Below are 144,179 nucleotides of genomic sequence, written 5' to 3' on the forward strand. Positions count from 1 at the left end.
GATCAATATCTGATCTGATCAGATCTATACTAGCGTCCCCAGCAGTTTAGGGTTCCCACAAACGCAGTGTTAGCGGGATCAGCCCAGATACCTGCTAGCACCTGCGTTTTGCCCCTCCGCCCGGCCCAGCCCAGCCCAGCCCACCCAAGTGCAATATCGATCGATCACTGTCACTTACAAAACACTAAACGCATAACTGCAGCGTTCGCAGAGTCAGGCCTGATCCCTGCGATCGCTAACAGTTTTTTTGGTAGCGTTTTGGTGAACTGGCAAGCACCAGCAGCCTAGTACACCCCGGTCGTAGTCAAACCAGCACTGCAGTAACACTTGGTGACGTGGCGAGTCCCATAAATGCAGTTCAAGCTGGTGAGGTGGCAAGCACAAGTAGTGTCCCGCTGCCACCAAGAAGACAAACACAGGCCCGTCGTGCCCATAGTGCCCTTCCTGCTGCATTCGCCAATCCTAATTGGGAACCCACCACTTCTGCAGCGCCCGTACTTCCCCCATTCACATCCCCAACCAAATGCAGTCGGCTGCATGAGAGGCATTTTCTTTATGTCCTCCCGAGTACCCCTACCCAACGAACCCCCCCAAAAAAGATGTCGTGTCTGCAGCAAGAGCGGATATAGGCGTGACACCCTCTATTATTGTCCCTCCTGTCCTGACAATCCTGGTCTTTGCATTGGTGAATGTTTTGAACACTACCATTCACTAGTTGAGTATTAGCGTAGGGTACAGCATTGCACAGACTAGGCACACTTTCACAGGGTCTCCCAAGATGCCATCGCATTTTGAGAGACCCGAACCTGGAACCGGTTACAGTTATAAAAGTTAGTTACAAAAAAAAGTGTAAAAAAAAAAAAAAAACACAAACAAAAATATAAAATAAAAAAAAAAAAAGTTGTCGTTTTATTGTTCTCTCTCTCTCTATTCTCTCTCTATTGTTCTGCTCTTTTTTACTGTATTCTATTCTGCAATTTTTTATTGTTGTTATGTTTTATCATGTTTGCTTTTCAGATATGCAATTTTTTATACCTTACCGTTTACTGTGCTTTATTGTTAACCATTTTTTTGTCTTCAGGTACGCCATTCACGACTTTGAGTGGTTATACCAGAATGATGCCTGCAGGTTTAGGTATCATCTTGGTATCATTCTTTTCAGCCAGCGATTGGCTTTCATGTAAAAGCAATCCTAGCAGCTAATTAGCCTCTAGACTGCTTTTACAAGCAGTGGGAGGGAATGCCCCCCCCAACGTCTTCCGTGTTTTTCTCTGGCTCTCCTGTCTCAACAGGGAACCTGAGAATGCAGCCGGTGATTCAGCCAGCTGACCATAGAGCTGATCAGAGACCAGAGTGGCTCCAAACATCTCTATGGCCTAAGAAACCGGAAGCTACGAGCATTTTATGACTTAGATTTCGCCGGATGTAAACAGCGCCATTGGGAAATTGGGAAAGCATTTTATCACACCGATCTTGGTGTGGTCAGATGCTTTGAGGGCAGAGGAGAAATCTAGGGTCTAATAGACCCCAATTTTTGCAAAAAAGAGTACCTGTCACTACCTATTGCTATGATAGGGGATATTTACATTCCCTGAGATAACAATAAAAATGATTTAAAAAAAAAAAAATGAAAGGAACAGTTTAAAAATAAGATAAAAAAATAATAATAATAAAGAAAAAAAAAATAAAAAATAAAAAGGCACCCCTGTCCCCCCTGCTCTCACGCTAAGGCGAACGCAAGCGTCGGTCTGGCGTCAAATGTAAACAGCAATTGCACCATGCATGTGAGGTATCACCGCGAACGTCAGATCGAGGGCAGTAATTTTAGCAGTAGACCTCCTCTGTAAATCTAAAGTGGTAACCTGTAAAGGCTTTTAAAGGCTTTTAAAAATGTATTTAGTTTGTCGCCACTGCACGTTTGTGCGCAATTTTAAAGCATGTCATGTTTGGTATCCATGTACTCGGCCTAAGATCATCTTTTTTATTTCATCAAACATTTGGGCAATATAGTGTGTTTTAGTGCATTAAAATTTAAAAAAGTGTGTTTTTTCCCCAAAAAATGCGTTTGAAAAATCGCTGCGCAAATACTGTGTGAAAAAAAAAATGAAACACCCACCATTTTAATCTGTAGGGCATTTGCTTTAAAAAAATATATAATGTTTGGGGGTTCAAAGTAATTTTCTTGCAAAAAAAAATTATTTTTTTATGTAATCAAAAAGTGTCAGAAAGGGCTTTGTCTTCAAGTGGTTAGAAGAGTGTGTGATGTGTGACATAAGCTTCTAGATGTTGTGCATAAAATGCCAGGACAGTTCAAAACCCCCCCAAATGACCCCATTTTGGAAAGTAGACACCCCAAGCTATTTGCTGAGAGGCATGTCGAGTCCATGGAATATTTTATATATTGTGACACAAGTTGCGGGAAAGAGACAATTTTTTATTTTTTTTTTTTTTTTTTGCGCAAAGTTGTCACTAAATGATATATTGCTCAAACATGCCATGGGAATATGTGAAATTACACCCCAAAATACATTCTGTTGCTTCTCCTGAGTACGGGGATACCACATGTGTGGGACTTTTTGGGAGCCTAGCCGCGTACGGGACCCCGAAAACCAAGCACCGCCTTCAGGCTTTCTAAGGCCGTAAATTTTTGATTTCACTCTTCACTGCCTATCACAGTCTCGGAGGCCATGGAATGCCCAGATGGCAAAAAACCCCCCCAAATGACCCCATTTTGGAAAGTAGACACCCCAAGCTATTTGATGAGAGGTATAGTGAGTATTTTGCAGACCTCACTTTTTGTCACAAAGTTTTGAAAATTGAAAAAAGAAAAAAATTTTTTTTTTTCTCGTCTTTCTTTATTTTCAAAAACAAATGAGAGCTGCAAAATACTCACCATGCCTCTCAGCAAATAGCTTGGGGTGTCTACTTTCCAAAATGGGGTCATTTGGGGGGGGTTTGTGCCACCTGGGCATTCCATGGCCTCCGAAACTGTGATAGGTAGTGAGGAGTAAAATCAAAAATGTACGCCCTTAGAAATCCTGAAGGCACTGATTGGTTTTCGGGGCCCCGTACGCGGCTAGGCTCCCAAAAAGTCCCACACATGTGGTGTCCCCGTACTCAGGAGAAGCAGCTAAATGTATTTTGGGGTGCAATTCCACATATGCCCATGGCCTGTGTGAGCAATATATAATTTAGTGACAACTTTGTGCAAAAAAAAAAAAAAAATTTGTCACTTTCCCGCAACTTGTGTCAAAATATAAAACATTCCATGGACTCAACATGCCTCAAAGCAAATAGCTTGGGGTGTCTACTTTCCAAAATGGGGTCATTTGGGGGGGTTTTATGCCATCTGGGCATTTTATGGCCTTCAAAACTGTGATAGGTAGTGAGGAGTAAAATCAAAAATGTACGCCCTTAGAAATCCTGAAGGCAGTGATTGGTTTTCGGGGGCCCCGTACGCGGCTAGGCTCCCAAAAAGTCCCACACATGTGGTATCCCCATACTCAGGAGAAGCAGCTAAATGTATTTTGGGGTGCAATTCCACATATGCCCATGGCCTGTGTGAGCAATATATCATTTAGTGACAACTTTTTGTAATTTTTTTTTTTTTTTTTGTCATTATTCAATCACTTGGGACAAAAAAAATGAATATTCAATGGGCTCAACATGCCTCTCAGCAAATTCCTTGGGGTGTCTACTTTCCAAAATGGGGTCATTTGTGGGGGTTTTGTACTGCCCTGCCATTTTAGCACCTCAAGAAACGACATAAATTAAAGGCTGTGTAAATTCCAGAAAATGTACCCTAGTTTGTAGGCGCTATAACTTTTGCGCAAACCAATAAATATACACTTATTGACATTTTTTCTACCAAAGACATGTGGCCGAATACATTTTGGCCTAAATGTATGACTAAAATTGAGTTTATTGGATTTTTTTTAGAACAAAAAGTAGAAAATATCATTTTTTTTCAAAATTTTCGGTCTTTTTCCGTGTATAGCGCAAAAAATAAAAATGGCAGAGGTGATCAAATACCATCAAAAGAAAGCTCTATTTGTGGGAAGAAAAGGACGCAAATTTTGTTTGGGTACAGCATTGCATGACCGCGCAATTAGCAGTTAAAGCGACGCAGTGCCGAATTGTAAAAAGTGCTCTGGTCAGGAAGGGGGTAAAACCTTCCGGGGCTGAAGTGGTTAAGTGGATTTATTTCCATTTTTTCTTTATCATCCCGTGAGCGCTTGGACCAGTGCTGCATAGCAACCCTAGTATTTGCTTCTGTTATTACATGTTTAAATAAGGATTGATATTTAAAGAATTCCTAGGGTGGAAATATCTATCTCACACCCATTATTATTTGAATAATTAATTTCAGAAAAAGAAGAAACCGTGCATTCATGATATTTCAATTAACGGTACACACCTATGTAATCTTCACTATGCAAAGCATACAATTAGGCGGTGAGAATATGTTGTCCAGGAGGGTGCTGAAATCGAGTAGGGGTAGAAGTAGTCAGAGAACCACATAAAGCCATGTAGAAATTCTATATAAAGTAAAAAAATGTATACAAAAGAAAAGTTATTGTTAAAATGATTTATACTTCATAGCATCGGACTAGTCCTATTGGGAGTGATCAAAAAGCCACTCAAATTTTGACACCTGTCACCAGACACATAGGCCTGCATCACAGATTTGATAATTCAGTGATTTCTTTTTTTGTACTTGAAGTTGTCCCCCTAATCCTAGGAGTGGTGATTCATTTATATAGATAGAGTAAATGACAGTATACCATGAAGGTTGATTATTAGTTATGTATGTATTTTGATGTTAATACTGTATCTGATTCATATGCTTTTTTGCAGATCATTCTCTGACCTAATATACTTCTGAAGAAGGGGGTAACCCCGAAACATGTAGAGTGTGCAACTGGAAGAATAGTTTCCATGTATAACAGTACGGAACCATTATATACATCTAATTTTTTCCAATTTGTGTCAGATAAGTGGATGCTCCACTAACAGTAGCATCCAGTGTCTAGTATCTACTTATTCAAGGCTTTTTATTATGTATATTTTTGTATAATAAATTTATATTTTTTGTAAACTGACTTTTGTAAGTTCATATCATACCACGAGAGTCCATGCTGCCTCCACAATAGTTCAATAGTATGTAACGGGTTTGTCCAGATTTTAGCACCCATATGTAAACCGCTTAAACATAATTAAAAACATTTGCACTTGTGTCTGCACCCCCACCCAGATTCTGTGTGGGGAACAATGTATATATAAAGTGACCCAACACAGATGATTAAGAAAATATACAGGAGGAGGACCCCAGGGATTTTATGGGTGAGAGGGAAATAGGGAGTAGAGAAGTATAAAAAGGTAAGAGAAATCAGAGTATATAAAAAATATAATACTTTATTCAAAATTGCACAACAAATGGAAAATTTTAAAAGCAATAAGGTATACAATAGCTGCACTATATCATAGTCATGAGGGTTCTAGTAGTGAAGAACGCATGAATAAATGATACATATGGAAAAAATCCAACATGTACTCTGTACTGTGATTTCTCTTACCTTTTTACACTTCTCTACTCCCTATTTCCCTCTCACCCGTAAAATCCCTGGGGTCCTCCTCCTTTGTATATTTTCTTGCTTATTTTTGGGATGAGGTGAGAAGTGACCTATACTCTTCATTAAACCTTCTGTCTATTAGACTATCTATTAGACTGATTTGGTGGTCCAACTATATTGATGTCAACACAGATGATTAGATCTACACGCTGTTTCATTTATTGGTCCTGGTCCCGCATATTTATAATATAAATTCAAAATATAGCCCACCAAAGGGATATTACCAATCCAAGCCATGCCAAACACCTCCCCCATGTACATACAGTTATTCATAGCATTTCTCACCTGTCAAAGTTCAGACAGTTTTTATAACAGCTTTTCTAACAATACACAGGCTATCACATTACTTTGATCAATGCGTTAACACAAACCTAAAAAAGACTTCCACCTTCTCAGTAGAAACATCTCTTACTTCCAAAATCAGAGTAACAATTTATTTAAAGGAGTAATAACCCAAAACAATAAATCTATATTTATATAGATTATCTCACCCACCTCTTTCAATAGTCATTTCCCTTCAGGCCATATGTCCATTTACAACATTTCTTTGATCATCCCAACCTTCTTTTTGATTTCAGATATTTACTCAATCCTGTTCTCAGATTATCAGCCTAAGGCTAGTTGTGCATGTTGAGTCTGGCAATGGGATTTAAATATGGACCTATCGTCTGAAGAATGAGATTGTGTTTTTACATTAATGTTTCCACGTAGGAAAATGGATTCAAAGTACTTTTAAGATGGTACAGAACCCCCTTACAGCTTCATAGATTCTCTCCCACGGTCTCACCCAAATGTTGGCGATGCAATAACGAACCAGGCACCCTATTACACTTTTGGTGGTCATGTCCCGCAATCCAACCTTTTTGGTCGGAAATTCCTAAACTCTTGCCCAAATTACAACCTACACTCTGAACTTCACCCCGGCCCATTTACTTCTTCATCACTCCTCTCTCCCCAAGACAGCTTATTTCAAATCTTTAGCCATGCATTTAGTCATACCAATTTGCTGGTGATCCTACAAAATTCAATGACCGACTTCGACGTATATGTAAAGTGGCCAAAATGGAGGAACTTGTTAGTGTAGCACAAGAGACTCCCTCAAAATATGCACACACCTGGGTTTGCTGGCACCATTTTGTTGATTCTGTGGACTACACTCAACTGATGGCATGCCCACCTTGAAGCGCACCTATCACGTTCAGCGTAAACCCTGGGCTCCCACTATCGAAAGGGCATAAAGGAATGGTGACTTCTTGTTACCCTCCCTCTTCTTTCTCCCCCCTTTTTTTTTCTCTTCTCTCTTCTCTTCTTGCCCTATTCCCTATTTTCCCTTCTCTCTTGTCTCCCTACATTGTCTATCGCTGGGCTACCAATGCGTGTTTATTGTACGGTCTCACTGGATCTCAGTTTTTGTATTGTAAGTTAGGAGCCTGGTTTCCAAGTACCACAGTTCGGTTAAACCAACACTCACCATTCACACTTCAATGAATATGTTTATGCTTTGATTTGTCATTCTTCAATTTAACTTCATTGTTTTTTGCCTTGAACTATCAGTGCATAAGGATTAAAATTAGTAATTGTTGATTGAGATAGTTTAGTTCTGAGAAGTAGAACAAAAGGTAAAACTTTTTTTTGTTTCGCTTTGGATTGAGTAAGGGAGGGATTAAAAATGTCTTCAATTTTGTTTTGCCACCCCTGTCCCAGTGGGTAGATTTCTCTTCACTTCTTGTCCCAAAACAAGAAGTGAGAGGAAATTCCTACAAAGTGAGGGGATCCCTTTTTTGTCACCAGGTTAATTAGACATGGGGGTTATTTCCGAAAGACAAATCCACTTTGCACTACAGTCACTGTAGATCGCTGTAGATTTGAGGGGAAGCTCTGAAATTAGGGGAAGCTCTGCTGATTTTATCATCCAATCATGTGCAAGCAAAAATGCTGTTTTTTTTTCCTTGCATGTCCCCTCAGATCTACAGTGACTGCACTTGAAAGTGCACTTGCAGTGCACAGTGGATTTGCCTTTTGTAAATAACCCCCTTAGTGTCCCCAATTAAAGATTTCCCCTGATTCTGGTCACCAAACATTTGATATTTTCTTTCACTTCTACTCTCAGTGATAACACTTAACAGGACAAAGAGAGAAGAAGAAAATCCCTATCATGGAAGGAGCTTGTCTGGAATGTGGCTGGATGAGACACCTCTATTAGGAGCTTCGGGCATGCCTAATCTTTTCTATAAATTAACATGGATAAACACCTGGTATACAATACCAATATCTAAGCAAAAGCAGGTCTGAAAGTGGCGGAGAAACCTGTCATAGCTGGATATCCATCACTATTTTGCCTCTAACGCCTAAGATGCACTGGAGGGCAATGCTTCAAACATGGCACTTTTGTGTTTACATAACGCTCCGTGTCTGCCTAACGGCTCCCTGGGCACTACCTTGTGTTTACCTAACAGCTCCCTGGGCACTCCATCTCCTGTGTCATATATTCATGGAGAGAGCTCTCAGCACAGCACCAGTTGCCCCTTGCTACCATCCTCTGCCACCCAGGTGCAGACCTTGGTTATACCAACCTTCCCTCCCAGCTGATTTGTGGAAGCTGTTAAAATACATCCCTGCCAAGGAGGACTTTGACACTCTGGCAGAGCAGATGGAGAACTAATTCCATGCAGACATTTCCACTCTGCAACAGACGTCCTCTGTGCTCATGAATGAAGTTTACTCTCTGGTCTCTGGCAGTCTAAGCAGTTGCCCATTGTCATTCTTTATGCTGGGAGGTGTGCAGGTGAGCTGCCCCTTTATTGTGAACTGGACATTTTTAGTCATACTGCTTTTATTCAGACTCTAAAGGGTTCATTTACTAAGAAAGCCTGGAAATAATGGTCGCTCTACATTTAGTTACTCCCATTTCAGCCAATTAAGACTTTAACTGGGCGAACGTGCAAATGGTAAAGCACGCTATTGCCAGTGAACATGCCTTTGTAAATGTCAAATCGGCATATGCACAGATTTTTTAAGTCAATGGGACTTGAACATGCAAATTGAAAAGTCCTCAATTTGAAGGCTTATATGCAAGTTATTGGCATAAAAAATGTATGGGGACCTGGGTACTGCCCTGGGGGACATGTATCAATGCAAAAAAAAGTTTGTAAAACAATCGTTTTTAAAGGAGCAGTGATTTTAATGATGCTTAAAGTGAAACAATAAAAATGAAATATTCCTTTAAATATCATAGTTTCCTTGGACAATTTTATGTCTATTTTGAACACCAACGACCATGGTATAGTTCTGAAATATGAGGCTAGTCCTACTACCATCCGTTTTTTGGACTTAGAGATTTCAGCCATCAACCGTTGTTTGGTGCTTAAGACATATTTTAAGCCAACTGATAGAAATGGTTATATTCCCGTGGACAGCTGCCACCACAATCAGTGGTTAAATTCTGTCCCCCGAGGTCAGTTCCTTCACCTTAGGTGGAACTGTACTAATGTCAGTGATTTTCTTTTACAATCCCAGACTTTAAAGGAGAGATTTCTGGAGAAGGGATATAGGTCCACAGAGCTTGATGTTGATATTCAAGTGGTCACTCAGGTAGACAGAGTTTCCCTTTTGAATAATCATCCCAAAGCCGAAAAAGAGAATAAATTCAAGTGGTCTTTTTTCACCTCCTACTCCATACAACATAGAGAGATCAAAAAGATTCTTAACAGGCACTGGAAAAAAAGGATGAATGATAGGGTTCTGGTGCCTTCTCTCCCTGATCCAGCTGGCATCATCTTTCGGGGTGCCCACTCTATTCAGAGAGAGATTGTCCCTAACACTCTGGATCCCCCTTGTGCTGTTTCTTTCTTTCAAGATTGTAAGGGGTATTTCCCATGTAGAAAGTGCAATGTGTGCCTACATAACATTTGTGGCAAATCCACCACTTTTGTTTCTATGGTCACTATGCAGAGTTACAACATGAAACACTTTAATACATGTGCTACTAGGTTTTTAGTGTATTTAATCACATGCCCGTGCAAAAAACAGTACGTGGGCCGTACCATCGGGACCTTCTCCAACAGAGTAAATGAACACATAGCTAAGATAAAACAAGGTTGCATTAAGCATAGTGTCCCAAGACACTACTTGGAACACCATAACAGAGACCCCACCGCCTCACAATTCCAGGTTAAAAATAGATAGAAAAGTGCAGCGCGGGATAGTAAACCAATGGTTTTACCAAGTGAACATAATAAATAAATTTACATTAAAGTGACATGTATATCTCAATCAGAAATATCCAGTGAAATAAATCAAGTGAAAAAAATCAGCTGATAAAATAAATAAAAAAAGAATCCATACATAAATTTATGTGTATAATTTTGTGATGTTCTCGATATTAACCAGTAAGGGGACTATAACATTATCTGTAATTGAGGTTCCAGGCATTTTCAGCTGCATTCGTTCTGAGCTTTCATTGTTTTGTGATTGCTATGATTTACGTTTACAATATACCTTTCCATGATGACGTTGCGGCATTGCCTCTGCACCTACTTGGGAGCTCAGGCATGTATGATGCGTCCTGGAATGGATATATGCCATCTAGCAGTGACTCTTTGAATTGCTAGTCTGCATTCAGTATTATATTGAGATCACCCACTTTTAGCTATTGCGCATGATCAGCCTGGAATATATAACATGTGATTTTTGTTTTTTACGTTTCCTCTTGTGATGATGCAAGTGGTGTTATTTCGCTCCTGGTGTGGGAGCTTGCGTGTGTATAATGCACATCATGAGGGCGCTTTCAATTCGGTCAGGTGATTGGCGGAGCGAATACCATGTGATCCGTGTGATTGACCTGGATGCCCTACCCGCGGTGTTTTCACTGCGAGGCTTGGAGCGCAGTGTCTGGTTTGTCTTCCCTGACATAGTTCTTTTTAGCCACATTTTATGCCCGCGCGAATGTCTACCTTGTCGCTGGTCATTTGTGCTGCTAGAAGGGAATGGTCATGTTTTGTTAGATACTTTTTTATCAAATATTGTTATTGAGGCTTGAGGTGCACGCCATCCTCGCCACTTTCGATCCCGCCATGATAGGGGCAGGCTCACTTCTTCTTGTTTTAATTTTAAATTCAGTAGGGATGACAAGAAATTCTGCATGGCCAGAGAAAGAAGATAACTATGAGCAGCTAACACAACCAATGAGATATACACATGTACCAAAAAATAAAAAATTATGTGTAGCGCTAAAAGTTCAACAAAATGTGCAACAAATGGCAAAGATGTCAAAAACCATGAAGAAAGTATCCTCCGTGTGAATAAGATTCAAATATAAAGAGTGACTTCATATGAAGAACATAGCAACTGAGTGACATCTGAAGTGGACACAGAGAAGACACGCCACCACCAACTGTGAGGAGGCTTACCAGATGATGTGGACCCAAGGGGGCGTACGCCCGACTGGGTCAAATCAGGCTTGGGTGGTGGGTGATGATGGGTGCTCCAGGATGATGATGAAAGTGTAAATCCGAGAACCGACCAGGCACTGATGGATCCCTCAGGTTAATGATGGAAAACGGATGGTCATATGGTGTGATAAGAAGGAAAAAAGCCACATAGTGTGATTCCGTAAACGAATTCAAAATTTATTAAAAAGAGATACACTCACATGAAACTCTTAAAAACAGCGCTGTAGAAAGTATGGCGGCAGTGAGGTCCTACCCGACGCGTTTCATCCTCTTAGACACTTATCTTGCAAGTCATTGTAAGGTTTTTTTATGCTCAAATAAACCATACCTGGTTGACCTGCACCATTTGGAGGCCCCTTTTTCCTTTTCTTTTTCATTTTACATTTGGATACTATTGTTTATCCATCCACTATCATTTTGTGTATGGGCCTTGGACCTACTTGGCTGCAGGTTGCTGATCACTGTACGGCCTTGGGATTTGGAGCTGCTCCCTGTTTACTGTATCTGGCGCGATATCCCCAGGAGGATTACAAGCTCGTTTGACCCACTGCCATATGGTATGTGTGTCCACCATAGCTGGTAAGAATACCTTATCTCCTATTTTCTATCCTTTGGAGTGTCCATAGGCATAACTACTTGTTCATCGGGATTATATTCAGCCTGGCAACGGGGCAATTAGAACTTTCTCCACTTCTCATGCACTCGCCTTATGACTATATTCTACATCCCATTGTGTTTCATTAGCACAATTTGTGTTTCCATTTTTTCCATTTCACGTTATTTCACTTTTGTGTATTACTTGTTTCTCATTCACCGTAATTGTATGAGCATCATTAGTATTTGTTATATGTATACCAAATAATTTTTTGGGTCACTATATCACATGTTTTCACTTATAGGGTTAAATGTTTGAGCGCTACACATAATTTCCACATATTGCTTTAAATATCATGCCTGGGGAGTGTCTCTAGTATGCCTGTAAAGTGGCACAGTTTTCCCATGTTTAGAACAGTACCACAGCAAAATGACATTTCTAAAGGAAAAAAAAGTAATTTAAAACTGATTGTGGCTGTAATGAATTGTCAGGTCTCGACAATATAGATAAAACTCATTGAAAAAAAACACCTCCTCAGGCACAATATTTAAAGGAATGTTTCATTTGTATTGTTTCACTTTAAGCATTATTAAAATCACTGCTCCCAAAAAAACGGACCTTTTGAAACTTTTTTTGCGGGGCAGGAGGCGGAGCCTAGCCGAGCAGACATGCATTGTTAGAGCTCCACACCGCTGAGGAGAGAAGAGAAGGACAAAGCGGAGCCTGCAGGCTCAAAAGGTATCCATTTGAACCTTTTTGCCCCAGGGAACAAACTGTGAAAGTTTGGGCAGGAAATATGGTACTGGGAGGAAACCGTGGCAGAAATAAAAATCACCTCACAAAGAGCTCACAGGCACTCACTGCAGCTGAAGCAGCTCCAGTCACCTCACAAGATACAGCATCAGGGCGCTCTCACAGACAGAAAATGTCACAGCAAGACTCTCCATTTGAGTCAGATACGGAACAAATCCTCTCACAAACTTCTCCACAAGCCTCCTCAGTATCCCCAGTAATATTATTACAATTTGAAAAGATGCTTCATAAGGCTTTAAAACAAACCTCAGACCAAATAACAAAAAGCCTAACCAAAGAAATAAGAGAGCTGGGAAACCGCACCGCAGCCTTAGAAATAAAAATGGATGAAATTGAAATTACAACCCAAGAAAATATAACAGAATTGGAACAATTAAAAAAAGAGAATTTAATACTTCAAACTAAGCTCGAAGATTACGAAAATAGAGCCAGACATTCAAACTTGCGCATAAGGGGAATACCTGAAACTGTGACAGACCTGCAATCTACTATTACTGCTCTATTACAAGAACTAAAGCCAGATATCCCTATTGAACGTTTAGAACTGGACAGAGTACACAGAGCCCTCACAGCCAAAAAGAAAGATGGACCCCCACGTGATATAATCACAAAATTTCATTATTACAGAACGAAAGAACAAATACTAATTGCTGCAAGAGAAAAAAAGGAACTTAATTTTCAAGGACACAATTATCAAATTTTTGCTGACCTATCCCAACTTACTATTACTAAAAGACGATCCATGAAACCCCAACTAATGGAACTGCAACGCCACAACATTATGTATCAATGGGGCTTCCCCTTTTCAGTCAGATTTAACTACCAAGGTACAATTTACAGAAGCAGATCAGCAGATGAACTACAACAAACCCTTTTAAAATTAAATCTGACAGAACTCACAAGCAGCAACACTCCCCCACGCAGAAGAATGGCGTCATCTTCACCTTCAGGCAGCACCCAGAAAATTTCAGAACAAAATGGGAATCATCATTCTCACAAAAGAGGCCGTTATGCCACATCATCCATGGACCAAGAAGATTCAATGGACTGACATCCTAATTCCTGATATCTCTTCATTTATTATACTAAGAGATGGTTCTCTATAAAAAACCTATATTTATAACTGAATGTAACTGCATTCTGATAGTCACACACTGTGTGGGATCATGTTACATTCCAGTTATATTTCTTATTACTTCTGATTCATATAGCCTTAGAATATATAAGTGAAATAAGGAAATTCTTGTTCAGTTATATATTATCAGGTAATAACAATAGATTTATTACTTTTTAGGACAAATATGTTCAATAATCCAGAAGTAATGGAAGCTTTTTCTTTCTTTTCTTAAAACAAATATATTATTACCTAACTAGTTCCTAGAATTATGTTTTTGTTTATTCTAATCTGAAGCAATACAACCTCAATTTTATGAGTTAACATATCTAAACAGTTACATATGAATAAAATATGTAATTGTTTACTCTAAAAGGGTTAAAATCCCAAAATAATTCAAACTATCTTCATCAATACCAAAGTTATTAACAGTACCTTTCTAACTGAATTATTTAGCCTAGGGCAAGACTAACCATATACAACCACCCTGGAATAAATAATTTCAACAAAAACTATATTCTGCACTCCAATTAATGAAACATCATTTTGATGTCTTTTGACATAGCACTTCTCTCCTGTAAGCGGAAGATCCGTGTACCCCCATTAGCCCTCCTCATTCTCCCAACCATATTATGTGGGAGTGTGACGAAGGCACTTATTCCCCTGAGAGAGATATTTATTCTCTTTCACGGGTAAATTGTGATTACTTGCAAAAAATAATTTATACAATGTATCATCTAATCTCATATGTTTTTTGTTTACTCTTTACTCCAGAATTCACTGGTTTCTTTTCTATCTATTCATCTCTTCAGTCCACACAGGTTGATCTGCGCAGTCAGCTCTGCATAACAAAAAGTAAGTCAAAACTATTTGATCTATCGCCATGGCACCACTGAATATACTTTCCCTGAATGTTCAGGGAATAAATGTCCCTCAAAAAAGGACCAAAGCCTTCCGTACTTTCCATAACAAGAAGGCTCACATAGTATGCCTCCAAGAAACACACTTCACCAAAGATTCTACTCCAAAATATATTTCTCCTTTTTATCAACAAATTTACACGGCTTCTGCCTGTACCAAGCAAAGGGGAACTCTAATTGCATTTCACCGATCCACACCATTCACCTTATCATCAGAAATTAAAGACCCAGAAGGTAGATACCTGATACTCATGGGTTATATAATGGATACAGCAATCACGGTGATTTCCTACTACGCTCCTAACAAACAACCTACACCATTCCTCTCACATATATTACAAGTGATTAATACACACAAAATAGGAACAGTGATAATGTGTGGGGATTCGAACCAGGTCCTCCTCCCATTTCTAGATAAATCACCTTTTACACCATCCAAAATAACCTCTAGATTACCTTTTTCTCAACTTCTTTCCAAATACAATCTGGTAGATTCATGGAGAGAAAGTAACCCAATGAAAAAGAAATTCACTTATTTCTCGCACCCTCATCAAACCTTCACCAGAATAGATCATATTTTTCTAACAATAGGAATGATACCAGAAATTATTGCATCAGATATAATTCCGATTCCGTGGTCTGACCATAATGCAGTATACACTACTATAGCCTCAGCCATACCAAAAGCGCATAACCCAACGTGGTACTTACCGGACATAATGCTCAAACACCCACTACATCAGATGGCCATTGAACAAGCTTTAAAGGAATACATATCAATTAATAATACAACAGACATCTCCCCAATAACACTGTGGGAAGCTCATAAGCCTGTCTTGCGTGGTACAATACAAAGACAAATGGCACTATTTAAACGGGAACGCAAAAATCTAGCAAAAAAACTAGAACTCAATTTTAATGCAGCCTACATATCATTTCAAGATAATCCATCTCAGAGTACAAAATCTCATCTGGAAAAATCTAGATTGGAATACGATCTATTTCTCACTGAGTCAGTTGATAAATCCCTCAAACGCTCCAAACACAATTTCTACATGAATACAAACAAACCAGGTACATATTTGGCTCGGGCATTAAATTCAACTAACAAATCTTTCAAACCAATACGTTTGAAATTATCAAAAAATTTTTACACTTGTAATCCAGTTAAAATAGTCCATAAATTTCACTCACATCTCACAACTTTATACAAGACAAACAATGAATTTAATCCTACAGAAGCTGAATCCTTCTTCTCAAAAATAACCTTACCTGAGTTATCTCAGAATCAAAAAAGCAGTTTGGATGAGCCTATAACTATAGATGAAGTTGCTAACGCCATAAAAGACCTAAAACTTAACAAAAGACCAGGCCCAGACGGCTACTCGGCTTTATACTATAAAACATTCTCAGAAATACTCTCTCCCATTCTCACTGAAACTTTTAACAAACTTCTAGATGGACCCTCTTTTCGGCAAGAAACACTAATGGCAATTGTTTGTATGATCCCAAAACCCCTTTCTGATGATACTTCCTGTGTGAATTATCGGCCTATCTCTCTGTTAAACCTCGATATTAAATTATTAGCAAAAATAATAGCAAAACGCCTCAATAGCATTATAGGAAATTTAATACATAGAGATCAAGTAGGCTTCATGCCAAATAGACAGGCAGGCGATAATATACGCAGGGCAGTGTTATTGGCACATATTGCTAAAAAACGGAAAATCCCTTTATGTTTTCTATCTCTCGATATTAAGAGGGCATTTGACACAGTATCCTGGCAATATATGCAATATTCATTACAAAAATGGGGTTTTGGACCCCACTTTTTAACATGGATCAAAGCGTTATATAATAAACCCAAAGCCTATATAAAATATGCTGGATACAAATCTGAAGCCTTTAATATCGAAAGAGGTACCCGACAGGGTTGCCCATTATCTCCCTTATTATTTGCCCTTATACTCGAACCCATGGCCCAATACATCAGAACAAACCAAACTATAACTGGCATTGAAGTAGGAGGTATTACACACAAATTATGTATATTTGCAGACGATATATTACTTTTTCTATCATCACCACAGGTCTCTGGTCCTAACTTAATACCAGTTCTTGATGGATTTGCAGCCCTATCCGGCCTTATGATTAATCCTAAGAAATGCCTAGTGCTTAATATTTCACTCACAAACATGGAATTGATCCCGGCTAGGGCTGCACTCCCATTCACATGGGCAGAAAAATCAACCCCATATCTTGGAATTCATTTAACAGCATCTCATTCTGACTTATTCTCAACCAATTATCCTCCTGTATTAAGACAGATCACAAATCTAATAAAACAATGGTCGCAACTTCCTTTATCCTGGATAGGGAAGATTAATGCAATCAAAATGACTATTCTACCCAAATTGCTTTATCTATTCAGAGTCCTCCCTATTCCAATTCCTTCCTATTTTTTGAGAATAGTACAAAAAAGAGCAACTTCGTTTATATGGGGCTCTTCTAAACCACGTATACCTATACACACACTACATCTTCCCAAAAATAAAGGAGGCCTGGGATACCCTAATTTTACTAACTACTACAGAGCAGCACATTTGGCCAGTCTGTCCAAATACCATGCAAAACAGGAAATCCCATTATGGGTATTTATAGAGGCTTCAGAAAATGACCCTCTATTAATATCAAATTTATTATGGCTTGATCCTAAAGACCGCTTTAAAATTCAGAATCCCATAACTAAACACTTCTTATCTCTCTGGGATAAACTAAAAACCAAATATCAGTTACAATCTCCACACAATCCTCTCCTTTCTTTTATCAGAAATCCGGCCTTTTATCCGGCATGGATCTACCCAAATTCTTTTAAAGCTTGGACAACATCAGGCATTCAGACACTAAATGACTTCATGGCATCTAAATCATTCCTTTCATTCCCATCGCTTAGAGAAAAATATGATCTACCAAACTCTGAGATATTTAGATATCTCCAAATCAAAAATTTCTATACACCATTCCTAAAGGGAGATACACCATTATCCCAATTATCCATTTTTGAATCAATCTGTACAAAAGATCCATTTGCTAAAGGTACAATTTCATCACTTTATAATCAATTATATGGAGTAGCAAATCTTAATAGACCCTCTTACGTTCAGAGGTGGGAGGAGGACCTGGGACGAACTTTAGAAGACACGGACTGGTCTAACATATGGCTCACATCTAAGTCATCTTCACCCAACATCTTAGCACTGGAGACAAATTATAAAGTCCTAAATCGCTGGTACCTTGTACCCGCTAGAGTGGCAAAATATTCACCTAATACCTCAACTCTTTGTTTTCGAGGATGCCCAGAAATAGGCACATATTTACACATATGGTGGACGTGCCCAGTAATCCAAACCTTCTGGAAGGAAGTCTTCGTGATTGCATCTAAAATATTAAAAAAAATAATACAACCAGATCCATATTTAACTTTACTTAATCTAAAACCGGAATGGTTAACACTCTCTCAATTCAAACTTATGATCCAACTAATAACGGCTGCAAAACAAACAGTGGCCAAGGCATGGAAATCTCCTACATTGGTACTAGCAGAAACAATTCACAGAATGAATAATACAATGTCCCATGCTAAGATGGTAGCCATCGATCAAAATCAAATTCCAAAATTTGAAAAACTTTGGCATCCTTGGATAAAACAACAGTTCCTGTCAAACTTCAATGACTCTGTCCTGTTGCCATGGTAACAGATTAAATGACTTACAGAGACACCCATTCTAAGGCTTCAAAGAGAACTAAAAAGAATAATAAACTGACGAGCGGGACAACCTTGTGGACCATACCTCTACCTTTCAACCCTTTTTCTTCTTTCTCTTTCCTTTTCTCCACCTTACGATTAAAGCTCATTATCAGAATTTATTTGACCTATATACACTCTACTTGTAAACAATATGTATAGTAGGTATAAATCAATTAAATACCTACAAAAGTAACTAAGGAAATGATATATATCTTTAATTTAGGTTTACGTGAACCCAATGTTTAATATTTGAAATTTCATGATATTTACCTATATAAACCCTACTGTAAAACAATGAGCTTACTTTATAGATCCTTGTAAACTTACTTTATGTATCTTTATAACATTGTATACTCAATAAACTTCTTTTGACAAGGAAACTTTTTTTGCATTGATACATGTCCCCTGGGGCAGGACCCGTGTCCCCAAATACTTTTTTTTATGAAAATAACTTACATATAAGCCTTTAAAATGAGTACTTTTGATTTTTCATGTTCATGTCCCATAGACTTTAACGGTGTTTGTGTGTTTGTCCAAATTTTTTGCCTGTTCGCAGGTTCTGGTGCGAACCAAACCGGGGGATGTTTGGATCATCCTTACCAACAATACATTACAGCTGCGAGCAAGTTTAAATTACATTTTTTCAGGGCTTTCGAATTTGCCATGAACACCGGATAATGTTCCTTGTTCGCCGAATGTCTGAACAACCAAAGTTCAGCCCAAACTTATGCTCAGGCTGAACCGTTTGCCCATCCCTAATTCCTGGCTCCCGGCAATACACATTATAAAAAATAAAAAAATAGTATGGGGTCCCCCCAGTCCATACCAGGCCCTTCGGGTCTGGTGTGGATTTTAAGGGGAACCCCATGCTAAATTTTTTTTTTTTTTACAAATATTTTTTATTGCATTTTTCGAGACAAACAATACATACACAACTCACAAAACTGCGGTGCTTATAAAAGGTATCATATCTGTTACATGGCGAGATACTATAATTTGTGTTTATCATATGTTAAGCTAAACCCATGTCTTGCTTCTTGTATCTTTTTAGAGGTTCCTTGATACGTCAAGTCCCCCCTCCCAATCATGACAAGCAGGACCGAACTCCTTAATACTTTATTATTCACAACCCCCATCATATTATCTTAGAAACTCAACAAGCTGTTTCCGCTTCATCTAACCATGTCCGTCATCGGGCACCCTCTATTGAAGTATGTGTCTTTATATAAAGGAAGGTTATCATTGACCAGACTTTTCCATTGTGTCAAAGAAGGGGGGGGGGTGGGCTTCTTCCATTGTATGGCAATATTTTTCCGGGCATAGAATAGTAATAACCCTACCAATGTGCGCTTTGCTATTGTTGGTACAAGTGTTTCGATTAGTCCCAAAAGACAGACTTCCATGGCTTGTGGTAATGTGATTGATGCTACTCTATTGACCGTGTCAATCACCTCACTCCAATATTGCTGAATTGCAGGGCAATGCCAGAAAATATGGGAGAAATTCCACATCTCCAACACTCGGATGGACATGTAGGGTTCATTTTATGAAGTCTATGTGGAGTAATATACGCTCTATACGCTTAAATTGGATCAGCCGATCCCGCATAGACACTAAAGAGCTGAAAGGAAAATCACAGACATCATCCCAATCATCATTGTCCAGTGAGGGTATGTCAAGCTGCCAGCGAGACCAGAGTTTATCTAGAGGTGGGAGAGACACACAGATCAAATGCGCATATAGCTGTGAGGTAGGTTTCTCTGCACATCTAGTTCTGAGTGTCTTCTCCAGCCCCTACTGAACCATGATGCAGGAAGCGCGTGGAAACTGCGCAGCAAAAGCATGTGACAGTTGGAGATAACGAAATTGATAATGCTGAGGCACGTTATATATAGAGGAAAGGTGTGAAAGGGGAGATAATGACGTTTGTGACACTATGTGGGAAAGAATTTTTATACCATATTTGGTCCATGCGAAGGGGTCGGGAAGTTTGTAAATGTGTGGCAAATTAGGGTTCAACCAGATCGGGGTGTTAGGAGAGATCTCGGTTGATTTGTACTTTTCTATTTCTAGTCCTGCCCGCCAAGCCCGCAGGGTGGTATGCATAGAGGGTGTCAGAGGATATGGGGCTCGAGGGCCTCTGAATACCAGAAATTGCAGGGCTTCCAAAGAGCCCACTATCGTGGCTTCTAGGGCTGTGGATGAATTCGTTTTGTCTGGGTGCAGCCACCAAGCCACTGTCACCAGTTGGGTAGCTAAAAAATATTTATAGCAATCAGGAAATGCCATACCGCCCTGCGTTGATGGCCGCATCAAGGTTGACAGCCTATACCTGGGTGGTGAGGATCCCCAGATAAAGAATGAGAACAATTGATTCAGTTTTTTAAAAAAGGATTTTGGTATCCACTGAGGGGAGTGACGGAATAGATATATGAGTTTGGGGATAATTTTCATTTTGAGGAGATTTACTCGTCCCCAAACTGATAGAGGTAAGTTACTCCATGATTTAAGTTTTGTCTTAGTGTCCAGGAGTGTAGGGGTAAGGCTAAGTGGGATGAAATCTGATGCTTGTGTGGATATATGAACCCCTAGGTACTTAAATGTTTCAACCCATTTTAGGCAACAGTTTGGTGGGGAGGTGGTTTTGGCCGCCTGGTCTATCGGAAAAAGTATGGATTTGGACCAGTTAACCTTTAGTCCGGTAACCCCCGCAAAAGCATCCAACACGTTCAGAACACCCTGCAAGGACGGACCAGCATCATTGAGGAACAATAGCATGTCGTCCGTGTACAGGACCAGTCTCTCCTCCAGCAAGCCAATACGAAGACCTCCAATATGTGGGGATGTACGCAGCACCTCCGCCACCGGTTCAATAGCTAAGGCAAATAAAGCTGGAGAGAGAGGACAGCCCTGTCGGGTTCCTCTAGTGAGCTTAAAGGGAGCTGATAGTCCACCCCCCAGTCTCACCGATGAAGTGGGGCATTTGTACAGTACCTGGAGCCATTGAATAAATAACAAGGGGAATCCCATTCTACGCAGTGTTTCCCCAAAGAAAAGGCCACTCTACAGTGTCAAAAGCCTTTTCTATGTCGAGTGAGGCTATAGTTCTCGAACCCGTGTTGTGGTGTTGGGCATGTATGTTGGCATATAATCTTCTGAGGTTGACATCAGTGGATCTACGGGGCATAAAGCCAGTTTGATCTGAATCAATGACTGAAGGTAGTAGGGGGTATAGTCGTAGAGCAAGTAATTTGGTCAAAATTTTAAAGTCGTTTTTTAGCAATGCAATTGGCCGATATGAAGCGCAAGAGGTTGGGTCTTTAGAGGGTTTGTAAATTAGAGTCAGATATGCGTGATACATTGAGTCGGGCAGTTTACCATGTTTTAAACACCTATTATATAACTGGGCCAACAGGGGTGCCAGGAGATCTCCATGCGACTTATAAAAGTCGATCGGGAGGCCATCCAGCCCCGGTGCCTTAACAGTGGGGAAGGATTGGATGGCATTCAGAACTTCCAGGGCTGTAAATGGCCTAACTAGCGCCTCACGCTCCTGGTCCGAAAGCCAGCCCAGCGCCAGGGGATCTAACAGGTCCCGCAGCCGCCCAGGCTGAAAATCAGAGGGCGACGTGGAAGTATACAGCCTTTTGTAAAAAGCAGTAAACGTTTGCAGAATCTCCGAGGGGGATGTCACCGTGTCCCCATCAGAATTCCGCAGGTTGGAGACAAGCGTGAGTGGTTGGTCATTCTGTGCCAATAGGGCGAGCGGGCGACCATTTTTGTCACCCTGTTCAAAAGTTCTTTGTCTGCCCCTATGAGCTGCAAGTCGTGTGACCTCTTTCAGGTGAATATTCAGTTCTCTCTGGGCTGCCATAAGTGAGTCAAAATGAAATGGTGTGGGATCTGAGCTGTATATAGAGGTATGATTTGTCACCGATTGTTGTAATAGTTGGGTTTCCTTTAATTGTTTCTTTTTAATATGGGCAATGGATGAAATATATTGTCCCCTCGTATATGCTTTAAATGCATCCCAAGTGATTTCAGGGGAGGAGGACCCAGTGTTCCGCTCCCAGTAATCAGCTAATAAGGGGGGTACAATTTCAGTTATTTCCGGATGTGAGACCCAGTGAGCCCCCAGCCCCCACAGTGCAGCACTCCGGGATGCAGGAGAGCGAAGCGTCACCACCAATGGGCTGTGATCAGACAAACCACTTGGTAAGTAGGATGCCTCCAGCACATCTGCCAACAATGGGGGATTAGAAAAGACCAGGTCTATATGGGATGCAGTTTTGTGGGATGCTGAAAAACACGAGTAGACTCTGGTGGTAGGGTGCTTCCACCGCCAAATCTCCTTGAGGGCTACTGCCTGAGCCCAAACAGAGAGATCCGTGCAATGATGCTTTGGCGGAGCAGGTCTATCCAATTCCGGGGACATGATAGCATTAAAGTCCCCCATAATTAGAATTTTCCCAGGACAGAAGGGTGCAATCTTTTCCATAACCACATATAACAATACAGGTGAGAAAGGTGGAGGGCTATACATATTAATGACAATATATCTGTGAGACCATAATGTAAATACAACAATAACAAATTTACCCTGTGGGTCTGTGCACACCTCTTCAATCACACATGGGCAGTTCTTGTGTATAAGGATCGACACACCCCTTGCATATGTAGAGTATGTGGCATGAATAGCCCTCTGTATCCACGTTTTTTTCAATGTCAGGACTTTGCTGCCCAAAAGATGGGTCTCTTGAAGAAGAATGAGTTGGGGGGAGTGGGATTTTAAGTACTGGAAGAGGAGAGCTCGCTTGAATTTTGATCCAAGACCTCTGACATTCCAGGAAAGGACCGCAAAGGAATCAGCAGGGGGATTAGCCATCTATATTAAAGGGTGAGAACCAACCAGGATGAGTGAGAGAGTGAATTGGGGAGCGAACCATGGGCAGCAAAATCCTTGACATAGCACACCATGTGTTAGCAACATTTAGACTTATTCAGAACCTTGCACCAAAAAAAGAAAAAAAGATACAAACCTTTAAAACAGTTTCAAACAAACCCAGGCATGATGTGCCTTTCCTACTATGCCCCATCTCTCTTCCAAAATGAGGGAGAAGGTTGGGGATAGTTTTACCCCTAAACAAAAAAAAAAAAACTTTAGAACTGTAGTGGCAACCTTAGCTCAGTGCACTACACTAACATGTCAGTCCAGAATCAGAGGATAAACCTCCGTTAGTTCCCATAGCTGGTGAGTCTCAGAGAACAGATATCTAGGAGTGGATTATAACCATTCACCATACTCTGTCTATAGGGAACATGGGTGCAAGTGGTGATCTCTGGATCGATGGGGGGGGGGATCCCAAGAACCAGAGCACCTGTGGACTGATCACCGTTTAGCGGTGAAAAAAACAGAACAAAAACAACAGAAAAAAACAAAGTCTGTATGTTCGCTGCTGGAGCTCCTCAGGCAGGAGACGCTAGCGTTAGTTCCAACATCAAAGTGGACCGAGTATAAATTTAGGATAATGTCAAGGTACAGTAATGCAGAAGAAAGTGGGAGCCGAAAATAAATTGTGCTGGGAATCCAGAGGGGACAAAGATGAGGATCTTTATATGGAGGTGGGGTATGCAGCTGAGTCCAGCAAATCATAGAGCCATAAAAGTTCCAGTTGTTGATATGACACTAGCGGGTATCCAACCATGCCGCAGCGGCTTCGGGGGTATCAAAGAAGCGGGTGGTGTCACCATCAGTGATCCTCAATCTGCTGGGATATAGAAGGCCAAATCGTATTCCCTTCTCTCGGAGTCGACGTCTGACATCTGTGAAAGATTTGCGGCGCTGCTGCACCTCTTGGGAGAAATCAGGAAAGAAGGACAGTCTAGTATTTTCATACTTGATTTCCGGCATGGTTCGGGCCGCCGCCAAGATACGGTCACGATCCCGGTAGTTTAGCAAGCGTAGCAGGAAGGGGCGTGGAGGGGCACCGGGTCTCGGAGGGAGTGGTGGGAATCTATGGGCTCTTTCAACCACAAAAGTGGGTGGCATATTACCCAGATTAAACAAGGTGGATAGTAGCTGTTCAGTGAACTCTGCCGGTCTGGAGCCCTCAACTCTCTCAGGTAAACCAATTATGCGAATGTTGTTACACCTAAGGCGATTTTCGGTGTCTATGGCTCGTTCCTGTAGCGCCTTCACCTGAAGCTGCAAGGCCTTCACCTCTCTGGAATCCGACCGGATCGCATCCTCCACCGTGGAGACCCTGTCCTCTACTTCGGATATACGTGATCGGAATTTGTCCATGTCTTGACGGATGAGACTTACATCTACTGTTAGGATGTCTGTCTTGGTAGTCAGGGTTTCTTTACATGCCGTGATGGCTGCTAGGATCTCTGCTCCCATTGGGGACTCCGTAGTCCCTGACTCCGCCACTGCCCGTGCGTTCGCCGCCATTGTAGCCACCAGCTGGCGCCCAGACGATGCAGCCACTGAAGGAGCGGTGTGAAAAGGCTTTTTTTTTAGGATGTGCACAGCGGGTCTTAGGAGGGCCCATCCGCAGTGTGTTCTGCTCTGAAGGGGGGCTTTATGCTCTGTGAGGGACAGCAGGAAGGCACCAGAAAAACACAGGGAGTGGGACAGAGGGTGCACAGGGTCAGGGCCCACTGGGGGAGTCAGCCCTTACCGGGATAATAACTTATGGAAAGCAGCACAACTTTTATGGGGCACAGTACCTTAAGATGGAGGATGGGCCAGGCACCACAGGCCACAGGATAGCAGCGGGCCTCGGGCGCTCAAAATTCTTTCTTCTGGATCTTTTTCGGGTCCCCACACAGCCCAGCAGCCTCCGGGGACCGCCGCTAGAGGTGCGGAGATAATTGCTGTCTCTCGCTCCGCCGATCGTGGCACCCGAGCCCGGGGATGCTCGAGGATCCGTAGGCCGCAAGATGGCGGCGGGCCGCGGCGCTGGGGAACCGTCTGAAAAGATCCGCCGGCGGTCCCTCGGCCCTCTACGCTGGGCAGTCGCCCCCCAGGAATAGCTGTCATGGAAACAGGGGGATTGGCCGCCCTCCGCTCCGCCGATTGCGGCACTTCAGCCCGGATAAGTCGGAGGCCTCACAGGCCTCATGATGGCGGTGGCTGTTGCTGTGTGGAGCCGGCCGCAGCCGAGTATAACTTAATCAGCGCGACCAAGCTCCACAATTTTCCCCAGGTCCAGTGTGGGTGATGTCCCGGGTTAAGTGGGGAGAGTTCTGTGGCTCTGTAAGCTGTTTTTAGCACAGGATGGCAGTGGATTAAGCCAGGATTTTCGGAGCTCCTCAGCAACAACGTCTGGTGTGCTCTACATCCGCACACGCCCCCCCATGCTAATTTTTTAAAAAAATAAATCACGTGAGGTCCCCCCAAAAAGCCATACCAGACCCTTATCCGTGCATGCAGCTTGGCTGGCCAGGAAAAGGGGGGGACGTGCGAGCACCCCCCTCTTGAACAATACCAGGCCACATGCCCTCAACTGGGTGGGTGCTTTGGGGCAGGGGGGACTCTACGCCCTCACGCTGTCACGCCACCTGACGGACCTGAAAAAGGGAGAATAATAAAAACGCTCCGCCTTCGTGGGAGGTCTCCCACCGACTGCTGTTTCTTTGCTTGACATCAGAAGAGGGTGGGGTCACTCGGTTACGTCACTGGTTGGCCCCGCCCTTGCCTATATAACAGCTGTCAAAGCGAAGAGACAGCACTCCGCAGGATGCCTCCCATGGAAGACAAGGCATATTTAGTTGTTTCTATTTTTCCGTCCATCGGGTGGTGTGATTGACGATGGACATCGCGGGACACTTTTTAAAAAAAATTTCCTTTTTAATAAGAGAATTGTCCAAAACTGTCTCTTGTTGTTTTTACATTTTAACACTTTTTTGGTGACTGAGAGTTGTCGGGAAGAGGCTCTTGTCCCCATCAACATGGGGACAAGGTACTTTGGGGTGGGGGGGCCCAGAGCCCCCTGTCCCAAAGCACCCCCCCATGTTGAGGCCATTATGGGAATCCCATTAAAAAGGTAATCACTGGTGAAAAATAAACTTTTACACCACAACAGAGGAAGAACATACAAATGTCTAGCCAGGTAGCAGGATTGGGATTTGAACCAACAACGTCAGTGCTGCTAGGCAGAAGTGCTAACCAGTTAGCCACTGTGCTGCCACATGGATGAAGTCCCAGGAATGCAATAAGTTAATCAATGCAGATGTACTGTGAAAGGCCAGAGAGCCATTGAACAAACTGTTTCTGGCATATGCCATCTGTTTTGAAGGCTGGTTATGGCTGATTACTGTCAGCATGCTGCTAGAGAAATAGCTGTAATTTTGTTGGTTTTTGCTTGGTAAGAGGCTGCAATTAGTGCTGGTGGGGAAATGTTAAGGCTGATTATTGTATTTGCCCATGGTAAACATATGGCACAATTTGCAATGGTGATGGAACCCTCCTATGCATAAATATACATAAATACTGCATTTCTTGAGACATATACCTATAGGAGGTGGAATGACATCACTCAGGAGTTATGCTTCTTGATTTATTCTGTGATATTTTTTGTGGTTCATGATACGTGAATGTAGAATAATGATGTTACCCTCTGAATTTTGGGAATGACATTTTGATTTCTGATGTTGGTACACATATCACATTTTTTGGGGGGAAATGATCATTTGGAAATACTAAACAACACACAAAATTGTGACTTTAACATTTGCATCAGCAATGGTATTGTTTGTGGTATGTGAGGACACCTGTGGGGGTTTTGGTAAAGATTTTTGTGAGATAGACAGCAACAAGTGAGAAAGACACAGAAAAATATATTTTACCAAGACATGAAAACATTACACATTACTTGCATTCTTAAAAACAAAAAAATCGGAGGGCAGGAGGCGGAGCCTAGCAGAGCAGACATGCATTGTTAGAGCTCCACACCGCTGAGGAGAGAAGAGAAGGACAAAGCGGAGCCTGCAGGCTCAAAAGGTATCCATTTGAACCTTTTTGCCCCAGGGAACAAACTGTGAAAGTTTGGGCAGGAAATATGGTACTGGGAGGAAACCGTGGCAGAAATAAAAATCACCTCACAAAGAGCTCACAGGCACTCACTGCAGCTGAAGCAGCTCCAGTCACCTCACAAGATACAGCATCAGGGCGCTCTCACAGACAGAAAATGTCACAGCAAGACTCTCCATTTGAGTCAGATACAGAACAAATCCTCTCACAAACTTCTCCACAAGCCTCCTCAGTATCCCCAGTAATATTATTACAATTTGAAAAGATGCTTCATAAGGCTTTAAAACAAACCTCAGACCAAATAACAAAAAGCCTAACCAAAGAAATAAGAGAGCTGGGAAACCGCACCGCAGCCTTAGAAATAAAAATGGATGAAATTGAAATTACAACCCAAGAAAATATAACAGAATTGGAACAATTAAAAAAAGAGAATTTAATACTTCAAACTAAGCTCGAAGATTACGAAAATAGAGCCAGACGTTCAAACTTGCGCATAAGGGGAATACCTGAAACTGTGACAGACCTGCAATCTACTATTACTGCTCTATTACAAGAACTAAAGCCAGATATCCCTATTGAACGTTTAGAACTGGACAGAGTACACAGAGCCCTCACAGCCAAAAAGAAAGATGGACCCCCACGTGATATAATCACAAAATTTCATTATTACAGAACGAAAGAACAAATACTAATTGCTGCAAGAGAAAAAAAAGGAACTTAATTTTCAAGGACACAATTATCAAATTTTTGCTGACCTATCCCAACTTACTATTACTAAAAGACGATCCATGAAACCCCAACTAATGGAACTGCAACGAAACAACATTATGTATCAATGGGGCTTCCCTTTTTCAGTCAGATTTAACTACCAAGGTACAATTTACAGAAGCAGATCAGCAGATGAACTACAACAAACCCTTTTAAAATTAAATCTGACAGAACCCACAAGCAGCAACACTCCCACACGAAGAAGAATGGCATCATCTTCACCTTCAGGCAGCACCCAGAAAATTTCAGAACAAAATGGGAATCATCATTCTCACAAAAGAGGCCGTTATGCCACATCATCCATGGACCAAGAAGATTCAATGGACTGACATCCTAATTCCTGATATCTCTTCATTTATTATACTAAGAGATGGTTCTCTATAAAAAACCTATATTTATAACTGAATGTAACTGCATTCTGATAGTCACACACTGTGTGGGATCATGTTACATTCCAGTTATATTTCTTATTACTTCTGATTCATATAGCCTTAGAATATATAAGTGAAATAAGAAAATTCTTGTTCAGTTATATATTATCAGGTAATAACAATAGATTTATTACTTTTTAGGACAAATATGTTCAATAATCCAGAAGTAATGGAAGCTTTTTCTTTCTTTTCTTAAAACAAATATATTATTACCTAACTAGTTCCTAGAATTATGTTTTTGTTTATTCTAATCTGAAGCAATACAACCTCAATTTTATGAGTTAACATATCTAAACAGTTACATATGAATAAAATATGTAATTGTTTACTCTAAAAGGGTTAAAATCCCAAAATAATTCAAACTATCTTCATCAATACCAAAGTTATTAACAGTACCTTTCTAACTGAATTATTTAGCCTAGGGCAAGACTAACCATATACAACCACCCTGGAATAAATAATTTCAACAAAAACTATATTCTGCACTCCAATTAATGAAACATCATTTTGATGTCTTTTGACATAGCACTTCTCTCCTGTAAGCGGAAGATCCGTGTACCCCCATTAGCCCTCCTCATTCTCCCAACCATATTATGTGGGAGTGTGACGAAGGCACTTATTCCCCTGAGAGAGATATTTATTCTCTTTCACGGGTAAATTGTGATTACTTGCAAAAAATAATTTATACAATGTATCATCTAATCTCATATGTTTTTTGTTTACTCTTTACTCCAGAATTCACTGTTTTCTTTTCTATCTATTCATCTCTTCAGTCCACATAGGTTGATCTGCGCAGTCAGCTCTGCATAACAAAAAGTAAGTCAAAACTATTTGATCTGTTGCCATGGCACCACTGAATATACTTTCCCTGAATGTTCAGGGAATAAATGTCCCTCAAAAAAGGACCAAAGCCTTCCGTACTTTCCATAACAAGAAGGCTCACATAGTATGCCTCCAAGAAACACACTTCACCAAAGATTCTACTCCAAAATATATTTCTCCTTTTTATCAACAAATTTACACGGCTTCTGCCTGTACCAAGCAAAGGGGAACTCTAATTGCATTTCACCGATCCACACCATTCACCTTATCATCAGAAATTAAAGACCCAGAAGGTAGATACCTGATACTCATGGGTTATATAATGGATACAGCAATCACGGTGATTTCCTACTACGCTCCTAACAAACAACCTACACCATTCCTCTCACATATATTACAAGTGATTAATACACACAAAATAGGAACAGTGATAATGTGTGGGGATTCGAACCAGGTCCTCCTCCCATTTCTAGATAAATCACCTTTTACACCATCCAAAATAACCTCTAGATTACCTTTTTCTCAACTTCTTTCCAAATACAATCTGGTAGATTCATGGAGAGAAAGTAACCCAATGAAAAAGAAATTCACTTATTTTTCGCACCCTCATCAAACCTTCACCAGAATAGATCATATTTTTCTAACAATAGGAATGATACCAGAAATTATTGCATCAGATATAATTCCGATTCCGTGGTCTGACCATAATGCAGTATACACTACTATAGCCCCAGCCATACCAAAAGCGCATGACCCAACGTGGTACTTACCGGACATAATGCTCAAACACCCACTACATCAGATGGCTATTGAACAAGCTTTAAAGGAATACATATCAATTAATAATACAACAGACATCTCCCCAATAACACTGTGGGAAGCTCATAAGCCTGTCTTGCGTGGTACAATACAAAGACAAATGGCACTATTTAAACGGGAACGCAAAAATCTAGCAAAAAAACTAGAACTCAATTTTAATGCAGCCTACATATCATTTCAAGATAATCCATCTCAGAGTACAAAATCTCATCTGGAAAAATCTAGATTGGAATACGATCTATTTCTCACTGAGTCAGTTGATAAATCCCTCAAACGCTCCAAACACAATTTCTACATGAATACAAACAAACCAGGTACATATTTGGCTCGGGCATTAAATTCAACTAACAAATCTTTCAAACCAATACGTTTGAAATTATCAAAAAATGTTTACACTTGTAATCCAGTTAAAATAGTCCATAAATTTCACTCACATCTCGCAACTTTATACAAGACAAACAATGAATTTAATCCTACAGAAGCTGAATCCTTCTTCTCAAAAATAACCTTACCTGAGTTATCTCAGAATCAAAAAAGCAGTTTGGATGAGCCTATAACTATAGATGAAGTTGCTAACGCCATAAAAGACCTAAAACTTAACAAAAGACCAGGCCCAGACGGCTACTCGGCTTTATACTATAAAACATTCTCAGAAATACTCTCTCCCATTCTCACTGAAACTTTTAACAAACTTCTAGATGGACATTCTTTTCGGCAAGAAACACTAATGGCAATTGTCTGTATGATCCCAAAACCCCTTTCTGATGATACTTCCTGTGTGAATTATCGGCCTATCTCTCTGTTAAACCTCGATATTAAATTATTAGCAAAAATAATAGCAAAACGCCTCAATAGCATTATAGGAAAATTAATACATAGATATCAAGTAGGCTTCATGCCAAATAGACAGGCAGGCGATAATATACGCAGGGCAGTGTTATTGGCACATATTGCTAAAAAACGGAAAATCCCTTTATGTTTTCTATCTCTCGATATTAAGAGGGCATTTGACACAGTATCCTGGCAATATATGCAATATTCATTACAAAAATGGGGTTTTGGACCCCACTTTTTAACATGGATCAAAGCATTATATAATAAACCCAAAGCCTATATAAAATATGCTGGATACAAATCTGAAGCCTTTAATATCGAAAGAGGTACCCGACAGGGTTGCCCATTATCTCCCTTATTATTTGCCCTTATACTCGAACCCATGGCCCAATACATCAGAACAAACCAAACTATAACTGGCATTGAAGTAGGAGGTATTACACACAAATTATGTATATTTGCAGACGATATATTACTTTTTCTATCATCACCACAGGTCTCTGGTCCTAACTTAATACCAGCTCTTGATGGATTTGCAGCCCTATCCGGCCTTATGATTAATCCTAAGAAATGCCTAGTGCTTAATATTTCACTCACAAACATGGAATTGATCCCGGCTAGGGCTGCACTCCCATTCACATGGGCAGAAAAATCAATCCCATATCTTGGAATTCATTTAACAGCATCTCATTCTGACTTATTCTCAACCAATTATCCTCCTGTATTAAGACAGATCACAAATCTAATAAAACAATGGTCGCAACTTCCTTTATCCTGGATAGGGAAGATTAATGCAATCAAAATGACTATTCTACCCAAATTGCTTTATCTATTCAGAGTCCTCCCTATTCCAATTCCTTCCTATTTTTTGAGAATAGTACAAAAAAGAGCAACTTCGTTTATATGGGGCTCTTCTAAACCACGTATACCTATACACACACTACATCTTCCCAAAAATAAAGGAGGCCTGGGATACCCTAATTTTACTAACTACTACAGAGCAACACATTTGGCCAGTCTGTCCAAATACCATGCAAAACAGGAAATCCCACTATGGGTATTTATAGAGGCTTCAGAAAATGACCCTCTATTAATATCAAATTTATTATGGCTTGATCCTAAAGACCGCTTTAAAATTCATAATCCCATAACTAAACACTTCTTATCTCTCTGGGATAAACTAAAAACCAAATATCAGTTACAATCTCCACACAATCCTCTCCTTTCTTTTATCAGAAATCCGGCCTTTTATCCGGCATGGATCTACCCAAATTCTTTTAAAGCTTGGACAACATCAGGCATTCAGACACTAAATGACTTCATAGCATCTAAATCATTCCTTTCATTCCCATCGCTTAGAGAAAAATATGATCTACCAAACTCTGAGATATTTAGATATCTCCAAATCAAAAATTTCTATACACCATTCCTAAAAGGGGATACACCATTATCCCAATTATCCATTTTTGAATCAATCTGTACAAAAGATCCATTTGCTAAAGGTACAATTTCATCACTTTATAATCAATTATATGGAGTAGCAAATCTTAATAGACCCTCTTACGTTGAGAGGTGGGAGGAGGACCTGGGACGAACTTTAGAAGACACGGACTGGTCTAATATATGGCTCACATCTAAGTCATCTTCACTCAACATCTTGGCACTGGAGACAAATTATAAAGTCCTAACTCGCTGGTACCTTGTACCCGCTAGAGTGGCAAAATATTCACCTAATACCTCAACTCTTTGTTTTCGAGGATGCCCAGAAATAGGCACATATTTACACATATGGTGGACGTGCCCAGTAATCCAAACCTTCTGGAAGGAAGTCTTCGTGATTGCATCTAAAATATTTAAAAAAATAATACAACCAGATCCATATTTAACTTTACTTAATCTAAAACCGGAATGGTTAACACTCTCTCAATTCAAACTTATGATCCAACTAATAACGGCTGCAAAACAAACAGTGGCCAAGGCATGGAAATCTCCTACATTGGTACTAGCAGAAACAATTCACAGAATGAATAATACAATGTCCCATGCTAAGATGGTAGCCATCGATCAAAATCAAATTCCAAAATTTGAAAAACTTTGGCATCCTTGGATAAAACAACAGTTCCTGTCAAACTTCAATGACTCTGTCCTGTTGCCATGGTAACAGATTAAATGACTTACAGAGACACCCATTCTAAGGCTTCAAAGAGAACTAAAAAGAATAATAAACTGACAAGCGGGACAACCTTGTGGACCATACCTCTACCTTTCAACCCTTTTTCTTCTTTCTCTTTCCTTTTCTCTACCTTATGATTAAAGCTCATTATCAGAATTTATTTGACCTATATACACTCTACTTGTAAACAATATGTATAGTAGGTATAAATTATTTAAATACCTACAAAAGTAACTAAGGAAATGATATATATCTTTAATTTAGGTTTACGTGAACCCAATGTTTAATATTTGAAATTTCATGATATTTACCTATATAAACCCTACTGTAAAACAATGAGCTTACTTTATAGATCCTTGTAAACTTACTTTATGTATCTTTATGTATCTTTATAACATTGTATACTCAATAAACTTCTTTTGGCAAGGAAAAACAAAAAAATCTGAAGAAGCAAAATTGTTGCAAGGACAATTTATTTTCATCTCAAAATTAAAATGTATTTTTTGGGGGGAAGTAACAATTGTACTATTATAATGAATGGTTGAAACTTGCATTTGGCCATATAACTCTCATTTTCACGTTCGCAAATGCTTTTTAGGCAAGTGATAATTTAGTAATTTACTATAGCTCTTGGTAAAAAATGAATTGAATGAGGGTATTTTGCATGTCTCACTTGTGCTGGTACTTGTGCTGGTACATGGTTGTATAAAGAGGGAAATTTAGATCTTTTCAGACTTTCAATGATATTTCGGTTTATATATCACTTTTTTAAGCAGATTATCTTTAAACAATATACCACATATTTAAGTACCATTTAGGCTATCATATCATGCTCAAAACATTATTTCCATATGCAATTCCCATGTTTCTAGCAAGAGTAATGATTTGGATGGTCTCTGTTGTCTGGGAGCTATAGTAAATTAGATTTTGGGAGTATTTTTCCTGGGAGCTATAGTGAATTCATTTTAGAGCTAATTAGCCCAGTTTTGGCTATTTTTGAGTATTTTTTCTCCCATTCTCATATTAGCGCTATAGTAAATAAACCCCTAAGCCTCTAAAGACAATCGTTGTTTTTTTTTTTCCATCAAAGGCAGGGGTAATGTGGGTGTTTTTCAACCACTGGTCTTACCATATGGCTTTTAATGCCCATGGCGGGCAGTGCACACCCGGCTGTGAAGCTGCAAGCTGTCACAACAGGGTGCCAACACTAGTGAGGCTGGCACCGTGGGCTCGGGCAGCCGCATTGCTTGACCAAGTGAGTGTGTGTTTATTAAAAGTCAACAGCTATGCTTTTTGTAGCTGCTGACTTTTAGTAAACACAAAACCAAGTGGAACTCCACTTTAAATAAACCAATGACTCATCAACAGTCAGCGGAACGTAATGGGGTATGTAATGGGATGTAATGAATGTAAACCAAACAATTGCCAGCAATTAAAAATTCCTACCCCAATCCATACTAGGCCTTATGAATTTTAAGGGAAACCCCATGCCATCATAAAAAAATGATATGGGGCCCCCCAAAATCCATACCAGACCCTTATCCGAGCATGCAGCCCGGCAGGCCAGGAAAGGGGGCAGCAGTGAGCGTCCCCTCCTCCTGAACCATACCTGGCCGCATACCCTCAACATGGCCCCCCATGCTTTGGGGTAGGGGGGTCCTTCCCAAAGCACCTTGTTCCCATGTTGATGAGGACAAGGGCCTCTTCCCCACAACCCTGGCCCAATGGTTGTGGGGGTGCGGGAGTGACTTATTGGAATCTGGAAGCCCCTTTTAACAAGGGGGGGCAGATCCCTGCCCCCACATGTGAATGAGAAAATAGTACCCCCTACCCTACTCATTGCCAAAAAAAGTGAATAAAAACACAACAGTTTTTGACAAGTCCTTTATTAAAAAAAATAAAAAACAAAACAAAAATAAATGTCCCCAGAAGCAGATCCAATGTCAATCATGATGAATACTTGCCGCTGACCATTCCTCCACCAAAAAAAGGGCACCTAACGAAGGCTCCCGGTGCCTGACAGCTCTACCGTGGGACAGTTCTTAAATAACTAAGGTGGAGCCATCCGATGATGCCACCTGGTGACCCTGCCCCCTTGGGATATCATCGACCCAGCATGCCCCCGGTTGCGCCAGTCAATGACGTCACCCGGTGATGTCACTGAGGGACCCCGCCCCTTAGTTATTTAAGAACTGTCAGATGGTGGGAGCCTTTGTTGGGTGCAAAGCTCTTTTTTTTTTCAGGTTGGTGGACGGCGTTCTTTGTGTTGGTTACCTCATTTGTCTCACCTATTGTATTATATATGCAGGTCTATATATTTATATGTATATAAGACCAAATAAACACTCAACACATAGACCCCCGGGGTTGGGTCTATCCAAACTAATTCATGCCATCTTTTTACCGTATGCAGTCTATGCTTTTTATCTGTTATTAATTATCACAAAGATTTGAATTACTCTACAGCCATGTAATGGAACATCCTATATTACATACTGTATATTGCACTTTGTACGCATATGTGTGTGAGCCTCTATGTATGTATATACACATACACTTTTCAGTACTAGTATTAGGATTTGCTTTTCTATCCATCGTGTTTATTGATATAGTGTGCTGTGATGAGCAAAGATTAACCCGTCAGCAAAGGAAAACTATTCCCCCAAGGTTAAACCATCCATTCAGTCCATTACATGTAAACATGCAGACCAGACTTGGTTCCATAAGGCTCTGAGGAAGAGGAAAAATCCTTGAAACATGTCAGTTGATCACACTACCTTATAACCCCATGAGATATGAGAATTGTTATATGGACTTTTAGAGGAATGATTTTATTCCAGTTACCAAATGTGAGTACGCTACTTACTTCTGTTATTTAAAGCAGAGTTCCGCTTAAAAAAATAAAAAATAAAAGTCAGCAGCTACAAATACTGCAGCTGCTGACTTTTAATAATCGGACACTTACCTGTCCCATGGTCCAGCGATGCAGGGGAACAAAGCCTCACTCGTCTCCCCCTCGGCTTGGTGGCGCTGGCATTGTAACTGTGGGTGCACCGCTGTGACTTCACAGCCGGGCACCCACAGCACATACGACATGAGAGACATTTGTCTTTGGAGATAGCAGCCTACTACTGTGCCAATCTATATGACGTTGAGAAAAGGACTCACCTTCTCCTTGTAAGCTGCAATGTGAGTAAAGAAATACAATCCACAATGCTATATCTCAAACCTGAAGTAGTGGAAGTACTGGAGAAACCTATTACAAATGACAAATTCATACAGAGAGACTGGTAAAACCCTAGGGCTTGCACATTTTCAAGACCAGTTGGTGACAGAGTTTGTCAAAACATTTTACACACTTAAACATCCCCATCAGATATGCCCAGAATCTCTGGCCACATACATTTCAGTCATACCAAAGGATGGGAACAATATTACACGTTGTCCCAACTAGTGATGACCCATATTCCTACTAAAAGTGGACCTGAAACAGTGTTTACTAAAACTCTCACGACTCATCTGGATCACTGTCTCCAAAAGCCTATACATTGTAACCAGGTCAGGTTTATGACTAGTAGGGAAGCGAGTGATGGGACAATTTGCACTCTTAATGGGATCTTCTCCACCCTGTCAAGGCCTAATCACATTTTTAATCTCTCTACAGATGCAGAAAAGGCATTTGACAAAGTGGACTGGTCATTCAATAAGTTTGATGGAGGTGATAGGTCTAGGTTCAGGCATGAAGGGTTGGAACGAGTTCCTGTACTCATTAGCTGCATAGTTACATAGTAGGTGAGGTTGAAAAAAGACACAAGTCCAACCTATGTGTGTGACTATATATCAGTATTACATTGTATATCCCTGTATGTTGTGGTCGTTCAGTTGCTTATCTAATAGTTTCCTGAAACTATCGATGCTCCCCGCTGAGATCACCACCTGTGGAAGAGATTTCCCCATCCTTGCCGCTCTTACAGTAAAGAACCCTCTACGTAGATTAAGGTTAAACCTCTTTTCTTCTAATTTTAATGAGTGGCCACAAGTCTTGTTAAACTCCCTTCTGCGAAAAAGTTTTATTATATTTTATTTATTTACGGGAATTCCACATCCTTGCCGACAGTGAAGAAATTACAGCTGCAAGTCTTTTTGGGTATGTGTCTACCAGCTTTGCACATCTAGAGTGAAATGTTTGCCCATTCTTCTGTGCAAAATAGCTCAAGCTCTGTCAGATTGAATGGAGAGCATCTGTCAACAGCAATTTTCAAGTCTTGCCACAGATTCTCAATTGGATTTAGGTCTGGGCTTTGATTGGGCCATTCTAACACATGAATAGGCTTTGATCTAAATATTTCATTGTAGCTCTGGCTGTATGCTTAGGGTCGTTGTCCTGCTGGAAGGTGAACCTCCACCCCAGTCTCAAGTCTTTTGCAGACTCTAACAGGTTTTCTTCTAGAATTGCCCAGTATTAGGCTCCATTCATCTTCCCATCAACTCTGACCAGCTTCCCTGCTGAAGAAAAGCATCCCCACAACATGACGCTGCCACCACCATGTTTCTCGGTGGGGATGGTCTGTTCAGGGTGATGTTCAGTGTTCATTTTCCGCCACACATAGTGGTTTGCTTTTAGGCCAAAAAGTTAAATTTCGGTCTCATCTGACCAAAGCACCTTCTGACACATGTTTGCTGTGTCCCCCACATGGCTTTCACTCAAACTGCACGACTAGTTGTCCTGTGCTGTGGATCTCTGTATCTCCTCCAGAGTTACCATGGGCCTCTTGGCTGCTTCTCTGATAAATGCTGTCCTTGCCCGGCCTGTCAGTCTAGGTGGATGGCCATGTCTTCGTAGGTTTTCAGTTGTGCCATACTCTTTCTATTTTTGGATGATGGATTGACAGTGCTCTGTGAGATGTTCAAAGCTTGGGATATTTTTTTATAACCTAACCGTGCTTTAAACTTCTCCACAACTTTATCCCTGACCTGTCTGGTGTGTTCCTTGGCCTTCATCGTGCTGTTTTTTCACTAAAGTTCCATAATAAACCTCTAAGGGCTTCACATAACAGCTATATTTATACTGAGATTAAATTACGCAAAGGTGGATTCTATTTACTAATTAAATGACTTCTGAAGGCAATTGGTTCCACTAGATTTTTAGTTAGCGATATCAGAGTTAAGGGGGCTGAATAGACACATGCGGTTTGTTTTGTTCCGCATTGAAATTCAGACACATTTTTCGTTATTTGGAAATTCGGATATAATGAACTGTGCCTTGCAAAAGTATTCATACCCCTTGAAATTTTCCACATTTTGTCATGTTACAACCAAAACGTACATGTATTTTATTGGGATTTTATGTGATAGACCAACACAAATTGGCACATAATTGTTACATAGTTAGTCAGGTTGAAAAAAGACCATCAAGTTCAACCAAAAAAAAAAAAATACAATTCCATATACACAAACCTACACCCACATTTGATCCAGAGGAAGTGTGAGTAGAGGTGGAAGGAAAATGTATAAATGGTTTTCAATTTTTTTTTTTTTTACAAATAAATATTTGATAAGTATGGCATGCATTTGTATTCAGCCCCCTTTTATGCTTTTAACTAAAATCTAGTGGAAGATTATATGGGTAGAGATCAGTGTTTATAAACGTTTTTTATATATGTACCATCATCCCTGAAGTAGTAAACCAAAAAATATGTAGAAAATGGGATTTTAAAGGTACCCCTGATATAGGAAAAGACATTATCTACTAAAAATATCTCAAATATTTATTAAAGCAGTTTTACAAAAAAATATATACGATAAAATGTGAGAACAGTTTTACATTCACAGTCAAAGGTATACATCCTCAACCTAATATTGACAATGAAAAAAACTGTGGTCACCAAGAGTTCAAAGCATAACCACGTCCACATAATTTCAACATGTTTCGCCCAAAAGGCTTCATCAGGAAAATGGACGAGGCTATTCAAGTATTCAACAACAATATTCACGATAAAAACAACCTTGGATGTTCAAAAGAGAAAGAGAAAAAAAAGGGTAAATACACAGAAAAAAATACATAAAACATTCACATTTATGTAACTTGAAAGCTCTTTAGCTTGTGCAACCATAACTCCACCAAAGCCACCCTCCAAAAACAAAAACAAAAAAAACAAAAAAAAAACAAAAAACAAAAAACATCCCACCCCCCCATCCCACCCCCCCCCTACAAAAAAAAAAACCCCTACATCCCCCATTACACAGGCTCACACCCAACCCTCCCCTAATACTCCCACTCAACACAACCACCGCGTCAACTCCATACCTCTGTAATAGAGTTCTGGGGAAGTCGCAGGATACGAGGCGTCAACTGAGAGAAGAGGGGAGGAGGGGTGCCCCCAGAAGTGACTCCCCCCTGTGTAGTCCAGATGGATGCCTGATCACCCGTAGGGAGGGATGTATATTCTCATGGATGAAAATCATCACAAGCAAAAAGGATGATTACAGTATCTGTAACAGATATCATAGATAATAAAATTTCACACATATTGCGGGTGAAGAGAGAGGTAGACCACAAGACAAACTAGACAGTGGACACCACTCACCAACCCCACGAAGAGTATTTGTATTGGGAGCTCATGAGGACTGAATGGCACAATATCAATTGTAAAAAAGCTCCTGTGTAGGTGAAGACAAAGCTGCTCCACAGTTTCTGAAAAAGTATATAAAAAAAAAAAAAAAAAAATGTAGCTATATTAAACTTCAATGCGACGAGGAACATAACTACGCTGCAGTTTTAAATCTTCAAGAGCACCTGCTCACCTTGAAAAGATATCACATCGTTATGTAAGAAAGTACGTCACATTTCTATTGGCACTGCTGAAGGGGCACCCTAAAGTAGTGGGCCACAAAAAAGTCACTTCCTATGAAAAAAAAAAAAAAAAAATAGATTTGTTTAAAAGGAAATAGAGCACCAAAAGTGGTGCTTTAGTTTACAATTAGACATATCACAGAGTGTTGAACCGATTAACGGTCAATGTTTAGTTTTACCTGGTGCCGGCGTCCATGTTTAGCATGAGCTCCCTGACTGCTAGCAAGCATCTGAATGTGTGGGGTTTAAATATCCCTCCCCATGGCCCCAGAATGCTGTGCGTGTCATCACACTGCACTGGAGCCAAGCGGACGCAAAGGGGAAGTTCCTGGTCCAAGGACTAATGACCCGGAACCGGAAACGACAGACAGGAAGTAAAACTACTTCCTGTGTGCCCAAAACAGCACTAAGACTCCCTTTGGAGACAGTGCTGAGCCAAGAAGGAAAACTTGGACAGTTGGAAAGATGGCTGTGGGATACGGTTTTACCGGTATGCCAAGGACTATAAGGAGACCTCAAGGCGGGCGCATACCGGGTTGGCAACCCCCAGGAAAAGAAAAGCCCAAGGGGGATGTGTGTCCAACCTAGTATACACCCTTGGGCGTCCATACGGGGATCAAATGGCACTGAACTAGGGGGGTAAAAACGAGGGAAAATAGAGCCTGGGGAGGGGTAAAAAAATAAAAATAAATAAATAAATAAAATAGGGGAAAGAGGGGTTCCCCAAGGTTTGGGTGTGGTCATGATTGCACATTACAATGATTTGTCTACAACATTGTACCACTAATTTACATCCACATATGAAAAGCTGTATCAATATGCATATCATTGCAGCTAACTCAATATATGTTAGTATCCCTTTTCTAAAAGATGTATTGTTTCTAATAGAGGCAATTCTGGCCTAGACAACCAATCCAGAATTAGTCGCGAGAGGAATAGTAAACGTCTGGTGATCCCATGATATTCAAACGCAGTAAATGTTAACAAAAACAAGGGAAGGGAGGACACTCAATGGGGCACATGCTCCCAAGGAGACAGAAGTGACCAGATCACAAGAGGGGGGGATATTTATAGAAAAGGCTTATAGCTAATCCCCTCATTGAGGCCGGGGGACCGAGTAGCCTGTAAACAATAGATCCATCTCGTCTCCAATTGGAGAAGTTTATTATCTATATCACCTCCTCGTTCATGTTCTGGTATGTGTTCAAGGCTGAAAAAGCCGATAACTTTTAAATCGAAATTGTGGTATAGCCCCACATGACGGCTAATAGGTGTTTCCATCCTATGTTTAGAGATAAGGGACACATGGTCCCTGATTCTACAAAAAAGTGGGCGCTTAGTTTTTCCCACGTAAAATGCCCCGCAATGACATTTCATTAGGTATACTGAACCAACCGATTGACAGTTTGTTCTATGTTTGGGGGTCCAGACATTATTGTTGGGAAGGGTAACATTGTTCCCTTCTAAAATGAAGGGACAATAGTTGCATCTGCCACAAGGGTAGGTGCCTGGTGATTTAGACTTGAGTATAGTCTGATTGCGATAGTGGCTACTCACTAGACTATCCCTCAAGGAGCGAGAGCGTTTGAAGTTGATCTCTGGATAGGGTCTAACGAATTTGGAAATTTTTTCCTTGTCAAAAGAAGTTTATTGAGTATACAATGTTATAAAGATACATAAAGTAAGTTTACAAGGATCTATAAAGTAAGCTCATTGTTTTACAGTAGGGTTTATATAGGTAAATATCATGAAATTTCAAATATTAAACATTGGGTTCACGTAAACCTAAATTAAAGATATATATCATTTCCTTAGTTACTTTTGTAGGTATTTAAATGATTTATACCTACTATACATATTACAAGTAGTGTGTATATAGGTCAAATAAATTCTGATAATGAGCTTTAATCGTAAGGTGGAGAAAAGGAAAGAGAAAGAAGAAAAAGGGTTGAAAGGTAGAGGTATGGTCCACAAGGTTGTCCCGCTCGTCAGTTTATTATTCTTTTTAGTTCTCTTTGAAGCCTTAGAATGGGTGTCTCTGTAAGTCATTTAATCTGTTACCATGGCAACAGGACAGAGTCATTGAAGTTTGACAGGAACTGTTGTTTTATCCAAGGATGCCAAAGTTTTTCAAATTTTGGAATTTGATTTTGATCGATGGCTACCATCTTAGCATGGGACATTGTATTATTCATTCTGTGAATTGTTTCTGCTAGTACCAATGTAGGAGATTTCCATGCCTTGGCCACTGTTTGTTTTGCAGCCGTTATTAGTTGGATCATAAGTTTGAATTGAGAGAGTGTTAACCATTCCGGTTTTAGATTAAGTAAAGTTAAATATGGATCTGGTTGTATTATTTTTTTAAATATTTTAGATGCAATCACGAAGACTTCCTTCCAGAAGGTTTGGATTACTGGGCACGTCCACCATATGTGTAAATGTGTGCCTATTTCTGGGCATCCTCGAAAACAAAGAGCTGAGGTATTAGGTGAATATTTTGCCACTCTAGCGGGTACAAGGTACCAGCGAGTTAGGACTTTATCATTTGTCTCCAGTGCTAAGATGTTGGGTGAAGATGACTTAGATGTGAGCCATATGTTAGACCAGTCCGTGTCTTCTAAAGTTCGTCCCAGGTCCTCCTCCCACCTCTGAACGTAAGAGGGTCTATTAAGATTTGCTACTCCATATAATTGATTATAAAGTGATGAAATTGTACCTTTAGCAAATGGATCTTTTGTACAGATTGATTCAAAAATGGATAATTGGGATAATGGTGTATCCCCCTTTAGGAATGGTGTATAGAAATTTTTGATTTGGAGATATCTAAATATCTCAGAGTTTGGTAGATCATATTTTTCTCTAAGCGATGGGAATGAAAGGAATGATTTAGATGCTATGAAGTCATTTAGTGTCTGAATGCCTGATGTTGTCCAAGCTTTAAAAGAATTTGGGTAGATCCATGCCGGATAAAAGGCCGGATTTCTGATAAAAGAAAGGAGAGGATTGTGTGGAGATTGTAACTGATATTTGGTTTTTAGTTTATCCCAGAGAGATAAGAAGTGTTTAGTTATGGGATTATGAATTTTAAAGCGGTCTTTAGGATCAAGCCATAATAAATTTGATATTAATAGAGGGTCATTTTCTGAAGCCTCTATAAATACCCATAATGGGATTTCCTGTTTTGCATGGTATTTGGACAGACTGGCCAAATGTGTTGCTCTGTAGTAGTTAGTAAAATTAGGGTATCCCAGGCCTCCTTTATTTTTGGGAAGATGTAGTGTGTGTATAGGTATACGTGGTTTAGAAGAGCCCCATATAAACGAAGTTGCTCTTTTTTGTACTATTCTCAAAAAATAGGAAGGAATTGGAATAGGGAGGACTCTGAATAGATAAAGCAATTTGGGTAGAATAGTCATTTTGATTGCATTAATCTTCCCTATCCAGGATAAAGGAAGTTGCGACCATTGTTTTATTAGATTTGTGATCTGTCTTAATACAGGAGGATAATTGGTTGAGAATAAGTCAGAATGAGATGCTGTTAAATGAATTCCAAGATATGGGATTGATTTTTCTGCCCATGTGAATGGGAGTGCAGCCCTAGCCGGGATCAATTCCATGTTTGTGAGTGAAATATTAAGCACTAGGCATTTCTTAGGATTAATCATAAGGCCGGATAGGGCTGCAAACCCATCAAGAGCTGGTATTAAGTTAGGACCAGAGACCTGTGGTGATGATAGAAAAAGTAATATATCGTCTGCAAATATACATAATTTGTGTGTAATACCTCCTACTTCAATGCCAGTTATAGTTTGGTTTGTTCTGATGTATTGGGCCATGGGTTCGAGTATAAGGGCAAATAATAAGGGAGATAATGGGAAACCCTGTCGGGTACCTCTTTCGATATTAAAGGCTTCAGATTTGTATCCAGCATATTTTATATAGGCTTTGGGTTTATTATATAATGCTTTGATCCATGTTAAAAAGTGGGGTCCAAAACCCCATTTTTGTAATGAATATTGCATATATTGCCAGGATACTGTGTCAAATGCCCTCTTAATATCGAGAGACAGAAAACATAAAGGGATTTTCCGTTTTTTAGCAATATGTGCCAATAACACTGCCCTGCGTATATTATCGCCTGCCTGTCTATTTGGCATGAAGCCTACTTGATCTCTATGTATTAATTTTCCTATAATGCTATTGAGGCGTTTTGCTATTATTTTTGCTAATAATTTAATATTGAGGTTTAACAGAGAGATAGGCCGATAATTCACACAGGAAGTATCATCAGAAAGGGGTTTTGGGATCATACAAACAATTGCCATTAGTGTTTCTTGCCGAAAAGAATGTCCATCTAGAAGTTTGTTAAAAGTTTCAGTGAGAATGGGAGAGAGTATTTCTGAGAATGTTTTATAGTATAAAGCCGAGTAGCCGTCTGGGCCTGGTCTTTTATTAAGTTTTAGGTCTTTTATGGCGTTAGCAACTTCATCTATAGTTATAGGCTCATCCAAACTGCTTTTTTGATTTTGAGATAACTCAGGTAAGGTTATTTTTGAGAAGAAGGATTCAGCCTCTGTAGGATTAAATTCATTGTTTGTCTTGTATAAAGTTGCGAGATGTGAGTGAAATTTATGGACTATTTTAACTGGATTACAAGTGTAAACATTTTTTGATAATTTCAAACGTATTGGTTTGAAAGATTTGTTAGTTGAATTTAATGCCCGAGCCAAATATGTACCTGGTTTGTTTGTATTCATGTAGAAATTGTGTTTGGAGCGTTTGAGGGATTTATCAACTGACTCCGTGAGAAATAGATCGTATTCCAATCTAGATTTTTCCAGATGAGATTTTGTACTCTGAGATGGATTATCTTGGAATGATATGTAGGCTGCATTAAAATTGAGTTCTAGTTTTTTTGCTAGATTTTTGCGTTCCCGTTTAAATAGTGCCATTTGTCTTTGTATTGTACCACGCAAGACAGGCTTATGAGCTTCCCACAGTGTTATTGGGGAGATGTCTGTTGTATTATTAATTGATATGTATTCCTTTAAAGCTTGTTCAATGGCCATCTGATGTAGTGGGTGTTTGAGCATTATGTCCGGTAAGTACCACGTTGGGTCATGCGCTTTTGGTATGGCTGAGGCTATAGTAGTGTATACTGCATTATGGTCAGACCACGGAATCGGAATTATATCTGATGCAATAATTTCTGGTATCATTCCTATTGTTAGAAAAATATGATCTATTCTGGTGAAGGTTTGATGAGGGTGCGAGAAATAAGTGAATTTCTTTTTCATTGGGTTACTTTCTCTCCATGAATCTACCAGATTGTATTTGGAAAGAAGTTGAGAAAAAGGTAATCTAGAGGTTATTTTGGATGGTGTAAAAGGTGATTTATCTAGAAATGGGAGGAGAACCTGGTTCGAATCCCCACACATTATCACTGTTCCTATTTTGTGTGTATTAATCACTTGTAATATATGTGAGAGGAATGGTGTAGGTTGTTTGTTAGGAGCGTAGTAGGAAATCACCGTGATTGCTGTATCCATTATATAACCCATGAGTATCAGGTATCTACCTTCTGGGTCTTTAATTTCTGATGATAAGGTGAATGGTGTGGATCGGTGAAATGCAATTAGAGTTCCCCTTTGCTTGGTACAGGCAGAAGCCGTGTAAATTTGTTGATAAAAAGGAGAAATATATTTTGGAGTAGAATCTTTGGTGAAGTGTGTTTCTTGGAGGCATACTATGTGAGCCTTCTTGTTATGGAAAGTACGGAAGGCTTTGGTCCTTTTTTGAGGGACATTTATTCCCTGAACATTCAGGGAAAGTATATTCAGTGGTGCCATGGCAATAGATCAAATAGTTTTGACTTACTTTTTGTTATGCAGAGCTGACTGCGCAGATCAACCTGTGTGGACTGAAGAGATGAATAGATAGAAAAGAAACCAGTGAATTCTGGAGTAAAGAGTAAACAAAAAACATACGAGATTAGATGATACATTGTATAAATTATTTTTTGCAAGTAATCACAATTTACCCGTGAAAGAGAATAAATATCTCTCTCAGGGGAATAAGTGCCTTCGTCACACTCCCACATAATATGGTTGGGAGAATGAGGAGGGCTAATGGGGGTACACGGATCTTCCGCTTACAGGAGAGAAGTGCTATGTCAAAAGACATCAAAATGATGTTTCATTAATTGGAGTGCAGAATATAGTTTTTGTTGAAATTATTTATTCCAGGGTGGTTGTATATGGTTAGTCTTGCCCTAGGCTAAATAATTCAGTTAGAAAGGTACTGTTAATAACTTTGGTATTGATGAAGATAGTTTGAATTATTTTGGGATTTTAACCCTTTTAGAGTAAACAATTACATATTTTATTCATATGTAACTGTTTAGATATGTTAACTCATAAAATTGAGGTTGTATTGCTTCAGATTAGAATAAACAAAAACATAATTCTAGGAACTAGTTAGATAATAATATATTTGTTTTAAGAAAAGAAAGAAAAAGCTTCCATTACTTCTGGATTATTGAACATATTTGTCCTAAAAAGTAATAAATCTATTGTTATTACCTGATAATATATAACTGAACAAGAATTTCCTTATTTCACTTATATATTCTAAGGCTATATGAATCAGAAGTAATAAGAAATATAACTGGAATGTAACATGATCCCACACAGTGTGTGACTATCAGAATGCAGTTACATTCAGTTATAAATATAGGTTTTTTATAGAGAACCATCTCTTAGTATAATAAATGAAGAGATATCAGGAATTAGGATGTCAGTCCATTGAATCTTCTTGGTCCATGGATGATGTGGCATAACGGCCTCTTTTGTGAGAATGATGATTCCCATTTTGTTCTGAAATTTTCTGGGTGCTGCCTGAAGGTGAAGATGATGTCATTCTTCTGCGTGTGGGAGTGTTGCTGCTTGTGGGTTCTGTCAGATTTAATTTTAAAAGGGTTTGTTGTAGTTCATCTGCTGATCTGCTTCTGTAAATTGTACCTTGGTAGTTAAATCTGACTGAAAAGGGGAAGCCCCATTGATACATAATGTTGTGGCGTTGCAGTTCCATTAGTTGGGGTTTCATGGATCGTCTTTTAGTAATAGTAAGTTGGGATAGGTCAGCAAAAATTTGATAATTGTGTCCTTGAAAATTAAGTTCCTTTTTTTCTCTTGCAGCAATTAGTATTTGTTCTTTCGTTCTGTAATAATGAAATTTTGTGATTATATCACGTGGGGGTCCATCTTTCTTTTTGGCTGTGAGGGCTCTGTGTACTCTGTCCAGTTCTAAACGTTCAATAGGGATATCTGGCTTTAGTTCTTGTAATAGAGCAGTAATAGTAGATTGCAGGTCTGTCACAGTTTCAGGTATTCCCCTTATGCGTAAGTTTGAACGTCTGGCTCTATTTTCGTAATCTTCGAGCTTAGTTTGAAGTATTAAATTCTCTTTTTTTAATTGTTCCAATTCTGTTATATTTTCTTGGGTTGTAATTTCAATTTCATCCATTTTTATTTCTAAAGCTGCGGTGCGGTTTCCCAGCTCTCTTATTTCTTTGGTTAGGCTTTTTGTTATTTGGTCTGAGGTTTGTTTTAAAGCCTTATGAAGCATCTTTTCAAATTGTAATAATATTACTGGGGATGCTGAGGAGGCTTGTGGAGAAGTTTGTGAGAGGATTTGTTCTGTATCTGACTCAAATGGAGAGTCTTGCTGTGACATTTTCTGTCTGTGAGAGCGCCCTGATGCTGTAACTTGTGAGGTGACTGGAGCTGCTTCAGCTGCAGTGAGTGCCTGTGAGCTCTTTGTGAGGTGATTTTTATTTCTGCCACGGTTTCCTCCCAGTACCATATTTCCTGCCCAAACTTTCACAGTTTGTTCCCTGGGGCAAAAAGGTTCAAATGGATACCTTTTGAGCCTGCAGGCTCCGCTTTGTCCTTCTCTTCTCTCCTCAGCGGTGTGGAGCTCTAACAATGCATGTCTGCTCTGCTAGGCTCCGCCTCCTGCCTCGAATTTGGAAATTTTTTGATCAGCTGCCAATAGGTACCAGAACTTTTTATAGATATATCGCACCTTTGCATGTTGTCTATTATATTTGGTAATCACTCTTGTTGATGTTGATACTTTATCTCGTCTGGGTTTGTATAGCAACAGTTGTCTATTCCCGTTTTTTACCCTGTTGAATGCTTTTTTCAGACATGTTTTACTATATCCTCTAGCTAGGAGGCGATCGCGTAGCAGGTTTGCCTGCTTTTGGAAGTCTGTATCCAATGTGCAATTGCGTTTCAGGCGCAAGAATTGACTGAAAGGGATGCTTTTGATTAGTTTTTCAGGGTGTGAACTGCTGGCATGCAGTAAGCTGTTGCCTGCTGACGGTTTGCGATATAGTGTGGAACAGAGCATTCCTGTTTCATTTATAAAGATCTCTACATCTAAGTAATTTTTGACTGGTTGAACGTGTAAGTAAACTTAAGATTGTATGTGTTCACCTGTAGACCCACCAGGAACTCTAATAGTTGTTCTTTTGATCCTGCCCACACCATAAAAACATCATCTATGTATCGATGCCATGATACAATCTTACCTATAAACTCTGCTTTGGATTCATCAAAGAAAAGGTCTCGTTCCCACCCCCCCAGGTACAGGTTTGCATAGGAGGGGGCACATTTTGCCCCCATTGCCACGCCCTGTACCTGGAGGTAGTGGGAACCCTTAAACAAAAATATTGTGTGTAAGTATAAAATTAAGAATTTCAATCACAAATTCGTTATACTTCCACGAGTCAAGATCTCGTTCATTCAAGAATTCTCGCACAACCTCCACACCTCTGGTATGGGGTATGGAGTTGTACAAGGCCTCTATATCGATCGCAACTAGCCAACATCCCTGAGGTAGCTGTAATCCATCCAATGTTTTCAATAGCTCAATGGTATCCTTAACAAAGGAAAAAAGTCCCTTTACGTGGGGGTATAAATACTCGTCCACTAGTTGGCTGGCCTTTTCTGTCAGGGATCCGCACCCCGAAATAATCGGTCGGCCTGGAGGATTCTGTAGGTTTTTGTGCACTTTAGGCAGTGCGTAGAATGTTGGAGTCACCGGATTGGTAGAGTCCAAGAATTTTAGTGTGTTAGAGTCAATGACCCCCCTGCAGTGTGCCTTAGCCAGAATGTCCTTATAAAGTTTCATGTAATAATTAACGTGAGATTTGGGTACTGGTCTGTACCAGTCAGTATTACGTATGATATCAAAACACATTTGCTCATATTGTTTTGTATCCATCAGAACAAGGTTGCCACCTTTGTCGGATGGTTTTATTACGATGTTTTTATTAGACCTCAAATTCTGTAATGCCTTTTTTAAGTGTTTAGATAAATTGCCCGGAGGGCCAGTTAGCCAGTTTGTAGCTTCAATCTCTTTAGTGACCTGGATCACAAAGGCCCACAAGTTAGAATTTCCCTGTAGGACAGGAAAGGACTTGGATTTGGGTTTATATGTCTTTGGTGTCTCAAAGGTTATTCCAACAGAAGATATGGAAAAAGGAATATAGGGGTAAAGGGGGTTGTTGGATGGACCAGCCCCCTGATTTACAGGTTGGGAGGTCTCTGATCCAGGTGGGTTGAATATCCAACCCGCCTCCTCGGGATTGCTCTCCTCCCACAAATCCATCAAATCCTGAAGGGCTCGTAGGTCTTCAAAAGTAACACCTTCTAAATTGGCATTATCTGAGTTCGTTATCTCAACGTCATTTGGATTTTTGTCATATAGGACTTTGTACATGAGGCGTCTGGCAAAGAGGTGCAGATCCTTGATCAGTTCAAATTTGTTTGCCTCCTCATCCGGACAGAAAGTGAGACCTAGCTCTAACAAAGTGGTCTCATCCTCTGTCAAGGGATGTGACGACAAGTTGATAATGTCAAATTTGTCCCGGTTCCCATCCAAGATGGAACCGGGACCCTCTACTTTAACGGTTGTCTCATTTTTCGTACGGGAGTAGGTGTGGGTAGGGAATTGCGCCTAAAGTCCAAAGTACTGGAACCAAAAATGGGTGCCATTCGAGAATCCGTGGGAAAGGCAGTTGTGGCTGGGTGTTGTTCCAACATTTGTTGGGACATGGGTTGAGACCGGATTTAAATTTACTGTTGGGGTGGTTAACGTCACAAGTGAATGGTTTTGCATATTACCATTTCTTGAGGTATTGGGAGTTACACCACCACGCGAACGTTGTACACATGTTTTCTTGTCATTACTTTTGTCATGAGTTGACTTGGGGCGTTCCTGTGAGCTAGTTTCACTATCTTTTTTTCTCTTTCTAGAAGCTCCACTAGAATCCCTATAGTGTGTAGCTATCGGGACATATGATGCTGAGGACATGGATAAACTATCGGATTCGATCAGATCCACATTATGGGTCTGAGGAGCCCGATTATATGTGGTCCTCCGACGGGAGTGATGGCCCTGTTGGTGCCATTTGTATGCTTGATCCTGATCGTACGCTTTTTTATCTCTCACAAATTTGTTTTCTTTAGTTTTGATTAAGTTTGTGGCATATTTTGTTAAATGCTCTTTCAAAATCTTGTCTTTGCCAAGAAAACAATTATGAGAAGACAAGTGGCTATGATCCTCCTGCCATTTCAAAATTTCTTTGTCTAATACACCCATGTCCTTCATTCCTGAAATTCTACACACACCCTGCTCTTGGCCAGGCTCATCATTTAGAATCATTACGTTACAAGTCAGTCTACTGGGACCCTGCATATATCACTGCCATTTGACCAGATCAGGGCAACCTTTATCAGCGTGATTTTATGTCTTTGAATCCCACAGTTTATTTTTATTATTATAGGGCCCTATATGTACCTTGTTATCAACCGCGGGCATATCACGCATTATTTCAGGTCACATTGCTCTATATTTCACTTGTATTATTCCGGCTTATTATAGAGAGCTTCATCCACTTCACCGGCATATTATAGAGAGTCTCATCATATTTATATATTTTGTTCACATATAGTTTCATTACATTCACTCTTCACATTTACTTTGCACGTTGTCTGAATATTTTTATCAATATATTTTCTCTTTTTTTAATGAGAAATATTTTTTACACATTTTTTCCTTTCACTTAATAGTAACCCCCTTTTTTTGATACTTATCACCTTTCATATATACACGTTATAGAAGTACATTCATTATCATATACACGTTTATTGATAGGATTCACTATATATATATATATAAACACACATATATTTTTTGCCTACACATGTACATATACACATCTTTTTTCACATTCTTTGTCATCTATTTACATGTCACGGTTTTGAAAACATTTCTCAATCAGTTAACACACCAAATAGCCAGCAGATGCCGAGACCTCATTAAATTGGCTTCCAGCTGAGACTCAATGACCATCTAATTGGTCAATCATGTGATACCCCATTGAGCTATATAAGAGTTTGTCTTTTTAATATTTGTTAGCTATGAGTAAGCACTCAGTCCTGAGTGCGAAACGCGTCAGCTTACCTGTACTTTCTGCATGACAGTCTTGTTGTTTTGATGATCCCATTTTTTCAATAAAGTGAAGTTTTTTGACTACATCCAGTGTGCGGCATCCAAATCTTCTCCTCCATTCAAGCCTGCTTTGCCTAGCATTCAGCCAGCACCTGGAGCTCTTCTGCACTGAAAATTCTACTTACACCTGGGTCAGTGTCAGCCTGAGCGGTGGAAACACTTTCTTTGCTTGTCTGCATCTAAGGATATATGCTTTTTCTCTTCACCTGCCCGGAGGCTTTCCCAGGTATTTCACAAATTATTTTGATTACCATTATTTTTTCAAGAGCTCATTTAATTGGGAGAAGAGTTTTTCCTTTTTACTCTATGGATCTCAATACCACCTCGACACCCATGGCAGAAACTTTGTACAGCAGAACTCTAAAGGCACCATCTGATAATCCATTGAGACAAACGTCACTGACACAAACACCTGGTGTGTCAGCTGACGATGGAGTACAGTTAATACGTCATTTCAGAAAACTGGAACATATTATGGCGAGAGAAATTAGAGCTTTTTGGGACATCAATTTTTTGAAGGACTATCTGTCCATAGCACACATACCACGGGGTTTATGGATAAAAAAATTTCCTACCTCAGAGCTGTCCAATGATGACCTCAAAAAAGAATGGACTGGCACCTTGGACACCTGTTCATTCAAACTAATAAATATTCTCATTGCCTATAAACCAAAGAAATAGAGGTACTACAATCTGACATGTCTTTCATCCAGTCTGAACTTGCCTCTTCACAAAACCTGGCAGCTTTTACAGACCTGGACAGCCGCTTGAGCAACAAATTAGACAAAATGGAAAAATCAGTGATCGCCAGTAAGAGAGGCAAAATGGCCCGGGATAAAAATGATTATGAGAACAATAAAGTTTACATTCGGAAAAGACCAGTGTTTTCCTACAATCGGTCACAGAGAATCCGTGGCAAACAGGTCAGCTTCTCTGACCAAGAGAGCGACCTAGCCGACAATTCCCTGGCACGCACTATGTCAGACTCTTCTCTAGACAGGTCTATAGGTTCTGTGGAAACAAACAGAAGCAACAACGACACCAACGCTTGAAACCCTCGCAGGTCGGGTTACACCAAGAGGAAAAAATCGTCCATAAAAAAACAAGAAGGGGCGGTAGGAGACACAAGAACTCCAAACAACTCACATTACAGCTTGAGAGGCAAAATGAAGAAATGAGTTTCACCGTATTTAATATCTCAAAGAGACTTTTAAATGAAGAGGAGATCAACCTTCTATCAAAAGGCCTTAATTTTAGCCCTAATAGACATTTTGATTCATTTCACACTATTTTGGACGTTAACAGGTTTTCTCGCTTATTAACACCTAAGAAACACTTTGGTGGTTCTAGAGAAGAGGACGTTCCAGGGAACCTTGGCGAATCAGGTGAGTCTCCCCCTTCACCTATCTCTTTTAATGAAGTGTGTGCACTGCAAGATGTAATAACACTGGCAGATGATTCGGATCCACCCCCCATGGATCCCACTGATTTACAGTTAAAACTAATAATCAGATTTAAATCTGATTTTTACCCAGTGGCATCCAGGGGCAAAGATCTTGATGTATTTCAGAGGTTGGTGGAGGGGGAATTAACTCGCTTGGCTCTTTCCTATACTGTTTGAACATGGTCATAACACCTACACTATCATGAGTCCTTATAAAGAACATTTCATGTTCATTTTTTACATTTTCACGTTTTGTCAGCCATTTTCTATTTCCTCTTGTTTTGTGTTCCGGTCAGATGGTGCCAAAATAGGAGTTTTTTTCCATCTATTGACCATTGGGGCCTATGTACAAACATATCCAATCTCATACATGAATATATAATATTTACCACCTTGATTGGTATATATGCCCGACAAGTTCCCCTACTCTGCATACTCAGTATAGTAACTATGGCAGAGCAGGAATTCCCAGGGAACCATGGCCAACAATAGATGTATGCAAAAGGTCATATTAATAATAGCAATATACAATATCTTTTATTGTTTCGCGATATCCATCATGTTCGGGTGTTTTATATACCTGACCAAAGTACAAGTTAATTTTATCTGAGGATGCATATCGCGACAATATTGCGATAAATAGTTTTATTCTATTTCGTTTTCTACACATTTCTGTGTTATTATATCTACCTTTTTTTATCGTTTTCTTTTGATAATTATTCATGATTTGTATCATGAGGTTCACAATTTTATTTCATTATTATTACTTTTATTCCAGCTCATTTTTCATCACATAGATATATATGGAAACTTTCATTGTCCTATACATCTTTCTAGTTGTGTAGGAAACACCTGATATATATATTAGGTTTTTACGCAATATGTTTTCACACTTTTTTACCTTATTTTATTTTATTCATTTATTTATTTTTATTTTCACATTTTGTACACCCTGTTGTCCATATACATATTTTTTTGGACACCTTGGGATCATAATTCAGATATATTAAGCTTATTTATATGTACATAAACTGACATACATTGTATCGTTTGTGTTTAGTGCTTATTTTGTGAGTGTAATGTTGCAATATGAATATGTAGTTGTTTCTCTTTAGAATGCAGCATTATAACATTTCTTCTCATCGTCTTCATAGATTGGATTCACGTTGATCATTATATGCCTGTTTTCATCTGTTTCACTTGCCGGTGTTAATACATGAGTATTGTATTAGTGGATTCATAAGATGTATTATTCCAATATGTTTTGTTTGGAGGTCTTGGCATTTGCTGACACACATATACTGAGACATGCTTTTATATGAGCCACCCGAGACGGATCACAAACTAACATATTTTAACTTAATTGTCTGTCCGGACAATTTTTACGATCTCAGTCTGGTAACATTCTCGTCCAACCTGTAGTATCTTACTTGTTTTTGATTTGTTCTTTTTTGTGACCCCTTAAACTAGGGTGACTGGCCGAGACCACCCCCAACTTTATTACCATCATTATAATTCCATCTAGACATTTAGTGTGACATAGATTAGCGGCGCTCTATTATCTTGAACACCGCTGCTTCATTCCTGAAATTCCACACACACCCTGTTCACGGCCAGGCTCATCATTTAGAATCACTACGCTACAAGTCAGTCTACTGGGACCCTGCATATATCACTGCCATTTGACCAGATCAGGGCTACCCTGATCAGCGTGATTTTATGTCTTCATATCCCAGCCTATAGTATCTTACTTGTTTTTCATTTGTCCCTTTTTGTGATCCCTTAAACTTGGGTGACTGGCCGAGACCTCTACCAACTTTATTACCATCACTATAATTCCATCTAGACATTTAGTGTGACACAGACTAGCGGCGTTCTATTACTTTGAACACCGCTGCTTCATTCCTGAAATTCTACACACACCCTGCTCTCGGCCAGGCTCATCATTTAGAATCATTACGTTACAAGTCAGTCTACTGGGACCCTGCATATATCACTGCCATTTGACCAGATCAGGGCAACCTTTATCAGCGTGATTTTATGTCTTTGAATCCCACAGTTTATTTTTATTATTATAGGGCCCTATATGTACCTTGTTATCAACCGCGGGCATATCACGCATTATTTCAGGTCACATTGCTCTATATTTCACTTGTATTATTCCGGCTTATTATAGAGAGCTTCATCCACTTCACCGGCATATTATAGAGAGTCTCATCATATTTATATATTTTGTTCACATATAGTTTCATTACATTCACTCTTCACATTTACTTTGCACGTTGTCTGAATATTTTTATCAATATATTTTCTCTTTTTTTAATGAGAAATATTTTTTACACATTTTTTCCTTTCACTTAATAGTAACCCCCTTTTTTTGATACTTATCACCTTTCATATATACACGTTATAGAAGTACATTCATTATCATATACACGTTTATTGATAGGATTCACTATATATATATATACACACACATATATTTTTTGCCTACACATGTACATATACACATCTTTTTTCACATTCTTTGTCATCTATTTACATGTCACGGTTTTGAAAACATTTCTCAATCAGTTAACACACCAAATAGCCAGCAGATGCCGAGACCTCATTAAATTGGCTTCCAGCTGAGACTCAATGACCATCTAATTGGTCAATCATGTGATACCCCATTGAGCTATATAAGAGTTTGTCTTTTTAATATTTGTTAGCTATGAGTAAGCACTCAGTCCTGAGTGCGAAACGCGTCAGCTTACCTGTACTTTCTGCATGACAGTCTTGTTGTTTTGATGATCCCATTTTTTCAATAAAGTGAAGTTTTTTGACTACATCCAGTGTGCGGCATCCAAATCTTCTCCTCCATTCAAGCCTGCTAGGTGAAGACAAAGCTGCTCCACAGTTTCTGAAAAAGTATATAAAAAAAAAAAAAAATGTAGCTATATTAAACTTCAATGCGACGAGGAACATATGTACGCTGCAGTTTTAAATCTTCAAGAGCACCTGCTCACCTTGAAAAGATATCACATCGTTATGTAAGAAAGTATGTCACATTTCTATTGGCGCTGCTGAAGGGGCACCCTTCTGGTCACTTCTGTCTCCTTGGGAGCATGTGCCCCATTGAGTGTCCTCCCTTCCCTTGTTTTGTTAACATTTACTGCGTTTGAATATCATGGGATCACCAGACGTTTACTATTCCTCTCGCGACTAATTCTGGATTGGTTGTCTAGGCCAGAATTGCCTCTATTAGAAACAAAAGTACATCTTCGCCAGCACACCATGGATCAGCAGACAAGGTTGTCCAAAAAAGGTTTTTTAATCGAAAATGGTCACATCACAAGGGGGGTGCAACGTTTCGGGGCCGCGCAGGACCCCTTCGTCAGGCAAGTGATGGGGTGCACAGTGAAATACAACATATATATAGTGGTCACCAATAATGAGAACAACAAGTGCAGAGTGAGAGAATTAGTCCCCTCCCCTCCCATTGACGTCAATCTGACGTCAGAATCCCGCCAGGATCATTTAAAATTAATAGTTTGTATAGATACTGTATAATCATAACAATACTGGCAAGCCTACAATGATATAATACAATACCAAGTTGCGTAAGTAACTGTCATAAATCGTGTGCGATCGTCAAGGATTGTCGATTCCGCCCGCTCGGGGTACACTGTTTTCTATGACCCAGCGACTGTCAGTCAGCTGGAGGTCCAGGGAGCCAATAGCATGGCGCCGCATGTGTAGCGCATGCGCCCGGCTCGCTGGCAACCACTGGATACGAAGGACGCCTGGCAGCGGGGCCGCCGTCGTCACGGAAACCCGTGACGTGCGGCCGACGCCACGTATGGTAACCAAGGGGAGGAGGGAGCGAACGGGGAGAGGAGAGAGGGAAAAGGAAAAGCGATAAAGCGGGGAAGAGCAAGTGTAGGTGCTGAAAGAAATAGCGTGTAGGTGGGGAGTGAAGGAAAGAGATGCCATGACAAGAACAAAAGAATAAAGCAAAAAGGAAAGAAAAGTAAAATAGAATGGAATAGAGCGTATGAGAGCGACATATCATAGCAAACATGTCAGGGTAAAAGAGGAAAAAAACATACAAGGGGGGAAGGAAAGAAGAAGAAAAAAAGTGGGGGGAAAAAAAAGGGGGGGGGAGAAAAGAGAGGAAAAAATAAAATCAAATAGATGGAATATAGTGATTAAATCACAGTGTGCAAGGGAATATAGGACAAGTAACAGTGCGTAGGGCAGGGAACAATATTCAAAATAAAAAATAATAAAAATAAAAATAAAAATAAAAAATAGAAAATAAAAAATAAAAATAAAAATGAAAATAAAAAATAAAAAATAAAAAATAAAAAAAATAATAAAATAAAAAAGGGAAAAGAAAAGGAAAAAGGGAAGAAAAAGGAAAGAGGGAGAAAAGGAAAAAAGCAGAAAGAAAAAGGAAGAGAGAAAAAAAAGAAATAAAGAAAGGAAAAAAGAAAGGAAAAAAGGAAAAAAAGGGAAAAAAGGAGAAAAAAAGAAAAAAAAAAGGAAAAAAAGGAAAAAAAGGGAAAAAAGGAAAAAAGAGAAAAAAAGAAAAAGAAAAAAAGAAAAAAGGGAACAGAGGCAAAAAATGGGGGAAAAAAAGGGAAAAAAGGAAAAAGGAAAAGGAAGAAAAAAAGGAAAATGAGGGGAAAGGAAAGGGGAAAAGAAAGGGGAAAAGGAAAAAAAAGAGAAAAAAAGGAAAGAAAAAAAAGGGGGAGAAAAAGGAAAAAGGAAAAAAAAGAGAAAAAAAGGGAAAAAGGAAAAAAGAAAAGGAAGAGAAAAAAAGAAAGAAAAAAGGAAAAAAAAGGGGAAAAGGGAAAAAAGGAAAAAAAAGGAAAAAAGGAAAAAAGAAAAAAGAAAAAAAGAAAAAAAGGGAAAAAAGGGGAAAAAAAGGGGAAAGAAGGATAAGGGAAATAACCAAAAGGGGGGGGCTAAGAAGAAAGGGGGGGAGAAGGGAAACCGAGGGGAAGGGGAAAAAAAGGGGGGAGTGCGGAGAAGGTGAAAAAAGAGGGGTGGGGGGGAGAAACGGGGGAGAGAGGAGAGGAGAAAAGGGAAAGAAAGACTCTGGGGATATCAAATGTGATTGCCAGCGGGAGCCCAAGGGCTAAATAATGCCCAGTAAATGTAGTTTAGCTGGATAATGCCCAAAATTGTAATTGGGAATACGGTACCAGACTCATTGTCATAAATACAATAATACAAAAACCAAAAACGGTCAGAGTGCCCGCTGGATGATTACCACTGATAAATGCCAGATGTATAAAAGAAATGAGAAAGCAGAAAAAGCAGAAAAAGATCCCCAAAGGGGAGAGTAGTACCAGGTATATATAAACATACAAGGTAAATAAACATCCGATGAGTAATTGCTAGACCAATATCATGATTGCACATTTTACATCATACTGATAACCATATCCTGGATGGAAAAGAAAACATACATGTGAGACAATCATCTTTCATCAATAAAGCATGTAAACGACACGTTAGTATTGAGTCCCCCAGGGTGTACCGTGCCCAAGGTATAAATCCAGTAGGCCTCACGGCGGAGAAGTAACAGATTTCGGTCCCCTCCTCTATGGGGAGGTTTGATGTGCTCAATCACCATTCCACGGGGCTCATGTGTTTGATGTTTAGCTGTTACAAAGTGTAATGCCACCGGTTTGTTGGGATCAGCCTGTTCACCCTTTTCGGTTTTGGCCAGGGCGACCCTGATGTCGCTTCTATGTTTCTGGAATCTTTTCTTAAACGGGCCAACAGTCTTACCCACATATGATAATGTACAGGGGCATTTCAGCACATATACACAAAAATCGGTATTGCAGTTATAGTATTCACGTATCGGGTAACGTTTACCCATACGTGGGTGTGTGAAATATGTGCCGCAGATGAGTGAGTTGCACACATTGCAGTTGTAGCATCTGTAGCAACCTGTTTTCAGCGAGATTTTGGGTAATGTCTTGATGTACTTATGTCTGGGATCAGCTTGTATGAGATGGTCACGCAGCGTTCTACCCCGTTTATATACTATCATGGGCCTGGCCTTCGTAGTGGGTCCCAGGGATCTATCAGATAATAGAATATTACGGTTGTGTTCAATGGCGTGTTTGATCATGCCAGACCCTTGATTGAACGTGTGTATGAACAATGGACCGGTGACAGGGTTGGGGGTTCTGATCCGTCTTTTCTGGGCTTTGTCCAGAGCTTGGTCAAGTACCATCGTGGGGTACCCGCGCTCTAAGAATTTGTTATACATAATCTCGAGTTGCTGTTTTTTGTCCTCCTCATCGGAGCAAATGCGTAGTACCCTGGCAAATTGCGAGATGGGTAGATTTCTGCGTAGGTGTTCGGGATGTGCACTCTGAAAGTGGAGCAAGGTGTTTCTATCAGTGGGTTTTGAGTATAAGGATGTTGTGATGGTGCCATGGTTGTTGGTGATGAGCACATCAAGGAATGGAATACGTTCACAGGAGAATTCGGGATTGAATACAATTCCTGGAAAAATACTGTTCAAAAAGTCTACAAATGTACTGAACTCATCACTACTTCCTGACCAAATAAGGAAAATATCGTCGATGTACCTCATCCATTTTATAACATGCTTGTGAAAGAGGGGGAATGGGTAGATGTGTCGTTCTTCAAGGTAACCCACGAATAGATTGGCAAACGAGGGTGCTGCTGAGCTCCCCATGGCCGTGCCACGTATTTGTGTGAATGTCCTTCCTTCAAACTTAAAGTGGTTATTCGTAAGAATAAATTCAAGACACTCGAGGATATATCCACATAGTACCTCAGGGAGGTTATGTTTAGAACAGAAGTGTTCAACGGCCCGCAGGCCGGCAGAGTTTGGTATACAAGTGTATAGGGAAGATATATCCATCGTAGCAAATTTCCAATTGTTCTGAAAGGTATGGAAGGGTCTTAGCTTCTCAAGGAAATCACTCGTATCACGTGTGTAGGCAGGTAAATCTTTGACAATGGGCTGCAAGTAGAAATCAATGACTTGAGCCAATGGTTGAGTGATGGCCCCCGTACCGGATACTATGGGTCGAAACTTCAATGGTGTGGTGCCTTTATGGATCTTAGGTAATCCATAGATGACAGGCATACGGGGGTGGTCATTATAAAGGAAATTGGCCACTTCATCGGTCAGCCAACCGCCCGATCGCCCTATGTTGATTAGATGTAATAAGGTATTCTTGGCGCTTTCAGATGGATCCCTACTCAATACTGTGTAGCTAGTGGAGTCGGCCAGCAGGGAGAGCATGCCCTTGCTGTAATCACTGTAATCCATAATGACAATACTTCCGCCTTTATCGGCGGGTTTGATAATAATGTTCTTATCATCTTTAAGTGATTTAAGTGCAGCAAAGTCATCGGAATTCAAATTGGTTTCCTATATTCCCTTGCACACTGTGATTTATTCACTATATTCCATCTATTTGATTTTATTTTTTCCTCTCTTTTCTCCCCCCCCCCCCTTTTTTTTCCCCCACTTTTTTCCCCTTCTTCTTTCCTTCCCCCTTGTATGTTTTTTTTCCTCTTTTACCCTGACATGTTTGCTATGACATGTCGCTCTCATACGCTCTATTCCGTTCTATTTTACTTTTCTTTCCTTTTTGCTTTATTCTTTTGTTCTTGTCATGGCATCTCTTTCCTTCACTCCCCACCTACACGCTATTTCTTTCAGCACCTACACTTGCTCTTCCCCGCTTTATCGCTTTTCCTTTTCCCTCTCTCCTCTCCCCGTTCGCTCCCTCCTCCCCTTGGTTACCATACGTGGCGTCGGCCGCACGTCACGGGTTTCTGTGACGACGGCGGCCCCGCTGCCAGGCGTCCTTCGTATCCAGTGGTTGCTAGCGAGCCGGGTGCATGCGCTACACATGCGGCGCCATGCTATTGGCTCCCTGGACCTCCAGCTGACTGACAGTCGCTGGGTCATAGAAAACAGTGTACCCCGAGCGGGCGGAATCGACAATCCTTGCCGATCGCACACGATTTATGACAGTTACTTACGCAATTTGGTATTGTATTATATCATTGTAGGCTTGCCAGTATTGTTATGATTATACAGTATCTATACAAACTATTAATTTTAAATGATCCTGGCGGGATTCTGACATCAGATTGACGTCAATGGGAGGGGAGGGGACTAATTCTCTCACTCTGCACTTGTTGTTCTCATTATTGGTGACCACTATATATATGTTGTATTTCACTGTGCACCCCATCACTTGCCTGACGAAGGGGTCCTGCGCGGCCCCGAAACGTTGCACCCCCCCTTGTGATGTGACCATTTTCGATTAAAAAACCTTTTTTGGACAACCTTGTCTGCTGATCCATGGTGTGCTGGCGAAGATGTACTTCTGTTTGATGCTTCCAGAACCCAACTGGTAATCGTTACAGCACCCGTTAATGCTCTATGCCGTTTACCCGGGAACGTGTGCGACTGGAATATTGAATTGACTGTGTACTGGGTTTCCATTACGCACCCCCAGTGGCTACCCAAACGTGGGGTTCATTAACCTTCGTGCCCGATATATACGGGACACGGTTGTCATCAATTCATCCGATTGTAAGAATTGCATAGACACTGATGGCATCCGATGATACGGGATCCTCCCAATTCAACAGGGCGCCTGGCTGTATCTACAGCCAAGAAGAGATTGACGCCATTTTGTTTCCTCCTGATGAGAATAGGGCGTTCGGAACTGACACTACCTCTGATATCCACCGTGAAATTAAACGATTAAAGAAAAGACAAATCGACCTCGAACTACACGGGCAGACGCTATCCGAATACTACAGGACAAAAAAGATCCCAAGAGGTTTCCGCATCAAGAACCAACCTACCATCGGACGTCACAAACGTGAATTCTGTGAGAAGTGGTGTGAGGTCTCCACGTAAAATTCGCTCAATTATATGCTTATTGTTATTGAGGAAGTCAAGGTTCAACTGTGCCAGGTCAACAGGGAACTATCCACACTTACAGTGCCCATCCAGGATAACGACGCATTTGCAAACGCACTACATAATATCGACAGTGAGATATTGGCTTATTCTGAGAAGCAGAAACAGGTCAAGAGGGATAAACTGAGACTTGTTAATCAAGATTACCAGGAGGGTCGTGTTTACCCTTGGGTCACAGGAACCACACGTCCCAGGAGAAGGCTCCGTCCACGCACCGATACCACAAGGAGACACAACCAACCTCCCACATCTGAGAGCGATCGTCCCACCGAAAATCCTTCATCAGACAGCGAGGCTGGAATAGCAACAGGCGCCACCTCCTCTACGAACGCAGCTCATCAGACCCTTTTTCCAAAAGTCAGTGGAAACTCAGATCCAGGAGGGGCATCAAGAGAACAATCTGTACCACCTCTTCGCAGCAGCGGACGACGGGGATCCAGACGTGCCCGGTAATCAATCTTTCCTCACGAGCCATCACCAACGGTGAGTCCAAACTTTTATCTAAGGGCCTATCTTTTTGCCCTACCAATAGACTGAACCCATTTGACTTTGAGATTGAAATGTTCAAGTTTGAGCGGACATTAAAAATTAAACAATTTTTCCACACACAACCGGGGACACCCACCATGACCACAGCTGATAGAACCACACCGATTCCTTTCAGATTGAAAAGCAAATTCATACCTCCTGGACATTTTCATTCTATTGAGAACTACATCAGGACGATTAAACATGATGTGTCCCACAAAAACTCAAATAGAACATACACCAATTTGAATTCCGATGACTTTGCTGCACTTAAATCACTTAAAGATGATAAGAACATTATTATCAAACCCGCCGATAAAGGCGGAAGTATTGTCATTGTCATTATGGATTACAGTGATTACAGCAAGGGCATGCTCTCCCTGCTGGCCGACTCCACTAGCTACACAGTATTGAGTAGGGATCCATCTGAAAGCGCCAAGAATACCTTATTACATCTAATCAACATAGGGCGATCGGGCGGTTGGCTGACCGATGAAGTGGCCAATTTCCTTTATAATGACCACCCCCGTATGCCTGTCATCTATGGATTACCTAAGATCCATAAAGGCACCACACCATTGAAGTTTCGACCCATAGTATCCGGTACGGGGGCCATCACTCAACCATTGGCTCAAGTCATTGATTTCTACTTGCAGCCCATTGTCAAAGATTTACCTGCCTACACACGCGATACGAGTGATTTCCTTGAGAAGCTAAGACCCTTCCATACCTTTCAGAACAATTGGAAATTTGCTACGATGGATATATCTTCCCTATACACTTGTATACCAAACTCTGCCGGCCTGCGGGCCGTTGAACACTTCTGTTCTAAACATAACCTCCCTGAGGTACCATGTGGATATATCCTCGAGTGTCTTGAATTTATTCTTACGAATAACCACTTTAAGTTTGAAGGAAGGACATTCACACAAATACGTGGCACGGCCATGGGGAGCTCAGCAGCACCCTCGTTTGCCAATCTATTCGTGGGTTACCTTGAAGAACGACACATCTACCCATCCCCCCTCTTTCACAAGCATGTTATAAAATGGATGAGGTACATCGACGATATTTTCCTTATTTGGTCAGGAAGTAGTGATGAGTTCAGTACATTTGTAGACTTTTTGAACAGTATTTTTCCAGGAATTGTATTCAATCCCGAATTCTCCTGTGAACGTATTCCATTCCTTGATGTGCTCATCACCAACAACCATGGCACCATCACAACATCCTTATACTCAAAACCCACTGATAGAAACACCTTGCTCCACTTTCAGAGTGCACATCCCGAACACCTACGCAGAAATCTACCCATCTCGCAATTTGCCAGGGTACTACGCATTTGCTCCGATGAGGAGGACAAAAAACAGCAACTCGAGATTATGTATAACAAATTCTTAGAGCGCGGGTACCCCACGATGGTACTTGACCAAGCTCTGGACAAAGCCCAGAAAAGACGGATCAGAACCCCCAACCCTGTCACCGGTCCATTGTTCGTACACACGTTCAATCAAGGGTCTGGCATGATCAAACACGCCATTGAACACAACCGTAATATTCTATTATCTGATAGATCCCTGGGACCCACTACGAAGGCCAGGCCCATGATAGTATATAAACGGGGTAGAACGCTGCGTGACCATCTCATACAAGCTGATCCCAGACATAAGTACATCAAGACATTACCCAAAATCTCGCTGAAAACAGGTTGCTACAGATGCTACAACTGCAATGTGTGCAACTCACTCATCTGCGGCACATATTTCACACACCCACGTATGGGTAAACGTTACCCGATACGTGAATACTATAACTGCAATACCGATTTTTGTGTATATGTGCTGAAATGCCCCTGTACATTATCATATGTGGGTAAGACTGTTGGCCCGTTTAAGAAAAGATTCCAGAAACATAGAAGCGACATCAGGGTCGCCCTGGCCAAAACCGAAAAGGGTGAACAGGCTGATCCCAACAAACCGGTGGCATTACACTTTGTAACAGCTAAACATCAAACACATGAGCCCCGTGGAATGGTGATTGAGCACATCAAACCTCCCCATAGAGGAGGGGACCGAAATCTGTTACTTCTCCGCCGTGAGGCCTACTGGATTTATACCTTGGGCACGGTACACCCTGGGGGACTCAATACTAACTTGTCGTTTACATGCTTTATTGATGAAAGATGATTGTCTCACATGTATGTTTTCTTTTCCATCCAGGATATGGTTATCAGTATGATGTAAAATGTGCAATCATGATATTGGTCTAGCAATTACTCATCGGATGTTTATTTACCTTGTATGTTTATATATACCTGGTACTACTCTCCCCTTTGGGGATCTTTTTCTGCTTTTTCTGCTTTCTCATTTCTTTTATACATCTGGCATTTATCAGTGGTAATCATCCAGCGGGCACTCTGACCGTTTTTGGTTTTTGTATTATTGTATTTATGACAATGAGTCTGGTACCGTATTCCCAATTACAATTTTGGGCATTATCCAGCTAAACTACATTTACTGGGCATTATTTAGCCCTTGGGCTCCCGCTGGCAATCACATTTGATATCCCCAGAGTCTTTCTTTCCCTTTTCTCCTCTCCTCTCTCCCCCGTTTCTCCCCCCCACCCCTCTTTTTTCACCTTCTCCGCACTCCCCCCTTTTTTTCCCCTTCCCCTCGGTTTCCCTTCTCCCCCCCTTTCTTCTTAGCCCCCCCCCTTTTGGTTATTTCCCTTATCCTTCTTTCCCCTTTTTTTCCCCTTTTTTCCCTTTTTTTCTTTTTTTCTTTTTTTCTCTTTTTTCTTTTTTTCTTTTTTCTTTTTTCCTTTTTTCCTTTTTTTTCCTTTTTTCCCTTTTCCCCTTTTTTTTCCTTTTTTCTTTCTTTTTTTCTTTTCCTTTTCTTTTTTCCTTTTTCCCTTTTTTTCTCTTTTTTTTCCTTTTTCCTTTTTCTCCCCCTTTTTTTTCTTTCCTTTTTTTCTCTTTTTTTTCCTTTTCCCCTTTCTTTTCCCCTTTCCTTTCCCCTCATTTTCCTTTTTTTCTTCCTTTTCCTTTTTCCTTTTTTCCCTTTTTTTCCCCCCTTTTTTGCCTCTGTTCCCTTTTTTCTTTTTTTCTTTTTCTTTTTTTCTCTTTTTTCCTTTTTTCCCTTTTTTTCCTTTTTTTTCCTTTTTTTCCTTTTTTTTCCTTTTTTTCTCCTTTTTTTCCCTTTTTTTCCTTTTTTCCTTTCTTTTTTCCTTTCTTTATTTCTTTTTTTTTCTCTCTTCCTTTTTCTTTCTGCTTTTTTCCTTTTCTCCCTCTTTCCTTTTTCTTCCCTTTTTCCTTTTCTTTTCCCTTTTTTATTTTATTATTTTTTTATTTTTTATTTTTTATTTTTTATTTTCATTTTTATTTTTATTTTTTATTTTCTATTTTTTATTTTGAATATTGTTCCCTGCCCTACGCACTGTTACTTGTCCTATATTCCCTTGCACACTGTGATTTATTCACTATATTCCATCTATTTGATTTTATTTTTTCCTCTCTTTTCTCTCCCCCCCCCTTTTTTCCCCCACTTTTTTTCCCCTTCTTCTTTCCTTCCCCCCTTGTATGTTTTTTTCCTCTTTTACCCTGACATGTTTGCTATGACATGTCGCTCTTGTTATCGAAATTTGGTTGTACGCAAAGCACACAGCCAAATCTCCTGTTTCTAATCATAATAGCAATTTCGTCTAATGAAATAAATGCAATGCATCTCACCTTTTGATCGTATCCATCCTCTGGTGTGTGCCCCAGCCATCCAACAAGACAAAACACATGGTTCTTACATTCTCATCTCAGCAAGACTGGCCTTTACAGCTCTGTCTGCCTCCTTTATTCAAAAGACCACAAAAGCAATCACAAACAGGAAGCCCTGGCCCCAACAGCCAATCGTTTCCTTCACAGGGTGTGACCTCACAGGATGTAAGTGACCATATAAGGATTTAACAACAGAATACAAAACAACCAATGAACAATGACTACAGGACATGATACAATATACTAAATGACGATGACTAAAGTTCCTTGTGCATGGGAGATTATCTGCAGATGTAGATCATGGCACCCCAAACATGTTGATCAGGCATACCAGGGGTGACAAGAGCAAAACACCTCTAAACCGATAATGTCTTTGCAGAGTGAACGCGCCCCCACCAGATGATCGTTCTGTGCATTGCACAGGGGCCCTTTTGCTGGCGGACATGTCCTCTCTCCGCAAACACTTCTCTCCAAACACCAGGAAGTTTTCCACTACCTAACAGGTCTCAGCCAGTGTCGATCTGCCCCAGTCAGTTCTTTAGAACGGGCTGTGGTTGAACACACACTGGGAGATTTATGACAACACATTAATATAAAATTTTCCACAACAGTCCCTCCTCTTGTCATATGATCCCATGTGTCCCTCGATGAATCCTGATCTTCTTCTTAGTCCATAAAAAGTAAAACACGGCTTGACATGTAGACTCTGTTGGAGATGACGGGGTGAGCTGTAGTAGTCGCCGGTCGGTCTGGGATCCTCTGTGTCTTGTACGTGGGTCGGGCTTCGGGCATCTCATCAGGGAAGATGTGGTCATCTGCTCAGGCTCTGGTCACGCGTCCAATCAGGCAACAGGAGCACCTCATCATGGCATATAGAAGGAATAGAAACAAAAACAACATAAGTATATATACCCCTACTTCCTTCACTATGATCCGCTGCAAAATACAAATTAAATCCAACGATTCCCAAACCCTTAAAAGGATTCCCTTCCTTCACTATCTATAGCTCTGGCTTTGCCTTGCAGGGATCTAAACCTTATCCATATGGGCCTGAACTTTGTCACTACTATCCCTGATCCAGATATAACAATCTTTACTTATGAATTCCCAGAAACCCTTGGACTGTGGGAACCTCCTTGTAGCTTCAACAGTTACATGAAACATCCCATCCTCAATGGATGAGAAATTGTTCAAGTGTTTCATAAGCTCAAGCCCCCACCGTGTACAAGCAATTCCCTTCCAGCTGTCCCTGCCATTCTTACCTTCTCTCGCGCCATCAGATCCTCACGATCGGCCGCGACATAAGATGCTGGGACGAGTTTCACCAGCACACATGAACCTCTTGCCTTACGGGAAATTACCTTATAAGCTGTAGATCCGTAATAATACCAAACTACAGTGGAAGCACATTTGTGGGCTACCTAGTTATCCCGATACCAAAGCTGGCAAGAACCAGAGCTATTGTTAAAATTATAATTAATTTTACCCTCTAGAAATGTTTTGTTAAGTTCTTTCGACAGGTGTCTGTTTGGATTTTACTAGTCTGTCAAAACTCCTCACACCAATATGATTGTCACATATAGCATGTACCGCCGTCATTGCTGGGGCACTACTAGACCCGACCATGTGTCCTGTTCTCTTTCTCAGCTAGTTGGGATGCTTTTCATCATTACCCTTGCCAAAATTTATTAAACAAAAAAATATAAATGAACAAAGATACTCCTCTACTCTTTGTGGTTGATCAGCTTCTTGCAGTGGCTGGCGTGGTCTCATCCCTCAAGCTTCTTTACAATGACCCAGTCACCTGGTTGGAAAGAATGTAAACTGGTTATTGTGTCAGGGTCCAGGATGGACTCGTGAACCCTGTGGTGGACCTTTTGAAGTTCATGTTACAGTGATTGCACCCACCCCATCAGCTGAGAATATAGGTGACAGCTAATGAGGAAAGTACAATTCTGTTTTTGGTTGACCTTCAAACAAACCTCATATGACAATAACCCAGACATCGGGACTGTGGTCACTGCATAACCTGTGTATGGCTTATCATCCGGGGTGTAATACCTGGAACCAGTGACAAAAAGGTTCTTAGCATCTGGGATGGGAGCCTACTTCACCAGACTGCTGCTTGCTGATTCAAATTCCATCAAAGAAAGACAGACAGTCTTGGCACAAACTTGGTTAGAATTAGAGCGGTTAGTATTGTTGGTTTGAAAATGTGTTATTCTCACCACTCTCATCCCCCCTTTTCTTCCCTCCTCCTTACAAACTGGAGGAAGACATGCAGGGTTTAGGATGGTGCAGAATAAAACAGTGAAATAGCCTATGATACTTTTACCTTCTTATACACCTGTACACACACTTCCAGAAACTCTTTGGACCTGAAAAGATACTTAGAAACAAAAGTTATTACTCTATCCTTCAAAGAATGGTAAACAATACAATATTCATGTACATTGGTAAATTGTCACTGACATTCCACAAAACCGATAATAACTAAACCCTCTGTACATTTTTTTTTTTTCCCTAAAATACAACAGCCGCGACACGCAAGAGGGCTGTCACGGTAGGTTCAAACATCTTGTTACCACATACAAACAATGAGACAAAGAAAAACATTTAGATACAAATGTGGGGGAGATATTTCATAGTTCCCAAAAACGAAAAATAAATAGAAACGACCAGATAGAATGCTGCCTTCTCTCTTTTAGCGATAGAAAAAGAATACAATTTGAAAGGCACGAGAGCATTTTGAAATCTTTGCATGGACCAGCCACACAAAGTTCAAAAACAGGCCTGTGTATTTTTAATCACACAAACATATACTACGCATCCATCAACTCACTCAACATTACAGATTTATGAAGCCGCAGTCGCGCTACATCAACTCCAGAGGGATACCCAAAATAGTATCCTTGGACCACCTATGTCAATCTTTCTGGGGTTTAATGGCCTTTTCCTCAGAACTCAGATTTCATGTATTATGTAGCTGTCTGACTGGGGTGCATGGACGACCTATTGCCCATGACGATTCAAATCGCTTTTTTTGGCGAACTCTGCGTCCAGAGAACCCTGCGCTTTATTTTCGGAGCGATTATGGTTTGCGCCTTTATCACCATAATCGACCCCCGCATTCCGATTATTATACACGGCCTGAGCGGGGCTGTTAGCGTACTACTCCTCACGTTTATGCTAATACAATTGCGAACTGGAATTCCGACTATTATACACGGCCCGACCAGTCTCACGATATACAGCCTTCTAAACGTGTTTGTCCGACAACTACAAAAACACCATGAAAATCCTCCGCTATTCAAAACAAAAACAAACTTATGGCTTCTATCTGTACCCAGATATTACAACAATAACATGGATGCTTCCTGTTTGCTCTCTACCCAAAACTGTATTACAGTATAAACCTTCATTTAATTTAAAAATAAAAATGATTTTGTCCTTCCAAACACAAGTCAAAAGACCCCAAGCCCCTCCCACCAACTTCCTGTTGCACACCTGAGTAGGAAGAGGGAGGGGGAGGGGAAGCCTCAAATAGCTTCATATTTTTTTCTATCAAGACATTAGAAATCTTCACTAGAAACATAAACTTCTTTAAAACAACTGGAATAAAAACCTAAATGATTCTACTGGAAATGGAATTCAGTACAAAACCAGAGATATTTCGCTGGAGACTAAAATCAGCATAAACAAAAAGGCAGTTGCAGCAATCGAAAATCGGTCCACGGCAAAATGGTGAATGAAACCAGGACTACAGAAAAATGGCCGACATTAACAAATGACAAGACACAAAGTTACATAAAACATCTTAAACAATACACTCTTGTCGCAAATACAACACAATTTTAGACTCAAAGTTAGAACTCCCCCCATGTTATTACCTAGAAACCTGAGACCCCCACAGGGTGTAAACAGCTCCTATTGTGATGTCCCAACAATGCATGGGCACTTGGATATGCGACAGGCATTTGAACTTAAAACCAATATTCAATACAGAAAACGCAATAGTTTCCTTGAAAAGTATGTAAACAGTAAAAAAATAGAATTCACAAAATGGTGCCTAGAAGCCAGATTGTAGTTTAAAGCACATGGCTTTGCACACACAAAGGAATACACAATGTAGCAGCTTCCCCTATAGGAGGCTCACAGGTCTTCAAAATGGCCGGCGATGCACATGGTGACCACAACAAAGGCCAGACCCCAACAAAATGGCGCATTTTCCCGCCAAAACTGACCAAGATGGATAAACATTTCAAAGTTCACACACAAAGGAAAAGAAAATGGCCAACCGTAGTCACATGGTAGACAACAACAAGAGAACAAAAGGAAGTAGCAGACAAAAACCATTTTCCTGCCAAAACCAAAAATGTCTCCCCAAAAACTTACACATTTGAGATACTAAATGAACACTTAGACAAACATTTAAAAGTGTTAAAGTTACAAAAAGCACAACTTCGGAACACATGCTATCCAACGAAACAACCAAGCCACATAACCCACAATTACACGGCTGTAACATACCCTCAAACTCAGTTCACATCATCTTTCACAGGAACGAGACACTGAGAGATACAGACAGTGAATGCCTGCATGTCTGTTCAGTACATTATAGTTCCCTTCCCCCAGGGCGTAGCCCCTTTCAATACAAAAACAACAATGCCTGCCCCTTCACTAAACTCATCTTTACAAACAGGTTCAGCTACTTACAAAACTACTCAGCCACACACACACACACACACACACACACACATTGTAGGCTGCAAATAATATCAATTCATACATTTATATTTCTCATATGCATTACAAACTTGTTACACAGCATCAGGCACACACACACAGTCTCCTTACACAAAGATTCGAAATACAAAACACACACACACACACAAACAGGCACACACACACACACAGGCACACACCAGACATACGATCAAACTTCCAGCATTATTTCAAAAGACGAAAAATTTGTTCTTTTTGTGAAGCAGACCCTCCCCAGCACATCTTAATGATCCGATTCTGAAGAAGGTTCTGTTCACTCCTACCTGGCTCGCCATGCTGTTATCGAAATTTGGTTGTACGCAAAGCACACAGCCAAATCTCCTGTTTCTAATCATAATAGCAATTTCGTCTAATGAAATAAATGCAATGCATCTCACCTTTTGATCGTATCCATCCTCTGGTGTGTGCCCCAGCCATCCAACAAGACAAAACACATGGTTCTTACATTCTCATCTCAGCAAGACTGGCCTTTACAGCTCTGTCTGCCTCCTTTATTCAAAAGACCACAAAAGCAATCACAAACAGGAAGCCCTGGCCCCAACAGCCAATCGTTTCCTTCACAGGGTGTGACCTCACAGGATGTAAGTGACCATATAAGGATTTAACAACAGAATACAAAACAACCAATGAACAATGACTACAGGACATGATACAATATACTAAATGACGATGACTAAAGTTCCTTGTGCATGGGAGATTATCTGCAGATGTAGATCATGGCACCCCAAACATGTTGATCAGGCATACCAGGGGTGACAAGAGCAAAACACCTCTAAACCGATAATGTCTTTGCAGAGTGAACGCGCCCCCACCAGACGATCGTTCTGTGCATTGCACAGGGGCCCTTTTGCTGGCGGACATGTCCTCTCTCCGCAAACACTTCTCTCCAAACACCAGGAAGTTTTCCACTACCTAACAGGTCTCAGCCAGTGTCGATCTGCCCCAGTCAGTTCTTTAGAACGGGCTGTGGTTGAACACACACTGGGAGATTTATGACAACACATTAATATAAAATTTTCCACAACACTCTCATACGCTCTATTCCGTTCTATTTTACTTTTCTTTCCTTTTTGCTTTATTCTTTTGTTCTTGTCATGGCATCTCTTTCCTTCACTCCCCACCTACACGCTATTTCTTTCAGCACCTACACTTGCTCTTCCCCGCTTTATCACTTTTCCTTTTCCCTCTCTCCTCTCCCCGTTCGCTCCCTCCTCCCCTTGGTTACCATACGTGGCGTCGGCCGCACGTCACGGATTTCCGTGACGACGGCGGCCCCGCTGCCAGGCGTCCTTCGTATCCAGTGGTTGCCAGCGAGCCGGGCGCATGCGCCATGCTATTGGCTCCCTGGACCTCCAGCTGACTGACAGTCGCTGGGTCATAGAAAACAGTGTACCCCGAGCGGGCGGAATCGACAATCCTTGACGATCGCACACGATTTATGACAGTTACTTACGCAACTTGGTATTGTATTATATCATTGTAGGCTTGCCAGTATTGTTATGATTATACAGTATCTATACAAACTATTAATTTTAAATGATCCTGGCGGGATTCTGACGTCAGATTGACGTCAATGGGAGGGGAGGGGACTAATTCTCTCACTCTGCACTTGTTGTTCTCATTATTGGTGACCACTATATATATGTTGTATTTCACTGTGCACCCCATCACTTGCCTGACGAAGGGGTCCTGCGCGGCCCCGAAACGTTGCACCCCCCTTGTGATGTGACCATTTTCGATTAAAAAACCTTTTTTGGACAACCTTGTCTGCTGATCCATGGTGTGCTGGCGAAGATGTACTTCTGTTTGATGCTTCCAGAACCCAACTGGTAATCGTTACAGCACCCGTTAATGCTCTATGCCGTTTACCCGGGAACGTGTGCGACTGGAATATTGAATTGTCTATTAGAAACAATACATCTTTTAGAAAAGGGATACTAACATATATTGAGTCAGCTGCAATGATATGCATATTGATACAGCTTTTCATATGTGGATGTAAATTAGTGGTACAATGTTGTAGACAAATCATTGTAATGTGCAATCATGACCACACCCAAACCTTGGGGAACCCCTCTTTCCCCTTTTTTATTTATTTATTTATTTATTTTTTAAAAAATTTTTTACCCCTCCCCAGGCTCTATTTTCCCTCATTTTTACCCCCCTAATTCAGTGCCATTTGATCCCCGTATGGACGCCCAAGGGTGTATACTAGGTTGGACACACATCCCCCTTGGGCTTTTCTTTTCCTGGGGGTTGCCAACCCGGTATGCGCCCGCCTTGAGGTCTCCTTATAGTCCTTGGCATACCGGTAAAACCGTATCCCACAGCCATCTTTCCAACTGTCCAAGTTTTCCTTCTTGGCTCAGCACTGTCTCCAAAGGGAGTCTTAGTGCTGTTTTGGGCACACAGGAAGTAGTTTTACTTCCTGTCTGTCGTTTCCGGTTCCGGGTCATTAGTCCTTGGACCAGGAACTTCCCCTTTGCGTCCGCTTGGCTCCAGTGCAGTGTGATGACACGCACAGCATTCTGGGGCCATGGGGAGGGATATTTAAACCCCACACATTCAGATGCTTGCTAGCAGTCAGGGAGCTCATGCTAAACATGGACGCCGGCACCAGGTAAAACTAAACATTGACCGTTAATCGGTTCAACACTCTGTGATATGTCTAATTGTAAACTAAAGCACCACTTTTGGTGCTCTATTTCCTTTTAAACAAATCTATTTGTTTTTTTTTTTTTTTTTTTTTTTCCATAGGAAGTGACTTTTTTGTGGCCCACTACTTTAGGGTGCCCCTTCAGCAGCGCCAATAGAAATGTGACGTACTTTCTTACATAACGATGTGATATCTTTTCAAGGTGAGCAGGTGCTCTTGAAGATTTAAAACTGCAGCGTACATATGTTCCTCGTCGCATTGAAGTTTAATATAGCTACATTTTTTTTTTTTTTTTTTTTATATACTTTTTCAGCTGTGGAGCAGCTTTGTCTTCACCTACACAGGAGCTTTTTTACAATTGATATTGTGCCATTCAGTCCTCATGAGCTCCCAATACAAATACTCTTCGGGGGGTTGGTGAGTGGTGTCCACTGTCTAGTTTGTCTTGTGGTCTACCTCTCTCTTCACCCGCAATATGTGTGAAATTTTATTATCTATGATATCTGTTACAGATACCGTAATCATCCTTTTTGCTTGTGATGATTTTCATCCATGAGAATATACATCCCTCCCTACGGGTGATCAGGCATCCATCTGGACTACACAGGGGGGAGTCACTTCTGGGGGCACCCCTCCTCCCCTCTTCTCTCAGTTGACGCCTCGTATCCTGCGACTTCCCCAGAACTCTATTACAGAGGTATGGAGTTGACACGGTGGTTGTGTTGAGTGGGAGTATTAGGGGAGGGTTGGGTGTGAGCCTGTGTAATGGGGGTTGTTGGGTTTTTTGTAGGGGGGAGGGGGGGATGTTTTTTGTTCCTTTTTTTTTTTGTTTTTGTTTTTTGAGGGTGGCTTTGGTGGAGTTATGGTTGCACAAGCTAAAGAGCTTTCAAGTTACATAAATGTGAATGTTTTATGTATTTTTTTTCTGTGTATTTACCCTTTTTTTCTCTTTCTCTTTTGAACATCCAAGGTTGTTTTTATTGTGAATATTGTTGTTGAATAATTGAAAAGCCTTGTCCATTTTCCTGATGAAGCCTTTTGGGCGAAACATGTTGAAATAATGTGGACGTGGTTATGCTTGGTGACCACAGTTTTTTTTCATTGTCAATATTAGGTTGAGGATGTATACCTTTGACTGTGAATGTAAAACTGTTCTCACATTTTATCGTATATATTTTTTTGTAAAACTGCTTTAATAAATATTTGAGATATTTTTAGTAGATAATGTCTTTTCCTATATCAGGGGTACCTTTAAAATCCCATTTTCTACATATTTTTTGGTTTACTAAAATCTAGTGGAAACAATTGCCTTCAGAAGTCACCTAATTAGTCCACCTGTGTGTAATTTAATCTCAGTATAAATACAGCTGTTCTGTGAAGCCCTCAGAGGTTTGTTAAAGAACCTTAGTGAACAAACAGCATCACGAAGGCCAAGAAACACACCAGAAAGGTCAGGGATAAAGTTGTGAAAAAGTTTAAAGCAGGGTTAGGGTATAAAAAAAATCGGAGCACTGTTCAATCCATCATCTGAAAATGGAAGAAGTATGGCACAACTGCAAACCCACCAAGACATGGCCATCAACCTAAAATGACAGGCCAGGCAAGGAGAGCATTAATCAGCGAGGCAGCCAAGAAGCCCATAATAACTCTGGAGGAGCTGCAGAGATCCACAGCTTGGGTGGGAGAATTTGTCCACAGGACAACTATTAGTCGTGCACTTCACAAATCTGGCCTTTATGGAAGAGTAGCAAGAAGAATGCCATTGTTGAAAGAAAGCCATAAGAAATCCCAATTCCAGTTTGCAAGAAGCCATGTGAGGGACACAGCAAACATGTGGAAGAAGGTGCTCTGCTCAGATGAGACCAAAATTTAAATTTTTGGCCTTAACGCAAAATGCTATTTGTGGCAGAAAACTAACACTGCATATACAGCCCAATGGTGGCATCATCATGTTGTAGGGATGCTTTTCTTCAGCAGGAACAGGGAAGCTGGTCAGAGTTGATGGGAAGATGGATGGAGCCAAATACAGTGCAATCTTAGAAGAAAACCTGTTAGACTGGGGCGGAGGTTTACCTTCCAGCAGGACAACAACCCCAAACATACAGCCAGAGCTATAATGGAGTGGTTTAGATCAGAGCATATTCATGTGTTAGAATTGCCCAGTCAAAGTCCAGACCTAATTCCAATTGAGAATCTGTGGCAAGACTTGAAAATTGCTGTTCACCAGATGCTCTCTGACCAATCTGACAGAGCTTGAGCTTTTTTGCAAAGGAGAAGTAGCACAAATTTCACTCTCTAGGTGTGCAAAACTGGTAGAGATACCCCAAAAGACTTGCAGCTGTAATTGCAGTGAAAGGTGGTTCTACTCAGGGGGGCTGAATACAAATGCACGCCATATTTTTCAAATTTTTTTTTGTAAAAAATTTTGAAAACCATTTATATTTTTCCTTCCACTTTTATGTGCCACTTTGTATTGGTCTATCACAGTATCTCTCAAACTTTTTTGTCTTGCGGCGCACCAAAAAGATCTAAAAATTTTCACGGCACACCTGAAAAGATTTAACAATTTTTGTGGTGAAGAACTTATTTATTTTTACATATATATAAAATTTTAAATTTAATGTGAAGGATGTGCCTGCTTTCGCGAGCAAATCAGATTGAAGTGATTGTAATTTTCTTTGTACTTTCGCTTGCTTCCTTGCAGTTTCTCTTTCACAGTTCCAGACACGATTTAGTATTTCTCCATCGCTAAACAATGAACAAACTTTATAAGCATCAAAGTTGGAATAGAACAGACTCTATTTTTATAATATAATTAGAGTGATCGAGTTCTCCCAAGATATCGCACAAGTCTTGCGTTACAAAAGAAACCAGTGACTGGGAGGGGCTGGGGAAGACCCGGCTGTCATGGTGCACGTTGGCACCAATGACAAAGTCAGAGGCAGATGGAGTGTCCTAAAGAACGATTTTAGGGACTTAGGAGCTAAATTGAGGAAAAGGACCTCCAAGGTAGTGTTCTCAGGAATACTACCGGTACATCGAGCCACACCAGAGAGACAGAGGGAGATTAGGGAAGTAAACAAGTGGCTGAAGAGCTGGTGTAGTAAGGAGGGGTTTGGGTTCCTGGAGGACTGGGCCGACTTCTCAGTCGGTAACCGGTACTATAGAAGAGACGGACTGCACCTAAATGAGGAGGGTGCAGATCTGCTGGGAATGAAGATGGCCAAAAAGTTAGAGGGGTTTTTAAACTAGGCGATGGGGGGGAGGGTCCAGAGACAGTGATAGCCAGCGCGGAAGATATTCCAGAGGGTAGTATTGGGGGCATTAGTGGTAGGTTAACCAAAGCACAAAAACACAAGGTGAGTATAGTAGCAAGTCCAAGTTGCAATCTTGAAACACCCAATACGAGGACAATATGCGACCGGTCTAAACTATGTGGCATGTTCACCAATGCCAGGAGCCTGGCGGACAAGATGGGTGAACTAGAGATACTGTTGTACAAGGAGGATTTGGATTTTGTGGGAATTTCAGAGACCTGGTTCAACAGCTCTCATGATTGGCTGGCAAACATTCAAGGGTATACCCTATACCGCAAGGACAGAGAGGGTAAAAAAGGGGGAGGGGTATGCCTATATATCAAGAATAATGTACAAGTGAATGTGAGAGATGACATCACTGAGGGGGCTAGGGAGGAGGTGGAATCTTTATGGGTAGAGCTCCAAAGGGATGAAGCTAAGGGGAAAATAATACTGGGAGTATGCTATAGGCCCTCTAACCTGAGGGAGGAAGTGGAGACGGATCTCCTATCACAAATTGGATTAGCAGCAAGGATGGGAAGTGTTATCATAATGGGGGATTTTAATTATCCAGACATAGACTGGGCGGAGGGAACCGCGCATTTATTTAAGGCCCGCCAGTTCCTTAGTGTCTTGCAGGACAATTTTATGGGTCAGATGGTAGACGCACCAACTAGAAATAAAACATTACTAGATCTACTGATTACCAACAATACAGACCTGATAACAGATGTGGAAATACGGGGCAATTTAGGTAACAGCGATCACAAGTCAATTAGTTTCAGTATAAATCACACAAATAGGAGACATGAAGGGAACACAAAGACACTGAATTTCAAAAGAGCCAACTTCCCTAAACTACAAACCTTGCTAAAAGGCATAAATTGGGATAAAATATTAGGAACAAAGAATACGGAGGAGAGATGGGTTTGCTTTAAGAGCATATTAAATAAGGGCATTAGCCAATGTATCCCATTGGGGAATAAATTTAAAAGAGCGAACAAACATCCTGGATGGCTTAACTCCAATGTAAAAATGCATATAAAAGCAAAGGAGAAGGCCTTCAAAAAATACAAGGTTGAGGGATCATCCACAGCATTCAGAATTTATAAAGAATGCAATAAGAAATGTAAGGGTGCAATTAGGATGGCTAAGATAGAACATGAAAGACACATAGCGGAGGAGAGCAAAAAAAATCCCAAGAAATTCTTTAAGTATGTAAACAGTAAAAAAGGGAGGACAGACCATATTGGCCCCATAAAGAATGAGGAAGGACATCTGGTTACAAAGGATGGGGAGATGGCAAAGGTATTGAATTTATTCTTCTCCTCAGTCTTCACGAGTGAATCGGGGGGCTTCAGTAACCAAAACTGCAGTGTTTATCCTCATGACACAACACAGGAAGCACCTACATGGTTAACAGAGGACGGAATTAAAATTAGACTTGAGAAACTTAACATTAATAAATCACCGGGACCAGATGGCTTGCATCCGAGGGTACTTAGGGAACTCAGTCAGGTGATTGCCAGACCGTTGTTCCTAATTTTTACAGACAGTCTATTGACTGGAATGGTACCAGCTGATTGGAGAAAAGCCAATGTAGCACCAATATTTAAAAAGGGCCCAAAAAACATCCCTGGGAATTACAGACCAGTTAGCCTAACATCAATAGTATGTAAACTCTTGGAGGGGATGATAAGGGACTATATACAAGATTTTAGTAATAAGAATGATATCATTAGCAGTAATCAGCATGGATTCATGAAGAATCGTTCTTGCCAAACCAATCTATTAACCTTCTATGAGGAGGTGAGTTGCCATCTAGATAAAGGAAGGCCCGTAGACGTGGTGTATCTGGATTTTGCAAAAGCATTTGACACAGTTCCCCATAAACGTTTACTGTACAAAATAAGGTGCGTTGGCATGGACCATAGGGTGAGTACATGGATTGAAAACTGGCTACAAGGGCGTGTTCAGAGGGTGGTGATAAATGGGGAGTACTCAGAATGGTCAGGGGTGGGTAGTGGGGTTCCCCAGGGTTCTGTGCTGGGACCAATCCTATTTAATTTGTTCATAAACGACCTGGAGGATGGGATAAACAGTTCAATCTCTGTATTTGCAGACGATACTAAGCTAAGCAGGGCAATAACTTCTCCGCAGGATGTGGAAATCTTGCAAAAAGACCTGAACAAATTAATGGGGTGGGCGACTACATGGCAAATGAGGTTCAATGTAGAAAAATGTAAAATAATGCATTTGGGTGGCAAAAATATGAATGCAATCTATACACTGGGGGGAGAACCTCTGGGGGAATCTAGGATGGAAAAGGACCTGGGGGTCCTAGTGGATGATAGGCTCAGCAACGGCATGCAATGCCAAGCTGCTGCTAATAAAGCAAACAGAATATTGGCATGCATTAAAAGGGGGCACAACTGCAGAGATAAAACGATAATTCTCCCGCTCTACAAGACTCTGGTCCGCCCGCACCTGGAGTATGCTGTCCAGTTCTGGGCACCAGTCCTCAGGATGGACGTACTGGAAATGGAGCGAGTACAAAGAAGGGCAACAAAGCTAATAAAGGGTCTGGAGGATCTTAGTTATGAGGAAAGGTTGCGAGCACTGAACTTATTCTCTCTGGAGAAGAGACGCTTGAGAGGGGATATGATTTCAATTTACAAATACTGTACTGGTGACCCCACAATAGGGATAAAACTTTTTCGCAGAAGAGAGTTTAATAAGACTCGTGGCCACTCATTACAATTAGAAGAAAGGAGGTTTAACCTTAAACTACGTAGAGGGTTCTTTACTGTAAGAGCGGCAAGGATGTGGAATTCCCTTCCACAGGCGGTAGTCTCAGCGGGGAGCATTGATAGCTTCAAGAAACTATTAGATAATCACCTGAATGACCGCAATATACAGGGATATGTAATGTAATACTGACACATAATCACACACATAGGTTGGACTTGATGGACTTGTGTCTTTTTTCAACCTCACCTACTATGTAACTATGTAGATTGCGTTTTTATATATGTTACAATTTAACTTTTGTGACATTGATTTACCATTTAATTTTTCAATATGTTTCAAAACTCCCACAGCACACCTGCAAACCTCACATCTCATGCGGCACACTAGTGTGCCACGGCACACGGTTTGAGAATCCACTGGTCTATCACATAAAATTCTAATAAAATACATTTATGTTTTTGCTTGTAACATGACACAATGTGGTATGAAAGCACTGTAACTTATTTTTAACTTTATCAAGTTCTCATGAGATTCTACATTCTCTGTAATCAATAGCTCTCACATAAACCAGGCTAATTTGAGTTTATTGGGATTCTGTTATCTTATTTAATTTACCTTAGGTTTACACCTATGCATTTTTTAGTGCATTTTGCATTTTGCGGAAACGCACTACAGTCCATTTAACATGGTTTTCTATGGTACACGTTCCCATCTATGCATTTTGCAGCAGTTTCTGGAAAGGGTCAGGGACTTTTGCATTTTGCGTGTAATAGACTTCAATGGAATCACACCAGAAACAAGTGTTGTGTTTGATGCAATTTTTTATGTGTTTTGCGTTTTTTTTTCTTTCCTTGTTTTAAACACTGTATGTAGCAGGTTGCTAAGGATCAGGTCCAGGAAGCCGATCATGTCACCCGGAGAACCGCCCCCGGAGATGAGGTCATGTGTCGTCACGGGGGGGGGGGTTCTCCAGGTGACAGCGTTTGAAGAAGAACAGCTTTATTTTGTTTTTAGTGGGTAAGCGGAGGCGAAAAAGAAGACGACTTGAGGAAAAGACAGCTCAAGGAGTAGATGGTTCAAGGAGAAGACAGCACCAGGGGGAGAAGACACTACTGGAGGAAGAAGACATTGGTACAGGAGAAAGAAGACGCGTTGGAGCTACGATGGGGGGGGGACATTTTTTACATTTTTAATAAAGGACTTGTCAAAAACCATCTCTTGGTTTTTTTTTAACACTTCACTGCTTTTTGGGGTAAAGGGGTACCCCATACAAGTACCCCATACTCATTCACATAAGGGGATCCAGGGGCCCCCTTTCTTAAAGGTGGCTTCCAGATTCTGAAAAGCCCCCTGCCCACAGAACCCCACAACCACTAGCCAGGGTTGTGGGGAGGAGGCAAAGCCCCCCACTCCAAAGCACCCATCCTCCAATGTTGAGGGCATGCAGCCTGGCATGGTTCAAGAAGGGGGGGATGCTCTTTTGTCCCCTTCCTTTCCTGACCTGCTGGGTTGCATGCTAGGATAAGGGTCTGGTATGGATTCTGGGGGGGACCCCACACCATTTTTTTCACAACTTTTTTTTTTTTTGCCGGCAATTTTTTTCCCATTTGGCTGAACCCCGCTGACAGCTGATAACTCATTGGTTGTTGAAGATGCGGCGGCCGGCTTCCTGACTCGCTTCTTAGCATCCAGCAATGTACAGTGGGTTTAAATAGGAAAACAAAAAAACGTAAAACACATGAAAACTGCATGCAAAAATGCATAGAAAACCAGGGTTTAAAAACGCAAAATGCACTGCAAAATGTGCCTGAAAAACGTATCAAGCTAGGTGACTTGTTTTAATTTCTTTGGAATACTGGTGCGAATCCCCTCCTCCATGCATATTTGTGTTTGAAACCAGCAATTATATTAAACTCCATGTGAGTATAAGAATCCATCACAGCTGAGGGCCAGTGGAAGCTTAGCTTAACCACCTCGATACCAGACACTTTCACTCACTTCCTTCCCAGGTAAATTTTCAGATTTCAGCCCTGTAACACTTTAAATGACAATTACTCAGTTATGCAACACTGTACCCAAATTAAATGATAATTTTTTTATTTTTTTTTTAAACGGAGCTTTCTTTTGTTGGTATTTTTTGGGGTTTTTTTTTGCTATATAAATGACAAAATACTGAAAATTTTGAAAAAAAAAAAAACAGTTTCTATTAGTTAATTACATAAAAGTTTGCAAATAAATAATCTTTTTCATAAATGTAGGCCACAATGTATACCGTTACATTTCTTTGGCAAAAATAACCCAAATCTGTGTATGTTATTTAGTCTGTGTGACTAAATATATATCTATATATATATATATCTAGCTATCTATATATAGTGGGGACAGAAAGTATTCCGACCCCCTTAAATTTTTCACTATTTGTTATATTGCAGCCATTTGCTAAAATCATTTAAGTTCATTTTTTTCCCTCATTAATGTACACACAGCACCCCATATTGACATTTTTGCAGATTTATTAAAAAAGAAAAACTGAAATATCACGTATTTAGTAGAAGCACCCTTTTGATCTAATACAGCCATAAGTCTTTATGGGAAAGATGCAACAAGTTTTTCACACCTGGATTTGGGGATCCTCTGCCATTCCTCCTTGCAGATCCTTTCCAGTTCTGTCAGGTTGGATGGTAAATATTGGTGGACAGCCATTTTTAGGTCTCTCCAGAGATGCTCAATTGGGTTTAAGTCAGGGCTCTGGCTGGGCCATTCAAGAACAGTCACGGAGTTGTTGTGAAGCCACTCCTTCGTTATTTTAGCTGTGTGCTTAGGGTCATTGTCTTAGAAGGTAAACCTTCGGCCCAGTCTGAGGTCCTGAGCACTCTGGAGAAGGTTTACCTTTCGGGATATCCCTGTACTTGGCCGCATTCATCTTTCCCTCAATTGCAACCAGTCGTCCTGTCCCTGCAGCTGAAAAAAAGCCCCACAGCATGATGCTGCCACCACCATGCTTCACTGTTGGGACTGTATTGGACAGGTGATGAGCAGTGCCTGGTTTTCTCCACACACACCACTTAGAATTAAGGCCAAAAAGTTATATCTTGGTCTTCTCTCCCAATAGCTCAGTTTGGCCAGACGGCCAGCTCTAGGAAGGGTTCTGGTCGTCCCAAACGTCTTCCATTTAAGGATTATGGAGGCCACTGTGCTCTTAGGAACCTTAAGTGCAGCAGAAATTTTTTTGTAACCTTGGCCAGATCTGTGCCTTGCCACAATTCTGTCTCTGAGCTCTTCAAGCAGTTCCTTTGACCTCATGATTCTCATTTGCTCTGACATGCACTGTGAGCTGTAAGGTCTTATATAGACAGGTGTGTGGCTTTCCTAATCAAGTCCAATCAGTATAATCAAACACAGCTGGACTCAAATGAAGGTGTAGAACCATCTCAAGGATGATCAGAAGAAATGGACAGCACCTGAGTTAAATATATGAGTGTCACAGCAAAGGGTCTGAATACTTAAGGCCATGTGATATTTCAGTTTTTCTTTTTTAATAAATCTGCAAAAAATGTCAACAATTCTGTGTTTTTCTGTCAATATGGGGTACTGTGTGTACATTAATGAGGTAAAAAATGAACTGAAATGATTTTAGCAAATGGCTGCGATATAACAAAGAGTGAAAAATGTAAGAGGATCTGAATACTTTCCGTCCCCACTGTGTGTGTGTGTGTGTGTGTGTGTGTGTGTATGTATGTATGTATGTATGTATATATATATATATATATATATATATATATATATATATATATATATATGTGTATATATATATATATATATATATATATATATATATATATAATGATATTGAGTATCTCAAAAAAAAGTGAGTACACCCCTCACATTTTTATAAATATTTTATTATATCTTTTTATATGACAACACTGAAGAAATTACACTTTGCTACAATGTAAAGTAGTGAGTGTACAGCTTGTATAAGAGTGTAAATTTGCTGTCCCCTCAAAATAACTCGACACACAGCCATTAATGTCTAACCCGCTGACAACAAAAGCGAGTACATCCCTAAGTGAAAATGTCCAAATTGGGCCCAAAGTGTCAATATTTTGTGTGGCCACCATTATTTTCTAGCACTGCCTTAACCCTCATGGGCATGGAGTTCACCAGAGCTTCACAGGTTGCCATTGGAGTCCTCTTCCACTCCTCCATGATGACATCACTGATCTGGTGGATGTTAAAGACCTTGCGCTCCTCCACCTTCCATTTGAGGATGCCTCTCACATGTTCAATAGGATTTAGGTCTGGAGACATGCTTGGCCAGTCCATCACCTTTACCCTCAGCTTCTTTAGCAAGGCAGTGGTCCTCTTGGAGGTGTGTATGGGGTCTTTATCATGTTGGCATACTGCCCTGTGGCCCAGTCTCTGAAGGGAGGCGATAATGCTCTGCTTCAGTATGTCATAGTCCATATTGGCATTCATGGTTCCCTCAATGAACTGTAGCACCCCAGTGCTGGCAGCACTCTTGCAGTCCCAGACCATGACACTGCCACCACCATGCTTGACTATAGGCAAGACACACTTGACTTTGTACTCCTCACCTGGTTGCCGCCACACACGCTTGACACCATCTGAACCAAATAAGTTTATCATTGGTCTCATCAGACCACAGGACATGGTTCCAGTAATCCATGTCCTTAGTCTGCTTGTCTTCAGCAAACTGATTGCAGGCTTTCTTGTCCATCATTTTAGAGGAGGCCTCCTTATGGGATGACAGCCATGCAGACCAATTTGATGCAGTGTGCGGCGTATGGTCTGAGCACTGACAGGCTGACCCCTCCACCCCTCCAACTTTTGCAGCAATGCTGGCAGCACTCATACATCTATTTCCAAAAGACAATCTCTGGATATGACGCTGAGCACGTGCACCCAAATTCTTTGGTCGACCATGGCGAGGCCTGTTCTGAATAGGACCTGTCCTGGTAAACCACTGTATGGTCTTGGCCACCGTGCTGCAGCTCAGTTTCAGGGTCTTGGCAATCTTCTTAAAGCCATCCTTATGTAGAGCAACAATTATTTTTTTCAGATCCTCAGAGTTTTCTTTTCCATGAGTTGCCATGTTGAACTTCCAGTGACCAGTATGAGAGAGTGAGAGCAATAACACCAAATTTAACACACCTGTTGCCCATTCACACCCGAGATCTTGTCACATGACACCGGAGAGGGAAAGTGGCTAATTGGGCCCAATTTGGACATTTTCACTTAGGGGTGTACTCACTTTTGTTTCCAGAGGTTTAGACCTTAACTACTTAAGTGTGTGTGTTTTTGGGGAAATGGCGCTGCCTGTCACCTGATAGTAATTCTCTCCAATAGCTCACTCCTCCAAGTGAGTGTACAAAAGGTAGGTGATTTAATACTATAGAGAAAATGACCAGTCACCTGAAGAGCGACTCCACAAGGTGAGCCACTCTTCCTGGGTAAGTATGCAAATGGGTAACTTATGCCTGTTCATGTGATCACTTTGACAAAAAGAATAAAAAGTATGTATTTTTAGCCTGTAATCTATATTGAATAACGTGTTAGTGTGACTGTATTCCTTGTATGTATTATTTATATCCAACACCTGCTGAGGTGTTCGTGCCAACAAGTAATATTAATCTCATTACGGTAATTAAATACTTAAGGACCGGAAGGATTTGCCCCCTTAATGACCAGGTATTTTTGCAATACGGCACTGCATTGCTTTAACTGACAATTGCATGGTCGTGCGACGCTGTACCCAAACAAAGTTGAAGTCCTTTTTTTCCTGCAAATAAAGCTTTATTTTGGTGGTATTTGATCACCTCTGCGGTTTTTATTTTTTGCGCTATAAACAAAGAGCGACAATGTAAAAAATATATATATTTTTTTTACTTTTTGCTATAATACATATTCAAAAGAAAATATATAAAAAAAACTAATTTCTTCATCAGTTTAGGCTGATATATATTCTTCTACATATTTTTGGTAAAAAAAATTGCAATGGCGTATATTGATTTGCGCAAAAGTTATTGTGTCTACAAACTTTGGGATAGATTTAGGGACTTTTTTTTAATTGCTTTTACTAATAATGGAGGCGATCTGCAAATTTTAGCGGGACTGTGACATTGTGGCAGACAAATCTGACCCCAAATGACACTTTTTGGGGACCAGTGCCATTATTACATTGATCAGTGCTTTAAAAATTCACTGATTTAATGTATAAATGACACTGGTAGGGAAGGGGTAACACTAGGAGGCGATCAAGGGGTTAACTGTGTTCCCTAGGTGTGGTCTAACTGTAAGATGGATGGGCTACCAGGGACATGGCAGAGATCACTGTTCCCAATCACAGTAGATCTTTCATGTCTCCTGTCAGAAGGGGATCCGCTTGTTTACACTGGCAGATCCCCATTCTGCCTCTGTACTAGGCGATCGCGGGTCGCTGGTGGACACTGAGTCTGCCCGACCCGTGGCCACACTCCAGCAGTGTGCAGCCTGTGTGAGTCACTGTGCAGTTACAGCTATTCACGCAGGAGAGCTGACCTGCCACCATATAACGACAGCTGCTGGTCGGGAAGTGGTTAATGGCAGTGTCAGGTATTTTGAAGGGACAGCAAATTGTCACTGTTATACAAGCTGTACACTCAATACTTTACATTGTAGCAAAGTGTAATTTCTTCAGTGTTGTCACATACTTGCTATTGTGAGATACAGTGTGTGTATATATATATATGCGTGTGTGTGTGTATATGTATATATGTGTGTATATATATTAATTATTTATTTGAAAATTGATCAGTCCTGACGTAGATACTGACTCTAATTTCTTGACCCCTTTTTGGAAAGTATAGTAGTCCAAGGTATTTAGTTAGAGGCATGCTGAGTTTTGAAGTTGTATTTTTTTTTGTCACAATTTTTAAAACATTAAGAAATTAAATAAAATGTGTTTTTTGTTTTTTTTTGTTTTTTTTTTTTTTCACAAAGTTGCCATTTTAACAAGTTATTTCTCACACACAGCATAGGAATACTTAGAATTAAACCCCAAAACACATTCTGCTGTGCTTCCCAAATATGGGGATATCACATGTGTGAGACTTTTTCACGGCCTAGATGCATAGAGAAGCAAATAATCCAAGGAGCACCTTGGGCTTTCAAGGAGCAAAAATTACACATAAATTAAGCACCTATCACCTTTTTGGAGGTCACAAAATTACTCAATTCTGGAAAGCAAACACTCCAAGTCATTCTCTGAAAAGCATAATGAGTCTTTTGTAAATGTAATTTTTTTGCCACAAGTTTTTGGAATAAGCAGGAAAGAAAATGAAATTTGTTTTTTTACGTAAAGTTGTCAGTTAATAATCTGCTCCTTATGAGTATGGTGATCACATGTGTGAGACTTTTTCACAGCCTAGCCATATAGAATGGCTCAAAATCCAAAGAGGCACCTACAGGCATTCTAGGGATATAAATTATGCACTACATTTCCTGAATACCTATCACATTTTTGGAGGCCTCGGAATCCCAGGACAGTAGAAATGCATACAAAATAACATTTTGGGGAGTAAACACCCCAAAGTATTTAAGAGGCATGGTGAGTCTTTTGAAGACTTCATTTTGTTGACACAAGTTTTTGGAAAATGCAGAAAGAAAATGAAAAATTTGTATACACAAAATTGCAAATTTAAAAAGGTATTTTTCACATGCAGCATGGGCATACTTAGAATTACACCCCAAAACACATTCTGCTACTCCTCCTGAGTATGGCGAAACCACATGTGAGACTTTTTCACTGACTGGACTGATTATGTACCACACAAATCAACCAATTGTGCCAAAATCAATGTACTATAATGATCACCTCTATACGAGTGGTCAGGGAATATAGTTTAGTGTAGCATCGCCTAAAGCAGTCCCAGTTCCTTTAAGTCGAGCACGCCTAGCCTACGGATACATGGCTGCCCCCAGGAATTCCATGTGCACCGGCCTGGTGTCTTGCAGGAATGTGGTAATCAGGATGTGCAGATGGGTCAATTCAGGCCATAGTGCAGAGACATGGTTAACAAACATGGCAAATGATTGGTCCACGCAGCAAGCAGAAATGTGGTCAATAAACAGGCTAGGACTAGTACAGGTGGCAGTACAGGTACAGCTGGCAGTAATTAGAGACAATATGGCTGGTGTGGCATTGAGAAGGGACACTGGGACTAGTGTGACAGTGATCAAGGACACTAAGTTGGGTAGTGGTAATTAGAGACAATATGCTCCATTCACAAAGTGATATGTTTCCCCTTAAAACATGCTGTAAAATACCGCTCAGCGTTTTTCACATTTTTTTTTTCCATTTACAAAAAAAGTTACTAAAATGGCGCATAAATGGAAAATTCCTATCAAAATGCTTACCGTAATTTTCCTTTCCTGATGGACTCCATGGCAGCAAAGGGAACTCCTGCTGCCATGGAGTCCATCAGGAAAAGAAAATTACGGTAAGTATTTTGATAGGAATTTTCCATTTTCCTGACAGGCTCCATGGCAGCAACGTGTGGGAAATAACTTGCCATACACACCCGGGTGGGCAAAAAATGCTGAACAAAGATTTATTCAACACTGTCAACTGACAGTACTTTCAAACCAAAATTGACAGAAGATAAAGTAGCTGGCTCAACACAATAATGATACATAAAAGTATGAATTGTTGACCAGGAAGCTGCTCTGCAGATCACTTCAGGTGCAACATGACATGAGGCCGCCCATGAAGTTGAGAGACTTCTGGTCGAATGCGCTGTAACAGCCTCAGGAGGAGCCAAGCCCTTCTCTTTGTAAGCCCATTGGCTAGCTTGAACCACCCATGCTGCAATGGATCTGACGGAAGCCCTGAGGCCCTTGTTTTTTCCGTGGAACAGAACAAAGAGGTAGTCAGATTGTCGAAAAAAAGCTGTAGCCTCCAAGTATCGCTTCAAGGTAACTCCCATATCGAGGGGATGTGGCTCCAGACTTCCAGCAGAATTAAAGGTAGGAAGTGTAATTTCCTGGTTTTCGTGGAAGACTGAGGTGAGAAAGGGTTCTTTAGAACCTAGAGACTGAATTTCAGAAATTCTCTTCGCCGAAGTTATGGCTATCAGAAAAGAAGTCATGAGGGTAAGCTCTCTGACCAAGAGTGGCTTGTCAAGTTGCGAAAAGAAATCTAGAACTAGTGGTAAATCCCATTTGGGAAATCTAGGTTTCCTCCGTGGTCTGAGCCTGACTGCTCCTTTGAAGAATTATTGGACCCAAGGATGTTTGGGCCATGACACCCCAGAGAAAGCTGAAATTGCTGATACTTGCAGACGGAAAGAACTAACAGACAATTTGCAGGAAACCTAAGACATCCTGAACTGTCGGATCACTATCAGAGTTGGACCTGAAGGACATGTGGTTTGTGAATTTAGCCCAAATCCTTTCATATACCCGATTGGTACTACTTCTTCTTGCACTCATGAGAGTGGGGATGACCTCCTTGGGGCATCCTAAAGCCTCTAACCTTCCCCTCTCAAAAACCAGACCCTTAGGCGCAGGTGAGCCAGGCAGGGATGTAGTTTTGAGTCTTGAGATAGAAGATCTGGTCTGAGTGGTAAGGGGATCGGATCCTGGACACTGAGAAGCATTAGTAGGGGAAACCAGGGTCTGTTGGGCCAGTAAGGTATTATGGATATCACCTCCGCTACTTCCGACCTGAGTCCCTGCAGGAACTGGAGAATAATGGGGGTTGGTGGAAAGGCATAAGCTCTGCGGAATCACCATCGCTCCGTCAGGGCGTCCACCCCGTAGGCCTGAGGATCCCGGAACCTTGAATAGTACCTCGCCAGTTTCTTGTTGCAAGGGGAGGCAAAAAGGTCTGAAAAGGTCTGAAAGTGCCTGAAATGCTGCCTTAATTCCAAAATGTTTGACACTGTTCTTCTGGAGGAAAAACCCAGGTGCCCTGTGCCACTTCTGTCAAACAGTGGGTGCCCCAGCCCTTTTTGCTGGCATCTGTTGTTATTGTTACCTATGTGATGGGAAGAATGGAATGACAGTCGTGATTTTCCCGCTAGAGCCACCAGGGAAGGGAGCTTCTCATTGTTGAAGTAATGCGAATGAGTTGGATTTTGCTGCCTGACCATTGATGAAGAAAATCTTTTTGGAAGGGCCTCATCTTCCACTGAGCCCACTTCACCATTGGAATTGTGGCCACCATGATGCAGACGATCCTCAGACACTGGAGAGCCTGGAGATAGGAAGCAGAAAGAGCCGGACTAATTCTGTCACGGATTACCGAAATCTTCTCTTCTGGTAATGAGATGGTGCCTTTCACTGTATTGAAGAGGGTTCCTAGGAATACCAGAGTCTGAGATGGAATTAACTGACTATTCTCCAGATTCAGGATCCATTCGAATTCCTGGAGGGTGGAAATAACCTGACTCCTGTGTACTAAGAGTCGGTCTCTGTCTTGAGCCAGTAGCAGAAGATCATCCAAGTAATGATGGAGATGGATCCCTTTGGTTCTCAAGAGAGCCACAACGGCTAACAATACTTTTAAAAAGACACGTGGAGATGTTGATAGCCCGAATGGTAGGCACGTGAACTGTAAATGAAGGTTGCCCACGGAGAAGCAGAGAAATTGTTTAAAGTCCTCTGCCACAGGGACATGAAAATAAGCATCTTTTAGATCTATGGAGACCATCCAGTCTCCTGATTGGACCCACTGCTAGATTGTGGACAGCGTCTCCATCTTGAACTTTTTCTTTTTTGATAAAACAGTTCAGATGGGTTAGATCTATAACAGGCCTCCATGTCCCGTTTTTCTTTTGGACCATAAAGAGAGGAGAGTAAATTCCCATGCCTCGCTGTTTGTCTGGGACAGGGATGGCAGCGCCTTGAGCCAATAAAGATTCTACATAGGCTAACAGAATCAGCCTTTTTTCTTCTGAGGCTGGAAGAGAGGTGGGAACACACCTGAGTCTGGGAGCGCTGCTGAAGGCCCAGGCATGGCCTGAAGAAACCGTCTTGACAGTCCAGAAGTCCTAAATTGAGGCCATTCAGACATGCCGAAAGTGGAGAAGGCGAGCCCCCACCTGGCCTGTCTGAGCGGGCCCAATCTCAAAAATACTTGGTCGGCTCTCTCTCCCCAGTCGAACCGCCCTTGGCGGGTTTCTTGAAGGATGACTGCCTTGCTTTCCATGACCTGGAGAATTCACGGCCTGGTCTGTAGCTACGAGCTTCTCTAGCTTGTTCCTGATACTGTTTCCTTGGGAGAGATCTTCTCTGACCTTGCAGATGCTTATCCTGAGGAAGGAACCCCAACTTGCCACCAGTGGCCCGAGTTATGGCATTATCCAGTTTATTCCCGAAAAGGAATCTGGCACCACACTTGTTTTGATGCTGGGTCAGCCAGCCAAGGATGGAGCGTAAAAACAAGAAGTGTGCAAATGATAAGCTGCTAACACACAAACAAAGTCCAAATAGCAATATCAAACAAAAAGTGTAGCGCTAAAACAATTGTGGTTGGGTGAAAACACAAAATCACTTCATATGTGCTAAGGTTAAACAAAAAATGAATTTAGATAACCTATATACATAAACCAATGGACATAACATAAAAAATCCACCAAATTGATGTGAATAAATGGTAATGAGGATAAATAGTAATGGGCTACAATTGTTTAAAGTCCTCTGCCACAGGGACATGAAAATAAGCATCTTTTAATGGGCTTGAAATTGTTTAAAGTCCTCTGCCACAGGGACATGAAAATAAGCATCTTTTAATGGGCTTGAAATTGTTTAAAGTCCTCTGCCACAGGGACATGAAAATAAGCATCTTTTAGATCTAATCAGTGGGTCTCCTGATTGGACCCACTGCTAGATTGTGGACAGCGTCTCCATCTTGAACTTTTTCTTTTTTGATAAAACGGTTCAGATGGGTTAGATCTATAACAGGCCTCCATGTCCCGTTTTTTTCTTTTGGACCATAAAGAGAGGAGAGTAAATTCCCATGCCTCGCTGTTTGTCTGGGACAGGGATGGCAGCGCCTTGAGCCAATAAAGATTCTACATAGGCTAACAGAATCAGCCTTTTTTCTTCTGAGGCTGGAAGAGAGGTGGGAACACACCTGAGTCTGGGAGCGCTGCTGAAGGCCCAGGCATGGCCTGAAGAAACCGTCTTGACAGTCCAGAAGTCCTGAATTGAGGCCATTCAGACATGCCGAAAGCGGAGAAGGCGAGCCCCCACCTGGCCTGTCTGAGCGGGCCCAATCTCAAAAATACTTGGTCGGCTCTCTCTCCCCAGTCGAGGAATGAGGATAAATAGTAATGGGCTACAATAGTCCAAATAACAAGATATCCACATATGTAGTGTCCAGTCTGTGGAAAACTTTCTCTTCAATCACTGAAGTGGAAAGCAAAATAAAAAGCGTATGGTCTGGATGGACAAGGAATACACTTAAAAACACATAAAACATTCTGTCAGAGCCAGGAGGAAGATATAAGTGTCCTACCTGTCCATGAGATCCACTCACCACAGGCAGAGAGACAGGGAGCCAGGGGAAGTCACTACACAAAGCCAAAAAGCATCCCAATGCTTGCAGTGATGTCACCACTATGCCTGACACGGCGCTAGTACACATGCATGCTTAGCGTCATTTTGATGCCACTGCGCATGCGCGAACCAAGCCTCACTCTCGTATCGCTCTCGTGCATGCGCAGAGCGGACGGAAAGACGGAATAGGAAGTCAAACGGCAGATGGAACGCAGAAGGAACCAGCCGCCATGCCTGACACAAATGAACGGACCCTGGGGAAGAAAGACACATAATAAAACAAAAACTGCTGCCATAAGAAAAAGGAATGATCTCACCGCTCCCACCACAAATCAATCGATCAATCCAAGCCGAAGGTAAGAAGAACGCCAGACTCATGAGGGCAATATGGTCACCTGCTATTTAGCTGGGTTGTCTGACCGATGAGCAGCCTGTCTGCCAGTGGCTAGGTCTTAGCTTCTTCCAGCCCTACTTTCCGTGTCCACTCCATACCCCGCTAGTAGCTAGGGCTTAGAGGAGTATTGCGACTCTTCATTCAAAGGTCGCAGCTCAGCCAAACTCAATCGTGGGGAGAAATCTTCAGGTAGGAAGACCATCAACTGAGTCCTACGGAGGAGGACAAAAAAAGAACACAGCCGTGGGCAGGGAGCAACGATTAATGTGAGTAGTGTCCTATAGGGTAGTAGAGGCAGTACTTAACCCACACGTTGCTGCCATGGAGTCTTTCAGGAAAGTTATTTTATGAAGTCTTGCGATATTTTAGTAGTGAAAACATGCTGTAATTTAACACCTGGCATTAGCTGGCGTATTTATTTACATGAATAAATATGCGTGGTTAAGGAGCGGGCGGCTGCCTGTGTCCTTAATAACCATTAAACCACATGGTTGTTAAGGAGCGGGCAGCCGATGTGTCCTTAACTTATGAGTCATTAGCTGTCAGCGGGGTTCCCCCCGACAGCTGAATGTAAAAAAAAGAATTGCTGGCAATAAAAAAATCTAAAAAAATGGTATGGGGTCCCCCAATGCATACTGGGCCCTTGTGAGCATGCAGCCTGGCAGGTCAGAAAAGGGAAAGGACGAGTGAGCACCCCCCACTCCTGAACCATACCAGGCCAAATGTCCTCAACATGGGGGGTGCTTTGAGGCAGGGGGGCTCCCCCCAAAGCACCTTTTACAAGGGGAGTCCCAGATCCCACCCCCCCATGTGAATGAGTATGGGGTACATAGTACCCTTACTCATTCACCCCCAAAAAATGTGTAGTGTAAAAAAAGACATTAGACAGTTTTTGCCAAGTCCTTTATTTAAAACATAAAAGAAATGTCCCCCAGTGTAGATCCATCATCAATCACGACGCCCGACACCACTGGTGACCTGAAACAATAAAAAAAGGTCCACTCCCGCCAATGGCATCCACCACCATCTGACAGTTTTTAACTAAGCGACGGGGTCACCCGGTGACGTCATTGTGTGGCTCTTTAGTTATTTAAGAGCTGTCAGACGGCAGAGCTGGAAGATGGCAGGAGCCTTTGGCATGAGCTGACTTTTTTTTTCCTTTTTTTTTGCCTGGGTCAGACAGTGGCAGCAGGTGTCCTGATTGACGATGGACATTTTTAAAAATTGTTTTGAATAAAGGACTTGTTAAAGGGGGCTTCCAGATTCTGATAAGCTCCCCTACCCATAGACCCACACAATCATCGGCCAGGGTTTTGGGGACGAGGCCCTTGTCCCCATCAACATGGGGACAAGGTGCTTTTGGGTGGAGACCCCCTGAACCAAAGCACCACCCCATGTTGAGGGCATGTGGCTTGATATGGTTCAGGAGGGGTGCGCTCGCTCATCCCCTTCCTTTCCTGACCTGCCGAGGAAAGGGCCTAGTATGAATTTGGGAGGGCCCCATGCATTTTTTCCCACAATTTTTATTGCAATTGTTTTGTTTACATTCAGCTGTCAGTGGAGAACCCCGCTGACAGCTGATGACTAATCAGTTGTTAAGGACATGGCGGCTGCCCACTCTTTCACAACCAGTACACATGCCACAAATACTGCATGCCTGGCCACTACTTAATTTATGTATGCATTTAATTGTTTATTCCCTTATGTGAATGGATTTTAATTCCTTTTCATGCGGTATTCACCGAGCGTTTTCAGTGTTTTTTGGTAAATAAAACGGTCTAGTGAATTTTAAAGTGTCAGGATTGCATGCGATATTTAGGCAAAATGTGTTCTGACACATTCCTTAAATGGAGACTGTGAAGGGAGTCACTTTGGGCGGGGGGCCCGTGGAACTCAGAATCCTTTGGAGAGGTTGTGAAACCCTTGTTTTAGCTCCCCATGCACCTCCTATGTCTAAGCCACCATGTGTCTGTTAGGGGCACTGGGTGACCGAGAACCCCAGTCTGATCTGTACTAATCAGACTCACCGTACAACCACACTGGAATGTTGTGTGTGTATATATACCGTATTTATCGGCCTATAACACACATTTATTTGCATGTTATACCCTGATAGTGTACCTTAGAGGGGGACGAGCTCCGCTGGAATTCACCGAGCCTTAATCTGCTGTATAATCGGCTAACTCAGCTCTGATGTCACACACACAGTCCCACCTCTCATGCATTGGACCAGCTCCTGTGATTGACAGAACACTGGTCCAATGCGCACCAGGGGTCTGTCAATTACAGGAACTGGTCCAATGCCGATGGCGGAGGTGGGACTGTGTATGTGACTGCCGACTGAGAGCCGAGTAAACAGGAGATGACAGCTCTGTGATTTCCTGCATGAGAGATGGTGAGGCTGCAGATGGGCTTCAGGCTGCATTGATGGGAGATGGGTGCAGATCGGGCTTCAGATGGGTGCATATAAGGCTGCATTGAGGCTGCAGATGGACGCACATCAGGCTGCATTGAGGCTGCAGATGGGCACATATCAGGCTGCATTGAGGCTGCAGATGGGCGCATATCAGGCTGCATTAAGGCTGCAGATGGGCACAGATCAGGCTGCATTGAGGCTACAGATGGGCACACATCAGGCTGCATTGAGGCTGCAGATGGGCACATCAGGCTGCATTGAGGCTGCAGATGGGCACAGATGAGGCTGCAGATGGGCACCACTCAGGCTGCATTGATAGTACTGACCATTATTTTGCTTCAAAGTGGTTTATTTTGAAAAAAGTTTTTTCCTGAAACTTCCCTCTTAAATTGAAGGTGCGTGTTATACGCCTGTGTGTGTTATATGCCAATAAATATTATATATATATATATATATATATATATATATATATATATATATATATATACATTTTCTAACTATGGTGTACTCTCTGCTGGGTCATTTGGGGTGTGGCTGTATTCCATTGTTCTATTGTTTGTGTCTACCTTGTAAGCAAAGTATTATGGGATGTATGTCATGCTACTGGAGGAGGTAAAGTTTACCCCACCCTGAATGCAAAGGTGGGGGGGATTGTCCCGAATGTTACCTCTGTGTACCTGTGTTTTCAATAAAGAGTTCCTGTTCTAGCTTGCAGCCAAACAAGTCCTGCTTTGTTCCTGGTTGTAATATGCGGCTAATATCTATATTCAGACTGGAAGAAGCGGTATATGATGAAGGCACTCAAGTGGAGTGTGGGACGTTTTGTTACATTGGTGGCAAGCAGTGGGATGCTTCCTGAAGTCTGGGACTTCCAAACCTCCGCTGGGGACAAAGATCAGGATAGCAGACTTCGGTCACCCCAGCAGAGATATGGATCTGGCATCAGAGTTCCCAGGGCTGCTGCGGATCGTCCTTTCAGCATATTCCAGGACTGTGTAAGCGGATGAATACCTGGAGCTCAGGCAGCAGATTCGGGTAGGACTATTCATTGGAGCCCTCCAGGTTGCTGGTCTGCTACAGGGCAGCAGGAGATGGGGCTGGACAATCGTTATAAGGCTTTGCAATGGCACGCAGAGCAGGAATATTTAGGGGAGACAACAGAATGCTCCCCAGAGGGATATGACTTAGGCAGCCCTGGATTGCTGTGGGAGAGCCTTACAGATCGTTTGGTGTTTGGCGATGAAGGTGAACCTATCCTTGAGGAAATGCAAGAATACAGAAAGGCAATGCTCGGTCTTGTAGTGGTCTCAGAGCTTAAACCTGATCTGGACTTTTTGCTAAGGAAGGAGCAGCATCTGGAAAGGGCATACAGGAAACTGCTAGAACATGTTCAGAAGCATGACAGAGAATCGGCAGTGGAAACTCCAGAGATTGCCATCTTCAAAGTGTTGACAACAGGGCAGAGCTCTGCTAACCTCTGCCCAGCACCAATAACATCTTCTGGGTTCTACGAACTGAAGATTGTGAACCTCTATCCCCAGACACCAGTTTCAGAGACTTGGGATTTAATAGATTTCTCTGTTGAAGAAGGACAACCTGTTGAGCATCCAGCAGAAGAGGGGGCATCAGGGCAAACATCACTGAGCTCTGCTCAACACCAACAGCAGCATCTGTGGAGTTACCAGAAACTTCTCCAGCTGAAGTGCTGACCACTGTACAGAGGATCCAAGACCTCTGCCCCACACATGTGGCAGTTCCGGAGGCCCAGGGTGAGAAGGAGATGGTCACTTCCCAGCAGCAGATTAAGATCAAGGGGGAGAAGGGAGAGGAGGTGTTCGTCCTCCCTTCCCAACAGTTGGCCAGGAGGGAGGAAGCGATCTTTCCTCCCAGCAAAGATCAGCTCATCAGTCCAGAGAGTGGAGATCAAGAATAGCTATTCCCCTCTAGCTCCGGCGCTCCACAGCCTCTGGCATCCTGTCACAGTGATACAGTGAGAGCGTGGAAAGCCAGCTAGCTTGTGCAGGAGTTGGGCTGTGTTCTGTCTCCACTGTCCTCCTAACCCCTCCCTCACTGCACTGCTTATCCAATCTAATACTTCGCCTCCCATTTGTGCCCGCCCACACTCCAGCCACATGCATGCAATGCACAGGGGAGTTCTGTTTTCAAACAATACTTGCCACAGCCCTGGGGGAGACCAGCCTGAATGGGAGAGCATAATTGGTGAGTGAGACCCCCAGAATAACCCCCCTCTCTGTTCCCACCCCTTTGTGGTATGCACCTTCTTCCGCTCTTCCTCATCACCTTCTTCTCTCTCTCCCCCCAGGCTAGGGCCTAACCTGCCTGTATACTGTCTTAGTCTGTCTGTATACTGTTCTAACCTGTCTATATACTGTCCTTGCCTGCCTATATACCGTCCTAGCCTGCCTATATACCGTCCTAGCCTGCCTATATACCGTCCTAGCCTGCCTGTTTACTGTCCTAGCCTGCCTGTTTACCGTCCTAGCCTGCCTTTATACCATCCTAGCCTGCCTGTATACCGTCCTAGCCTGTCTGTATACCATCCTAGCTTGTCTGTATATCGTCCTAGCCTGTCTGTATACTGTCCTAGCCTGCCTATATACCATCCTAGCCTGCCTGTATACTGTCCTAGCCTGCTTATATACCATCCTAGCCTGTCTGTATACTGTTCTAGCCTGTCTATATACCATCCTTGCCTACCTGTATACCATCCTAGCCTGCCTGTATACCGTCCTAGCCTGCTTGTATACCGTCCTAGCCTGCCTGTCTACCGTCCTAGCCTGCCTGTCTACCGTCCTAGCCTGCCTGTCTACCATCCTAGCCTGCCTGTCTACCATCCTAGCCTGCCTGTATACCATCCTAGCCTGTCTGTATAACATCCTAGCCTGCCTGTATACTGTCCTAGCCTTCCTGTATACCTGCAGGCCACGGCTGGTATGAGGAAGTGAGCCAGTGTAGCCACTATTTGTCTTCAGGCCAGGTGCAGGTGCGGGCCTGCGGACCACAGGAGAAGAAATAGTGGAGAGGCACCGCAAACATCTCCTCCGCCACCTTCACCGTATACATGGGCAGGGCAAAAGGGGTGGAGTCAGAGGCGGAGCCAATGGGGCGGCAAAATTAGGTTTCGCCTAGGGTGTCAAAAATCCTTGCACCAGCCCTGCCTGCCTAATTAATCTAGCTTAATCTATCTTCGTCTACACACTATACATGGCCGCTATGCAAGCAGCCTTATATAATGTGGGGCATGGACTTAGTCCCCCTGAGCCATGATTGGCCAAAGGCACCGTGCCTTTGGTCAATTATGGCTCTCTCAGCAGGGCGCGCTGTGATTGGCCAAAGCATGCAGGTCAGGTGCATGCTTTGGCCAATCATCATACAGCAATGCACTGCGATCTTGCAGTGCATTATGGGGCATTCTGCGGCACCTGAATTTCGTCCCATAATAATCGCTGTACGGCGAACGGGAGAACATCAAGCTCATCCCTATTGGCCGATAAGGATCTGAAAATCCATATGAAGGTCTTGGACCTCCTTTGAGGAAGTGTCATAAGCCCAGCTTTTCTCCAAAGTATTGCAATTCAATATTCTGGATCATAATACAAATAGACTCTCCCTGATTTCCAACTCAGTACTGGAGTCAGGGAAAACCCTCCCCTCACACCATGACATGGAAAGTATTTACAATGGATGCTAGTGTATCATGCTAAGGAGGAGTCCTTTCAGTGCAGGGGACTTGGTCATCGAGGAAGCTCAACTTCCCATCAACATCCTAACACTCAGGATAATTCAGTTTGTTCCTTCTCTGCTGGATTTCTCAGCTGTGAGGTCACCCAATCAGGATTCGGTCAAACAATGCCATGGCAATGGCCTTTGGCATCCACCAAAGAGGCACCAGAAGTTGTGATGCCTTAAAGAGAAGTGGACTTTACTTTCACTTTGGCAGATCTGCATATTCTGGCCCTGTCTGAAATTCACATCCTAGGTGTTGAAAATCAGAAGGCAAACTTTTTTTAGCAGTAAGTATGTCTAGCATTAAAAGGAATGAGTTCTCCACATGGAGGGGTTCTAAACTCTGTCACAAGTGAGTGACATCAGAAATGGATCTCCTGGCATCTTGACTCCAGGACAAGTTGAAGAGTTTTGACGTCAGGTCCAGAGGTCCTCAGGTCTCTGCAGTGGATGCTCTGATTACCCCATGGGGTCAGTTCAACATGATCTATGCCTTTTCTCCTCTACGGCACCTCCCTTGTCTTCTGCTCATGATCAAGATGAAATGCATTGCAGACTGGGGAGAATGCTGTACTGACAATTCCAACTCCAACTCCGAACTCTCTGTGGTTCTTTTTTGAATCATCTTGACCTTGTGTTCCAAAGGCCAGTCTCCCATCCTGCTTCTTGGTCTTGGCTTTATCAGCAATACCATTGAAGCCCATGTCCTCAGGGACAGGGGACTGTCAACGTTGGTCCTCCCTACCCTCTTGATCGCTAGGAAGATGTTGCCTTCTCACAAAGTCCAGCATCACACCTGGAAGTCCTATTTTGAGTGGTACAAGGCCAATAAATGTCATCCAAATAAGTACTCCATTGACCATCCTGTCCTTTGTGAAGGGTGTTGCACACATTTCTCACCTTGTACATTTCCTGTTGCTCCGTGGTACCTTAACCTGTTTTTTTCGGCCCTTCAGAGGTTGCCCTTCAAGCCCATTAGGGATGTCTAACCTCACTTGCAAGGTAGCCTTTCTCAATGCTATCACATCAGAGTGGAGGGTCTCTGAGTTAGCAATCTTAGCTTTTTCTGGTGTTACACAAGCACAAGGTTGTCCAGAGGCCTAATACCTTCTATCTTCCTAAGGTGGTCTCATTATGTCCTGCTTTGAAATATCCAAGGGAAATTTCTCTTCACTGTCAATGTTGTATGCACTGTGAGAGCTTACCTCTTGGTCACAGTCTCCTACTGTGAGAGTTTACCTCTTGGTCACTGTGACGGGAGGGCCCGTAAAACTCAGAATCCCTTGGAAAGTAGCGGATGCCTTGTTTCAGCTCCCCATACACCTCTTATGTCTAAGTCACCCTGTGCTATCTTGGCACAGGGTGAGTGAGAAAATATATCTTCGACTACTTAAAATGGGACAGTAATATTTGTCCACAATATCTCCCAGGATGTATGTAGAGACTATTCTTGGTTTGATTCTGAACTCAACATGTTAGTTAATTGAGAGAGCTGATCACATTGTCCTCTATACAATGTAGGAGACAGGCCGACTCCTATTGTAACTTCTGCTATTGTGAGAAAATGTCCTGTGGTTGTACTTATGATAATTAACTCTGTTACTGTGTGAAGCTCGGTGACCACAAGTCAGGGCAAAAGGTCATATCTCAGTCACCTAGGCTGTATAAAGGATTAGATAATTAGCTCATGTTAATTAGGTTACAGTTGTATTGTTAGAGGAGGTTCCAACGGCATATAAAGTCTTGTAATTTTGATTCTAAAAAAACAGTCCATGTTAGCAGTGAAGCGAGTGTCGCCTTGTTTTCTGCTCAGAGCGGTTGGAATATCTGATATCTGTATTCAGACTGTGAGGAAGTGGTATATCGACGGAAGCACTCAAGCAGAGTGAGGGACATTCCGTGACAGTCACACTCTCCTACTGTGAGAGTTTATCACTTGGTCACAGTCTCCTTTCAGCAGTCAGATTTCTTCTTTGGCCTTCCTGAAGGTTCCTGCAGAGGTTTTCCTGCTTCCTCCTCCACCATTTCTAGTTGGATTAGACAAGTTATCATTCAAGTCTACGGTCTAAAGTATGTTTAAGCCTAAGGTCTAAGTGCATCATGGGCTTTTCAGCATCAGACATCCAATTCTAAAATTTGCAAACCTGCTACTTGGTCTTCTGTTCATACATGTGTTAATTTTTACCAGGTCAATGTTCAGGTCTCAACTGATGCCAGTTTTAGGTATGTAGGGTGCTTTAGGCTCTTCTCTGAGATCTATTGAGTCCTTCTTTATGTGTTTGTTGAGTTGACCTGTAAACATTGTTTTCTGTATTGCCCAATCCTAAGTTGGACTGCTTATGGATGTTCCATGGTTAAGACTAAGATCCCGGCTCCTGTTCCAGGTGGTCATCTCTAGAGTTCCTGATGGTGGAGATGGGCCAGAAAGCCCTAGTGGCCTGTGGGCTATTTTGCTGAGAGATGGCGTCATGACCCTCAGGGTCACCCTGATCCAGAAGCAGGATGGCTAGAGTGTGTATAGAGGAAACCAGAGCATTGTCTGGATAAAGTGAGGGGCATTGGCTTTAGCGTTATAGCTCTGACTCACATGTAACTATTTTGAAGACACAGCCCCAGCAACTTCAAAACCTGGAGCCTAAACACCCTTTTTGATAAGTGGACACACCCAGCATCATTTCAGAGAGCTCTGGAAGTCCTTGCAGGAATTCAGTGCGTGCCATTGGAAGCCCTAGCAGGGATTCTGTGAGTACCCTTTGGAAGTACTGGCAAGGATTCTGGAAATCCTAGCTGGGATTCCACGAGTTTCATTGGAATCATCATTAGCTTGGCACTGGGGTCATCTGGTGGCTGTCTACCACCCCCCCTCCTTGGAAAGTCTCCAGATGACCCCAGCGCCAAGCTTCTTTGGACGTGCATGATGAAAGAACTGATTAATTCAGGCACATGGACTTGGCTTGCTGACTCCCAAGAATTTTCTTCTATGCCAAACTCTGTTACATTTATTTACACACTGAAGATGCCCAGAAATGCATATGTAATGCACAATTACTTCAACCTCATGCTCCGTGTCATTTACCAAAACAGGCAGAGGAGAGGACCTGCTGGGAAAAGGATCTGGTGACATTGCCATAGATAGGACACATGGAATATCAGATGTACCTTGAGTGAATCTGGGAGCGTGAGTATGACCACCACTGGGTATTAATGACTGATTGGACAGGAAATGGGCCAATGAACCTAGGCTCAATTTCTTCAAGGGACATCCTAGCTTAAGTTGGCAATCTCATCACTACTTATGTTCCTTGCGTGGTTTTCATCTAAACTTTGTATAGCTGAAGTTTCTCTAGATTTATAGAATCTAGATTTCAGTAGATTTGCAATCAGAGAGGTAATCCTGCCTTACACCTCATATGGGGAGAGAAGCAGGGTCAAACTGACAAAAAAAGAGGGACTGTGAGCTAGCCCAGTGTGTAACATTGTTATTTGCAAATTCTGAAAGGAATGAGAGCTTGTTCCAGGGTTTGATTTGTTCTGTTTGCTCATTCACCTGAGGAATTTACCCTGACAATAATGAGGAATGTTTACCTAGTTTCATACAGATATCCTGAGGGGAACTGTTTGGTAATAACTGGGTACGTTTTAGACATCAACTTTATTTGAGCCATTAGATTGTGTTGAAACATCAGGAAATTTTTCTCAGCCTGAATAGTGTAAGGAGAAACAGGAGCAGGGTCATAAGGAAACATTTCTGACAGAAAATTGGGTTTCCTGTCCCTTGAGCCCAGTATGCAAGTCAGATGAAAATCAAATCTAGAAAAGAAAAGGGCCCATCTGACCTGGCATTGTGTGGGGCACTTGGCAAATCTCAAATACTCTATCTTCTTATGGTCAGTGTAAATCAAGATAAGATGTGCTTCTTCTAACAAATAATGTCACTCTCCTCCAAGGCAGCCTTAACTGCCAGCAATTCACTGTCACCAATGTCGTAATTTTTCTCCAGCGCTTTTAGCTTCCATGAGAAAAAAGCAACAGGGTTCTAAAGTGCCTTGGGGCCCTGGACTGGTGAGAGAGAATTGCACCTACCATTGTCTTCAACATGTCTACCTCCAAAACAGAAGGCAAGGAAGACAGGTGCCATGGGTAAACAATATCTTCAACTTATCAAGCGCAGGCTGGATTTCTGTGAACATTTGAAGAAAAAATGTGAACTGGTAAATTGGTTGACAGGGGTAACAATAGAGGAAAAATTCCATATAAACATAGGATAGAAATTAATGAGCCCCAAACAATGCTGGAATCCCTTTTATCAATGAGAGATAGCCATTCAGGGACTGTGAAAACCTGTTTAGGGTCCATGGAGGTACCCTCAAAGGCTGTGACCAGCCAAAGGAATTGGATGTTGATCCACAGGGCAGTGCCCACCCCATGTAATATTTTGACACTCCCTTGCCTGGGGGCATATTTAATATGACAAATTAAACTCCCATTGGTTTCAATAGGTAATCAGGTTCCTCATCTGAACTTATTTGCACTCCGCTCAAACCAATATTAAGGCAGTTAAGCTGATCCCTAGTAAGGAGACTAGAGGACCTGCAAACAAGGTCAAAATACAAACATCATGCATAATATACAGCAATACAAACAATTAAGTACGCTCTATAGAAACTGTTAGTTTTTTCAACATACAGTATTTGAACAGGCAAACATTAAATCTTGAGTCATATAGTGCCTACAGATAATATAATACAGGTATATAATACAGAATATTTAATGCAGGTAATATACTTCAGACTGTATACAGGTAATATAATAAATGGCACATAAAATTGAAATGGTGCATGTATTTATTTTCATTATCTAAAATGGTAATGCAGATTTATCATATGGAAAAAGTAAGTACATCCTACATATTTGCCACAGCATCTTCTATTAGAAAAGTACCGTATATTTAAAAGATCCGTTAGGCCAAATGTAAGGGCTACAGTATTTTGCATGAGTGAATTTTTAATACGACAATATTATATCAATATTAGGTAATTATTAGCACAATATGAAAGCATAAAGTTACCTAAATAGTAGGTATAATAATTACAATGTATTATTTTGATAAAAGCTAAGTGAAAAGATGCTTATATTTCATATATTTCTTTAGGTGGCCCTCTTTGCTCCTGCTGTGTGTCCGATCCCCTGGCTCTCTCTTTTCTACCTCCTTATAACTGCCAGAGTCACCGCACGGCAAGTGTTGCAGCTCTTCGAATGAAGGCAAGAGAGCATTCTGAGGCTGTACTCCAATCTGCACAACTTCTTTCTTCACCAGTTAATGGCACTGGCGGCTCAACAACAGCCTTGCATGAGGATGGGCAAGAAAGAAGCCCTCAGGTGCAAGAACAGAATGACACAGAAAAAAATGTATAATGAACTGCCCATGTCAAAGGCTGTTTGCATCAATAAAAAAAGGGCATGGAGCTTACTTCCTCTTCCTGGAGCAGAACCAGATGTATTTGACCCTAAGCTATAAAAGTTCTTACTAAATACAGTATATATTATATATATATGCCTATATTTGTTATGCTACTGTAAAGACCTGTACATTTGTTTCAGTAGCCCCATTGGGCTGAGGTCTAGAATGACTTAATGACTTGCTTATCTGAACCTTCCACAGTAAATGCTCAAATAAGTGTTTATGTGGATGTGTTATTTGTCTACATCAAATGAACATGGAAATACTTAAAGTTGAACTCCTGGTTAACTGTTAAATACATACTGTAGTTAAAGTGTAACTAAAGGCAAAACTTTTTTTATAAATGTTTAATAGAGTAAAGGAGGGTTATTACCCCCATCATTTTTTTTTATTGTTTTGCCATCTGTGTCCCATTGGGGAGAATTCCCTTCACTTCCTGTCCCATAGCCCAAACAGAAGGTGAGAGGAAATGCCACCAAAGTGTGGGGATCCCAGTGTTTCACGTGTTTCACCACCGTCACCAGAACTAGTGCCCCCATTGCAAGATTTCCCTTTTATTAGTGTTTTGATGTCAACCCAAAATTTTTCTTTTACTTTGACTTTGACTTTGGTTTTTGATGATAACGGTAAACAGGACAAATACAGAGGTTGAAGTAGTAAAAAAACTGACAGGTGTTCTAATCCCTCTCCACTCTATCCGAAACTAAAAAAAAGTGTTGCACTTTAAAATACATGTTTAGAAGCTGTCTTAGCTGCCAACAGATTTGTATTTCTGTCTCTCCAGAACTGAAATTAACACAGCTCTAGTGCACAGTGGGGTGACTTTCTTGCCTCAGCCTGTGACTAGACAGAGGAGGAGCATCAACAGATTGATAAGATCTGCTCTCTCCTCATCAACATGTTCTTTGTAAGCACATGTGAATACAGCACACCAAATAATATTGATATTTCCTCTCTAAGGGCTAATTCATATGAAGGATGGTAAAAACAGGCAAATTAAAGGTTTTACAGTCCCCGACTGCACGTCTGAACACAGTGATGCAGCTGCACACATGCCATGGTCACAGCAACAATTAAATAGCATGTCACATTTGGTGCGTTGTACACTGCCCAACACAACACATTAAAGTGAATGGGGCCATGCTATAACCACCCTGCAATGGTATGCTGCAGGGTATGGTGCGTTTGCATTTTGAGGGTAAAAATAGGCAGTGAGGAGGTGACATATTGCCGAAGAACACCTGGAGTTCAACTTTGACTTGAGATCTTTTCCACAAACAGAATGGTACAACTTTTACTGATTATTGTAGCACAGGTTGTGTTTTTTCCTCCAGTAACTATTTGTATGAAGCTAATCATGCCTCTGTTTGGGTATGTTTTTGAAGGTTATATCTATTGATCCTGTTTACACACAGTATCACCTATCCAAATACAATTTTTTCTTTCAAACTGAAACTGCAGTTTTTCTATTTATTGTCAGAGAGTTTGAAAATTGTCATCCGTGATTTAGTGGCGCAAATGCAACAGTTATTTTTTTTTTATTTCAATTTCACACACTAGGGGGAGTTGTTTACTTGAACAGAAACTTAGAGCTCTAAACATCAAAGGTTACTTTGAAGAGTATATTTATCAATTCCCTAGTTAAATATAAATGCTTTTTACCTAAGAATTACAATCATAATTAAAATAGTATTCTCTTTCAAAACACAATGTTTTTGGGGAAATACACATTTCGTTGCTTTGTTAATATCTAGCCCCTAAATGGTACTATTTATTTCTCTACCCTTAAAGCTTAGTTCTTCTGCAGCTACTTCTTTTTGCATAATTATCCTAACACCAGTATCCACTGCATATATGCCTGCTATCTGACCTTTTTTGTGAGAAGATTCATCCTGTTTTAACTCCGTTTTCAGATTTCAAAAATAGCTATATCTTTTAAAATACATAAATAATTGTTTGGCCCCATAAAATATAAAGTCTCAGATTAAAAAAAAAATGACCCTTGTAAATAATTGTGTGGGATAGTGATTTGTGCATGTTTAGTTTACTGCATTATGATGATATATGATCATTTTTTAAATTATTTTCTTTGGATGGTCCTAAGTATATATAAAAAATTGTCTTTTATGTATCAGATTTTTTGTTTCCTTGTGTCCACTCAAATTCTGGTAACACTTTATCTTGCGAAGTGTCAGTCCAAGTCTGGAAGTTTACCACTACTAACAAGCAAATACATTGTTTTATGAATTACAGTACCTTAAAGCATAATAAACCCCCAAACAAAAAGGTAATAAATTGCAGCTTACCAATAGTTAGATGTGATGGCTGCAATAGTTCTCTTTTTTAAAGGATAAGTCCCCCTTTTAACAAAAAATGATAAATGCACATTTTTTGCAGGTAAAAAAAAAAGTGCATTTATTTTGTTTCTGGAGCCTTTAAAGCATTGCACCAGCAATCAGCAGATTGCTAGTGCCATGCAGGTCTCCTGCAGACCTTTCAGTGTATCTGTGTGCCTGTACATCGTACAGCCAAACAGATTTAATCTGACAGGAGGACTCAATGAACTACTACAGTGCTCCACAGCGTTGTGGTAGTTCATTGAAAACGACAAGCTAACAGCCGCAAAGACTGTCGGGACTTGTAGTTTTCCATTTACAGAGGACTGTGAATATGTGACACGGCTGGGCGGGCCTCTTTTTATTCAAAATTGTGACAGCTAGTGGAGGGAGAAGATCCTCGCTAGCTGTCAGAGTGGGAGATTAGAGAGTGGGGGGGGAGTGGGGCTGGTCTGTTTGTAACATGTTACACCCTGAATATGGGTGTAACATGTTGCGAAAGGTGAACTTATTGTTCACCGGCTTTTTCCCTCTGTTTTCACCTGGTGATCTGGCCAGTAACACACCTCCTGTATAACAGTGCCTACACTCTGGATTAAGGAGCAACAGAGACATCATTGGACAGCAGCAGTGTCAGGCTGGGAAGAGGGGAGTGTTAGATGCACTAGCAGATTTAAATACACTAAAATTGAAACCAAGCTATATATACTGCATGTGTGTGTATGTGTGTGTGTGTGTGTGTGTGTGTGTGTGTATATATATATTATATATATATATATATATATAATTTATTTTGATCCATAAAAACGTTATTGTAATATCCAAAGTATACATTACAGATACATGGGAACAACAAAACGTGTCAAGTAATATAAACATGTAGTCAAATACGCAAGAATAACCTAAGCCAAAGAGAGTCTACACAGATTTTACCTGAGTTGCATAATTTTGTCACCATGGTAAAAGGAAAGAACTGAATAGACTGACTGACAAAATAATCTGTCACACACAAAAGTAAAATAACAGTTATATACAGTATGGTTCTAAACTCTAAAAAGTTATACTGAATCACTTCCAATTCTATACCATTTGTAAAGTAATGCAATAGGAAAAAAAAATGGTGGGGGTTGTGGACTGGAAGGTGAGGGGGATGGAGAAACTATGACGGTTGTTATGGAAGGGGACCGGAGGGGAGAGGGGATGGAGAGTATTTTATTATACAGTAGAACAGGCATTCATCCGAAGCATCAGGAGTCTCTATTCTCCTTAACACAGCACAACTGCCAAAGAGGGCTGTTAAAAAAAAATGTGATTATCCTGGATATGTGTTCTCAAAGGTCCTCTGTGGTTGCCCTGCTGGAAATTCTGGAGAGAAACCCAGAGATCAAGTGAAATCATATTGTGGTATGTAGAAGTCGTCTGTACGTGAATCCAACATGCCAAAGTAGTTGTAGAAAGTTTGTCATAGGAAATATGGATCAATTCTTATATCTCACCAATAATGGTTGTTTTTTTAAACCATTCTCTCATGGAAGGGATATGACAAGATTTCCAGTGTGTCAGTACACAAAACCTGGCTGCAATTATCAAATGCATTGCTAAGGACTTATGATAATGTCTACCAGAGACTCTTGTGAAGAGAAGTACAGTAGGGGAGTACTGCTCTCCAGAAACTTGTATCTCTGGACATGATCACCAGATGTGAAACAGCGACCCCTCCTCTTTCTCACAGTGCCTACAGAGTCGCAACTTTAATGGGGAGATTTTGTGGCGTAAGGTAAAAGTCATATACCATCAGGACCTTTTTATAGCTGTTCTCTGGCACCGAGACATTGAGGGACCCCTCTCAAGTACTTGAGAAAGGAGGCCATGCCCTCTGAAATGCATCATATCCATATCAACTTGACGCTCATCCCAGGAACACTCTACCATGAAGATCGATTGCTAGTCTCCTCTCCTGGCTCTAGCACCTGTCATAAAGCTGTGAGTGTGGCCAAATGCTTGCTCTTTCCCTAAACACACCCTGGGGCAGGGTGTGTTAGGCTGCAGACAGACACAAGCTGGTGTCTGGACATATAGTCCTATGGAGATAGATCATCACCTTGGATGGCTTCTGGTTTCTGTGTGATGCTCATGTCATTTGGGATCATGTGAGTGCATTTTAATTGTGTTTTCACATATACAGTATCTCGCAAAAGTGAGTACATCCCTCACATTTTTGTAAATATTTTAGTAAATCTATTCATGTGACAACACTGAACAAATGACACTTTGCTACAATGTAAAGTGAGTGTACAGCTTGTATAACAGTGTAAATTTGCTGTCCCCTCAAAATAACTCAACACACAGCCATTAATGTCTAAACTGCTGGCAACAAAAGTGAGTACACCCCTTAGTGAAAATGTCCAAATTGGGCCCAAAGTGCCTATTTTGTATGGACACCATTATTTTCCAGCACTGCTTTAACCCACTTGGGCATGGAGTTCACCAGAGCTTCACAGGTTGCCACAGGAGTCCTCTTCCATTCCTCCATAACACCATCACAGAGCTGGTGGTTGTTAGAGACCTTGCGCAACTCCACCTTCCATTTGAGGATGGCTCACAGATGCTCAATAGGGTTTAGGTCTGGAGACATGCTTGGCCAGTCCATCACCTTTACCCTCAGCTTCTTTAGCAAGGCAGTGGTCATCTTGGAGGTGTGTTTGGGGTCGTTATCATGTTGGAATACTCAGTGGCATAGCGTGGGGGGTGCGAGGGGGGCCACCGCCCCGGGCGCAAAATTCAGAGGGGCGCTGTCATGAGTGTGGACCATCTAGCACGGGAATAAAAGCCCCTTGTTAAACTTATGATGCAGGAGAATACACGTTGCTCAGCAACATCGGCCGTTCTTGGAGTGCGGGCGGGCGGCTGGGGGATCAGTCTCACGGTGGTGATCAGCGAGGGGGCCAAGCCGAGGACAGATAGGCTGGCTGCCTGAGAGCCCGGGACTGGGGAGAATAGTTCCATCATAGCCGCCTCCTCCTTGACCTAGCCCCCCTGACCCCGCCCCCCCAAGAGATGAGAAGCGGCGGGCGCAGCATCTCCCGTGCCTCCAGAGCATGGATTGCTCAAACTTCCTCTCCGCACTAACATGAGGCCCGGAGAACAGGCTGACAGGACCCAGACGACATGCAAGGAGGCGGACGTTGCCAGGGAGCCGCTGGAAGGATCAAAGCACCCCCGGATCAAGGAGACAGACTGGCATGGAAGGTAGGGCTAGCAGTCTCTCTCATCTCCCCCTCAGGCCCCTCTCCCTCTCTCAGCCCCCCCCCTTTCCCTCAGCTCCACCGTCTCTCTGATCCCAATGTCTCTCTCTGCCTCTCTCTCAGTGAATCCAAATCACCAGTGCTGCAAAAACACGCAATTGTGCAAATATATAAATAAATAAACAAACTCATTTTATATAATAATCAATAAAAAGTTCATCCATAGCCATAAAGTCCATTCATAGCCATGTTTTTTGGATGCTTTTTTATTGATTATTATATGAAATTAATTTGTTTATTTATATATTTGCACAATTGTGTGTTCTTGCAGCACTGTTGATTTGGATTCACTACCCAGTAGGGCTATCTTAGAATTATTGTATTTGATGAATTGTTATATGACATTTCCTGTGCTTTATTTGCACAATGAGGTTGAGGTTTCTTGCAGCACTGGTGATTTAGGACTCACTACCCAGTAGGTTTTTTTTTTCAATATTTCAGTTATTGGGAGCTACATACAGTATGTCATATTCACACTATAATACTTGCTGCAGCACCGTACCATTGGGGTATTGATCCCGGCACGGTGCTGCAACAAGTATTATAGTGTGAATATGACATATGTAGCTCCCATTAACTGAAATATTATAAAATCCCCCCTCCTAATGCCTATGATGGCTAACCTGTGTAGAAAAGATGTAAACACCTATTTTCAGGCTGTCCAGTCATGTTATCCCCTGTGTGAGCCAGTGGTGTATGCAGGAGAGAGGTGGGAGCGCCAACATCAGATGGGACATAGGATCTATGCACGATGTCACCACTCCATGCTTTACCAGTCATTGTCAAGCACACTTTCCTCTCCCCTACAGCCATCACTGTCTCACACAGGAGATCATGTGACCAGACTGGAGCTAGCTGAAAATAGGTAAGTCTGTGGGTCAAGGGGGCGCAAATTACTTGCCTTGTCCCGGGCGCTGACAACCCACGGTACGCCACTGGGAATACTGCCCTGCGGCCCAGTCTCCAAAGGGAGGGGATCATGCTCTGCTACAGTATGTCACAGTACATGTTGGCATTCATGGTTCCCTCAATGAACTGCATCTCCCCAGTGCCGGCAGCACTTATGCAGTCCCAGACCACAACACTCCCACCAACATGCTTGACTGTAGGCAAGACACACTTGTCTTTGTACTCCTCACCTGGTTGCCACCACACACGCTTGACACCATATGAACCAAATAAGTTTATCTTGGTCTCATCAGACCACAGGACATGGTTCCAGTAATCCGTGTCCTTAGTCTGCTTGTCTTCAGCAAACTGTTTGCAGGCTTTCTTGTGCATCATCTTTAAAAGGGGCTTCCTTCTGGGATGACAGCCATGCAGACCAATCTGATGCAATGTGCGGCATATGGTCTGAGCACTGACAGGCTGACCCCTACCTCCCCACCCCTTTAACCTTTGCAGCAATGCTGGCAGCAGTCATACATCTATTTTCCAAAGACAACTGGATATGAAGTTGAGCACGTGCACTCAACTTCTTTGGTCAACCTGTGCTGAGTGGAACCTGTCCTGTTAACCCACTGTATGGCCTTGGCCATCGTGCTGCATCTCAGTTTCAGGGTCTTGGCAATCTTCTTATAGCGTAGGCCATCTATATGTAGAGCATTAATTATTTTTTTAAGATCCTCAGAGAGTTCTTTGCCATGAGGTGCCATGTTGCACTTCCAGTGACCAGTATGAGATGGTGAGATCGATAACACCAAATTTAACACGCCTGCTCCCCATTCACACCTGAGACCTTATAACACTAATGAGTCACATGACACCAGGGAGGGAAAATGGCTAATTGGGCACAATTTGGACATTTTCACTTAGGGGGTGTACTCACTTTTGTTGCAAGTGGTTTAGACATTAATGGCTGTGTGCTGAGTTATTTTGAGCGGACAACAAATTTACACTGTTATACAAGCTGTACACTCACTACTTTACATTGTAGAAAAGTTTCATTTGTTCAGTGTTGTCACATGAAAAGATATCATAAAATATTTCCAAAATGTGAGGGGTGTACTCACTTTCATGAGATACTGTATTCTTTAAAAGTTTTATTGCACTAGGGTTACGCTTCCCTTGTTTTATTGTTTTTGCATAAATTCTCCACAGACCTTGTCTTGACAGTAAAAGGATAGCTGCACAGTCCCTGTATCTATGTAAAGAATTCTGTATTTGAGGTTCAGCTAATGCCAATAAATCCAAAAATGTACCTTTGATAAAAAGTGCTTTTTTCGCATCCTAGGGTATGGCCATTCTGTGTCTAAGAATACAGGAGTCCTATCCAGTAAGAATGCCAAATTGTATTTGACCGGTGTGAGTGGGCTGAATGGGGGGGGGGGGGGGAGCTGGGGCAACTTACAATAGTCTCTGAAACTTCAGAGCATAGAACCTATTGTTGGATGGTCCACCAGAGTTGGCAGGATATCATGAGATACTGTATTCTTTAAAAATTTTATTGCACTAGGGTTACGCTTCCCTTGTTTTATTGTTTTTGCATAAATTCTCCACAGACCTTGTCTTGACAGTAAAAGGATAGCTGCACAGTCCCTGTATCTATGTAAAGAATTCTGTATTTGAGGCCCCAGCTAATGCCAATAAATCCAAAAATGTACCTTTGATAAAAAGTGCTTTTTTTCGCATCCTAGGGTATGGCCATTCTGTGTCTAAGAATACAGGAGTCCTATCCAGTAAGAATGCCAAATTGTATTTGACCGGTGTGAGTGGGCTGAATGGGGGGGGGGGGGGGGAGCTGGGGCAACTTACAATAGTCTCTGAAACTTCAGAGCATAGAACCTATTGTTGGATGGTCCACCAGAGTTGGCAGGATATAAAGGGGTGACAGCTATGGGATATCTGCTAAAGGCAGAGCTGAAAATGATTTATGCAGATGTACCCAAACTTTAAGTCTGGCATGAAGTTTCCAATCCACCACTCTAGAGAGTTGTCATGCCAGAGAAATTTGGTGCACATCATCCGATATGTAGCAAAGAAGGACGAGGGTATGAGTATGATTATTGTCTGCAGTGTTTAAAGAAACGGCAGGAGTATCGACATTTTCAAAATTTCAGCACAGCCAAACCAAGAGAAGTGCTTATTTCATAGGAGATCTTGATGTGCAGCGTGCAGTTCCAGGAGAACGATTTTGGCAAAAAGTTCAGAGAGTTTGAACGGGAGCTGGATGCCCATGGAAGTGATGGCATCCATACGATTATTAAAATCACTCCCTTGCCACATCCATAAATATAACTTGAAGCAAAAAAAGAAGAAAAAACAGAAGTTCAGACTTTAGAGTTAAATTGGACCACATTATTTTTATAAAAATACATATTTTATTTATAAACAAGAAAATATAAAAAATGCACATAGAAACATGCCAATAAAAACATGTGCACATGTTTAAGGCCTAGTATGTGGGGTATATTGTTGTTACATGGTATGGAGTAAGTGGGCCCCTGTGCATCAATGTGTTTTGCTGATCCGCTTCTTCAGGATACACAAAGGGGGGGATAAAGGAAAAACAGGCCTCACTGTACAAATTGAGAAATTACATAGATATAAATCTTGTTTCATTACATATGTTATTGCCTACAAAAGCAAATGTACATCATGGATATGTCACATACAATATATTCATCTTGCCTGAATCTGAATATGCATGCGTTTGTCTCCCTGGGTGAGCACTGGAGTAAAAGGAAAGGCCAAACAATGTCTGTCCCACAATTGGTATTCCCAAAGAAAAAAGGAAACTGTAGACTAAAATGAGATGGCCATATCTAGTCACAGAATAATGACAAGTATTTACCTTACAAGGATAGCTAATATATAAGAGAATAACAAGGAGCTACAGACCAGCAATATTTCTCTGTATGACAGGTATTACTTAGACATGTGCATTCGTTTTCGTCCGAATGCATTTTCGTCCGAATTTCAGGTATTTTCGTTATCGTTTTAACAAACGATAACGAAAGTGCAGAGTCCGAAAAATGAAAGATCCGACATAAACAAATGCTTTATTTTCGTTTTCGTTGCTACAACAGTTCGATATAGATAGGAGATTCAACATGATGATGACAATAACAGTCTGTGTCCATCAAACCTGTGGTCAAATGTGCCTAAGCTTAACTCTATTAGTCCAAGATTATTCTACATAGAGAGAAAAGATTCGACGTAGAGAGAGAAGATTCGACGTAGGGGAGGAAAGATTCGACGTAGGGGAGAAAAGATTCGACGTAGGGGAGAAAAGATAAATAAAAATAATGATGATGATGAATGTTATTGGCTGATTGTAACCAAAGAGGAGGAGCAGTAAAATAGCTAGAACTAAGCACACACGTACTTTGGCTTATGGTGTCTGTTGAAAGTTCTAAGAAGATTCGACGGAGCAAGTAAACTATACGGCGTTGTACAGTTTAGCTGCTCCGTCGAATCTTCTTTGCACATTCGACAGACACCATAAGCCTTCAATGACATATTCGACCTTAATTTGGATTTTTGGACGAATGCAATTTTTAACGAAAAACGAGATAAATAAAAACGAATTTCGGGAGTAACTAAATACATTTATTTTTCGGACGAAAACGAAATTCCGAAACGAAATATTTCAGTGTGCACATGTCTAGTATTACTGCATTTTTCACAAAACTGTAAGTACTGTATGGCATCAATAAGGACATAAGTGAGTATATAGATATATATTGGGTGCAATCTGTAAAGTTATATGGATGGATATCTATGGGCTGGTGTATATTTAATGATATACTATATACATGGAATTGAACGGGTGAACTTACTTGAAGTTACAGGAAGATACACTTGTAAGCTTCCATTAGTTCAAATAGCACATAAATCATCTCAACTGCACCGGAGATAGTATGTAAGCTCCAATAAGGATTAACTGTGGGGGTCAGGAAGACGCCAGCCGATAGTGACCCTACATTTATCGGGGAACTTGGAGAGACCAGTCCCCACATATGGGCTTAGATTGTAAGGGGGGCAGAAAGACTGTTCCACCAGTCCTGCAAAGCCTATAGGGAACAGACATGAAATGAGTCCTGTCTCAACAAACCATCAAAGTGCATAGACAAGAGGCAGCATGCGGGAGATGCTTACCAATCCATGAGATACAGTGGGTGACCCAGGGAGGCTGTACCTGTGGGTTGCAATGCCTGGCATCCTTTATACCCCCACCTCTGAGAGGGCGCCAAAGGAAGCTGCAAAGCGCGGGATGTGACGCAGTCGACTGTCGCAGCCAATAATGGCAGATGGTGGCATGGCTGCCGATTGTAAAAATCGCAGATGGCGGGGCCGACAGTTGTCTGTGATGGCATGCCTATTAAGCTGGAGAAAGGAAAAGGGGAGGGCTAGAAGGAGCAAGAGCACCCCCATACCAAAGTTGGGAGCCTAGGCTCAACCCAGAAGGGCGGAGCGATCCACATCAAGTGAGGATAAGCATCTGGAAAAACAAGCCAGCATGAAGGGGGAAAACTAAATGCAAACAATTGCCTCCAGCCTACACTGCAAATGCAACAAAGGAAGCCAAGTGGCTGCAACAGAAAGATCACACATACAGTATATACCTGTAAGGCTAATGTGAAGACATGACCAGGCAATGTTAATAAGTATATAACATTCTAATATTTCCAAATGTAGCTGTAGTTACCAACATAAGATAAAAACAATAGATATTCATCAAGAACATCTGATAACATATATTTTTTAGAATCAGACATTGTAAAGGTAAATGATAAAAAAAAAAGAGACACGCAGTGAAACATAACCCTTTAAACACTTCATTTACCTAAAATGCAAGATTTTTAGGAGATTGCATGGCCAAGAGGGCTACTGGGTTATCACAAGGGCAAGGGGCCTATAAAGACGAGCTTGAAGATAGTAGGTTTTCTTTTTTTTTTTAATTTCACAGATTTTTATTGAGTTTTCATGTAGAACAAATATCAAAGTACAATTACATATCAGCCTGCTAGGCAACAAAATATTACTTCAACAAAGTGCCAACTGGAACAAATCATGTCAGAGACAATATGCTAATATCTAATTCCAAAACGTAGGTCAGAAGTAACTTATATAAGGAAAAGGAGCACTAATGGTATTCAGGTCCTCTAGTTGGAGGTCTATACCCAGAGGCTCTAGCCCAGAGTGGCATAGTAAATCAGGTGGGTGAAGTACCCCAACCCCCCCGCCCCGGAAGGCAACCGTACATCACCCCATGGGATCACACTGTGAGTGTGCAGTCTCCTCCCCACGGCCCAGAGATCAGGACCCCCCTTCCATACCCTAACAGTGTATAGGGCCCACTCTGGGGGACAGTTGCTCCTTTTAAAGAGTAAACTATAAAATTCTTTATGTGTGAAAAATGGGAAAGAAGTAGGAGAGGCATCATAATGATTCCGAGCGAGCAGAAGAGAGAAAGGATAGGGAAGAGAGAAAGAAGAGAGTGGAGTCAAGGAGGATCTAAGAGTCTGGTGTAATGCCCGGACATAGGGAAATGCCAGAGTAGGTTGCCCAGGGTTCCCAGATGGCCTCAAACTTAGGTACTTTGTCCTGAAGCTTCGCCACTAAGTGCGCTTGTGACATGATCCAGGATTTTTTTCTCTTTGCTGCCGGAAATGAGACTAGCCCCCGCTAGTGTAATCTTGGCACCCAATAGGATGAAGTAGACCAAGGTTTGCATATGCTTGTGTAGTGCATCTACCTTATGGTTCAGGAGAGCAATAGTGGGATCTCGAGGTATCGCTACTCCAGAAATTTTCCTTAGGAGACTGAATACCTTGTTCCAGTAGTTTCTGACACGAGGACATGACCACCAGACATGGAACATGGATACCACTAGATTGCAGTTTCTAAAGCATAAGGGAGAAGCATCTTTGTACATTACTGCCAGGCTAGCAGGAACATAGTACCATCTGGTAAGGAGTTTAACATTGGTTTCAATTAGTGATACATTAAGGATACCTTTGTATGTGCATTGTAGAGGCTGAAACCAGGTATTGCTGTCCCAAGAAATCTTCATGTCATGCTCCCACGCCCGGACATATGAAGGCTTGTCATACCCATATGCCAGCAAGGCGTATATAATCGAGATGCCCCCACTCTGATCCATAAGGCTAGCACACCATTATTCATAGAGAGTAGACTTGGGGGGTTCCATTTTATCTGGCCAGATTGAGGTTAGAAAGTGCCTAATTTGGGTGAGCCTAAACCTCTCCGAGGCAGGCATTTCCAGTTGGCTCATGCAGTAGCTCAGGGAGAGTGGGCCTGTAGATTTGAGAAAATGTCCTATGTGGTATAAGCCTTTGTTCAGCCACCAACGAAAGGCCTGTATGTTCATGCCGGGGGGAAGGCAGGGTTATTGAATAAATGAGCCAATGGAGGCATGTTAGAGGTCACCTTGTGATGTTTGTGTATGATGTCGCATAGGGCTATTGAGTGAGAAAGAGTGGGCGATAGGATGGTTTCAGGTTACACCACAGCAGGTTGTTGATTGTGTGTCTGGGGACTGCTACCCTTTCTATAGCTACTCAGTCAGGTTTGGTTCCTCTGGAGTGTACCACTGATTATTGTGCCAACTGTGCTGCCTGGTAGTACCACCAAATATTAGGGAGACCCAGTCCCCCCTATGTTTTCAATCAGAAAAGAGTGTTTTTGGAGCATCTGTAACCTTTTTTACCCCATATAAAACATGTGATTTAGAATTGGACTTCAAGGAGGCTTTTTTGTTGATGGATATCTGGAGTGACCTGAATAGGTAAAGTAAACGTGGCAATAATGTCATTTTGACCGCAGTTATTCTGCCCAGCCAGGATATACCAATCTTTGACCAAGCCTTCAGGTCCTCCCCACACTTGCGGAATATGGGAGGATAATTGGCTCCGTACAGTTTGCTTATATTTGGTGTTAGCTTAATCCTAGATATGGTAAGGAGTCAGATGCCCAGGTGAATGGGAAATGCTGTTTCAATTGCTCTAACGATTGGGGGGACAGACACATTTAGGGCAACGGATTTGGAGACATTGACTTTAAGGCCTGAAATGTTGCCAAATTCTTGAAGCAGTTTGTAAACGTTTGGTGTAGTTGTTAAAGGGGATGTGAGGAATAAAAGCAAATCATCGGCGAACAAGGCACATTTATGTTCCTGGGAGCCACAGAGGACCCCCTTAATGTTGAGGTGAGATCTGATTGCTATAGCTAGGGTCTCCATAGCAATGGTGAATATTAAGGGTAAGAGGGGACACCCTTGCCTTATCCCTTTTCTAATCGCTAGAGAATCTGAGTATTTGCCCATCAAGAGAACCTGTGCTCTGGGAGTTGAATAGAGGGAGGTAACTATACCTCTGAAATTGGGGCTGAATCCCCTCTTTCCAGGATCTCAAAAAGGTAGAGCCATGATACCGAATCAAAATCCTTCTGCAGGTCATTAGAGAGCAGGAATCCAGTTTGCGGGGAGCCCCCATCCCATTGGGAGTGAAGTATGGAGATTATGTCTATGGCTCTCCTGATTTGATCTGGGCCCTGTCTTCCAGGGATGAAGCCTACCTGGTCCTTATGGATGTAACATGGGATAAAACTAGCCAACCTGGAGGCCAGGATTTTGATCATGATTTTAAGGTCATTATTGGTAAGGGATATCGGACGGTAGTTGCTGACGTCAGTCATGCATTTCCCTGTTTTGCGGATTGCCGAAATGTATGCAGTGTTTAGGTCTATTGGGGGTTCAATCCCTGAGTGAATTTAAAAATCCAGGCCATATAAGGGGGCTAAGGAGGGGACAATCTTTTTATAATAGAAGAATGAAAATCCATCTGGGCTTGGGGAGGTGCCAATTTTAAGGGATTTGATTGTCTCTAGAACCTGTGTGACAGACTCACCCGGGACAGAGGCTTTTGGAGGGGGCTGAATGTTAGCCTCTTGCCTACCGACTATGGGCCCTGGCATTTGAGGGAGCTACAAGCATTTAGGAAGGTATTCTGTTATGTAATGTAAAAAGACAATATTAAGGAGGCCATGATGTTCTCTGCATGCTTGGCACTCATAAAGAAGATGTATGTGAAAGGAATGCTGATTAATGAGATCTGGCAAGCCCTGGGTTTCCTGTTGTCTATTAGTGTGGCTCCTAAGAGTATTTCACCCATTGTTGTTTGTGCTAATTAACCTTGCTATTGTATGAAGGAGTTCTGTGTTGATATTTATGATAATGTGTATTGTATAGTCGGTGAGCTAGGAGACGTGAAGTCTACCCTGAGGGGTCATATCTCTGAGTCACCTAGTCTGGGTAAATGATTTAGTAAACTAGCTCATATTAATTAGGTTTCTGGTTACAGGTGTATTGTTAGAGTAATATGAGCAGGAGGGAGGAACCTCCTCTATTACTGTATATAAGACTTGTATTTTGGTTCTAATAAAACAGTCCATGTTCAGCAACTAAACAAGTATCGTTTTGTTTTGTGCTTGTGAGCGGTTGGAATATCTGATATCTATATTCAGACTGGGAGGAAGCGGTATATGACGAAAGCACTCAAGCAGAGTGTGGGACGTTTTGTTACACTCTGCAGTGGATATAGGGTCATCTAGCAGATCTCTATGACTCTTCGATATTATGGGAATAGAGTGATCTTTAAGGAAAGAGTCAATTGGAGCAGATGGAGGAGGAGGGTCCTCTTTATAGAGTTGCGAGTAAAACCGTTAAAACAATTCCATAATCCGAATTGGGTTATGGTTTAGGTTGCCTGATGGAGTGCAAATTTAGGGGAAGGCTAGGGTTCAGGGTTTGGGGGTTAGCTTGGCTGCTAATTTGGAGCCAGGTTTATCTTTTTGATCCCGTCCATCGCAGATGCTTCTCAGCTTTGGTTGTTAAAGCTAAATTAAGATTAATTCGGGCTGTGCCCAAGTGGGACAGGGTATCGTGCGTAGGGTTTCGTTTGTAAGTTTTGCTCAGTGAAAGGAAGTCCTCTGTGCATTTTTGGATATCTGCTCCATGTTTGCGGTTTTAGTTTGGACGCTATCTGTATGAGTTTCCCTCTAATCACAGATTTGTGAGATGCCTATAGGGTTTTGAGTTCAACTGTGTTATCGTTGTTCTCATTGAAATAGTCTTTCAACGTCTTTTCCAGTATCATGCACTGTATCGGATAACTTGGTAAGGCTTCATTAAGTCACCATTTAAAAGGGGTGGATGTTCCTAAAGGGCGCTGGATCCCAAGTACCACAATAGAGTGGTCTGAAAGGGAAGTGTTACTAATTTTAGCAAACAAGGCTAATGGGATTGAGTGCGATTGCATAAAGATGTGGTCAATCCTGGCATGGGTGTTATGTGGTGCAGAAAAAAATGTGTATAGTCTTTTATATGTGGGTTTAGTTCCCTTCAGATATCCACCAAACCTGCTGAATATAGTAGCTAGGCGATTTTTAAACTTTGTCTGGTTGGATGTTTGGACCTAGGTTTCCCGGTCACCATTTTGTCTTGAGAGAGGTCAAATGCTATATCTGAATCGCCTCCTAGGAAAACTGTGCCCTGACAGTGTTTCTGTATTGTGTGTGTTAGAGAGTCAAAAAATGTTGCCTGCCCTTTGTTGGGTGTATAGTAGGAGACGAAAGTGTGGGTCTCTCCATCAACGGTGCCTGTCACTAACACATAGCGCCCTGCTGGGTCCTTAAGAACCTTGGTTGGTGAGAAATTTTGGTGTTTTGAGAAGCAGATTGCTACCCCTTTGGCTTTGTTGTCTAAATTGGGGAGAAAAAATTGGTAGTACCGTTGGTGTAGAAAGGTGGGCTGGTAGGAAATGGGGAAGTGGGTTTCTTGTAAGAGAAGTATATCTGATTTCATAGAGTGGTACAGTCGGAGCAGTTTCCGCCTTTTGACCGGCGAGTTCAGCCCTTGTGTATTATGTGATATTACGTGCAAGGTCGAGTTGGCAGGGGTCGTGCTAGACATGGATCAGAGTGTGGTGCATCTCGGGAATACACTGTATCTCACCCAACATAGACGGGTCAGCCGGCGGCCATGAGTATTGGCGATGGGTGCTGCTGTTCAGGCTGGGGAGCAAACGACATCTGACCTCCCAGGACTCCTACAGGAAAAGATAGGCAGATAGAGAAAAAGGTGGGAAATAAAAAGCCGAAGGAAAAGAGAAAATGTGAGAGAGGCAAACTGAATTAACTTGTTATAGCGCATTCTATATTCCCTATACCCCCCCACCCCCTGGGACAGGAAAGGTCCAGCCTCTTCCTGACCCATAACCAAAAGGTCGGAGGTCCCCTGGGTGGGGGCGCCTCTGTCAGCCTTCGAGAGAAAGTAAACACCCCTCAAAGGCTGGTGGAGGAGCATTGCATCCACCACGGTCTCACCGCCATTTAAACAAGTAATATTAATTACATATGAACCAAGCCTCGTTCCCTGTAAATATAATTGGGCCAGAAACCGGGTGAATGGTCATTCAGCTGGCCCAGACCCCCCTCCAAGCGGCACCTAGAGAACATGGGTACCCCCTGTAAGGGTCTTAACCCACTGAGTGGCCACTATCCCGTACCCCACATAAATTTGGTATTAGGATCAACAGGCTTAGCGTACTATAAAGGAACTGTATAGTGGGATATAATAGTATATTCCTGGGGTCTCCCCCCTAAGGGGGAGAGCTAGGCAGTATTAAACTTCAGGGATATGTAGACTTCGTAACCGGAACACTTTTACAGAAGGGGGGCCCCTGTACTGAGGTACAACATAAAGAAGAAAAAAGGAAAAATGTACGCTAGATAAGCAAGGGACCATTACATGTGTCCCTTCTCCCTTCCCATCCCTCAGATTGTTCCCAAAGGGTTGGATGAGTGTAGTTCAATTTGGATGGGGTCAGCAACAACAGGGGGAACAAAATAGGATGTTCAGATCACATTGATTGAAGCTGCACCCGTCTTACTGTCCCCAGGGTGGAAGGGAGTCCTTGGATCTTTTGGAGTATCATGAAGCTTGGAATACTGAACTATTTTTCCTTTGATTCTATATATACAGTGGGGGTCTTCTGCCCTGTTTTAAGGCTAACCCCCTCCAGACGGTTCCATGGTCTGGAAGGAAGGCATTGTTCTGTGTTCGACTGTTTGTTTATGTACTTTAAATACCCCCTGGGGCTTCTCTGTGTGATTACACAATCAGTCCTCCTATTCAAGCTATTGGACCAATCCCTGCTGACCCTGTTTCAAGTCCTCATTTGCATGGCCAAGAGGACCTAATTGAGGACTAAAGTGTACTTAACAATTGACCAATAGGAAAGTGATTGTTGGGGGCGGGGTGTTCAAACGGCTGTGTATAAAAGTGTGTTGTGTGCATCCAATAAAAGTGAGATTCCTGTTTGAACTTACATACAGCCTGCCTGGTGTTTGTTCTGAGCTATCACAACTGGATTTGAACTGCACATAGCTGTAGTTCGATTCCCGGAGCATCAGATGACCGAACCATCAGACGTTGCGATCTGCAATCTGATTCAATAGCCACAGAGGAGTGTCGGGAGAGTGGAACCGAGCGAGCAGGGGCTCGTTACATTGGTTGGCAGCGGTGGGATTTGCTCTCCAGTTACTGGGACACTCCAAACCACCACAGTGAATGACCAGCTATGCAGCCTGCAGAAGAGCCACGCTGAAAGACTTACTTGAGAGCCGTGGAGGGACCAGTGGGATTGTGCTTCCTTGCTGTGAACACATCCAAACCATCACCTGGATCCAAGGTCCGGATAGCAGGAGAGGAGAGGTACAGATACGTCGTCATGGAAGAGGAATTCAGAAGGAGGTTGCGAGAGATGCAGATACAGCACAGAGGGCGTATCAGAGCAGGTCCTGCTGGAATGGTTTGATTCTATCCACTGGGAACTCTGGAAGGAAGCGCTAGCCCGTGAGCAGCGACATCAGGGAAAAGTTCTCCCCTCCATCCATGTAAGGTACTGATCGCAGTATGAAGTACGAATGCTGTTATTGGGGGAACAACCGAACCAGGAGTGGACAGCCGAGTTAAGCAGGCTGATCCGGGCAGAAATGCGGTTGGACGAGAGCTGCAGAGACCTCCAGTGGTATGTAGACTCTGCTCAGCAGCAGGGTGGGGCTCCCTTTGCCTGGGACTATCAGGAAATACCAATTGACAACTCTGAAATCCTGGCTGAAGAGTCAACAATGTGGCAGAGTAACAGTGTGCTTTGCCAACCTGCCCCTGCAGCTATGGACGCAGAGGTCTTATGGCAGATGGAGCAAGTGCTGACTGACCTTGATGAACCTGTTTCTGCATTGGATGATCTTGGATGGAGGAATGTGCCTGTCCAGCAGAATGCCAGAGAATCGGCAGTGGAAAATCTGGAGATCACTATCCCCAAAGCTGAAGTGCTGACAACAGGGCAGAGCTCTGCTAACCTCTGCCCATCACTGATAGCATCTTCTGGATTCCACGGACAGGAGAGGGTGAACTTTTATCCCCAGACACCAGTTGCAGAGACAGAGGATTTGATAGACTTTTCTGCTGAGGAAGAACAACCTGGTGAGCCTCCAGCAGAAGAAGAGCTGTTATTAGGGCCAAACTTCACTGTGCTCTACCCAGCACCAACAGCAGTATCTGTGGAGTCACAAGGAACTTCCCCAGCTGAAGCACTGGCCACCGGACAGAGGGTCCAAGACCTCTGCCCCACATCTGTGGTGGTTCCAGAGGCTCAGGGTGAAAAGGAGGTGGTCATTCCCCAGCAGCAGATCAGGATACAGGGGGAGAAGGGAGAGGAGGTGTTCGTCGTCCCTCCCCAACAAATGGCCAGGGTGGAGGAAGCGATCTTTCCTCCCCAGCAAAGATCCGTGCACCTGGGAAACAGTACCACAAACATATCGTCCCAACAGCCAGATGAGGGAATGGAAAAGGAAGCAGCTGGCTCACCTCCCCAACGGCAGTTACACAGTTTGGGAGTGGAGGAAGCCAGCCTCCTGCCCTAACGGTTAGAGACAGTGGAGGATGTGGAGTCCCCAGCAGAAGTGCTGGCAACAGGGCAGAGTGCTGCTGGCCTCTGCCCTCAACTAACAGAAGGGGGAGTTCCTGTGGTAGTGGATGGGACTTTGGTCTCCACTGACACAACCCCAGAAAATGGTGCGACACTGAGACAGGAGGATGTCAGCCATGCTTTGCAAGCACTGTGGGATTTTCATCTGCAAAAAGTGGATGGGACTTCAGTCCCCACTTGTATACCCCAGGGATGCTGTGCAGTCGGCCCAAATCCCCAACAGCATGACGGAGTGAGCCCAGTCACCCTGTCTTCTCTCCAGCAGCTGAAAGGACTCCAGGGAGAAGGGCCAGTCCAGGCCTGTCCCCAGTGGTGGGCATGTTCTCTGAGAGAGGCAGAGGTTGGCTGGGTAAGTAATGCTCTGTTTGGAACAATTTGTTTGGGGTATTGTGTGGGTACAGGCATCAGGGGACTGGAACTATGGACTAACTTCAGAGTAAAGCCGTCTGGGGTCTCCTCCTGTGTTAGTCATCTGCCGACAAGGGAGAAATGTGACAGACCTAGCCAGGACAGAGGCTTTTGGAGGGGACTGAATGCTAGCCTCTTGCCGACCGATCGTGGGCCCTGGCATTTGGGGGAACGGTGCTCTTTGTGAGCTGTATGCCTGAGGACCCTTGAGGTGGTGTTACTTTGGATTCAGGTCCATATCCCCCCAAGAGACACAGACTCTGGGAACCCTGTATTTGCCATATTACATAGAGTGACCGATTCATACTGTTGGAACCTTAGGACTACTTTTCCAACATCCTCGAGTTGACCCGTTCGGGGTCCCACTGTGGCTGTTGGACTGTTTTCCAGGGGGGTATTGTCATGAAGCTTGGAATACTGAAGTATTTTTCCTTTGATCCTATATATACAGTGGGGGGGGTCTTCTTTCCTGTTTTAAGGCTAACCCCCTCCAGATGGCTCCATGGTCTGGAAGGAAGGCATTGTTCTGTGTTTGACTGTTTGTTTATGTACTTTAAATACCCCTTGGGCTTCTCTGTGTCATTACACAATCAGTGCTCCTATTCAAGCTATCAGACCAATCCCTTCCGACCCTGTTTCAAGTCCTCATTTGCATGGCCAAGAGGACCTAATTGAGGACTAAAGTGTACTTTACAATTGACCAATAAGAAAGTGATTGTTGGGGACGGGGTGTTCAAACTGCTGTGTATAAAAGTGTGTTGTGTGCATCCAATAAAAGTGAGATTCCTGTTTGAACTTACATACAGCCTGCCTGGTGTTTGTTCTGAGCTGTCACAACTGGATTCGAACGGCACATAGCTGTAGTTCGATTCCTGGAGCATCAGATGACAGAACCATCAGACGTTGCGATCTGCAATCTGATTCAATAGCCACTCCTCTGAGTGTCGGGAGAGTGGAACCGAGTGAGCAGGGGCTCATTACATAGAGTAGTGCTTTTGCCATGCCGGCTTCAGAGGGCTTGCAGGGGGTGCGCGTTTCACTGAGGGTGTTGCGCCTTTGCTGGCCAATGGGGGTGGCAGGTCTTGTGATAATAAATCCAAGTGTAGTAGAATACGCTCACCTTTGGCAAACGATGAGAACCTATAACTTTTGTTGCGAAATGAGAAGTTCAGGTGGAGTGGAATCTGTAGGTAATTTCATTTTGCGTCAAGACTCGGAGATGGGGTTTTAAAGGGGTTGTAAAGGTACAATTGTTTTTTCCTAAATAGCTTCATTTACCTTAGTGCAGTATTCCACTTACCTCATCCTTCGATTTTGCTTGGAAATGTCCTTATTTCTTCTTAGAAATCCTCACTTCCTGTTCTTCTGTGTGTAACTCCACACTGTCATGCGATGCTTTCTCCCTGGTGTGGAGTGTCGTGCTCGCCCCATCCCTAGGACTGCAGGAGAGCGTCAGGACGCTCGCTACGTTAAAGCTTGAGAAAACAGCTGTGGGTTAGTGGGTGTGTCTACCATGCCCCAGCACCGCCTCCCTTGGCTTAGTTTCATTTACTAAGCTTCACTGTCCCACCTGGGCTCCGCCCCCTTGCTGCCTGAAGATTGGAAATCCTAAACTCATCTACAGTATATTGTAAAGGACAGCAGCAACCTCAAAATTTTTTTTAAAAACAACAAGGTAAGGTAAAACCTTAGAGTTGGCTATACAATTACTGTAAATTGTAACATTTATAAACAAACTTAGTAATGCCTATTTATATCGGTGTCTTTACTATATGCAATAAAAAGCATGCATTGTGTGCCTCCTCCTACAAAATACCAACAAAAATGCCCTCTTCCCCACAACTAGGGATGAACCGAACACCCCCTGGTTAGGTTCGCACCAGAACCTGCGAACGGACCAAAAATTCGCGCAAACTTTAGAACCCCATTAAAGTCTATGGGACTCGAACGTTCAAAATCAAAAGTGCAAATTTTAAAGGCTAATATGCATGGTATTATCCTAAAAAGGGTTTGGGGACCCGGGTCCTGCCCCACTGGATATGTATCAATGCAAAAAAAGTTTTAAAAACGGACGTTTTTTCGGGAACAGTGATTTTAATGATGCTTAATGTGAAAAAAAAGTGAAATATTCCTTTAAATATCGTACCTGGGGGGTGTCTATAGTATGCCTGTAGAGTGGCACATGTTTCCCGTGCTTAGAACAGTCCCTGCACAAAATTACATTTTTAAAGGAATAAAAGTCAATTAAAACTGCTTGCGGCTTTAATGTAATGTCGGGTCCTGGCAATATGAATGAAAATCGGTGAGAGAAAAGGCATGGGTACCCCCCCACCACAGCTTTGGGTCTTGTATGGATATTAAGGGGAACCCCGCACCCAAATTAAAAAAGGAAAAGCGTGGGGCCCCCAGGCCCTATATACTCTGAACAGCAGTATACAGGCGGTGCAAACAAGACAGGGACTGAAGGTTTGTTGTTAAGTAGAATCTGTTTGTAATTTTGAACTAGTACATTTTTAAAGTGTAGCTCCAGCCAAAAAAATCTATTTTTAATCTTTTTGGAAAACATAGGGAAGGGTTATCACCCCTGTAACATTTGTTTTGCTGTCTGTGCACCTCTTCAGAAGATTTCACCTCAATTTCTGTCCCAATGACAAATGTTTTTTGAAAATTTGGGGTTTTTAGTGAAACAAGGATTGTTGATAAAGCATCAGTGGAGAGGAGACACGTTTTTCCCATATTAACTCTTACAGGAGAGAATTTCCCTTCCTAGGGGTAGATTTCATCTCACTTTCTATTGTCTCCTTCCGTTTGCAAGTAGGAGTCGTTTGTAAGTTGGATGTTTGAAAGTAGGGTCCTGCCCTATATACTCTGCAGAAATTTGGGCCTTAGGTGTTGGTGTTGCCAAAACACTCTAAGCCCTCACAGGGCCCTGCTGTGAAATATTAGATCAAGAATTGTACTTACATGCCCCTGTTGAACAGGGGCAGAAAAATTGGGCCTTTGGTGATGGTGGTGGTGCTGGTGCCACAACACTGTCCTCACAGTTACTCTTGGTGGGCGCTGGAACGGGCCCTGCTGTGACATATTACATCAAAAATTGTAATTACATGTCCCTGTTGAACAGGGCCAGAAAAATTGGGCCTTAGACACTGGTGCTGGTGCCACAACACTGCAGCCCCTCATGGATACTCTAGTTGGAGTGCAGGAATGAGCCCTCCTGCAAAAAAATAGCATCGAAAATTGTAATTACACGCCCCTGTTAAACAGGGGCTGAAAAATTGGGCCTTAGCCACTGGTGTCGGCGCCCAGAACCGAAAAATGTTCTTACAAGCTATCAGTATGATCGTTGAGGAGGAAGAGGATAGTCACTCAGCATAACAGGATAGTCACTCAGCATCAGCATAGGCAGTCTTGAAGGGATCTGACATTTCAAAAAAAATAATTCGGCTATATCAGCATCAGGTGCAGGTGCTTTCATCCTCAAGACCCAGTAACCCAGAGGATTTTCGGTGGGGAAGGTATCCAAGTCAGATCTTTCCCCTAGGTATTCCTGCACCATGTAAAACAGACGCTGGCGATGGTTGCTGGAACCGATCATACCTTGGGGCTGCGGACTAAAAAATTGTCTGAACGCATCGGTCAGACAGCCACCTTCTCCACCGCTCCTTCTTTGACTGACCGAAGCCTCAGCAACACGTTGTCCAGGAACAGGAGTTTGTAACCTCCCAGTCTCTGTAGAACGCGTTGCACAGACCTTTCTGCAAGGCCTCCCGAAGATGTTTCATCCTCTGCTCCCTCTGCGACGGCAATATAAGGTCCGCAACCTTACCCTTGTAACATGGACCAAGGAGGGTTGCCAGCCAGTATTGATTCCTCTCCTCAATACCACAAATACGAGGATCCTTCCACAGGCTTTGCAGGATCAGGGAGGCCATGCAGCGTAGATTTGCTGAGGCACTCGGTCCGGAGTCCTCTGGGTCACTAAGGACGACCTGATCCGCAGCCACCTCCTCCCAGCCACGTACAAGTCCATGTGTTTCTTGTGACTGTAAATGATCCCTCAAAGACTGCTGCTGATGCTGAGTGCCAGGCTCCACCTCCATGCTGACACAATCCTCCTCCTCCTCATCCTCCTCCTGTGTGATCGGCGGGCACACAGGAACACTGTCTGGATAACGGGGGCCTTCCATTATTCCACGCAGCGTGTGCTCCAACAGGTGGACAAGGGGGACAGTGTCACTGATGGATGCACTGTCACTGCTCACCATCCTTGTGGCCTCCTCAAATGGTGACAGGACAGTGCATGCATCCCTGATCATGGTCCAATGGCGTGGGGAAAAAAAAACGAGCTTCCCTGACCCTGTCCTGGTGCCATAGTCGCACAGGTACTCATTGATGGCCCTCTGCTGTGTGTGCAGCCGCTGCAGCATGGCCAATGTTGAGTTCCACCTGGTGGGCATGTCACAGATTAGGCGGTTCTTGGGCAGGTTAAATTCCTTTTGGAGGTCTGCCAGCTGAGCACTTGCATTCTATGACTGACGGAAATGCACACAGACTTTCCTGGCCTTCCTCAGGACATCCTGTAAGCCTAGGTACCTGCCCAAGAACCGCTGCACCACCAAGTTAAGGACGTGAGCCAAACAGGGCACATGGGTCATTTGTCCCTGTTGGAGGGTGGAGAGGAGGTTGGTGCCATTGTCGCAAACCACCATTCCTGCCTTAAGTTGGCGTGACGTCAACCACCTCTGAACCTGCCCCTGCAGAGTTGACAGAACCTCTGCCCCAGTGTGGCTGCTGTCCCCCAAGCACACCAGCTCAAGCACCGCATGGCATCTTTTGGCCTGCGTACTTGCGTAGCCTCTTGAACGCCTACGGAGCACTGCTGGTTCCGAGGACAAAGCACAGGAAGAAGCCATGGAGGAAGAAGAAGAGGAGGGGGTGGAGGAGAGAGGTGTGTCAGAATCACCATTAGTAGCATTTTGGAGGCGTGGTGGCGGAACAACCTCCAACACTACTGCACCTTGTCCTGCATCCTTCCCAGCTGCCAGCGGAGTCACCCAATGCGCCGTGAAACTTAGGTAACGTCCCTGTCCGTGCCTGCTGGACCATGAGTCAGCGGTAATATGCACCTTACCGCTGACCGCCCTGTCCAGTGAGGCATGGACATTGCCTTCCACATGCCGGTAGAGAGCCGGAATCGCCTTCCATGAGAAAAAGTGGCGTTTAGGTACCTGCCACTGAGGAACCGCACATTCCACAAACTCACGGAAGGGGGCAGAGTCTACCAACTGAAAAGGTAGCAGTTGAAGTGCTAGCAATTTTGCCAAGCTAGCATTCAACCGCTGGGCATGTGGATGGCTGGTAGTGAACTTCTTTCGGCGGTGCAGCAGCTGAGGCAGGGAAATTTGCCTGGTACAATCTGACGTCGGTGTACCGATATAGCAGATTGCCCACAAGTACTTGGCTGTGACACACCTAATTCTACACCTTCATTTCTCTCAGTGCAGGTCTCAGAGAGGACTGAAGGTATAGTAGGGTTGGAGATCTCAGCTGATGAGGAGCAAGGAGAGGTCCTCTTTGTTCTTTGGTGTGGGTATTTTAGGTACGCTTGCCAACGAACTGCATGGCAGGTCAACATATGTCTGATCAAGCATGTGGTGCCCAAGCGGGAGATGTTTTGGCCACGCGAGATACGCTTGAGACATATGTTGCAAATAGCAGTGGTGGGATCTGATGCACTCATTTCAAAAAAGGCCCACACCAAAGAACTTTTGGAATAATGTGCAAAGACAGCAGCGCCCTGCACATGCGGAGCTTTGTGGTGTGATGCAGTCAGTGTGCTGCCCTTAAGCTGGCCCCTGCAGGGCATCCTGCCACGTTGGTGCTGTGCCTCCTCCTCCTCTCTCCTATCAGGCACCCACGTGGAGTCAGTGACCTCATCATCCCCTCCCTCCTCATCACTGGAACAAACCTGGCAGTATGCTGCAGCAGGGGCAACATGACTGCCAGATTGCTGTCCTTCTTGGGCACCCCCTCTGTCTGGGCTTGCGTTACTGCCTTCCTCTAGCTGAGTACCATCATCGGAGCCTTCAAAATGCTGAGCATCCTCCTGGAGCATGTACCCAACACTGTGGTTAAACAGTTCGGGGGACTCCTCAGGAGGACATGGTGGGGCAAGGGAAGGAGTGACTGATTCCATTGAGCCGAGGGAAGAGGCCGGGTTGGCAGCTGCTTTGCCAGACAAAGTACCCTGAACATGGGTGAGAGAGGATGAGAAGGATGAGGACGGCTTGGTCATCCACTCGACCAAGTCTTCCGCATGTTGCGGCTCAACACGGCCAGCTGCCGAAAAAAAGGCCAAGCGTGTCCCATGGCCACGTGCTGATGAGGATGCACCGTGTCCACAACCAGCACTGTTGCCTCTAGACACAGAGCCTGCTTGCCATCTTTTATTGGCTTGTGACTGTCTGCCTCTCCTTGTTGGCCTTCCAGACATACTAATGGCCTGCAGTGAGATGTAGCTGCACTAAGCTGGGCTATATATATATATATATATATATATATATATATACTGATACTGCAGCTAGCAAAATTAACTGCCTGCCTATAGTATTACTAGTATGAGAACACCACCAATCTTCTACAGGTAGCTTTAGCAGAACACTGTGCAGAGGTCGCACTACACTAACTTGTAGCTTTAGCAGAACACTGTGCAGAGGTCACACAACACTAACTTGTAGCTTTAGCTGAACACTGTGCAGAGGACGCACTACACTAACGTGTAAATAATGTATCTGCCTGCGGTAGTGATAGGATCAGAAAAACACCACCAATCTTCTACAGGTAGCTTTACCTGAACACTGTGCAGAGGTCGCACTACACTAACTTGTAGCTTTAGCTGAACACTGTACAGAGGTCGCACTACACTAACTTGTAGCTTTAGCTGAACACTGTGCAGAGTCACACTACACTAACTTGTAGCTTTAGCTGAACACTGTGCAGAGGACGCACTACACTAACGTTTAAATAATGTAGCTGCCTGCGGTAGTGATAGGATCAGGAAAACACCACCAACCTTCTACAGGGAGCTTTAGCTGAACACTGTGCAGAGGTCGCACTACACTAACGTTTAAATAATGTAGCTGCCTGCGGTAGTAATAGGATCAGAAAAACACCACCAATCTTCTACAGGTAGCTTTAGCTGAACACTGTGCAGAGGTCGCACTACACTAACGTTTAAATAATGTAGCTGCCTGCGGTAGTAACAGGATCAGAAAAACACCACCAATCTTCTACAGGTAGCTTTAGCTGAACACTGTGCAGAGGTCGCACTACACGAACTTGTAGCTTTAGCTGAACACTGTGCAGAGGTCGCACTGCACTAACTTGTAGCTTTAGCTGAACACTGTGCAGAGGTTGCACTACACCAACTTGTAGCTTTAGCTGAACACTGTGCAGAGGTGGCACTACACTAACTTGTAAATAATGTAGCTGCCTGCGGTAGTGATAGGATCAGAAAAACACCACCAATCTTCTACAGGTAGCTTTAGCTGAACACTGTGCAGAGGACGCACTATACTAACTGTAAATACTGTAGCTGCCTGACTGTGGTACTAATACGATCAGAATCTATCTAACTTAAATCAAATGACACTGTCTGTCTCTGTCTCTCAACGCCGAAACACACTACACAGGGCCGACGTGCAAGTGGCCTTATATAGTGTGGGGCGTGTACTAAACCCCCTGAGCCATAATTGGCCAAAGCCACCCTGGCTTTGGCCAATTACAGCTCTCTGTACAGACGGCGCTGTGATTGGCCAAGCATGCGGGTCATAGTGCATGCTTGGCCAATCATCAGCCAGCAATGCACTGCGATGCCGCAGTGATTTATGGGCCGTGACGCGCCACTCGAATTTGGCGTGAACGGCCCATATCGTTCGCAATTCGGAGAACGACCGAACAGACGATGTTCGAGTCGAACATTGGTTCGACTCGAACACGAAGCTCATCCCTACCCACAACATTGCCTAAGCTGTAATATGATTTTTTCATGCATCCCACCTTCACATTTCTCCCTTTTCTATCCCTCAAACCCATTTCATACACATCCATCCCTCTGTCTCATTTCTTGTACACACTTCTATACTTCACATATTTTTCTTGTCCATCCATTCATCCCATCCCTCGCTCACGCATGATTTTTTCTTTTTTCTCCCATCTACATCCATCCATTCATCACATCCCTCGCTCACGCATCAATCTGTCTTATTTCTCCAATCTCCATCCATCCATTCATCCCATCCCTCGCTCACGCATCATTTTTTCTTTTTTCTGCCAACTACATCCATCCATTCATCCCATCCCTCGCTCATGCATAATTTTTTCTTTTTTCTCCCATCTACATCCATCCATTCATCCCATCACTCGCTCACGCATCATTTTTTCTTTTTTCTCCCAACTACATCCATCCATTCATCCCATCCCTCACTCATGCATCATTTTTCTTTTTTCTCCCATCTACATCCATCCATTCATCACATCCCTCGCTCACGCATCAATCTGTCTTATTTCTCCAATCTCCATCCATTCATCCCATCCCTCGCTAACGCATCATTTTTTTTCCAATCTACATCCATCCATTCATCCCATCCCTCGCTCACACATCAGCCTGTCTTATTTCTCCCATCTCCATCCATCCATTCATCCCATCCCTCGCTCATGCATCATTTTTTCTTTTTTCTCCCATCTACATCCATCCATTCATCACATCCTTCGCTCACGCATCAATCTGTCTTTTTTCTCCCATCTCCATCCATCCATTCATCACATCCCTCGCTCATGCATCATTTTTTCTTTTTTCTCCAATCTACATCCATCCATTCATCCCATCCCTCACACATGCATCAGTCTGTGTTATTTCTCCCATCTCCATCCATCCATTCATCCCATCCCTTGCTCATGCATCATTTTTTCTTTTTTCTCCCATCTACATCCATCCATTCATCACATCCCTTGCTCACGCATCAGTCTGTCTTATTTCTCCCATCTCTATCCATCCATTCATCCCATCCCTCACTCACGCATAATTTTTTCTTTTTTCTCACATCTCCATCCATCCATTCATCCCATCCCTCGCTCACCCATCATTTTTTCTTTTTTCTCACATCTCCATCCATCCATTCATCCCATCCCTCGCTCACCCATCATTTTTTCTTTTTTCTCCCAACTACATCCATCCATTCATCCCATCCCTCGCTCACACATCATTTTTTCTTTTTTCTACCAACTACATCCATCCATTCATCTCATCCCTCGCTCCTGCATCATTTTTTCTTTTTTCTCCCATCTACATCCATCCTTTCATCACATCCCTTGCTCACGCATAAGTCTGTCTTATTTCTCCCATCTCCATCCATCCATTCATCCCATCCCTCGCTCATGCATCATTTTTTCTTTTTACTCACATCTCCATCCATCCATTCATCCAATCCCTCGCTCACGCATCATTTTTTCTTTTTTCTACCAACTACATCCATCCATTCATCTCATCCCTCACTCATGCATCATTTTTTTCTTTTTTCTCCCATCTATATCCATCCATTCATCACATCCCTCGCTCACGCATCAATCTGTCTTATTTCTCCCATCTCCATCCATCCATTTATCCCATCCCTCGCTCATGCATCATTTTTTCTTTTTTCTCACATCTCCATCCATCCATTCATCCAATCCCTCGTGCACGCATCATTTTTTCTTTTTTCTCCCATCTCCATCCATCCATTCATCACATCCCTCGCTCACGCATCAATCTGTCTTATTTCTCCCATCTCCATCCATCCATTCATCCCATCCCTCGCTCATGCATCATTTTTTCTTTTTTCTCACATCTCCATCCATCCATTCATCTCATCCCTCGCTCACGCATCATTTATTTTTTCTCCCATCTACATCCATCCATTCATCACATCCCTCGCTCACACATCATTTTTTCTTTTTTCTCCCAACTACATCCATCCATTCATCCCATCCCTCGCTCATGCATTATTTTTCTTTTTTCTCCCATCTACATCCATCCATTCATCCCATCCCTCGCTCATGCATCATTTTTCTTTTTTCTCCCATCTACATCCATCCATTCATCACATCCCTCGCTCATGCATCACTATGCCTTTTTTCTCCCATCTCCATTCATCCATTCATCCCATCCCATCCCTCGCTCACGCATCACCATGTCTTATTTCTCTCATCTCCATACAACCATTCATCCCATCCCTCGCTCACGCATCACTATGTCTTATTTCTCTCATCTCCATCCACCCATTCATCCCATCCCATGCTCACACATCACTATGTCTTATTTCTCCCATATCCATCCATTCATCAAATTCCTTGGTCATGCTCAATTCCTGTTCTTTTCTTTAATCTCAATCACTTTATTATATTTCTTCAATATCAAAAACTAACCAATTTATGATTTAATATATTTCAGAATGCCCAGTTGTTTTGTGAAATCTTGTTCTCTGAACTCGAGAAATGAGAATATTAAACTGCATTCATTTCCCCGCAATCGAGAGAGAATCAAAACATGGCTTAAAAAAAATCAACATTCCAAGTGGTGAATTAGAATCGTTGGTTGAAACAATTTTTAAAACGAAACTCTCCCAATTCCAAATTTGTTCAAGACATTTTTCTGAAGAAGATTATGAACTAAGAGGTACACAAAAACATCTGAAGAATACAGCTTACCCTTCTCTGCAGTTAGAAAAACACATAAAAATGTGTTATGTTGAATTTGAACACAACTACTCAAAAAGTCGAAGAACCGAAACTGAGATGCCTTCACAAGCATCTTTAAATTTCACAAATATGAGCTCTTCATCAACTCAAACATCAATGGAATTTATTTCTGAACTAAAAAATAAGTCGAGGGCTTTTTTATCAGATTTTATCATTGGTTGACAGTATAATTTGCACTTCTGTTGCTAATGAACCAACGGAGTTTATCGATCTAGCTGATAATCAAGTAGCAATAGCAAATACCGGAACTATTTACTCGCATACCTCAATTGACTTAATACCAACTTTACAAAGTAGTATGTTAGTATTTTTCGAAATTGAACAAAGTGAAGAAGATATTCTACAATCATCTTTTTCTGAAACTTATACACTAAAAACTATTAGTGAATTTGATCATTACAAAAAAAGTGATGTGCCCACAATACATACATGTTTTTCTTCTTGGATTAACACCAGTTAAAAGTACTGTACCAGAACCTCTACTATTGCCTGACATTGAAAACATTGATTTTGATATTTTGTTCATTCCCCCCCCCAAAAAAAAGGATCAAGACAGATCTTATCGTCCGTCTCAAGAAGAAGAGGAGGAAATTTATTGCGAAGAATTGGAGGAAGAACACTTAAACTTTGATTTAAAGCAACCAGATCTTTAATATTTAGGTGTGCATGAAGAAAAAATACCTGCCAATGTGGCAAGTCAGAATAAATTTTTGGTGTTTGAAGAATGCCTTGATCAATTATTGATGCAATCTCATTGCTTAAAAGTTCCTCATTGCACTGGTAGTATAATTGCTCTTAAAAAATTCATTCAAGGGTCTGCTCTAATAGTACATGCGGAGTGCAGTCAACACCATAAATTTAAATTGTGGAAAAGCCAACCCTTTTTAGGGCGAATGCCAGCTGGAAACTTGCTTATTTCATCCGCAATAGTTTGCAGTGGGTCCAATTTTTTGAAGGTTCAAAGTTTTTTTCTATATTACAAATGCATGGTATTTCTGTGACTACACATTATAATAACCAAAAAAAATTCATTTTCCCAACTATTCAACATCATTGATTAAATCAATGAACAAAGAACATTCAAAAAATTGCTGATAATACTGTAGCATTGATTGGTGATGGCCAATGTGATTCACCTAGCTTCAATGCAAAGTACTGCACCTATACGTTAATGGATGCAGAAAAAGATTACATCTTAGATTTCCAAGTGGAGCAACTGCAAACTGGTCGTACCACAGTGTCACTTGAAATATTGGCGTTTGTTGAGGCCTTGGAGCATGTTTTAAAGGATCAAGTGCAGGTAAAAATCATTGCAATCGACAGACATGTCTCCATACAAAAAATAATAAAGTAGAAATACCCACAAATTAGGCACAAATTTGATGTATGGCATATGGCGAAATCAAGTGGAGCAAAACTGATGGCTGCAAGTAAAAAAAGTAACTGTGGGGAACTTGCTGGCTGGGTTCCTTTAGCCAAAAATCATTTATGGTGGTCATCCAGTACTTGTCTTGATAATCCTATTCTACTAAAAGAAAAATGGCTTTCAATGAGTTTTCATGCAGCAAATGTACATGAATGGCATGGAAATTCCCTATACCATCAGTGTTCACATACGCCAATACCTACTGATGAAGAGAGGGAATATGAGTGGCTTACACAAGGATCTGTAGCTCACCATAACTTAAATGCCATAATTCAAGACCAGAGACTGTTAAAGGACCTTGATCGTATTTCTGGTTTTTACTATACAGGTGAGGTTGAAGTTTTTCATAGTATGGTGTTGAAATATAGCTCAAAATGGCATCACTTCTCTATGGACAGCATGGTTGCAAGAACACAACTTGCTGCCCTCGACCACAATCACAACAAACAGGTTGCAAGCAGTTATTCAAAAACCAAAAACAATTCTGAAAATAAGGGGGCTTTGCGTTACTGGTATGGCTTCAGCAAGGCAAAAAAAGACTGGGCTGTCTGCAAAGTATATAAACCAACTAGTCAAGCATTCATGAAAGAGATCATCAGTGATGTCATTGACCATACTGCCGGAATCAAACATTTTACATGGCATTCGAGACAGGTCAATGTTTCAGAAAACATTGCAGCATTTCCACATCCAGAAAAACATGAACTGCTCTCTAAATATCTTTCTTGTTTCGACTAAAAATCAATAATTGATTTTTTTATAATGTAATTATATAAATATAAGATTACACTGTTTAAATATACAATTTTAAATGTATGTATTGAAAAAAATTATTTTTTTTCTAAATGCAAGTTAATATATAATTTTATGGATAAAAGAAAATAATAATAAAGAATATTTAGCTTATATGTTTCTTATTTTTTTATTAGCATATGTATTATTATTAATATTAGTACAGTGTATAGACCCATTTTTTTTATTTATATGAAATTTCAAAAGGCAAAACAAGACATTATTATTTATTTGAAATTAAATATATTTATTGTAAAAAGAAAGATAAACACAATTTTAAATTATTAGAAAAAATGGTCATTTGAAATAAAAATATTATTCAAAATAAATTAACAATTAAATAATTTTAACTGTTTGTAAGCCAAAGAAAGAATGTACTAAGAAATCACATTTATTAACAAAATAATTATTCTAATGCCATATCTGATGCTTTGTAGTCTGATGACCATTTGAATCCAGTGTATTCATTATCGGGATCAGGATACATATTTCGGATGGCCCAGACAACACATGAGGGTATCGGAATTCTCCTATTCTTCCCCAGAAAACCATGCACCATGTTTGTGAAGGATCTGTAGGCTCCTCTTCTCAGGCATCTTTTAAAATAAAAATATTACTTATTTTACTATTGTACATATATAACATAAATATATTTTTATCTTTTTTATTGTGATAGAAGATTCTTGTGAGGTAAATGAATATTTTTAAAATTATCGTATTTATCGGCGTATAACACGCGCCGGCGTATAACACGCACACCAAGTTTAGGAGAGAATTTTAAGGAAAAAAACTTTTAGGAGGGAAGTTTAAGGAAAAGAAACTTACATTAAAATGCCCATCAATGCAGCCTCATCAGTGTTCATCTGCAGCCTTGTTAGTGTCATTGCAGCCTTTTCAGTGTCAGTGCAGCTTTGCCCCAGTGCAGTCTTGTCAGTGCAGCCTTGTCCCCAGTGCAGCCTTGTCCCAGTGCAGCCTTGTCCCCAGTGCAGCCTTTTCCCCAGTGCAGCCTTTTCCCCAGTGCAGCTTTGCCCCAGTGCAGTCTTGTCAGTGCAGCCTTGTCCCCAGTGCAGCCTTGTCCCAGTGCAGCCTTGTCCCCAGTGCAGCCTTTTCCCCAGTGCAGCCTTTTCCCCAGTGCAGCTTTGCCCCAGTGCAGTCTTGTCAGTGCAGCCTTGTCCCCAGTGCAGCCTTGTCCCAGTGCAGCCTTGTCCCCAGTGCAGCCTTTTCCCCAGTGCAGCTTTGCCCCAGTGCAGTCTTGTCAGTGCAGCCTTGTCCCCAGTGCAGCCTTGTCCCAGTGCAGCCTTGTCCCCAGTGCAGCCTTTTCCCCAGTGCAGCCTTGTCCCCAGTGCAGCCTTGTCCCCAGTGCAGCCTTTTCCCCAGTGCAGCCTTTTCCCCAGTGCAGCCTTGTCCCCAGTGTCCATGCCTGCCGCCACCGCCGCTGACATACACATGCTAGTAGTTTTAAATATGGCGCCGCGGAGTTCGGAGGGACTCGGCGCCGGCGGAACTGAAGGAACGCCGCCGAGATACACATAGTTGAGTGTATTCGGCTCTTTCCGGTGCTGCTCACAGTCCCGCCCAGTCCCGCCCTATGATGGACATTACACAGGTCCAATGGCGGGACTGGGCGTGACTGTGAGCGGCGCCGGAAAGAGCCGAATACACTTGACTATGTGTATCTCGGCTCACTGTGATATCGGCGGCGCTCGTTCAGCACCGCCGAATCCCTCCGAACTCCGCGGCGCCATATTTAAAAATACTCGCTATGTGAATATTGGCGGCGATCGCCGCCGATAGCTCACAATTAGCGGGGATCGGCGTATAACACGCACCCACGACTTTCCCCTGATTTTAAGGGGAAAAAAGTGCGTGTTATACGCCGATAAATACGGTAACTACTTATATACGAATAACTTTCAACCATTCTCACACATGACAATTTTATGCTTTCAGTTCTGTCGCTGTTCAAATGTCAATTGTGCACTCATGTAACACTACACAATCAAAAATGTCATCATTTTTTTACCCACAAATATAGATATTTTATGATGGTACTTGATCAACTTTAATGGTTTTATTTTTTGATAAAATTTAAAAATTTTAATATTCTTTGGAATAATAAATTTTTTTTTATTTGTTATATATACAAAAAGTTGATTTCACGTTCAATAACAATAGATTATGAGGCTTTACCGATGGGCAATGATGATGCAGCAAGGATGGACACTGATGAGTTGGCACTGATAAGATGGCACTGATATGTAGAATTCAGGAGCAATGATAATATGCACTGATGGGCACCAATAGCCGACAATGTTATGCAGCACTGATGGTCACTTTGTAAGTCAGGCGTTGATAATGCGCTTAATCTAGGCATGGTTTTCTCAGCTCTTCATGGCATAGATTAAGCTCAGCACAGCCAATGGCTTGCGCTGCAGTGAATCTACTACAATGACTAGAGGGCCGGGGTCGGGGCCGAGTCTTATAGTGTACGTCTGTAGACAACAAATGAAGGAATAGGGAGCACACCCGAAAAATAAAAAAATAGGGAGATTGCGTACCAGAGGGGATTATCAAAAGCTTTGAGGAGTGGAGTCAGATGGCAAAGGGAGCCCAGAAGACGTGGATGGTGGCCACTCTATGCAATACGTGCTTCAAAGTGGAGATCAGTGCCGTCTTTAATGTGTGGCAAAAGGGGCAGATGCACAGGGCCATGTCATTGATGGGTGCCCCTGCGCTGCCCGCCTCTTGAGCCCCTTGCTGCCCGCCGGAGTTCAGCCACCTCTGATAATGGTCGCATGCTGGCTGCTCGCTAATGTCACTTGGAAATACAGAAGCACTGCTTCTGTATTTCCAAGTGACAACACTCTTCTACCAGCAGCCACTGTGATCTTCCTGGTGTATACATGCTCTATGAGGGCAGAGGAGGAAGGGGGCGGGTAATCTGCACAGGGGAAGCAGCTGCAAAATGGTATGTTGCAACGACATTGGAGGACTAGACACCATGCTGTGAGTAGCATTTGGGACAGCGGAAAACTCTGCACTGCACTGGAATAGCGGGGGCATTGAGAGAGGAGAGTTTTGCCTTGTACTTAGGGGGATTGTGGAGTGTGGAGCTATGTACTGGAATCTGGAATGGAGGAGAGCCATGCATACATGCACTCTGCACCAACCTCACCCCCTGCATTTTTCACCCACCTCACCCCCTGCACTCTGCACTCACCCTCTATTCTATGCACCCACCTCACCCACGGCACTGTTCATCCACCTCACCCCCTGCAACTAGTGTACCCCTTAACCCTGCACTCTGTATAGAGGTAACCCCAGCACCCTGCACTCTGCACATAGTGTTGCCCCTTAACCGTGCACTCTGCACTTTGCGTATGCCTCAAACCAGCATTCTGCACATAGCGCACACCTCTACCTTGCACTCTGAACCTAGCACACACCACAAACCCCTTCACTGTCTAAATAGTACATCCAGGCACTCTGTACATATGCGTATCCCTGAATGCAGAATTCTGTATATAGTGCAACACTATAATATGATATTGATCACAAAGAGTGTCCTAATTTTAGAAATAGTTTTTTTGTAGCTGTGGTGGCTGCATCACATAAAAAACATACTTAAAAAAAAAAAATCTTAGTAATTATAACAATTTGATTGAAATGTTTACCTCATCAATTTAGCTGGGAATTGATGATGCATACATTTTATCATCATTATCATCTGTAACATTAATATGCACACTCTCAGCGGTGTCCTTTAAAAAATATATATATATTTTTAATGTACATATTATACAATTTTTTTTTCGAACAATTAAACATGTATAATGAAACTTGTATATAAAACCAACCTGAGAGCTTGAGGTAAATGATATTTCTTCTTCTAAAATAGAATGCTCTATGTCATCTAAATTCTGGGATTCCTGTGAAATGTATTTAATTATTAATAATTTATAGTAAAGTAATTATATACACGTATAATCTTAGATGTACAAATTATTTATTTTATATATATATATATATATATATATATATATATATATATATATATATATATATATATATATATATATATATATATATATATCTTATATAATATATATTTTATGGATTTAAAATAACTAAAATGATTTTTTTAATAACCAATACTGTAATATATTTTTTTTAATTTATATAAATATATTAAACAAATATATGAGTAATTAATCTTATATTAAAGTATAATTTTAATTTTTAATTTAAGTATATATTTTAATTAAGTAACAAATACACAAAAAATGTATTATTGTTATTTAATAAACAACTGACAAAAAACTGAAAATGTATATCAAATACTTACCATAATTTTCCTTTCCTGATAGGCTCCATGGCAGCATACGTGTGGGTTGACCCCGCCTCCATAACTACCCAATAGGACCCCTCCCTATAAATTTCAGCTGTGGGCTCTCAGCGTGTTTTGTAACTAGCCTACTCCAAGCATTGGGAGGGACTCCTGCTGCCATGGAGCCTATCAGGAAAGGAAAATTACGGTAAGTATTTGATATAAATTTCCAGTTTTCCTGACAGGCTCCATGGCAGCATACGTGTGGGAAATAACTCGCCAAACACACCCGGGTGGGCACAATGTTGAGCAAGAAAATAAATTTATTTAACACTGTCCACTGACAGCACTTTCAAACCAAAATTAATGGATGACAAAGCGGCTGGTTCAACGCAATAGTGGGAAACAAACGTATTGATAGATGACCAAGAAGCCGCTCTACATATAACTTCGGGTGCGACATGAAGAGAAGCCGCCCAGAAGGTTGAAATACTCCGAGTTGAGTGTGCAGTCACTGCCTCTGGAGGAGCCAAGCCCTTCGCTTTATAAGCCCTTTGAATGGTCTGTACTATCCAAGCCGAGATGGATCTGATTGAGGCCCATTTCCCTCTATTTTTTCCCTGTAGAAGAATGAAAAGAAAATCCGTCTGTCTAAACGATTCCGTAGCTTCCAAGTATTGACTCAAAGTATGTCCCACATCAAGGGGATGGACATCTTGACCTTCTGTTGTGCTAAAGGTAGGCAACACAATTTCCTGATTTTCGTGAAAAATCGATGTCACTTTAGGGTTTGAGCCCAACATGGGAATTAATACTGCTCTATCCGGGAAAAAGGTCAGGAAAGGCTCTTTGGAACCTAAGTTCCTGATTTCAGACACTCTTTTGGCTGAAGTTACTGCCACCAGGAAGACGGTCTTGAGTGTGAGGTCTTTAACTGATATAGGATTTTCAGGATCTGTTCCAAGCGTGGAAAGAAAATCTAGAACAAGGGGAAGATCCCATTTAGGGAATCTCCGTTTCCTTTGAGGTCTTAGCCTGATAGCACCCTTGAAGAATTGGCATGGTTAGTCCATGAAATTCCTATAAACGCCGAGATGGCTGATATTTGCACACAAAGGGAACTTACTGCTAGAGGCAAATCCAACCCTGTTTGCAGAAAGCTGAGGATATCCTGGACTTTTGGAGAACCACAAGGATTAGGTCTAAAGGCCATGTGCTCTGAGAACTTGGACCAGATACGTTCATAAACTCTATTAGTGCTCTTCCATCTGGCATTCAGAAGCGTCGGGATGGCTTCTTCTGGACAACCTAAGGCTTCAAGCCTTCCCCTCTCAAAAACCAAACCCTGAGATGTAGATGAGCAGGGCATGGATGCAGGATAGAGCCTTGGGACAGAAGATCCACCCTGAGAGGCAGAGGGATTGACTCCCAATAACTGAGGAGAGTTAAGAGGGGAAACCATGGCCTGTTGGGCCAAAACGGTATTACTGCCATGACTTCCACTTCCTCTGCTCTGAGCCTGCGGAGAAACTGGAGTATCACAGGTACCGGAGGGAAGGCATACGCCTTGTTGAACCTCCACCGATCCGTGAGGGCATCTATCCCATATGCTTGGGGATCCCGGAACCTTGAGTAATACTTGGTGAGTTTGTAATTGCATGGGGATGCAAACAGATCCACTTCTGGAGACACTCCCAGTGTCAGGAGCCACTTGAACACCTCTTTGTGCAGGGACCACTTGTTGTTGTCCATTTGAACACGGGACAGATAGTCCACCTGAACATTCTGGACCCCCACAATGTAGACTGCCGAAAGGTTGGACAGATTCTTCTGAGCCCAGTTCATGATTGGCTCCACCTCCCGTAGGAGGGACCAGCTGCGAGTCCCACCTTGTTTCCTTATATAGGCCACAGCAGTTGTATTGTCCAACCGGAGCATCACTGAGGAGTTCTTTATCAGATGGTAGAAGGATCTGAGCGCCTGAAAGGCCGCTCGAAGTTCCAGAATGTTGGATACAGTCTTCTGAGATGGCGAGTTCCATCTGCCCTGAGCCACCTCTGACAGGCAATGAGCACCCCAGCCCCGATTGCTGGCATCTGAGGTCACTGTGACCCATGTGATGGGGAGAATCGAATGGCAATTGCGGAGATTCTTCCCTTGGAGCCACCAAAGGAGAGACTCTCTCATGGATGGAGTGAGGAGGATGCACTGATTCTTGCTGGGAGAATCCCACTGTTGGAGAAACCCTTTCTGGAATGGGCGAGTGTGCCATTGAGCCCACTTCACCATGGGAATGGTGGCTGCCATTGTGCCAATCACC

The sequence above is a fragment of the Aquarana catesbeiana genome, linkage group LG08 (genome assembly GCF_042186555.1).
Source record: "Aquarana catesbeiana isolate 2022-GZ linkage group LG08, ASM4218655v1, whole genome shotgun sequence".
Taxonomy (NCBI): Eukaryota; Metazoa; Chordata; class Amphibia; order Anura; family Ranidae; genus Aquarana; species Aquarana catesbeiana.